Source organism: Erpetoichthys calabaricus, chromosome 2 (assembly GCF_900747795.2).
Source record: "Erpetoichthys calabaricus chromosome 2, fErpCal1.3, whole genome shotgun sequence".
Classification (NCBI taxonomy): domain Eukaryota; kingdom Metazoa; phylum Chordata; class Cladistia; order Polypteriformes; family Polypteridae; genus Erpetoichthys; species Erpetoichthys calabaricus.
Genome location: NC_041395.2, coordinates 253,065,566 through 253,209,744, shown reverse-complemented (window position 1 = coordinate 253,209,744; position 144,179 = coordinate 253,065,566).

Sequence of the window (144,179 nt, the reverse complement as noted above, 5' to 3'; positions counted from 1 at the left end):
ATGTGGACTGCAACACCCGGGGAAATAAGACTATTGATTTACTGTATGCAAACGTTAAAGACGCATACAGTGCCACCCCGCTGCCTGCGCTTGGGAAAGGAGATCATAACCTGGTTCTGCTTCAGCCTCACTACAAACCAAAAGTGAGAATCCTACCTGTAACCACACGATCATTCAGGAAATGGACCCCGGAGGCTGAGAATGCTCTGAGACAATGTTTTGGAACTACAGACTGGGATATCCTGCAGGGATCACATAGTGAGAACATTGAGGAGGTTGTTGACTGCACTACTGACTACATCAACTTCTGTATGGACACTGTAGTTCCAGTAAGAACTGTACGCTGCTATGCTAACAACAAGCCATGGATTACAAGTGACATCAAGGACCTTTTGAACCAGAAGAAAAGGGCCTTTAAAGACGGTGATCAGCATGAGCTCAAGCGTGTGCAGAAGGAACTCCGAGTCCAGCTCAGGGCGGCGAAAGAGCAGTACAGGAAAAAGCTGGAGCAGAAGTTGCAGAACAACAGCATGAAGGAAGTGTGGGATGGGATGAAGATCATCACTGGCTGCAGCTCAAAGCGGGGTACCACCATCGAGAGAGACGTGAAGAGAGCAAACCAAATGAACATCTTCTTTAACAGGTTTGACCACCCTAACCCACTCTCACCTCAGAGTACTGCACTCTCTACACATCCTTCTGCTGATACCAACATAGGAGAGACATCCCCACCCACAATTACAGCAGCGCAAGTGAGCAGAGAGCTGAGGAAACTTCGTGCCAGCAAAGCAGCAGGTCCAGATGGAGTATCGCCACGACTGCTGAAGGTCTGTGCATCAGAGCTGGGGGGTCCTCTACAGCGCATCTTCAACCTGAGCCTGGAACAGGGGAAAGTCCCGAGGCTTTGGAAAACATCTTGCATCACCCCAGTCCCAAAGGTATCACGTCCTGGTGAGCTGAATGACTTCCGGCCTGTCGCTCTAACATCACATGTGATGAAGACCATGGAGAGGCTGCTGCTTCACCACCTGAGGCCACAGGTCCAACACACACTCGACCCTCTGCAGTTCGCATACCAGGAGAAGGTGGGAGCGGAAGATGCCATCATCTATATGCTACATCGATCCCTCTCCCACTTGGACAGAGGCAGTGGCGCTGTAAGAATTATGTTTCTAGACTTCTCTAGCACCTTCAACACCATCCAACCCCTGCTCCTTAGGGACAAGCTGACAGAGATGGGAGTAGATTCATACCTGGTGGCATGGATCGTGGACTATCTTACAAACAGACCTCAGTATGTGCGTCTCGGGAATTGCAGATCTGACATTGTGGTCAGCAACACAGGAGCGCCGCAGGGGACTGTACTTTCTCCGATCCTGTTCAGCCTATATACATCGGACTTCCAATATAACTCGGAGTCCTGCCACGTGCAAAAGTTTGCTGACGACACTGCTATCGTGGGCTGCATCAGGAGTGGGCAGGAGGAGGAGTATAGAAACCTCATCAAGGACTTTGTTAAATGGTGCGACTTAAACCACCTACAACTGAACACCAGCAAAACCAAGGAACTGGTGGTGGATTTTAGGAGACCCAGGCCCCTCATGGACCCCGTGATCATCAGAGGTGACTGTGTGCAGAGGGTGCAGACCTATATATACCTGGGAGTGCAGCTGGACGATAAATTGGACTGGACTGCCAATACTGATTCTCTGTGCAAGAAAGGACAGAGCCGCCTGTACTTCCTTAGAAGACTGGCATCCTTCAACATCTGCAGTAAGATGCTGCAGATGTTCTATCAGATGGTTGTGGCGAGTGCCCTCTTCTACGCAGTGGTGTGCTGGGGAGGCAGCATTAAGAAGAAGGATGCCTCACGCCTGGACAAACTGGTGAGGAAGGCAGGCTCTATTGTTGGCATAGAGCTGGACAGTTTGACATCCGTAGCAGAGCAACGGGCACTCAACAGGCTCCTATCAATTATGGAGAATCCACTACATCCATTAAACAGTGTCATCTCCAGACAGAGGAGCAGTTTCAGCGACAGACTGCTGTCACTGTCCTGCTCCACTGACAGACTGAGAAGATCATTCCTCCCCCAAACTATGCGACTCTTCAATTCCACCAGAGGGTGTAAACGTTGAACATTATTCAAGTTATTGTCTGTTTTTTAGCTGCATTTTTTATTACTCTTTAATTTAATATTTTTTGCTGCTGGAGTATGTGAATTTCCCCCTGGGATTAATAAAGTATCTATCTATCTATCTATCTATCTATCTATCTATCTATCTATCTATCTATCTATCTATCTAAATATGTTGTCTATATAAAGATCTCTGAGCATTTTAATCCCAAAACTTTTCCAGGTATTAAAAACTGGATATGTTTGTGAGGGTTGAAAGAGGTGGTTTTCTTGCAGAGGTGCCACCGATAAAAGATTTTCCATCTTAAAATGCTTTCTAATTTGGTTCCATATTCTAAGTGAGTAAAGCACAATTGGGTTATTAGTATATTTGCGATAACTTGCATTTATTGGAGAGCAGAGCAGGGAGTATAAAGAAGTACTACAGGATTTCACTTCTATTGCGGACCAAGCCTGTGTATGTTCATTTATTTGTGTACAGGTTTATATGGCTTGTATGTTTGCTGCCCAGTAATAAAACTGAAAATTATGTAAAGCCATGCCACCTTCTGCCTGAGGTCTTTGTAGGGTTGCTCTTCGGATACGTGGGTGTTTTGAGTTCCAAATGAATGAGGTTATTGTTGAATCTAATTGCTTAAAAAACGATTTATTGATATATATTGGAATGTTTTGAAATAAAAAAAGAAGTTTAGGAAGGATATTCATCTTAACAACGTTAATTCTTCCGGCTAGAGCGAGATGAAGGGTTGACCATTTATCCAGGTCTTGCTTAATTTTTTCCATACAGACGGCAAAATTTTGTTGATAAAGAGCTTTATGTTTACTTGTGATATTTACCCCTAGGTATTTAAACTGATCTGCTATGGTAAAAGGTAGGGTGTCCAATCTAATATTATATGCTTGTGAATTCACTGTAAAGAGTATACTTTTATTCAGATTAATTTTAAAACCAGATTACCAACACGAATGGAGAAGAAATTATAGACCATAAAAATATAATGCACGCATTTAGAGATTATTATAAATCGTTATATTCTACTGAGCTCAAAGAAGACAACACACAATCTAATGCATTTCTGGATACATTACAGACACCACAAAAAGATGCTTTAAGTGCTGAGGAACTGGATAAACCTCTAACGCTAACAGAATTACTAGATGCTATAAAGTCACTACAAAGCGGGAAATCAGCAGGCCCTGATGGTTACCCCGTAGAATTTTATAAGAAATTCTCCACTCAGCTACCTCCCCTCTTATTGGCAACATTTACAGAAGCTAGAGACAACCAAATACTACCTCAAACATTTCGACAAGCATTAATCACCGTCTTTCCTAAACAAAATAAGGACTTGTTACAATGTGCATCATACAGACCAATTTCACTCCTGAATAATGATGTTAAGATACTCTCAAAAATTCTAGCTAGAAGGATGGAGAAAGTGCTGCCCTCAGTAATATCACAGGATCAAACTGGATTTATTAAAGGCCGACATCTATCTTCCAATCTCCGACGCTTGTTTAATGTTATATATTCACCAGCAAAATCAAACACCCCAGAGATATTACTATCATTAGACGCAGAAAAAGCATTTGATATGATTGAATGGAACTACCTTTTCACTGCATTGGAGAAATTTGGGTTTGGCCCGAATATTTGTGCATACATCAAACTACTGTATACCAATCCAGAAGCTTCAGTTTGTATTAATAACATTTGCTCAGACTACTTTAAGCTAGAACGTGGCACCAGACAAGGATGTCCCTTGTCACCACTGCTGTTTGCAATCACTATTGAACCACTGGCGGTTCACTGCCGAAATTCTTATCAGATAAAGGGGATTGTCAGAGAAGGACTGGAACAGAAAATTTCTCTATATGCAGATGATATGGTTTTATATATATCAGACCCAGAAAACACTGTCCCTGCAGTTCTAACAGCACTAACAGAATCACTAATTTTAATATGACCAAAGCCATGCAAACAAACACAAAATGGCAGCAATCATGAGAAGAAATGACATTATCGTAAAGGAGATACTGTGACATCAGCAAAACAACGCTAACACACCTGGAGAAGAGTCAATTACATGCTAAAAACACATTAAGGTGAGATAGGGGGCCATAAAAGAAGTAAGGATAGGAAGCCAGAAAATTATTAAAAATACAGTAAAAATTATCATTGTCTATAAATGATGGTTTGTTGTCAAGCAGTCAAAACCACCCAGTGTCTGCATACATTTTCTCAGGGACAGCATGCTAAGTTCATTGTAGACTAACTGATTCAGTGGATGAATGGGCATGTGCTGTCTATAGGATTTCTCTCTAGCGTTCATGTAACAGACTAAATGCGAACTTGGATGGATAACCTCAGTATTCTTTTTTATGTACAAAGGTTATTTTTCAAAATTCCCTGTCAAGCTTGTTTGAAGCATACTATGAGATTTACATTACAGATCCATTGAAAGAAAACAAGGGTGATGGAAAGAAAAAATAAATAGGTTATCCAAAAGAAACATCAGGAGCCACTCCAAAGTCCTTACAAAATGCAAAAACAAATTCTTAGTCCCAAAAACAAATGCAACTGGTAAGTAGTTAAAACTAAACAGAAAATCTCTAACCCAGATCTTCCCATGGCATGTATTTTGGTATAGTTTATCCAAAAACTTGAATGAAGTGTCCTATCATCTTACGTAGGTGCGGAATTATGATATCACGTATCGCTTCTTAGTTCTTACAATGAACAACATGCTTGTGACAAGAAAACATCAGAAAATGAAATTGCATAAAAATACAACCAAATTATAATAAAATTACTAATAACAATTCAGTCATGAACTAAAATATGCATAAGCACAAAAAATACATTTTTTTATATTCGAAAGGCACGCTACTTAAACTTCTCATGAACTATGTAGATAGGAAAGGTGTTATGAACATAATAAAAAAAGAGAAGAAGAGGTGTCAGTAGGGTGGACAGAATCTTACTTGAATTTCTTGCCAAAGTCAGAACAAAAAAAATGCTCTCTCTATGATTTCTGCCAGAATTGACTCTGGATTAAATAGGTTAGAAAAATACACATAATTAGAAGAAAAAAAATCAAAAGAACACTATATAAGAGTAAAATGTATATATACAGACAACAATCATAAAATCAAAAATGACCTAAAATGCCAAAACAAAGACATTTGCCAAGACCTGCAATGCATACCATCAAAGTACTTGGGTAGAGCTCTCCTTTTATGACCCAACTTCTTCTCTCGTATGATTGCTATATGCCAGACATTTCCAAACAACATAACTAAATAGGAAGAGTTACCACCAAGCAGCAGGTTAGAGGCAGGGCGATGGGTAGGTCAGTATCCAATATTGTAAGAGTAGATTACATCATAGAGCAGATGATTCACATAGTATTTTTTCTTTTCCTTTTCCTTGGAATAATCACAATTGGATATAAAAATGTAAACCATGCAAATACATTTGCAGAAACTCTTTCTAGACATATGTAAGACTCTGGCAACATATTATGGTCCCTTAAATCTGTCTGTAAGACAAAGTCAAAAGGCATCACTTCCCTGAATAAAATGAAAGTGCATAGGCATAGAACATAGCTTGACGTCAGCTATATTCTTCAAAGTATAATTTTACTGACTAATGTAGAAATATGTTGACTTTTACCTCAAAGTTTGGTGCTTCCCTACAAAAGCTGGCCTTTCAAAGGGCAATAAGATCTTCCAGTTTTCAAGGCACATGTGATCACTTCCCAGCATTTTTTAAAGCCTAACAGGTGCAGTAAACTCAGATTGCAGAAAGAAGTTTCATCCATGAGCTCATCAGTAGTGGGTCACCCAAACAACAGAAACCTTACTCTTTTACTGCAATTTTAGGCAATTTTTCCTGATTGTGCACTGAACTTGTACTTCAATCAATCAAGTGTTTCTTAGTGTTGCTGAGGCCATGTAAAGAAATATGAATGGATAATTCAGTACAAATGGCATCTGTTGTTGAATAGTCACACCTAGAAGGTGTCTGGATAAATCAACTTAACACAACACAACAAAGAGCCAAATTGATGAAATACACAAATATGAAAAACTTCCTGTCTGTAATCTTTCTGCAGAAGGCTTATTGTATGTATCTTACTTACATTTCTTTAAGTTTCTGTTACATATACTATGAGACATGGTCAGAAAACCATACACCTCTAGACCTCTCCAAGTGCAGGAAAACAATCTAATACTGTATACCTAACACTTTATGTTTCTGTCTGTCTATTTTATGGCAAGCCGAATTAATATTTAGAGATATCTCAAAAAGAATTTCAGATATCTAAAAATGTAATTTCCTTTTTAAGATATCTGAAACTCGCTTTGAGATATCTTAAAATAATTTCCTTTACATTTTAAGATATCTGAAATACCTTTTGAGATATCTCAAATGGATTTCAAGACATCTCAAATACATTTTAAAATATCTCAATATAACCGTGCCTACACTTCAAGATATCTTCAAATGAATTTTCAGATATCTTAAATTGACCTATCATGCATTTTAAGGTATCTCAAATGCATTTAAAGATATCTCAAAATCATTTCCTGTAAAAATACCTGTTCTTTCAATGGGACTTCCTGTTTATTATAGGATATCTTAAAATGTATGTGAGATATCTTTAAATGAGCAGGAAGTGATTTTGAGATATCTGAAAATGTATTTTGGATATCCGAAAATGGACAGGAAGCTGTTTTGAGATATCTGGAAATGTATTTCAGATATCTTAAATTGTATTGTAGATATCTGAAAATGCTTTTGAGATATCTTGAAATAATTAGGTGTCTTTTTGAAGATATCTTAAAATGCATTTTAGATATCTTGAAATGCAACTTGAGATATCTAGAAATATATTGTAAGATATCTGAAATGGAGTAGAGACCCATTTTAAGATATCATGAAATGAATTTTACATATCTAAAAATGTATTTTAGATATCTCAAACAGCAGTGAATTGTAAGTTATCTTAAATGCTTTTAAGATATCTGAATTATATTTTGAGATATCCTAAAATAACTTCCCACTCATTTTAAGATATCTCAAATTCATTTCCAGATATCTTAAAATTGACAGGAAGTCTCATTGAAAGAACAGGAAATTTTACAGGAAGTGATTTAGAGATATCTCAAAATGTATTTGAGATATCTTGAAATGCGCAGGAAGTTATTTTAAGATATCTCCAAATATATTTGAGATATCTCAAAATGCACAGGAACTTATTTCGAGATATCTCGAATTGCATTTAAGATATCTTGAAATGCATTTCAGATATCTCAAAATGTTCAGCATATCATTTCAAAATATCATTATATATTCAAGATATCCGGATTACAGTTTTACTTGTGCGGATCGCCAAGGAAAAAGAGGCGGCAGCTTGGCAAACATTTACTCAAGCCGGTTAAAGTGTAAAGATGTCAGTTTTGGTAAATTCAAGTCCTTTGAGTATCTCGCCATTGTTATTCATGGAGATTCTCACGTTCTAGTATTATCCGTGTATAGACCTCCTAAATTTAATGCGTCTTTCTTTGAGGAATTCTCTGACTTAATGTCAATTTTAATTACGAACTATGACACACTCTTAATAGTCGGCGACTTTAACTTTCATATAGATAATCAGTGTGACCAAAAAGTAAAAGAATTCATGAACCTCCTGGACTCCTTTGATTTGAGACAGCTCGTTAATCAGCCTACACATAAAGCAGGACATATGTTAGACTTAGTAATTACTAAAGGACTAAAAGTTGATGTAAGGCAGGTCATTGATATTGGTCTATCAGACCATTTTCTTCTACTATTTAATGTAGAAATATTGATAGAAAACATTCATTAGAAGCATATTGTTAAAAAAACGCTTCATTGACTCATCAGCAGCTTTAAAACTTACAAACATTCTAAGCAATCAGTCCGTTTATAGTGCCAACTATAATAGTGAGGATAATGTAAATAGTAAGGTGGAAAGATTTAATACTAAAGTAAGAGCTGCTGTTGACATAGTTGCACCTGAAAAGACAGTTAAAAAATCTTCTAGCATTGTTATACCATGAAAGACCCAAAGAGTGTCTGATCTAAAGAGAACATGCCATAGAGCTGAGCGTAAATGGAGGAAAACTAAACTAACTATCCACTATGAAATATTAAAGGTTAAAATAACAGAATACAATAAGGCGCTGCTATTTCTCTAAGATTATAAGTAACAATGATAGTAATCCTAGAGTATTACTCTCGACAACTGATCATCTGCTGAACCCAGGTAACTCAAAGGAATGCCTCCAAAGTACTTCCAGTAAAACCTGTGAGGCTATTGCTGTATTTTTCAATCAAAAAATTAATATTAGAAATAACATAGTATATCTCCCCAACACTGAGGATCCTCTTAATAATAATAATAATAATAATACATTTTATTTATATAGCGCCTTTCCCATGCTCAAGGCACTTACAGAATAAATAAAGAACGACAGAATATACAGTATATAGCATTGTACAAACCAGATAAATAAACAAAGAAGATTAAGACAGTAAATTCTGAAAAAAAAAAAACAGAAAACATAATTGATGGTCTAGCACACACACACATACAGGTTACATGAGCATCTTGACAGAGAAGTAAACTGAGAGAAGGGTAATAAAGTCAAGTAGAGCTAAAAGCCTTCCTGAACAGATGAGTTTTGAGTTGTTTTTTAAAAGAAGTCATGGAGTCAGCTGACCTGATTAATTTTGGTAGGTCATTCCAGAGTCTGGGCGCTATACAGCTGAAGGCCCTGTCACCCATGGAGTGTAGATTAGTGAGGGGCACAACAAGATTACCAGAATCAGAGGACCTTAGTGGGCGGGCAGGCACATAGTGATGGAGAAGGTCACTGATGTAGTTTGGCGCGAGGTTATTTAAAGCTTTGTACGTTATTAGTAGGATTTTATATTCGATTCTGTAGGACACAGGGAGCCAGTGAAGACGGAGCAGGATGGGTGTGATGTGCTCGCTGCTGCTGGTTCGAGTAAGGACTCTTGCAGCTGAGTTTTGAATAAGCTGGAGCTGTGATAGAAGATTAGAAGGGGCACCTGCCAGTAGGGAATTACAATAATCGATGCGGGATGTGATAAAAGCATGGACAAGTTTCTCAGCATTAGAGAAGGAGAGGAAGGAGCGAACACGGGATATGTTACGGAGGTGAAAGTAAGAAAGCTTCTTAATGTGATTTATGTGGGCGGAATAAGTGAGGGAGGAATCAAAAATGACACCAAGATTTTTTACAGTAGAGGCAGGTCTGATGAGATCACCGCCAAGATGGACTGGGAAGGAGCTCATTTTATTAAGTTGCATTTTAGTCCCAATTTGCAGGAGTTCAGTTTTATTGCAATTTAATTTTAAAGAGTTCTGCTCCATCCAGGTTTTAATTTCACTAAGGCAGGTTGTGAGCTGAGAAAGCTCTGATGAAGTTCCACTTTTAACATTGAAGTAGAGCTGAGTATCATCTGCATGAAAATGATAACCCAATCCATAACTACGGATAATATGGCCAAGGGGAAGCATATAAATACAGAAAAGCAGAGGACCGAGGACAGAGCCCTGAGGGACTCCTTGTGTGACTGGCGCTGAGCTGGATCTGCTGTTGCCAAGACTAACAAACTCTTCCCTATCAGTCAAATAGGACTTGGACCACTGGAGGGCAGTGCCAGAGATACCCAGCATGTTCTCCATTCTGGACAGTAGGATGTCATGTCTAACAGTGTCAAATGCTGCACTGAGGTCTAACAGAATTAATATGCTAGTTTGTCCAGAGTCTGCTGCCATAAGCAAATCATTGGTTACCCGTAGCAGAGCAGTTTCACAGCTGTGCCGCGCCCTGAAACCAGACTGAAAGGGTTCCATCAAATTATTAGAGGTTAGGTAATTGGTGAGTTGGGAAGCTACAACACACTCAAGAACTTTTGACAGGAAAGGTAAGTGGGAAATAGGCCGGAAATTGTTAAGATTGTCAGCATCAAGGCCAGACTTTTTTAACATTGGGGTTACAGAAGCAATTTTAAAAGTGAGCGGCACAGAGCCAGTGTCAAGGGATGAGTTTATTATTGTTGTAACAGTCGGGATTATGGCATGAAGGCAGGATTTAAGTAGTGTGGTGGGGATGGGGTCCAGTACACAAGTAGTCAGCCTCATCTTACAAAGCAGGTTATTAACAAACGCAGATGTGACTGGTGAGAACTTAGAGAAGGAGCTGGATGGAGTGGGAAAACAGGGAGAGATATAAACAGATGATGTATTTATGTTAGTTGAATTATTTAGATCTTTAATTTTGTTACGGAAAAAGTGGAGGAATTCCTCACAGACTTCAGTAGAAGAGGTAGTTGGACCAATTGCGGGTTCGAGTAGTTTATTAACTACAGAGAACAAAACCCTTGGGTTATCGTGGCCACTTTCTATTATTCTGCCATAATGGGTGTTCTTGGCAGAAGTTAGTGCTTCTCTGTAAGCTCTTTGGTGGTCAGAGAAAGCCTGGATGTGCACGGTGAGGCCAGTCTTACGTGACATTCTCTCAAGGCGTCGGCCAGCTGCTTTCATAGATCGCAATTCTGAGTTATACCAAGGAGCTGAGCGTTTAAAGGAAACCTCCTTATGTTTTAAAGGAGCTGTTTTATCTAATGCTGAATGAAGGGCTGAGTTATAGTGATCAACAAAACTATCTAGTGTTGGTGGAATAGGTGCAGACAGTAAAAGATCAGAAATGGATCCAGAAAGGATAGAGGGACAGATATTTTTAAGGTTTCTGTAAGAAATTTGTCGTTTACAGGTAAGAGGTGGGAGAGGTAATGAGACAGTGAAAAATACTGCTTTATGGTCAGAGAGTCCCAAATCAGTGCTGTAAATGTTGGCAACAGATAGTCCAGAAGTGCAGATCAGGTCCAATATATGACCACCAGAATGGGTTGGAAAATCAACATGTTGTGTCAAGTCAAAACAGTCCAGTAAGGACAGGAATTCATTTCTCAGTTTAGATGTGGGGGTGTCAATATGGATGTTGAAATCACCAAGAAGGATAATTCTCTGAGAGTAAGAGCTTAGGTGGGTCAAAAGTTCAATCAGATCAGATAAGAAGGATGCATTGTATTTTGGGGGACGATAAAGAACAATGAGTGAGACAGGACCTGATTCCGTTGTTAGTTTAAGAGCCAGGCACTCAAAAGACAATGGGCAGTCAATTGGGATTCTTTTAACGTTTAAGTCTTCTCTGATAATTACTGCCAGCCCTCCGCCTTGTCTTGAGCTGCGAGGCTCTGAGTGGAAAGTGAAACCAATTGGAGTCGCCTCTGTGAGACACGCAAATTCGTTCGGTTTTTGCCAAGTCTCCGTTAAACACAGAATATCAAGTTTGGTGTCAGTGATGAGTTTTGACAACACCAATGCTTTGCCATTAAGAGACCTCGAGTTAAACAGTGCAATATTACATAATGAGGCTTCTTTCTGCACAGAGCCGCAATCAGGGTTTATTTCCACATAATGCAAATTTGGCACACTGACAATTCTATTTCCAGGGTCATGAGAAGGACGGCGTATTCCTGAGCAAATGCTGCCGGTGGTCTTTTCATTCGCAGCCCGGCGGGTGGCGACGACCTGACCCGCGATGTATATATTTCGGGCGCTGCAAAATACCGGCGTCCTTTAGGATGTTGCAGTCAGACCATTTGCTCTGGACAAACTGTTTATTAAGAAAGAGTTTGTCATGAGAGTATTTTAGCATGATGCTGAGTAATAAACCCCAGTACTCCGTTACAAACAAATTAAATTCTTTCACCAGGATAGATTTACCTGATTTACATAAAATAATTTCTCAACTGAAACCCTCCACCTGCGTCCTTGACTCAATACCAACAAGTTTTTTCAAAGAAGTATCGGGCGTGCTAATCGATAATATTCTTGACATAGTAAATTTGTCATTAGATACGGGGGTCTTCCCAGACTGTCTTAAGACTGCTGTAGTTAATCCCCTACTTAAGAAAAATAATCTTGACCCCTCTGCTCTTGAAAATTTTAGACCCATCTTTAACCTGCCTTTCTTAAGTAAAATTCTAGAGAAGGCAGTCATTATGCAGTTAAATGACCACCTCAATAAACATGCTATTCTTGATAAGCTTCAGTCGGGTTTTAGAACAAATCACAGCACAGAAACTGCACTCGTTAGAGTAGTAAATGACTTGCGGGTAAATGCAGACATTTATCTGTTCTCATCCTCCTAGCTCTGAGTGCCGCATTTGACACCATTGATCATAATATTCTTAGAAATCGCCTTAGTCAATGGGTGGGCCTCTCTGGCAGTGCCTTAAATTGGTTTGAATCCTACCTGGTAGGGAGAAAATTCTTTGTTAGTTGTGGTAATTACAACTCAAAGACACATGATATCCTATATGGTGTTCCACAAGGCTCTATTCTGGGTCAGCTGCTTTTCTCAATCTACATGCTTCCGTTAGGTCAGATTATCTCAGGGCACAACGTGAGCTACCACAGCTATGCTGATGACACATAGCTGTATTTATCAATAGCACCTGATGACCCCGATTCTCTTGATTCACTAACACAATGTCTTACTTGTATTTCTGAATGGATGAATAGTAATTTTCTAAAGCTAAATAAAGAGAAAACTGAAATTTTAGTGATTGGCATTAATGGATACAATGAGGCTATTAGAAACAAACTGGATGCATTAGGATTAAAAGTCAAGACGGAGGTAAAAAGCTTAGGGATAACTGTTGACTGTAATCTGGATTTTAAATCGCATATTCATCAGACCACTAGGACAGCATTTTTTCACTTAAAAAACATAGCAAAAGTTAGACCTCTTATATCATTGAAAGATGCTGAGAAGTTAGTTCACACGTTTGTTTTCCTTACTAGATTACTGTAACGCACTCCTCTCAGGACTACCCAAAAAAGACATAAATCATTTGCAACTAGTGCAGAATGCAGCTGCTAGAATCCTAACTAGGAAAAGAAAATCCGAGCACATTTCTCCAGTTTTGATGTCACTACACTGGTTACCCGTGTCATTCAGGATTGACTTTAAAATTCTGCTTATGGTTTATAAAGCCTTAAGTAATCTTGCCCCATCTTATATATCGGAATGTCTGACATCTTATATTCCAAATCATAACCTTAGATCCTCAAATGAGTGTCTCCTTAGAATTCCAAGAGCAAAACTTAAAAGAAGTGGTGAGGCAGCCTTCTGCTATTATGCACCTAAGATCTGGAATAGCCTGCAGATAGGAATTCGCCAGGCTAATACAGTGGAGCATTTTAAAAAACTGCTAAAAACATATTATTTTAACATGGCTTTCTCATAACTTCACTTTAATGTAAGTCTAATACTCTGTACATCCAATTCATTATAATAACTATTCATGGTGGCTCTAAAATCCGTACTAACCCCTACTCTCTCTTCTGTTTCTTTTTCCGGTTTCTTTGTGGTGGTGGCGCTACTCAAAGCACCGTGATGTTCCAACATTGATGGATTAAAAGTCAGAAGTCTGCATGACCATCACCATCAAGTCCTTCCGTGAGAACCTTAAATACAAAGAGGACTATTTCATTTTTGTTAGGTAGAATGCCCAGAGGGGACTGGGTGGTCTCATGGTCTGGAACCCCTGCAGATTTTATTTTTTTCTCCAGCCGTCTGGATTTTTTAAAATATTTTCTGTCCTCCCTGGCCATCGGACCTTACTCTTATTCTATGTTAACTAATGTTGTCTTATTTTAATTTCTTATTTTGTCTTTTATTTTTCTTTTCTTCATTATGTAAAGCACTTTGAGCTACTTTTTTGTATGAAAATGTGCTATATAAATAAATGTTGTTGTTGTTGTTGTATTAGAGATATCATCCAATGCTTTTTAAATATCTGTAATTCAATTTGAGATATCTAAGAGTCTGAAGTCACTCTCTTGTCACACCAAAATTATGGCAGAACATTAAGAATATTCCATTAGCATGTTAGTTTATATAGGATAGAACAGAATCTTCAATGATCTATGTTGGTATGTGAAACTTACTTTCTATTCAAATTAAGCAAGCACATATGTGCATTTACCATTGACAATAACTTTCTAAGATTGGCTGTTACAATTATATATCACTTTCACACTGGCAGCACTGGTCACAAAGCAGGAAACTGCAGCAGACATGAAGCCAGTCCATCACAGGCTTTATGTAGAATTCTACACACACAAAGGGGCCAGCTTGGGATCACCAAGTAACTAAGCATGCATGTATTTGTGGACTTGAGAGGAAAGCCACAATACCCAGATGTAAACTCATATAAACACAGAGAGGGCATGCAAACTCCACACAGACAAAACTCAAGCTCCCAGACCCAATGAAGCAGAAGTAATAAATATTGCATTAACGTGCTATCCGTGTAAGAACACGTGTTCACCTTATAAAGAAGGTAGGAGAGCAAATACAGTCCAGCAAAGGCTGATTACAGTTCATGGAATCAAAGGAAAATGTAAAAACTATCTTCTTTAAGTGGGAATTATAAGATAAATTTATTTTTTATTATTATTGTTTTACAACACTTGCAAGAAGTGAAGCAATATTATCACAATTCTTTAAAGGCAAGCAAAAAAACTATGTCTATTTAGTGTATTAAACTATTCATCCTGGAAGGATTCAGAATTCAAATCTCACAAGTAAACAAAACAAACCTGACCAGGGAACAGTAGGTATGATTTTTGTTAATGTTACCTGTGTACAAGTGCACTGGGAGGTCTTCATTACTAAGCAATATAAGCTTAAGTGTTGCCAGAACCCTGTATTCAAAAACATTTTAGGGGATTGACAAGATTTCTCCGAAAGCTTTCTTGGTTCCTATGCACCAATATATCCTTAAATATTCTTGCCCTCTATGACTTTCTCTCATCTGGGCAAGCAGTTAAATGCATTCAGTAGCAGGCTGAAGATCAGATGAGCATTAATATTTTCATGGAAATATGAAATGAAGGTTGATGTAAGAATGCTCTTTGATTAGTAAGAAACCAAAAGAGCATGATTCATCACTTATGTGCAACATCTAAGTGAGTGTGTGATAGTGTATGTGTGTTTCCCCTTCTCTTTGCTTTAAAAGCTTTGTCACGCTGTAATGTTGTGCAGAGCTTCAACCAAAGATGAATAGTAAGACCACAGAAACAAAAAAAGAATCCATGCACGGTCATCGCAAACCTCTAAAATTGATACATTAAACATTAAGAGAAACTGGAGTCTTTATGTGTCAAGTATTTTTCGGTTTGAAGTGTTTTTCAAGGGTCTCTAATTACATTGACTAAAAACAAAATTGTTGCCTCTTTTAGCTCTGGGTTGCTTTTTGTCGGTTATGCTATTTCATCAGCAGTCAATCATTCATTGTCTATATTTTTTGATAAATTCATTGTGATCATGGTAGCTAGAGCTTGTTCTCGCAGCATTTGGTACAAGGCAGGAGCCAACTGTGAACAGGGCACCCGTCCATCACATGGCATACTCCCCCGCCAAACTTAAGAAAACCGGCAGTAGACGTCAGGCAGCTTCTTACTCACCCAAATTTCTTTTTGACTTTGTTCTCCTGTTTATATTCTGCCATTTTTCTTTTGCCCTAAAGAATTCTGGTGGCACAATAATTTAGCCTGATTCATCACCTGTTATGGTTTAACTGAGGTTTTATTCCTGGCTCTGTTATGTTTTCTTCTAGTTTACAGTTTTTTGCTCATTTTCTAATATTATATTGGTTATTTAGTTGCTAATTCTGTTTTAGGTCTCTTTATAGTTTGTGTGTTGAGAATTGCATTGAGGATTAATGGTTATATGAATTAATGTATTGTGTTATATACCTTGTAGCCTCAGGAGGCAGGGCCACCACTTTATGTCAACTAAAGCACTGCCCTGTGTCTGCATTATTTGGAAGAGGGCTGAGTGCTTCAAGATGGCATTAAGGTTTGTAGGGAAAACATCTGTGTGAATATTTGGATATTCTGGTTAGCAATTTTTTGGTTTTGATTCTGGAATAAGTATTTGGATTTTAAACAGGCTCTAGTTGTTTTTCTTGTGTATTTTTTCAATGCATATTTTTGTTAAGTAAACCATTGTTTAATTCTTTGTGGACATGAAATTTTTATTGTTTCCTCTGGTCCTTTTTGAATCCTATTTGTAGTTCACTTTGGATTATTTTGAATTAAGGTTTTGCCCTTCTTTTCATTCCTATTGTGAGGAAGAATGATAATTTTTAACATTAGACCCCAGAGTGAGCCTAGCTGAGGTGTGAGTGTCGGTGGCTGCATATAGGGACACCTGAGGCTCCATTATGGAGGTGAAGGCCTAATTTTAACATTTATGTCTCTCATTTAGGGAATTTGGTGACTGTTTCTGTTATTTTACATGTTCTCCCCTGTTTTCTCCTACTTCCTAAAGACATGCAGGCTAAGTAAAGTAGTCCTCTAAATTGGCTTGGTGTGTTTGTGTTTGAGGGCATCCTATGATGGATTGACATCCCGTTGGTTCTTCTCTTGTTTGTGTTTTTACCTGGTTTCTGTGTCCCTGCATTGATGTAAAGGACTAAATGCTCTAAACATGGATGGATAGCCTTAGTATTCTTTTTTATGTACAAAAGTTTTTTTTTCAAAATTCCCTGTCAAGCTTGTTTGAAGCATACTATGAGATTTACGTTACAGATCCATTGAAAGAAACCAAGGGTGATGGAAAGAAAGAATAAATGGGTTATCCAAAAGAAACATCAGGAACCACTCAAAAGTTGCTACAAAATGCAAAAACAATCTCTTAGTTCCAAAAACAAAAGCAACTGGTAAGTAGTTAAAAGTAAATAGAGAATCCCTAACCCAAATCTTCCCATAGCATGTTCTTTGGTATAGTTTATCCAAAAACTTGAACAAAATGCACTGTGTGCTATCATCTTACATAGGTGCAGAATTATGATATTGCTTCCTACCTCTTACAATGAACAACATGCTTGTGACCACAAGAAAACATCACAAAATGAAATGGCATGGCATGGCGACATAAAAATACAACCAAATTATAATAAAATTACTAATAACAATTCAGTCATGAACTAAAATATGCATGAATTCAAAATGTACATTTCTAGCAAGGTAAAAATGATTATTATGACATTATTTATTACAGAAATAAATTTTGATTAAAAGTAATAGGAACTCACAAAACAAATTCAATAATTTACAGATGATTTGGAAAACCAGATTTATATTCAAAAGGCACATTGCTTAAACTTCTAACAAACTATGCAAATTTGCAACAGGTAAGGTGTTATGAATATAATAAAAAAAGAGAGGAAGAGGTGCCAGTAGGGTGGATAAAATCGTGCTTGAATTTCTTGCCAAAGTCAGAAAAAAAATAGTAAACTAAGAAAATTGAACAAAATTTCTAAAGCTAATTTCTAAAGTTGCTCCTTTCCCTAACTCCCATTAGTAATTGATGTTTTCTTCTTTCATTTTCAGTCTGTACTTGGATGCATGCAGCTGATGCCAAAGTCTTATACATGTGGAGTGTGATGGCAAGGTGCAAACATGGTCTTTCTACTAAGCTCCCTTACATTGGACACGAATTTCTCCACATTTCTTGTAACAAACAGGGAGCCTCAGCCCTTCGCTTGTGTCTTGCTATAGATCTTTATGCTAGACTATTCTGGACTTTGGGGATGTGGAATCATCTGGAAGTTTGTTCTTTAGACTCTGCACCCCAAAATTACCTCAATAGGAAAGGTGCAGACCTATGATCCACCCAAGAACAAGGTTCTAGCTCCAGTAGTTTGCAAATACCACTAGGATGCCACACCACATCTGCCTGACATGCAGTGGATGCCAATGCTGTCATTCTTCTGCTTCCTATCACGCAATTGGCTTCTGCAATTCATTTCACACTCAGCACTCTTTATTTCTTCCTCTCACGACACCTTCTCAATCAGTTTGCCTGTGTAGCTTGCTGAAAGAAAGATGCAAATCCTCATAACTCAGAGTTTGCTACTAGCCACAGTTAGACACAAATCTTAGCATTTTAAATATATAGATAAAAGTTGGTACTTTATTGCTTGAGAAAAAAAAATCAGAAAAAAAATAAGTAAATATCAGATAAAAATGCTTGCAGTTCAGCTGGGTCACAGGATAGCTAAAACAACCAACTGTGCTATTGTAAAACCCAAACTTCCGTACCTACTACAAAAAAAGCTGGTGAAATGAGATCAGGAGATGGATCCTTGAATGTAGCAAAAGTCAAAAACAGAATATCAAGAGAACCAGGCACCAGTGCCAAAAATGATAAACTGAATACATAGTCAAAAAACATTAGCTGTAATTTTTTACTGAAGATCCCTAGAAGAGGCAAATGCACTGGAACTACTAACAACAAACTCAGATGTTACTGAGCAGGAAGTGCCTGCTTTGACAGCTTCATGCCGATGACATCATGTGATGTGGCCTAGCAGCAGGTTTTCAAAATGGCAATATGATTAAACAATCACATAGAAATAATAATTGTTGGCATATGCCTAGAGACAATAACTTATAAAATAACCATACAAGGAGATTCACTGTGTTATGACCTTCACATCCATGGCATATACACTGAGTCATCTGCCTAAATCAGCACCCGAAATTTCAACAGTAACAATGGTCAAAATATGCCAAGCACTCACTGAGCTTCTTTCCACCCAGATGCTTCAACCCCATTAAGTTGCACTAAAAACAGGCAAAAAGAAAGATGTGTCCTGCCATGCAGTTCCTGATGCTAAGCAGCTCCTTGCTCCTCTTTTCATCATTTATTTAATTCTTCTGCCTCAGCGTCCTGTTGATGCACACACCAGCCAAACCTGCCACCTCTCACCTAATAGCTGTCATCAATGATGGGTGAAGTGAGAAGCCACGTGCGTCATGCAATGCACTGTTCTGAAGTGCTGGGTCACCACAAAAAAAATAAATAAATAAAATAAAGTGCTTTATGCAATTAAAAAAAATCAGGAGGCAATGTGGGGCATCACACAGCAGGTACCTGTTTTCAAGTGTGCGTGCGATGTAACAGTAGCAGTGATGAATATTAAACTTTGCCATTAGAGGCAAAAGGAAACACAAGGAACAATTTATAAATTTCTAGTCTTGAACTTATTTTTCTAAGGAATACATTTATCAAATATGAATATTTTGAAATTGAATTTCTACCCCTGTATAAACTGCACCTTTGATTTTATTTGGTGTATAAGATGACCTTGTGATTTCCATCTAAAAAAAGTGTGTAGAAACAAAGTATTTTGTACAATAAAAGTTATAGTATGCACAGTGTCTAGAAGATAAGAACTAAAATGTGTTATGATACCATGTTAGTATTAATTATCATTTTGGGGCAGGAGCTGAGGCAACCCTACACACCTCACTTGGTCTTCAAACTTGATTTTCTTGACCTCCATCTACTGTGGTTTTCTTATGTTTTAGATTTCTAACCAAGGACAGACTTCCTATTTAGTTACAGAATTTGAGTATAGGTTTGACTTGTTCTTCGCCACATCTTCCTGTTCAGTAGTCTACTTATAATAACTGACCTACTGCATGTTTCATGATCAAGGTTTTTGTCATAGATTGGTTATAAATTCACTGTATTATCCAATTTTTTTGACCTTGTTTAATGGCTTTTAGAGGTCAAGGCATCTCATGGCTACATTTATTTTGGTGTGCGATACTGTTTTAACAATAATGGAAAATAAGTTACGCTCTTCTGTGATGACATTTCATTTTTCTTATGGGCACAATCATTTTGAGAAGTATTTGTGGAAAGATTCTAGGCAAATTCAACCAGTGCATGTAAAATATTTTCAGGTCAAGAGTATAAAGATGGTGCTGCACACTTCTTGATCATCCTTGGTTGAATTCACTCCAAAGGCCTTTGCATTCCTTGTTTGTTGTTCTTGAATTTCTGATTATGAATATTTTTGTGAGCGTTCCCCCTAACAGTTTCGAGTGAGCTGATAGACCCGTTCAGGCTTTGAGGTGTCAGTAAGCAACCATTTACTTCTAGTACTCAAGCCAATTAAACAGAATAGTTCTGCTACAACCTACTTCAAGACCTGAGTCAAACTATTAACATGCAAATCCTAGAATTTGCCAGGTTTTTAGCTTTGTCTGACAGATGGAGGACATGAAGATATAAAGGAGGGGATTTCTTTCAACCGTAAACAAGGGTAACTTAGATGTTTTTATTTTCATTGCATTTAAGCTTCAAACTACAGTATATCCTTTCTTTCTAAGATTATTTTTTCAAACAGGACATATAACATCAGACTTTTTTAACATATTGTAGAGCGTGGCAGAGATTAGCAAACACCTTATAAAGGGAAATGGTAAGGAATAGTCAAAATACTATCTAGAGTCAGAAACACAATGGGACAGAAAAATCTTTGACAAAACCAAAAACACCAGCCAGAAAACAAAGTAAGAAATTCAACATTTGAAATTCTTCACATATTTTGTATTGTAAATCATGGTTTTGTGCAAGAGCGGCGTTTGGGGGTGGCAAGGTGGGGCGACCACCCTAGGCCCCGTGCCTAAGGGGACCCCGCTTTTGAGGTCCGCATGGTCTGTTCGAGTGGATTTGTCAAGTTATATGCTCCAGTTATATTTTGGTAAAGTCCGTGTGTTATCTTGCAAAAATTTAGCTGAATACTATAATGAGAAAATCCGGTGTATGTTAACATTATTTTTATTAAATTTGCGCACAAATTTATACAGTCCACACATACCGGTAATAGCATTTGATGTAACCGGCCCCATGTGGGGTTGGTCAGCCCTAGGGCCTGCACACCTCTAAGGCCGTTACTCTGTCCTTGTGTGACGCCATTTTATATATCATGATGTCACAGGTCACGTGCATCACATGCTTAGTAGCTATGCTGTGTCATAGCAGCTTAGCAGTCCATGAAATCCAGCAAAACAAAATGGTGGCATACAAAATAAAAAAGAAAACAAAATGGCAATGTGACGAAGTTGCACAAATAAGAATAAAATGTTTACAACCATAAATAATGCCAAAAACAAAATTATACATGCAAAGTGGATTGTATCTGTCTTTTCAAAAAATAATCATGTACATGAGACTCTGCTTGATAGCATTGTTATCCATATTGTATTACATTTCAAATATAATTTGATAACTTCATACAGTACACATTTAATCAGTTACCTTTTACCTATTTTACCTTTACTTTGTCTGAAATTGGTATTGGTCTGGGAATACATTAAGTAGTTGTGCAATATCTGGACTGGTAACATATCAACACTGACTTTGAATCTCAGAATGGGTGTAAAAGCAAAACCCTAGCACTCATGTTTAAAGGAAATTATTTCTTGATATGATATTAAAATGAAACATTCATATTGGAACAGGCATGGTACCAGTAGGGGGCCCAGGTAAGCCTATGCCTACCCTCTTTGCTTAATGTTCCACCATAGGTTTGTATTTTTTTTTAACAAATGAAAACTAGCCTATGCTGCATACACCCATTTTAATATACATATTCTTTGATTAAAATATGAATTAAGTATATCCCTACAAAATAAAATTTCCAATTTTCCTAGATCACTATAAGAGTTAATATCACTCTTAAAAAGTAATTGAAAAGCACATATGCATATAAATGTCAATTTTGAGGCGAACTTCCATATATTCAGCATACACAAAGTTTAGAAAATCAGACTGAGTTTAAATTTTACAATCCTATCAACTAGTTACGTACTGAATTTAATAGTTACATACTGTAGATATATCCCGTTGGAGTGAAATGTGAGCAAGGCAAGATAAGTGTAAACGATGTCTCAACAAAAATCTCTTTCCAGTTTTATTAGTAAAAAGATCCAAACAGAACTGCAAAATGTTCCAAAATCTGATGTCAGCATCTGAAAGTTTTACTGATGCCCCAATGGCAAGTGAAAACCCTGCTAACTTTCATAATGGGTTTGCTACCAACAACACTACTGAGTAAGCTGGAACATCTTCAAGCAATCAGTTGTGGATTTGTCTCATATTTGAGAACAACAAACTCAAACAGTAATAAAGGTCCCAGTTTGTTGGTACAAAATATACAGTACATGGCTAGAATGCAGAGTACTGAAAGATGTGATAACCTCATTGATGATTGATTCAGCTTGTACAGTATATTCAGAGATTGGAACAAAACATGAGTTAACAAGACTCACTGGGCCACTTTTGTAAATACACAAATTACAGGGAATGCCAAAAATAGTCATCCAATTGCTTGCTGTTATATAATGTTACTGATCAAAATTATAACATTATATATTTTATAACGTGTATTATTTGGGCATTAGTGCCTTGGGATGGGCTTGTATCCTATAAGTATCATCAACAGTTAGGCAGTAAGTTTATGTTCAAAATTTGTAAGCAGATTTAAACGAATGTTGACAAAAACAATTTAAGTTAGAAATAGAAAAACAAAAAAATTGATCACCCTCTTTATGCTGATATAACTGGGCTTACAATTTTTTTTTAAAATGAAAGTATATTTAACAATAATAAAATAAAATTAGACCCATTTGTAACAAATTTAAGCCTACCTTTTTATGAATTCCTGGCCAAGTTAGTGTTAGGGGTAATACTGAGCCTGAAAATGTTCCTACTCCATACAGAATGTTGAAAAATAACTAATTATGCCACAATGTTTATGTTCATATCATGGTGACTTATTATATATTGCTCTTGTGTATGATTTGTCTGTACAAAAGACAAAAGTACTGAAATACAGATTTTTTTTTTAATTCTTGAAAAATGGTTTTATTTGTACCATCAATTTAACTAGTGAATGCAAGTTTCTTCTTTGTGGATAAAGTATCCAGGCTTGCATTTTGTTTATAAAGCTATAAAAAAATTTTTTTTATATAACTATCGCATATCTCTATCATAAAATGTATCAATTTTTGAACAAGTCTCAAATATTTCAAAACTGTTTTTGTATGTTACTTCTAAGTTAAATTCCATAAGTAAGTGGAATGAATGAATGAAAGCCTCCTCTTTATCTCGCTGCACTTGCTTGTGTTGTAAAAGTTCTTGGTGGCCATTGGTGCTAAGGGCTCGACTGACATTTTGAGGCCGGAGTAGTAGAATACCCTGTAAGGTGGAGTTCATACTGCAGATATGTAAAAAATGTTTTGTTTCCTTAACAAACACTTTATTTTTCAATAGAATCTCCACCCTCCAAAATCTGAAGTACTAAATATAATAAACCGAGCTTTTTTGGGTACATAAAAATATGTTGGAGGAAATAACAATATGATTGTGAAAGATGTACCTTTTTTTAGATCTTGAGGATCCTGCGCAGTCCCCATAATACAAGTAAACATCTGAAAGTTCTGTTTTGCCTTTTCAGTTCCTTCTGTTGAGTCTTTGGTTGTGTAAAGTAACAGAGTCAACAAATCTTCATTATTCAATGCAACTCCGGGTCACAGGGTCTGCGGAAGCCAGAAGCTCTATTTCCCTATTTCTTCTAAATGACCATATGATAATACAAAACATTTATAGCATCAGTTATCCTTTTAAATAAATATAAGTGATTTCTGGAAGAGCCTGAGTTTAGTGTGTTACAGAACACAAATTATATATTATCTGCCTTATACTGTACTGAAACAGTTATTAAAAGGTTAAGCAAAAGTTATTAATTATGGAAAGTATTGTGGCTGGATCAAATTTTTGCTTTCGGTTTACAAACTTTATCCACGACTGGACTACTAGAGTGTTTGTCTGTCTGTGTGTGACTGTGTGTTGCAATGTGAAACCACGGATGAATAATTCAAGAATGAACCTCTTAATCAGAGTGAAAATAGGCAAACTTATTAGCAAGGTGAAATGTTAGTGTATTGATTTCTCCAGTAAATGTTGCACTGAAGCAGAACTTTCTGTATTTGCAATCATGGTAAGTTCCATCTCCTTGTGATTCTAAATTAAAAGTAAATCAAGTAAGAATGACAGAAGTTTAGAGGTTAGGTTGTGGTTTGTTGCAACATGTTCCATGCTGATTAGCACATGCAAGTAAGAATTTCACTGTACTCTGTACACGTGACAGTAATCCACCTTTAAAAAAAAGATAAATGTCTGTGAGTGTGCATTTGTGTATGTGTGTGTCTGTTTGGTTGCTATGGTTAGAAACAAAAATGTTAACAATGGGCAAAAAAATCAAAAAATGATAACAAAAACACCAAATAACGATCAAGAAATGGCTTTATTGGCTTAATCTGTTGTCTAACGTTATATGCTGGCAAGCTGATAGCAACTTAGTTGCACCTGCTAGGGCCACATGAATGAGGTTTATAGCTGTAACACTAATGACTAACGACTTTGCATGGTTGACAAAAGTGAAAATAACAGTAACTCAATGTGCATGTTGGGAAACCGATGCTCCAACACAACTAGGTACAAGTTGCGAACCAGGCCAATGTGGTAGCCCCCACTGCCACATTTTCCCAGCAAAACACTTCGACTATTAGAGTGTTCAGTTTGATGAGCAATGAGAGAAAACGGCAGATGGTTCTGTCTAACTTTAAGCTAATAGCTGGCATTTATCATATGAATTTCCTTGATAATTGGTCATCCGCGGTGGGAGAGCGGCAAGGCAGACGACCCCGCACACCAGCGACCTGAGATCGATCCCCACCACAAATGAGATTGTCATTCACCTCCTTTAACCGCCACCTTATCGTGGTGGAGGGGTTTGCGTGTCCCAATGATCCTAGGAGCTCTGTTGTCCGGGGCTTTATGCCCCTGGTAGGGCCACCCAAGGCAAACTGGTCCTAGGTGAGGGATGAGACAAAGAGCGGTTAAACAAACCTCCTATGATCAAAAACAATTTTGGATGGCATTTTCCCTCGCCCGGAAGCGGGTCACCGGGGCCCCACTCTGGAGCCAGGCCTGGAGGTGGGGCTCGATGGCGAGCGCCTGGTGGCCGGGCCTGCACCCATGGGGCTCGGCCGGGCACAGCCCGAAGAGGCAACGTGGGTCCCCCTTCCCATGGGCTCACCACCTATGGGAGGGGCCAAGGAGGTCGGGTGCAGTGCGAGTTGGGTAGTGGCCGAAGGCGGGGACCTTGGCGGTCCGATCCTCGGCTACAGAAGCTGGCTCTTGGGACGTGGAATGTCACCTCTCTGAAGGGGAAGGAGCCTGAGCTAGTGCGCGAAGTTGAGAGGTTCTGGCTAGATATAGTCGGACTCACCTCGATGCACAGCTTGGACTCTGGAACCAATCTCCTTGAGAGGGGCTGGACTCTGTACCACTCTGGAGTTGCCCCCGGTGAGAGGCAGCGAGCGGGTGTGGGTATACTTATTGCCCCCCGACTTGGAGCCTGTACATTGGGGTTTACCCCGGTGGACGAGAGGGTAGCCTCCCTTCACCTTCGGGTGGGGGGACGGGTCCTAACTGTTGTTTGTGCATATGCACCAAACAGCAGTTCGGAGTACCCACCCTTTTTGGAGTCCCTGGAGGGGGTGCTAGAGGGCATACCTTCTGGGGACTCCCTCGTTCTGCTGGGAGACTTCAATGCTCACGTGGGCAATGACAGTGAGACCTGGAAGGACGTGATTGGGAGGAATGCCCCCCCCGATCTGAACCCAAGCGGTGTTTTGTTATTGGACTTCTGTGCTCGTCACGGATTGTCCGTTACGAACACCATGTTCAAGCATAGGGGTGTTCATATGTGCACTTGACACCAGGACACCCTAGGCCTCAGTTCGATGATCGACTTTGTGGTCGTGTCGTCGGACTTGCGGCCACATGTCTTGGACACTCGGGTGAAGAGAGGGGCGGAGCTGTCAACTGATCACCACCTGGTGGTGAGTTGGCTTCGATGGTGGGGGAGGATGCCGGTCAGGCCTGGTAGGCCCAAACGTGTTGTGAGGGTCTGCTGGGAACGTCTGGCAGAGCCCCCTGTCAGAAGTAGCTTCAACTCCCACCTCCAGCAGAACTTCGACCACATCCCGAGGGAGGTGGGGGACATTGAGTCCGAATGGGCCATGTTCCGTGCCTCTATTGTTGAGGCAGCTGACCGGAGCTGTGGCCGTAAGGTGGTCGGTGCCTGTCGTGGCGGCAATCCCCGAACCCGTTGGTGGACACCGGCGGTGAAGGATGCTGTCAAGCTGAAGAAGGAGTCCTACCGGTCCCTTTTGTCCTGTGGGACCCTGGAGGCAGCTGATAGGTACCGGCAGGCCAAGCGGAATGCGGCTTTGGTGGTTGCTGAGGCAAAAACTCGGGCGTGGGAGGAGTTCGGGGAGGCCATGGAGAACGACTTTCGGACGGCTTCGAGGAGATTCTGGTCCACCATCCGGCGTCTCAGGAAGGGGAAGCAGTGCAGTGTCAACACTGTATATGGTGGGGATGGTGCGCTGCTGACCTCGACTTGGGACGTTGTGGGTCGGTGAGGGGAGTAATTCGAAGACCTACTCAATCCCATTAACATGCCTTCCAATGAGGAAGCAGAGCCTGGGGACTCAGAGGTGGGCTCTCCCATCTCTGGGACTGAGGTCACCGAGGTGGTCAAAAAACTCCTTGGTGGCAGGGCCCCGGGGGTGCATGAGATACGCCCGAAGTTCCTCAAGGCTCTGGATGTTGTAGGACTGTCTTGGTTGACACGCCTCTGCAACATCGCATGGACATCAGGGACAGTGCCTCCGGATTGGCAGACCGGGGTGGTGGTCCCCCTCTTTAAGAAAGGGGATTGGAGGGTGTGTTCCAACTACAGAGGGATCACACTCCTCAGCCTCCCTGGAAAAGTCTATTCAGGGGTCCTGGAGAGGAGGGTCCGTCGGATAGTCGAGCCTCGGATTCAGGAGGAACAGTGTGGTTTTCGTCCTGGTCGCGGAACAGTGGACCAGCTCTATACCCTTAGCAGGGTCCTGGAGGGTGCATGGGAGTTTGCCCAACCAGTCTACATGTGTTTTGTGGACTTGGAAAAGGCATTCGACCGTGTCCCTTGGGGAATCCTGTGGGGGGTACTCCGAGAGTTTGGGGTACCGGCCCCCTTGATAAGGGCTGTTCGGTCCCTGTACGATTGTTGCCAGATCTTGGTCCGCATTGCCGGCAGTAAGTCGAACCCGTTTCCAGTGAGAGTTGGACTCCGCCAGGGCTGCCCTTTGTCACCGATTCTGTTCATAACTTTTATGGACAGAATTTCTAGGCGCAGCCAGGGCGTTGAGGGGGTCTGGTTTGGTGGGCTCAGGATTGGGTCACTGCTTTTTACAGATGATGTTGTCCTGTGTGCTTCATCAGGCCGTGATCTTCAGTTCTCTCTGGATCGGTTCGCAGCCAAGTGTGAACCGGCTGGGATGAGAATCAGCACCTCCAAATCCGAGACCATGGTCCTCAGCCGGAAAAGGGTGGAGTGCCCTCTCAGGGTTGGTAGTGAGATCCTGCCCCAAGTGGAGGAGTTCAAGCATCTCGAGGTCTTGTTCACGAGTGAGGGAAGAATGGAGCTTGAGATCGACAGGCGGATCGGTGCGGCATCCTCAGTGATGCGGGCGCTGCATCGGTCTGTCGTGGTGAAAAAGGAGCTGAGCCGCAAGGCAAAGCTCTCAATTTACCAGTCGATCTATGTTCCTACCCTCACCTATGGTCATGAGCTATGCGTAGTGACCGAAAGAACGAGATCGCGAATACAAGTGGCTGAAATGAGTTTCCTCCGCAGGGTGCCTGGGCTTTCCCTTAAAGATAGGGTGAGAAGCTCAGTCATCCGGGAGGGGCTCAGAGTAGAGCCGCTGCTCCTCCGCATCGAGAGGAGTCAGATGAGGTGGCTCGGGCATCTGATCAGGATGCCTCCTGGACGCCTCCCTGGTGAGGTGTTCCGGGCACGTCTAACTGGGAGGAGGCCCCGGGGAAGACCCAGGACACGTTGGAGGGACTATGTCTCTCGACGGGCCTGGGAACGCCTTGGGATTCTCCCGGAAGAGCTAGAAGAAGTGGCCGGGGAGAGGGAAGTCTGGGCATCTCTGCTCAAGCTGCTGCCCCCGCGACCCGACCTCGGATAAGCGGGAGACAATGGATGGATGTTCAACACTTCCTTAATAACACTCTTAATCTTTATTTACGTAGCATAAAATACAAAATGAAGTCTGAATGTTGTCCTTATAGTTAAGCTAATTCAGTCCTTGAATCAGTCTAGTTGGTCTTTTCTGGACTTCTTCTAGCATTCTATATCTTAGGCTTTGGGTGGGCTTAGCTCCCATTATCTACTGTTGACCCCTCTGGAATTTTGCCTGGGTTACTTATTTCTATGGAGAGATAAAGCCAACTATTGAAGCATCTAGAGCTCTAAAGCTCTTCTCCAGTGGTTTGCAATATGCTTCATTAGACTCTGTCACATGGAGGTAGAGAGAACCATGATTATTCCATCCATCCATCCATTATCCAACCCACTATATCCTAACTACAGGGTCACGGGGGTCTGCTGGAGCCAATCCCAGCCAACACAGGGCGCAAGGCAGGAAACATACCCCGGGCAGGGCGCCAGCCCACTGCAGAACCATGATTATTTGTCAAAGCCATTCCTGTTTTGATTGGTGTGTCTCAACAGTGCAACCCACCGTTTTCTGACAATTAATACACTTGCAGTTAAAGGACTACCACATGAGACAGGAACTGCTAGGTACTTCACTAAAGGAATTGACAAGATAAACAGACAAGTGATAACATCTTTAGATGGTGTGCTGTTTCTTTTTAAACTTCAGTATGCACAGAATGAAGTCCTTTCTTTAAAGAAGTCGCTAGATCTGGTAAGAGGTCTGTTCCCAGAAGAGGTAGGGCACAACAAGTAGAGGAAAAGACAAAATTGAAATTCTACCATCTGTTCACCTTATCTGATGGGACTTTGTTGTGGAATGAACTGATTCTTCTGACTTTTGCTTTACATTTGCTATGATGTCTCTAAAATAAGACTATTCTTTCATTTATCTTTCTGTGTACTTTTACATGATAAATAAAGGCTTTGAGTAAAAAGAATAAATACTGAAAGTACTGTAGGAAACTGGAGTATGTGGCATAAGAAAATTACATCTGCATCAGCATTTAACTGCTCTTTGTCACCAGCAAAGAAAGAGTTTCTATTATCTCACAAGAACTGTTTCACTCCAGCATAAGATGGGCTTTCTTCCCAAGATCACAGCTGTTGACCAAATGGACATTCAACAAGCTTTATGTCTTCATAGTTCATTGAAATCAGTTTAAGAATTTCTAAAACATGTGTAATGACTTTATAGGGACGTTGGTGAATCTTTTTGGGGTTATTTTCAGAAAGGCATGTTTGGCCATATTGTTTCTGAAAAGCATCTTTATAAATATGCATATTAATGAACTAAACCCTGTGTGTATTTTCTAAGGGTAAAACTGTGGGTTGTATGACATTTGAATTGTCAGAATGCTTCCCGCTCTGTTTTTAATTTCTCGACAGCAAATGGAACTGAAGTTAACTCTTTTGAAGATTTTATGGCCAAGCATTGCCCCATTGGCTGAGCTTTGATCTCTGACTAACTTTAGCTTTTAACGGCATTAAAGGATAAGTTTCAAATGTAAAAAGAGAAAATGAGTATTTTTTTTTCCAGAATGCATGTGTGAGCATTTTCTGTTTTCCTTATTTCACCGTTTTTATATCTATACTATTTTGTTACTTTATTTAGCTTTGAGATTACTGTTAATACATTGTCAATTACAGTATTGTACTGGTTACCTGCCTGCTATCATTGTACTTAAGGCTGAAAAGGTATGGCCCCTTTTACTTTGAAAACACGCTGGAACTCAGCCTCTGAGATTCACAGTCTGAATATTGCTATCTGGTGAGGTTTCTTTCAATAGTTAAGATGTGAATTACATGTAACACATGTTAAGATTTATTCAAAACACACGCTAAGGAATGGTGCTTAGCTTCTGAGGTTGCATATAACATACTCATGTAACACATGCTAAGGTAGTTACTTAGCCCCTGAGGTTTTATTGCAAAGCTCACACTACTTAAACACCACTTAACTTCTGAGGTTAAAGATAAAAAGTAACTATTAGCCATACTTGTTTTGCATTCTAGGGGTCATGTCATTTTCTAACCTGCTTAGTCCTGAACAGTATCACAGGAGTCTGCTATAGTCTATCTCAGCCAACAGCTGGGTGTAAGGCAGGAACAAACCCAGTGTAGGGTAACAGACCATCACAGGGTAAATATGCACACACAGACACCAACCACACCCTAGGAGCAGTTTAGTATTGCCAATCCACTTAACCTCCACATCTGAGGGAGGAAACTGAAGCACCCAGAGAAAACCCACATAGACATGAGAAGCACATGCAAATTGCACTCAGGGAAGACCGGGATGCAAACCCTGGTCTCCTTGCTGTGAGGCAGCAGCACTACCCCTGTGCCACTGTGCCGTCCTTGTTTTTGGGGGTATATAAACGAAAGCTTTGCAAAGAAATAGCAAGTCAAGTTAACTCAAATATTACAGGAACTTATAGCTAATTTATACCATATAAAATGGGTCTTTTTGACCAAAAGCAATAAATTAGAGTCAGATTAATGGTCCACACTTCTGTTCTGTCATTGATTAGCAGACATGAGGCTGCAGAGAAACTGACTGAGTTAGAACGTAACCTCTCTCTGAACTCATGACCAGGTAGAAATGCCTACAGTACAACAAATGAACAAAACTTAAGCTGAAATGCAAGCACCAAACAGCTTGCAATTCATTTTAACCACGTATCAAAATGGTGTCTTGCCAGCAGGACACCACTGTATTTCAAAGTTGTTTGTGTATGTTGCAAGAAACCCACAAGTCAATCAAAAGCAATAATGACATGTTTACATACCCATGGGTGTCTTCTTTCAGTTAAATAATTTCATGCTGTCTTTCATTAGTAAAATATACAATTTGCAGACAGACTGTATATTACCTGAGGTAAACAGTGCTTCACAGCTGAGTGAATCTAATTATATCAAAGATGCCACCTGCATTAAGCTATGTACAGTAAAAAGTCTTATTACCATTGGATAGCTAAGATACAGAGCATTCCAATGATGTGTAATTGTCTGTGATTGGTCAGTCATACTCATGTCACAGTTGTGCATAAAAAGCAAGAAATAAATTGCATATGCGACAAGTTCATTTTTACACACCTTCGTGCATAAAACTCCTTAGAGTTTTAATAATAAGACTTGACATTTGCATTAGGGAAATGTCTTCCTTTTCTTCTTCAAAAAAAAATAGTTGAGGAAGTCCTCGAGAAGTTAAAGAATGCATGTGATAACTGATAATGAAGACGCTGAGTCAAAATTTTGAATCAATTGAAGAAGTCACGTTTGCCAGAGGATTTAATGGTAGGCTTGATTTGCAAGTACTGATTAAACATAACTTTGAAGCATTGTGGAGTGCAGTTTTACAGTTCAAGCTTCAGTGGGTTCAATTACCATATGTGAATACTGTCTGCTGCACATTCTCCCTATGTTAGTTTTCTGAGCAGTGCCCTTCCAGTTTCAGTTTCTTAGATTACCAGTGAAGTAACATTACGATATTCCCACTTGAAGTTTCACGCGAGGCCCCCTCTTTTGTTTGACTGGCACTGAATCACACTGTGTAAACTTTCACTGGGAATTACTCTTCTATCGAATGTACTTGTATCATACCCGCATTAGCAGTTTCACATAGGGTACTCCCTGTCTAATGTCACTGAATCACATCACTAGAACTTTCACAGGGGACCGCTTTTGATCGAATGTACTTGTATTGTACCATGCAACACACAGTTTTCGCAGATTTTTATGTGGGTGCATATCCTCTACTTTGATCGAATGTCATTGTTTCACTCCACTGTTTCCGAGTATGCTAGCTTTTGACTTACAAGCCAAAATGTGCTGTTTAGGTTGATTGGGCGCTGTGTGAATAGCTTAGGAGCATGTGTGTGTCCTGCCCAGTGCCATTTCCTGCTTTGTGCGCAGGGCTAGGCAAGGATAGGCATTGCCTGCAGCACCGTAACCATAATTCTAGATTTGAAATGTAAGAATAAAGCAGAAATAAATAAATAAAACTTTGTGGGGCACCTGCAATGGAGGGCAGGATCACAAAATCCTCAATCTATTGTACAAAATAAGGTTTTGCTGTGTCTAGTGGTTATCAGAAATTGTTTGCAGGGCTGCGATGAAAAGTAATTTTGAAAGAAAAAGCTAGGATGAGTGTGTAATTATACATATAGTAACAAGGACGAGAAAGAGTCACAAAAAGGTTTGGGGACGGCCACCCCGTATACTTGAAAGAAGCTGAGGAAAAAATAAAAATATCTTTACAGACAGGAGTCCAAAACAGAACTGACTAACATGTTGAAAAATTGCTGTAAATACAGCTGCATATTGGAAGTCGTGGAGTCAAGGAGGCTAGAACAGGAACTGACATATTAGGATGATGGGTTCTGAGTACTGGATATGACGTCACTAGAGGGTGGCGGAAGTGATGTCAAAAGGGGCCAGACTGGTGGTGATGTCATTGAGAGGCACGGTCTTTGGCTGGTCTGCAGAGGGATGAAAGGAGAAAGGATCAGGTGACGGCAGCAGCCTCTGGTCCGACTGAGAAATAACACCATTTGAGCCTGTGAACTGTCTCCCATGAGCACATGTGTGACAATACATAATTACAAATTGTTTACTTGTTGCTTCAGAGTGATATATAGCATGTGTGTGAGTGTGCGCATATGCTACACATATCATTTTTTGTCTAAAAACATAAAATTTAACTGCAAATCTTGTTTTGAGTAATTGTTTACGGGCAAGAGACCAAATGTTTCCAAACTGGGACACCACATGCATCCAAAAAGGGGGATACCTTATGCTAAACAGTAGAATACTGCAGGATATAACATCTAAACTTGGTACAATGATAGCTGACAGATTGGGGTGCAAAAGAAAATCAGTTCCAGGGATTTGCATCATAAAATGTCTTGGTTATGTACTGTAAAATCCAGTTTTTTGGAGAGAAATTCCTAAAACACCTATTTTTATGATTTACTTAATTGATATTTGTGTGAAACTAAGGGTTTTTATATAAAGATTTTCTTTTAAAAGTTTGTTACTCTTCAGTTATTTGAAGCTCCTTTATTATATAAACAGAATATTAGCCATTCAATTTTGGGTATGTGATTTACAATAATGTCAAATACCACTTATGCCATAAAAAGCCTTTGAATTGTTTTTGCCTGTTTACTGAAAATGTCCAAGAGGCATAACACTTGATGTTACCTCCTGTACTGTTTGTGCTTTTTGGTCTGTCTCAGTCAGACTGTAATGTGAAGAGTACAACACAGAAATATTTTTTTAATTGTTTCTACATCTACAGGCAACAAAGTAAAATCAGAAACATGATTTATTTTTAAGGTGTAAAAATGGGGATGTTTCAGGGTACAAGGACTGATAAGGAGTAACCCAAAGAAAAGTCTGATTGCATATTTCACACTGTCTTTATTTTCTAATTTTTAGAAAGTATCCAGTTGTCATTTTTAAGGAAATATAGAAAAAAATTAATCATTATTTAAAGTAAAAATACAGATATGAGGTTTACTGACTAAGATAAACCAAGGCACAAGTATCATGTAGATGAAAAACAAAAAAAATTCTAGTCGACTGTAGTAGAGGATGGATATCAGAAAGCAAAGGTTTTTGATAAAAAAAAAAGAGTTAATGATAATTTGCCATCATGATGACGAAGAGGAGGACAAGGACGAGGAGGAGGACAGAACAGATGACTGAGTGCTTATGAGATGTATTTAGGCTCTAATTTAATGACCCAAAATCAATTAACTGTTCTTCAAAACATTGTATGGGGGCAGTCATAGGAGAGCTCCAAAGGCTATCAACCGATAACTAATAGGCTCCCAAAGAGCTTACCTCTGTACTGGTACCTTGTTTTTCTATTACTCCTCCAATCTAATTATTGTGTTTACAAATTTTCAGAATTCTTTTCAGTTACGTGCAATTTTTTGCTTTGTTTCCAGGTCTTGCATGCTTTCTCCTAGTAATGGCTTCTTCATAAAAGTTTCTTTTTTTTTATGACATCTGCAGAGGCATTTCTGTACACACTACAAACCTCTGTAATTTGACTTCCCCTCCTGTGTTACTCGAGGCTGTTGGCCACAACACTACATTGAAATATATTTTAGAAGCTGAATAAAAAGGATGGCAGTATAATTCTCCTGTTTCAAAGGATACTGTTATAGAAAATCAATTACATTGGACACACTGAAAACACCATCTGAGCACTGACATTTAAAAAATAATTAAGTATGCATTACACATAAACAGGGATTATGGTCCTTCTGATGATTTATTATTAGTTCTATAAGATCACTGCACTGACAGAACAAAAAATTATTGTGACTAAATATTTAAGTACAATAAGTTAAGGTGAATATTGTTAATTGTTTTGATCATCACTGTTTATCTTAACCATCTTTTCAAAGACTCAATATAGGAGGATTTTGAGCAACAGTGAATGAGCTGGAGCCTTTGCCTTATAAAATGCCATTAATACAGTAAATGCAGTACACACAACTCATAATTGAAACAGAAAGTGTTAGTTAACACTTTATTTATACATTCTGTATATTGCACAATATACATCAACTCTTAACACTAGCTTTGTTTCATGCTAGTTTCATGCTAATAATGGATAAATGTAACCATGTAAACGAAGAGTAGAATTTAATGGAGATTATATCATTTTAAGCATCTGCAAATGGGCAAAATCCCCAGAAACACTGACCAGTAGCCTCATGTACAAAATGTGATTTAATTTGCTTCTTATGCAAAAGTTGGGATTCATAAAACACAAATTTGGCCTGAAAATTGGCTTAACATTATTGGCTCAATGTAAATGTTGTCCATCCATAAGTCCTCTTACATACTTTTTTGCTTTAGTGACTAAAGGCAGCCGGACAATGAAGTGAACAGAACATCTCATTTTCTTATGTGTTTCAATGACACATTCCGGTGGTCTTGAACTAATTACAGTATATCAGTTAACTGGCATGTTCTCTTAATACGGTTGTATTCAGTGTTGATAATAATGCCTAATAACATACGCTGAATGTTAATTGCCTATTTTATCTATAAAAATGGTTTGCTGTGTGTTGTATGACAGAACTGGTAGTGACAGTTTTACCGAGGAACCAAGCATCCCACACAGCATGGCCCTGAAGTCTCTTCCCACACTACTATTTGATAAAATAAAAGAGTCATGGGTTCAGCTGGGCCACCTCACAATATTATTAGTCAGACACATTTGAGTCTCACATATTCATTGTACAGTACATTAATTGAATTTGTTTTCTGTTTAAAAAAGCAAATTCATTCAGTGATAATGCCTTTATCACAACTTGTGTGCGGTCAATGTGTCTTATGACCTGCGCCTGTTCACATTGACCATAACAAAACTGGTTGTATCCGGGTAGCATCTACAGTAAATCATACCATCCCATAAAGATGGCATGACACAGCTTGGGGGCAGCAGTGAGATTTCTGACTGGTCAGCCAGTTTACACTGAAAAGCATCTGTCGTCAAATACCCTATGGTTGTTAAAGCCTGCAATGGAACACAGGATTTTTGTGTGATGGTCTCTGCAATGTAAGATCCAATTCAGCACCAATTCCAAGAGAGGAATCTGATATCGCTTTATAAACCACTCATCATCATGAGCCAAAAAACTCATTGTGATCCCCGAAAAACTCCTTGTGTAGACTGCCACTGGAGATATCCTCTAAAACAGTGGTCCCCAACCTTTTTGACAGCAAGGACCACTTTATTAGATGCAAATTTTTCCACGGACCGGTGGGGGTGGGGTGGGGGGAGGGCAGTTTTATACACAATTTACATAACATTTCTATTATTATTAAGTTATTAAGCAGTTCGCATATGTTTGCAACCTGAGATTTTTCTTCTTTTTTTGCATATAACAAAGACATATGCTTTACATTTGCCAATCCAACAGATTGCACATCACAAACATTAACACTGTTATCGTTTTTTTCGTGTCTGCCGTTTCTGTAGGAGGGTGACAATGAGTTAAATTCCAATGGATGTTTTTCAAATGTTGACAAGCAATAAGAAAAAGGTATCACTGAAAACCACAGAAAACAAAAACAGCAAAAAAAAAAAACAGTACGAGGAAAGTTCGAAGAAAGAATTTTTTTTACAATATTTCTGTTTGGGGATCGTTGTGCAAACGTGCACATCTGAGCTGCGACTACAGATCTAACTGCTCTGTGGATGATTCATTCAGGCATTTCAAGGTCACTTCGTTGTAATGAAAGCATCTGCTGAATGTACTTCGTAGTAACGTGATTTCTATAGACTCGTGTCATACGGGGAAACTGTCGGGACCATAAAAATACTTTGTTGTAATAGTCTCTCACCTCGGTCTCTCTCCTCTCTCTGCGCCGCTGCAAAGCCCCGCCCGGCAAGCGTTCTGAAAAGTCTGAGTGAGTCTCCGTTGCCGGCAGTTCTCTCGCGGCCCGGCTATCAGACGGCTGCGGCCCAGTAGTGGGTCGCGGACCGGTGGTTGGGGACCCCTGCTCTAAAAAAGCTAACACTGCCATTGACAATTATGTTGAACAACACACAGCATGACTTGAAGAATATTTCTTTAAGGCGATAATGAGTACCTTCTCACACCACTCTCCAACCTTCAAACACCACAAGAGAGGAGATATAATGAAGGCACTCTCACACACGGTCGGTGTTAAAATATACCATTGGTTCATTAAAAGGTAGACGGCAGTGTTTGGCCTCTTTGGTTGGCACACTGCTGTTCAACAGCATAACATTTTGCTGCATTGTGTTAGCTTGTGCAGCACCTGACAACATAACGCAGAAACATGGACTGCCTCTGCCACCTGATAGGCCAAGATGAGTGCATTGATGACTCAGATTCTGTCTCTCAGGGCATTAACATAATGGCAATGCAAAGACGTTTAGATTTTGTACTTCAAATGTTAAGAGACTTGTATATGTTGCAATATTGATATTTACTTGGCAAAGTAATTTTATTACTTAACAAGTTCAGAAGGAATGTTTTCTTTTATGTCTGCTGCATGATGGCATATTGCTATTGCTCTCTTCACTTAGCTGCTTCCATTCTTGGTTTTTTCTTTTATATGTGACTTTATATGTGACTCCTGTAGAGAGACCAGCATAAAGAATGTTTTTACGATTCTCAATTTCACTGAAATTCACATTCATTTTCATTGTCTGTGTTCTTCCATAGATTATTACTGGCAGGAGGTGACAGGGAGGTTTGGGCACATGAACATAGTGTTAAGTTGATTTGAGTATTGTAAAGGAACTTCATGTGGCACATGTTGCACATGTTGTTTTGTAAATTTGATTCTTTTTGTGTGTATGCCGTTTTTGGCTTTCTAGTGTAAGCAAAATTGTAGTATGGAATCTAAGCAAGGTTTTATACATAAAGTCCAAGATGTAGGATTCAGGCCCAATCTCCTAGAGCTAGATAAAAAAAAATGATCTGCCTTATTCATATATACTGCTCAAAAAAATGAAAGGCACACTTTTTAATCAGAGTATAGCATTAAGAGAATGGAATTTTTGGGCTATTGATCTGGTCAGTTAAGTAACACAGGGGGTTGTTAATCAGTTTCAGCTGCTTTGGTTTTAATGAAGTTAACAACAGGTACACTAGAGGGGCAACAATGAGACAGGAATGGTTTAACAGGTAGAGACCACTGACATGTTTCCCTCCGCATCTTTTCTGACTGTTTTTTCACTAGTTTTGCATTTGGCTACAGTCAGTGTTACTATTGGTAGCATGAGGCGATACCTGGACACTACAGAGGTTGCACAGGTAGTCCAACTTCTCCAGGATGGCACATCAATACATGCCACTGCTATAAGGTTTGCTGTGTCTCCCAGCACAGTCTCAAGGGCATGGAGGAGATTCCATGAGACAGGCAGTTACTCTAGGATAGCTGGACAGGGCCGTAGAAGGTCCTTACCCATCAGCAGGACCGTTATCTGCTCCTTTGGGCAAGGAGAATCAGGATGAGCACTGCCACAGCCCTGCAAAATGACCTCCAGCAGGCCACTGGTGTGAATGTCTCTGACCAAACAATCAGAAACAGATTTCATGAGGGTGGTCTGAGGGCCCGACGTCCACTAGTGGGCCCTGTGCACACTGCCTGACACTGTGGAGCTTGATTGGCATTCACCATAGAATACCAGAATTGGCAGGTCTACCACTGGCACCCTGTGCTTTTCACAGATGAGAGCAGGTTCACCCTGAGCACATGTGACAGATGTGAAAGGGTCTGGAGAAGCCGTGGAGAACATTATGCTGCCTGTAACATCGTTCAGCATGACCAGTTTGGTGGTGGGTCAGTGATGATCTGGCAAGGCATACTGCATGGAGGGACACACAGACCTCTACATGCTAGACAACGACACCTTGACTGCCATTAGGTATCAGGATGAAATCCTTGGACCCATTGTCAGACCCTATGCTGGTGCAGTGGGTCCTGGGTTCCACCTGGTACACAACAATGCCCGGCCTCATGTGGCAATAGTATGCAGGCAGGTCCTGAAGGATGAAGGAACTGATATCAGTGACTGGCCCCCACGCTCGCCTGACCTAAATCCAATAGAACACCTCTGGGACATTATGTTTCAGTCCACCCGACGCCACCAGGTTGCATCTCAGACTGTCCAAGAGCTCAGTGATGCCCTGGTCCAGATCTGGGAGGAGATCCTCCAGGACACCATCCATCGTCTCATTAGGAGCATGCCCTTTTGGGGGGCTGTGGGGAGCCATACAAACTACTGAGTACGATTTTGAGTTGCTGCAATGAAATTTTGGCAAAATGGACTAGCCTGACGCATCATTTTTTCACTTTGATTTTTGGGGTTTCTATGAATTCAGCCCTCTGTAGGTTGATGCTTTTCATTTCCATGAAATAATGTGTCATCCTTTCATTCCTAACACTTAACCTATCCATATCAGTATAGATATCCTGCATGATTTTTTTTCCTATTGAGATCTGATGTGTTTTCAAAGTGTTCCTTTAACTTTTTTGAGCAGTTTACTTACAAATCAATCAAAAAGATAATAATGATATCATGTAATAAATTCATGCTCAGTATAGGCCATTCCCAGGTTATGACTTCAACTCAGCATTCAGGAGCTGTGTAGCAGCAGTGATTCCCGAGACACTACTTGACTTTCATGGAGAAGAAATGGGGTGTCAAATCAATGTATTTTTTACCTTGTTTGATTGTTTCTTTTTTTCCTTTATTGGTCATTATCTTCAATTCATTCAATCAAATTCTTAACAGTCTTCAAACCCAGAATGTCACCAATGATACCAAAGTAATACAAAAGAGTCTACATTTTCAAATAACAGACACAAAGGAGATGGGCAAAAAAGGTTATCTGTCAAAGTACAAAATAAGCTAAAGAGAAAGCAAACCCTCTCTTGGCTTTCCTATTTAGGTTTCAAGTGGGGTGGCTAACTCACTTGCCCACCATATTTTTCCTCAATAAAGCACTCTGTTTCACCTTCCTCCTTCTCACTGTCTTTCCTTCTTTCATTCTCCCCCTAAGTAAACTGTCATTAGTCGAAGTCTCCACACTTAAACAAAGCCTACCTGTGAGGTAGCTGTCGGCTCCCCCTGAGTATAGTTCAGTCTATCCCAGAATCCACTTCCAGATAGCCCTACAACCACCACAGTGACACCGGATTACAACTCCTTGCATGGGTCCCTTATATTTCTGCACCCCAAGCTGTCTGAAGACCTTAAAGGTTAAAGCCACCTTTCTGTTATTTACCTTCTAGCATCCTAGGGAACACAGCATGTTGCCACCCAAGATATGTTTCTTTCCTATCTATGATGGAGCTATGCGTATAGTCCTTCTAGCACAACAAACACACTCAAAAACACTACTGCCTTTTGATGGTACTCCTGCTGTTGTACTGACATAGTGAGTTCCCATGCCGATGCCAGCGTATGCAGTAGCAGGATGGTCTATGGCTCTGTCGTTCTATTATAGCACCCCTGCAGTCTTAGTCAGGGTGGGTTCACCACTAGTAATGCTTTCTTTAGAAATCTTCCCTGCAATGAAAACAACCACAGTAACAACAATATGTATTTATAAAGCACATTTTCATACACAATTTTAGCTCCACTTGGTTTTCAAAGAACAATAGACCAATTAAAATAGAAAGAAAAAAGTCTCTAATCGTCATAGTAGCAAAAGTCAGTGAGTGATCTGAAAATATATGCTATGGTCAAATGGCCAGGCAGGAGAGGAAATGCATTTCTGGTGTTCCTAGGCTAAAAGTCTGCCCACCCCCATTGGGCATTCTACAATACAAAGACAAAAAACACATGAAATCAAGCCATCAGTGTTGTTATGGTTCTTGAAGTTTCCTGTTACTCAAAAAACAGTACAGTATTAGCCAAATTTTCTGAAGAATTGCTTAAACTGAGGACATCACTCCAATCTTGCTGTAGCATTCAATTCATGGAATATTGCACCATACATTGCCCTTTTGCCTTCCTCTTCCTCAGGATTATTCTGTATTTTCCTGTTGAGTTTGCACAAGCACCATGTAAACATACTGTACTTGGGCTATCCATTGATGGCACTGAAGCATTGACATTGGGGTCACCAGCCATCTTTCAGCAGTAAGGTAAAGTGAAAACAGCGGTGAAAAGGACACCTGTTATTTTGAATAAGACAAGTTCAAAAGAGCAAAAGATGACATTGTTAAAATATGATGAAAACCTCTCAGAATAAAAAAGCAAACAAGAGTAGCAGGTGAATGGAGGGCACACTGCAGCTAACAAACAACAAACTACTTTATATGACTTCCACACATGACAAAGCAGTGAAGTGGCCTGCAATATTTTATGTCGAGCATATTTTTAGTGAACACGTTTTGAGAAAAAGACTCCAGATAAGCCAAAAAATAACTGCTGACCAATTGAAAATAATGTGTGCCTCATCTAAAGGTGAAGAGATTCCTTCTTTATGTCTATAAATTATAATTGTTCTGACAGTTATAAAAATATAATTACGAAAGCCAGGTAACACCATAAGGACAGAGCCTGGTGCCTGGACTAGTGAACTCAGTCAGTCAGTCATTGTCCAACCCGCTATATCCTAACCTAGTGAACTCAAGAAACTGTTAAAGTTTTCTCCCATGTTCACCTCCTTTAGCCCTTCTTAAATGAATCTGCACCTCCTGATGAGCTATTTGACACTCAAAGTCTTTGTACTTGAGTACGTGCATTACTCCATTTATACAACAGGACTTCCAAGCAGCATGAAGTTGTGAACTGAGCTCTTTCTGACCTTTTCCCTGGACCTTCCTGGCATACAGAATATATTCCATGACTGTGTAATCTGTTAATCATTGATAGTATGAAAATTAAAAGGTACAATACAAAAAGTCATGAAGTGTATGCTGCTTTGTATTCCTCAAATGGCTTTAATGAATCAACTCAATTCATATTTACGATCATTCTTCATTTCCTCTGGAAATGTTGAATGGTTCACAACACAAGAATGAATGGGCATTTTGTTACCCAAGCTGCTTACACTTTCTGCATGTGGCTGGCTGTGATTCTGCCCAGGGTAAAATGCTATCTTTGAAAAGTTCACAAATGAATGGTATCATACTCATATGCTGAGAATTAGGGGAAGAGATTGGTACAGTGAAAGAGAGAAGGAGACATGATTTCATGACGCACACAGAAAACCCAGTTTGCACAATGGACAATGGGTAGCAAGAAAAGGCAAAGGAAACTCTGCTCTGTAATGTAAATGCACATTTTAATTTTTTGAATTCAGTACTGTTACTCATTGGCAGTGGGTTCAGTGCCACTGCCTCACAGCTAGAGAACTGTTCCGGCCCTTTAATGTTATGCCTTTAGAGGTGTGTGGGTATTTCCTTGTTTTTGCTTCTGCAACCAAAAGATGTGTGTATTTGGTTAATTGACCCAGCATTAATCAGCGTGAGTGAGTGTGTTTGTAAGTGTGGACTGATATTTCACTAAGGGTTGGTAAATGAGTTATGCTGATCTCTCTGAGGTTGTAGTGCTAACTACTGCTTTTTTCCTGCAAAAACTGTTGTTATCAATATTCTGGATGATATTTTCAAGCAATGGAAATGTAAACAAATATTGATTGTCTCCTTTTCAGTTATTTTTGACTGGTTATGTCACAACTGAAATGAAAACAACAACACTTTATATAACATTCTCAAAGTTGCTTAATCTAAATATTTTTAACGTTGGGGTACAAGGCATAAAACCATCCTGGATAGGGCATCAGCCCATCACTGTGGCATCTCCCACACAAACTCACACAGAGCCAACTTAAAATTACCAGCCAACCTACAGTAAGCAGTTTGTCTTTTAAGATGTGAGAGGACACATGGAGTACTCACAGAAAAGCTAAAACAGACACCCAGGAGATGTTCAAACTCCACTTGGTCAATGGATCAGGACAAACCAGGATTCTAACCTGATGACACTCTTGAGTTGGTTTATTACAGCAAATTCAGAAAGCTGTAGATTTCATTTTATATTGATACTTGCATTTTTGCCCATCAATCTGCATTCAATAACCCATAAAAACAAAATGAAAGCATGCTTTCAGAAAGGTTTGCAAATTTATTAGAAATCAAAAATTGAAATCCCTTATTTCTATAATTATTCAGAACCTTTGCTGTGGCACTTCTAATTCTTGTCATGTACATCAAGTTTGTTTGGCTTGTCCTTGAGATGTGTCTAGAACTTGCTTAGAGTTTACCTGTGGCAAATTAAATTGATTCAGCATGGTTCTGAAAGGTACAAAAGTGTACACAAGGTCTAACAAATCACACTGCATGTCAGGACAGAAACCAAGCCATGAATTCTTTGTGGACTACATGATTAAATTGTTTTGAGGCATAGATGAGAGCAAGGGTATAAAACCTTTAGTAAAGCTTTCAGTGTTCAAAGGAGCACAGTGGCCTCAGTAACTGTAAAATGGAAGATGTTTGGAACCACCAGGACTCTGCCAAGAGTTGGACATCTGGACATAACTGAGCAAGAAGGGCCATGGTCAGCAGGGTGACCAAAAACCCAATGGTCATATTAACAGAGCTTCAGAAGTCCTATGCTCATATGGGAGAACCTGTCTGAAGGTTAACCATCTCAGCAGCACTCGCAGAGTGGCTAGACAGGAGCCAGTCTTACGAGGAATACGACATCCCACAAGACATAAACTGAACTCTTTGGGCAGAACTCAAAACACTATGTCAGTTGAAGACCAGGCACTGCTCATCATCTGCTTAATACAATCCTTACGATGAAGCAGGGTGCTGGCAGCATTATGCTATGGGGTTACTTCTCAGTGGCAGGAACAGGGACTCTGTGCAAAATTGAGAGGAGGGCAAATGCACCCAAATACAGAGAGGTCATTGAATAAAACCTACTCCAGGGTGCATGCAACCTCAGACTGGAGTAGCATTTCACTTTTCAGTGTGAAAGTGACCTGAAGCATACAGCCAAGACATGCTAAAGTGTCTTTAGGAAAAGTCTAACTGTCCTTGAGTGGCACTGCCAAAGATTAGACTTAAATCCCATAGATTACCTGGGGAGGGTCCTGAAGGTAACAGTTTACAGACAGTAATATGAAATTCATTCTTCTAATGTGCTTTTTTCTTCTCTTTGTAATTGTCTAAAATATCATTCCAACTCCACACACCATTATGGACAATAAAAAACTTTTACAGAAGAACTCCATATTTGTATTCCTATCTAGATTTTAACTTAAAAAGCATACTGGGGATCCTAACAGTCTTCTATAAGTGTTTTTCTGCACAAAGATGGATGTCACATGGCACTAAATCTGGCCTGTATGATAAATATTAAGTGGGACAGGGGTGCTTAACTTTGGTCCTGGAGTCTCACAGTGGCTGTAGGTTTTTGCTTTAACCACATTTTTAATTATAACCTATTTATTTACTACTAAACCAATATGTTTTTTGTATTAGTTTTAGTAATTCATTTGTTACAGTTCAGAATCCTTAATTGCCTATTTTGGTGTTAAACAGCGGCATTAAGGTTTTATTTGTTGTCTGTTTACTTATCCAGCCAACAGTTAATAATGAGATGCAAAGGACAAAGGAACAGCCAGCTTCCATATAAAGCTGTGTTTATGCATCATGAAGTATCTGTGTTAATACAATGTTTGGAAATAAATGAGGGGGAAGGAAAGGACCAACAGGTACAAATCTGTTCTGGACCACAAAACATATGGATAATGTTCTTCAACGTGATAAAGATTTATCTTGGAAGAATGAAAGCCCTAACAAGTCATATAATCAAATACCAAGTTTCATGATGTATGAGGCCTGACTTCTCAGTTTCTATGAAACTGGTTGGAATGAAAACCTGCAACCACTGCGGTCCTCCAGGACTGGAGTTGTTAGTACCCCTGTAGTACCTGTGGCTTTAGTTCTTATTTATCAAATCGATTCCAATATGTACAGAAATGTGCTGACAGTACTCCATCATTATACACAGAAGTTCAATATGGTGTACCGCATGGCTCAGTACTGGGACCTTTACTGTTTTCACTTTACATGCTTCCACTGGGATCTATCATTAGGAAACATAATGTTAATTTTCACTCGTATGCAAATGACACCCAGTTATACCTTTCATTTAAATCAGATGAAGTTTCTCCGATGTTGTCTTTAATTAGTTGTGTTAGCGAATTAAAGGAGTGGATGAATGAGAACTACTTGTCTTTAAATACAGATAAAACAAAGATGTTAATTGTTGGAGGGAATGACGCTGATCATAACAATATTTTGTCATCATTTAACTCAGTTGGAATCCCAATTAATTTTACTGAATCAGCCCGCAATCTAGGAGTTATCTTTGACTCTAGCATGTCATTTAAAGCGCATATTACAAAGTTGTCCAAAACATGTTTCTTCCATCTTAAAAATGTTAGGAAATTAAGGTGTTTTCTAAATAAACAGGATTCTGAGAAATTAATTCATGCATTTATCTCTAGTAGGATTGACTACTGCAATGCAGTGTTCACTGGATGTTCAAACTGTTCTTTATACAGCCTCTAGTTAATCAAAATGCGGCTGCAAGAATTATTACAAGAACAAGAAAATACGAGCACATAACTCCAGTTCTTAAATCCTTACACTGGCTCCCGGTTAAGTTTAGGGCAGATTTCAAAATCCTTCTTTTAACATATAAAGCATTAAATGGCAGAGGTCCAGCTTACTTATCTGAACTTATCATGACTTACAAACCAGAGCGCACATTAAGATCTCAAGATGCTCGTCTGCTTATGGTTCCAAGGATTAATAAAATAACAATGGGAGGTCAAGCTTTTCGTTACAGGGCCCCTAAACTGTGGAATGGTCTGCTTGCTACTATGCCCCTTCGGTCTCAGCTTTTAAATCCCGGCTGAAGACTCACTACTTCAGTTTAGCATATCCTGACTAGAGCTGCTGATTAACTGTACATACTGCATCTCTGTTGTTAGTCATTAGCACTAAAACATAAGTCACATGATAGTTAGAATTGGATACTAACCCTCACCTATTCTGTTTCTCTTCTCGGTACTCAAATGTGGCACTTGGTGCCACGGCCCACCTGCCAAGTTGTTTTGCCTGCCTAAGGTAAAGTCATCCCTGATGGAGGATCGCAGGAATCGTGAGAAAGAAGGGTCCTTTCTTCGGATTAGCTGGCCCAACACTGTTTCAGCTGTGGAATGGCCAAATGGGGGAGGCAGCTTGATGGATGAGGTCTCCAGGAGTCTAAAATTATCTAAATCTTATTATGTGATATCATCTACTGTTAAATTCTGCTCCGTACTTCTAAAAAAATTTTTAATTTTTTATTGAAGATTTGTTCTGTTCTGTTCTGTGTATTGTATTGTATTGACCCCCTTCTTTTGACACCCACTGCACGCCCAACCTACCTGGAAAGGGGTCTCACTTTGAACTGCCTTTCCCAAGGTTTCTTCCATTTTTTCCCTACTAGGTTTTTTTTGGGAGTTTTTCCTTGTCTTCTTAGAGAGTCAAGGCTGGGGGGCTGTCAAGAGGCAGGGACTGTTAAAGCCCATTGCGGCACTTCCTGTGTGATTTTGGGCTATACAAAAATAAACTGTATATTGTATATTGTAGTAGCGTGTTGAAATCCAAGCTCCTAATTGCTTCCATGTTGGCCTGTAAAGTTTGCTTCATATTATTATGTTGTAAAATCATTCTTGCGATCCTGTATTCTTTTTGACTCACAGTTTTTAGCATTTTACTGGCCTCTTTTGGTCACAATATTGAAATTTTTATGGTTGCAGACTTTGTATTTTGTTAGCCTAGTGACACATAATGCTTCCATGTTGAGATGCATTCAGCAGTTAATTTCAATTAGCACATATTTCTTAAATCATACCGATGAATGTTCGGTGCACATACTGTACCTGAGGTGCTCATAGTAGACGTCATATAACAGTTTAAACTTATTATGTGTCCACGCTGCAATGGTTTGACTACTTAAACGGCCGCAGCAACCTTTTTAATTTATCCCTTTGTATTTTCTTAGTTATTTAATTAATGTTTGTTGGCTAACCACTAAGGAATAGAAAAAAGTACTTGTTCCCAATTTGATTGAAAAAGTAGGCAAAGAAAAGGGTGAGGTGCATTCAAATAGAAGCATAGCTGCCTCTTCTCAGAATGTTTATGTTAAAACACAGAGGATTATATCATTAAAAGGGTGAAAATATGTTGTTCTTTAGGAAGAAATTGTATCTAAATTCATAAAATTTTAAATTCAAATTGGAGCAGTATTCAGACTGTAATGTTGTTTAGATAACGTACTGAGAAGTCAAAAGGGAGCAAACAGTTTAGGGATATTAAAAGCTTGTTTTGCACAAGAGGTGGAGTCATCCACCTAAATCCACAGTATTTAGAACGCCTGCATTAAATCTATTCAATCAGCTTTATTACCTGCATCTGTCATAACTGTTTTGATCTTTCCATGAAAGGTAGATTGTAAAAGTTATGTTTATTAAGCAAGAATAAATGAAGAAAAATTAGCAGGGGCTAAAACAACACAGAAGACAGAGAAATCAGCAACCGGAACACAAGGCCAAAATCAAAAACAGAATTGAAAATAAATTTTCAGAGAAACTACATTTCTCTTGCTAAAAAAATGGTATTCTCTTTATAGAAACAACATTCAGACAAAACTGAGTCCATGGCTCATTCTTAAATAAGACGACCGACATAACGTGACAAACCCTGTGTTCAAATTTCACCAATGGAGTGTCTAATCGGATAAGATGTTATTTTTTGGGATTAGAAACTAACATTAAGAGAAGCCCCTAAGACTTCCAGTTAAAGGTAGAGGCCAATTAATTTGTGTAAGTATTACCACTTTATAGAGTTTGCATTTAAACAGCGCATACTAAAGTATTAAATTAGATACTATTTTCTGCCAATGATTTGAAATACAAGTGAATTAATTTTTTTTACCTTCCATCCTTTTTCTGTGTCCTTCTGTTCAGTTTATGAGGTTGTAGAGACACAGAGCTTATCTTGGCAGCATGAAGTGCAAAGCTGAAACAAGCCCTGGGCAAACTCACACACCCACCCACACTCACTCATAATTTGAAGACTCCAGCCAGCCTAATCTGCACATCTTTAGGATGTGGGAACAAAACTAGAGAAGTGTACAAAGTCTACCCAGACTGTAGCCAGGCCATTTATTGAACTCTACACTAGAATGCTAAAGCTGGGAGACAGCAGCGCTAACCACTGTGACACTCCTTGATGTGTTCATACTGATTAGAAAAGGGCTGCATTGATTAACCTCAAACAACCAAATTAGGAAAATGCAGTGTGGAAATCCTCTCCTTTATAACATGTCTGCTTATTAATATTTAAATGAGTGCAAGAAAGTGAATGGCAAAAAATGTCACTGAGACTTGCAGACAACTCTTGCGGCTTTGCTCTAAAAACGAAGCAATACCAAAGGAAATGATTACTTAACAGTGTAAATCTTCCTTTAATTTAATTTCATTTAATTATTAAATTGATTGTTCATATATAGTGAACTCTTTGTCATGTTCTTTCTGGAAAAACAAAAAAAATGAAAAATAAAGATTATATTAGAACAATTGTGACAAGAACAAGCTGTTTGACCCAACAATCTCACCAATCCTACTCACCTAAGTTCTCCAATATACAGTAACTTCAACTTAAGTTTCAAGGGCCCTAAAATCCTGTTCTCTAAAACACGTCTTAGTAATTTATTTTATGTGCCTATGGTTCTTTTTTTGGAAAAAGCTTTCTAACACTTGTGCAAAATTTGCCCTTAACAAGTTTCCAACCATATCCCTGTCCTGTGTTCTTGTTGAAGAATTTATTTTAAAGTAACTTCTGAGATCCACCTTACTAATCCTACTTTGACCATGTCATGTGTTTGCTTAAACTAAAAAGGTTCGACTTCTTCTTGGAGCCCTTAAATGATTAGTTACTTGGAGGTGGATTTATGTGTAAGAGTGCCCCTCTGATGCACTTTCATTTCAACTGTTATTGGCACTTAATATCCATCTTATGCCATTTCTCCTTGTAATGATGTCTCAGAGTAGCAAATATCCACTCCTAAGAAATATCTGTGAACTAAGCCAGCTTATTGATTATATTATCGTTTACCTGTATTAGAAACAGCAGCAGCCTCAGCATTGATCCCTAAGGGGCACTACTTTTAACATTACCTAATGCTAAAAAATTCAACTTAACGTAATGTATTGCTTCCTGCATGTGAGTCAACTTTGTATCCAAATATACACCACACTTTGAATTTCCACTTTCTTTAGTTTGATCACTTATCTTTCACTATCAAAAGATCAAGATTAATAATATACACCACTCTTATTTTATGCTTTTGTTGCTTTCTCATAGAATTCCAGCATATTACTGATGCATAACATTCCATGTATGAACCCATACTGACTATTTGCTGACTCACCTGTGCTATTCGATCTTTTCCTTAATAATTGCTTTGTATTAATTCACATGTGATGCATATAAAACTTACTGGCTTATAGTTACTTATCACCCTTCTTATACAATGGGAGAATCTTTACGAATTTCCCTAGTGTGCTGAGATGTGAAATAACTGACAATGCAACAATGTAAATTACCTAAATTTAAAGAATATCTGAAGAATAAATAAGACACAGCAACAGTTAAGTAAGGTATGTCAGAATCAAAGTCTTCATTTCCATTCATTACCAGGTAGCAGGTAGCTGCAGCTTGTCTTAATACCTTTAAAAATAAGGTGAATCCATCACAAGTCACACAAACACCTGCAAATACACTCACTAGCTGTACAAAGTTACCTATGGGCCTAACTTGCATATCTCCTGGATGTGAGGAAGAATCTAGACAACCTGAAGAAAAACACAGTATAATGAAATATACAGTAGAAAAAAAAGGTTTGGGACACCAGCAGGTGATCCCTGAATATTGCTGGATAAAAAAAAAAGCAAAAAACAGTTGCAAGAAACAAGCAAAGACATCTTTCCAGATATGAGTCCATCAATCTATTGACTCCATATTGGAATAGGTGGAATTTACGTGGTTTCTTCGTTGGATGAGGAGGGACTTAGACGGTGGCACCAGATGTGACATCACGGATTGTCAACATTTGGAGCTTCTGGTCTGTGAATAACAGCACCCTCTCTCAACTCAGGGTGACATAACGGAACATACACAAGCCCTTAGAATTTCCTCTATTCACATGTGCATTAATACAAAGAAACTCCACACAGACTGGGTCTTGTTTGGGTATAGAACCAAATACTGTAAAATCCTGTAAAAATAAATGTTACAAAATGATTAATAGACTTGCTTACTGTAAGTTCTGATTTTCAATATTAAGTGATATACATCTGTGGCACAATAAGATAGCACTGGTATTGTTTATTAACCAAACCCCTTTGTAAGAATTTGTTGAAATGTATTGATTTAAATCAGTACTGACTTGATGATAATTATTTATATGATGTGTTTTCTCTCACATCAGCTCAGCTCTGGAAACCATACACCAAGTTCTGGTACAGTAGCTCAGAATCAGCCCTTTTTGCACTTCTGTATTGTTTCTTTTGCTGGCATCAAATAGTAAACTCACTTTCAGTTGTCCTACACAATGGCGGAATCACTGAATAAGAGCTTCTGTATTGTTCCTCTGGTTCAAATTCTAAACAAAATATCTTTGCCTGAGTTTCAACAGATTTCCCACTGTTGGAACTTAGAGAAGAAAATTATCCAAGTAATCAAAAGAAGTAAAGGACCAAATTTGTTATATGCCGTGGCAGTACTTAATGTTTCTAGCCGCCACTTTATGTATGCGCCTTTTGAACTGGAACAACTGTAGTATTGTACTGACACAAAGGAACTGGATTTTTTAAAGCGTGAATGCTTGTCTTGCAGTAAATCTGCAACAGTCTGCACCAATTGAAAACACCGCAGCAGGTCCCTTATCAATGGAACATGACTACATAATAGCACCTCTTCCCAGGCAGTATACACAACATAACGTGACTGCAATATGATCAAAATCATTTTTGTGACTAACATTATGAGCCATAAGTTTAAATGCTGTATGTGCCTGCGTGCTCCATGTCAGGAACTTAAAGACTCACATACAACAAACAATACAAAGATAAATGGCCACTAGTTAAACATACTGTAGATCAAATGTGATTATTTTATAAGATTACAGAGAATTTACCTTGTTTGTTCTATATTACAATATACTGACATCTGCCAAAACAGAGTAATCTAGCATTAAATACAAAAAAAGAAAAGGTCAGTTGAAGGGAGAGATGCTGCGCTCACCTGTCCTCAAACTACTCGGAACTCTGAGTTGTGACATTTCACCTTGACACTTCAGTGGCTTTCTTGTTGTACTATTCGGAAAAAAGCGAGATCACCGATGATTTGTTACTTGGACTGCCAAAAAAAGGCAATTAAAGACAAATGGCATTTTTTTGTGGACATAAAGAGCAAAACAAACATATTGAGTGTGTAACACTTTGTTCCAAATGTATTTTGACCAAAAAATAGCATTTTGAACTAGCCAGGTTATATGTTTCTTTTTAAACGATTGACTAAGGTTAAAAAGTCAGTGTTACATCACAACTCAGACAATTCGGGAGGCTTTGTTTTATCTGAATTGTCTGAGTTGTAATTACACATCGGAATTCAATTTACTGTCTGTCCTATAGCATGTGAATGCAGCAAGAGATGGAATAAACACAGTTCATTATTGGTTAACTCACAGGAAAGTAGGTTTTCCATTAATGCGTCACATTAAAATTTTTGTTAAAAGTACTAATTAGCAACTATTACTCACACCTCATTTGCCTTTTGTTTGTTTACTGGGGTTATACCTCCATCATACAGACTTGTGTTTAATATTCCTAACTTTACTGCATTTGTCAACTATAATTTTGCCGGTATTCTTGAGAACACTTGCTCATTCAATGACCCGTACCCAGTTCTAGTTTTTCTATTGTTTTCTGTTTTTCTACTGTGGATCCACAAGAAACAATTCTGCAACCAGCTTTTGTTATCCAAGTTTTGAGTGATTTAGCAGTAATAGTACTGGTATATTTATGGAGTACATTGAATGTTTTACTTGCATGTCCCACCAACATTCAGCACATCACGAGCAAGATAAACAGCAATGTATTAAAATAAATAACTTACTTTTACTTAGAAGACACAAATCAGTTTACTTGACATATCCCTGGTTTCACTTCTTCAGTTAAGCACCCAGTTCTTGAAACCTTGTAGAAAACAACCCCTCAAAAAAGTATACTGTACCTAAATCTAAAGTTATTTGAACAATGTGAGACTAATCTGGCAATAACGCATTACTGTTTTATTAAAGTGAAGATCTCCTTAATCTGTTACAGGGCAACATTTAGTTAGGCTCAGATATCATGCTTTGTGGCATAGTGACACCATAGTGTCACTTCATGCAGTTATAAGGAGCCTGTGTAGAGTATGGTGCAGACACTCACTTCTGTTGTGGTTGTCACTTTTTTCCTGCAGTGTTTAAAATCAACCTTCTCAAAATTTGAATTTATTACCTGCAGCTTGTAAATTAAGTAAAACCAATGAAAGGTTTATGCTACGGTACATATGCTACTACCCATGAATTGGATGTGCTGCAACTTTGACCATGAAATTGGGCTTTGAGTCCTTCTCACAGCAGGCAGTGGTGTGACTTTGTATCTTATGGCAAGCAGCAATGCCAACGTGTTGCATGTTGGACGTCCTTCTCACATGCAGGCAGTGTCGCAGCAGAGCGCCTGCAGTACGCTATGTGGGTACATAGCATTGCTGACATTGCTGAAAAGAAGCACAGCGACCTCTTAGAAATAGAAGCAAAAAAGGATCTGGAGCAAAAAAAAAAAAGTGAGTCAAAAGTCAAAGAAAGGGCCATTTAACAAAATGGGAGCATATCTTAAAAAAATGTGATCAAAAATTCAGTCAAAGGTCAAAAAAGAGGAAAGACAAAACATTCAAACAAAACAGACCCAAAACAGTTTGATTTTAGATTTATCCCAATACTGGGATAACCAGCTACTACTCAGCCACATTTTCAAGTTAAGTACCTGTGATATACTATACCACGCACATTTGCCACCTGACCTGAAGTTGCCGTAGAAACAGTAAACAAAAATCACATCAATGGAGAAACCAAAAGGAAAAAAAAAGCAAATTTCATAAGTAAAAGAAGCCCAGACAGCCAAAACAATTATGACAAACTCATAATACTTAATCAAAGATATTGGCCTTAACAGAGAAAAAATAAAACTTCTAGCAACAGAAAAGAACCTCGGACAAACTGAAAACTACTAAGGAAGCCAAACAATTAACCATAAGTAATGATACTACATCCTAAATCTCAACAGGACAAATTCAAAAATCAAAACTATAACCATTCATATTTATATTCTTAACAAAATAAAAAAAAACTGAGGAACAACACAAGAACCAGAGCTGGATTTTTAATGGGGAGGAGTGTGGGTAGAGCTCTGCACAAACAACACCTCAGCAATATTCTGTGGTGAAGAGCAGTCCTTTAGTTGGTGTGTTTGAGGCAGCTGCCACAATCAACAGCACATCTGAGTAACTGAAGGTGCTTGGTGGCTCCACCCCCTTTTGAGTAACTGATGGTGATTGGTGACCCCACCCCCTTAACTCAGTTCTTTAAGGGAAACAAGGAAATACATATCTCTATTACATAAAAAAAACCTGGGATGATATGAGACTTTTTAGCCTGAGACGAGATGTGACTTTTTCAGAGAGATATTTTCAAGTCCCACGAGATAGACTTTGTGCCAAGAGATTTAACCATGCCCGGGGCTGGAAATAAAAGAAAAACAGTAGATGACAAAGTAGAACGTCGTAAAGAGGCTCCAAAACGTTGGCGCAATACACATGCAGAGAAGGTTAGAGATAATGAAAATACTAAAATTCGAAAGTCTCAAAAAATTATAGTAATTAGCGCAAACAAATGGGAATTATTACTCAGTGAAATAACGGAACAGCGAAAAGAGATCAAATATATTTATCGGATTTAAACATTTAAATCTGAGACTTGTAGATCATCTAATTTGTGTTGCCATCAGGGAAAAGTAGTGTTTCTTCCCAATGAAGAGGAGTATCTGTAAGAATTAAAAGATTTGTTGTTTGGTGAATGTGAAATCCATATGTGCGAGCGGCAGAGACGTGAAATGGCTGGCTCGTAGCCCAGGCCGGGGGGTTGGCAAGTGAAGCGAACAGGGGGCAAAGCCCCCTAGTTAACCTAAAATATGGCAGTGATTTGGAAACAAAATATTGGCACAGCAGGCATTTTTTAATTATGTAATTGCATTTGGGCCCCAAATAGATTCCAAGCTCTGATACATCAATTGGCATAAAATAAGAGAAATTGATATCTCTCAGATGGAAAAACTCTGCCTACTGACAAGTGAGGTGTGTGTTAGCTCACTACTTACAATGACTATTTTACTGATATGTTTAGCTATTGATCCAGTCAAAGTTTAGAGAAAACTGGTGAATGAGATGGTTTATTTGTCATCATTCTACTTCTGGGTTGGCGACATCCAGAGCATGGGGCCTTTGTACCCGTTAAACCCATCCCTGTGGAATTATCCCTCTCATAACAGAGGCAAATGATCACGTCCGTTTATAAATATAAGTAACCTCAATGCGTGTGTGAGAATGTGTTTGAGAATCCACTGTTGCAGACTGGTGGCTCTTCTAGGAAAGGACCCTACTTTACCCCTATTCTTTCTGCTTCAGCTCCACATGACCCCAACTCATATAAGCAAGCAAAGAAAATGGGAGGAAATCTCATTTGCCCTTTGTGTACAATATTTTATTTCCTTTTCAGATTTCTTTATAGCATTTTCACTTCACTTTGCTGCTTATCTTACTAGCTTGTTTCTTAGTACAGTATCTTTAGCATTGCAAGCTACAGTTAATTTCACATGTGCTTCTCAGGCATGGCTAGATTATACTGTTGTACATTCAAGGCTTTAGTTTGCCTTTAGGCTGGCAATACTGTATAGAGGTAGAGAAAATTGAATAGTTTTTTATTCCCACTCCTAATGGTCATTAGATATCTGCCTCAGCTGGTATCAGAATAGAGAAACACCTACATTAAGTAGTGTAGGTGAGAGCAACACCCATTTTTATACAGAAACCATTTCCCTACTTCTCATTTGAAGATGGAAAGTACAATTAATGTCCTCAAAAAATAAGGAATGAAGTGCAACGTGAAAGCAATAAAGAAGGTACTGTTTGGTGCTATTTCCACCCAGAAATCGTCAGTAATTTTGTAAACTCTTACTCTGACGACACAATTTCTCAAGAAGACCAGATGATCTGATTTCAATTGTATAACGCTCCGATTTAAAATATCAAATGAGGCTTTCATTCAGTTGTTAGAGTACTGATTCAAATTTTTAAAAAGGGCATTTGGTTAATTTGTTCAGCAAGCTTTATACACCCCTGTGCTTAATTTAAGTTCATGCTGTCTTCGTTAATATACATTTTGTTATCCATTTTTGTTTTTATAATAAAATGTAATCTCTTGGATCTGTAATTCTAATAACACAAGGAAAGGGACATCAGATTTTCTTTTGTGTTTGACTTTAAGGTCCTATTTTGAATCCAAGGGACAGCCATTCAGCTGCCTTGATATAAAATACAAAGAAAGATGGTATATGTCTTTTTTTGTTTTAATCTCTTTTCCAAGTGTGAAAAATAAACAGAAAAACAAGAATAAGCCTTGCAAACCCTAATGAGAAATTCCCTTTTTAACTTCTGTATTAAGACAAGGAAAACATGTTTTACAGCCAGAAGTTAAAAAAGCTTTTAAAATGTTGCTCCAGTTGAACCAAAGGCTGCTGTTTCTGGCTACCAGGTTTGTAGAACCACCTGCTTTTCATCCAGTTCTTCATCCGACTCAACAATGGACTGATACATAACAGCTCCTGTTTCCTTCTGGTGTTTTCTTTATTTTTTCTACGATTAAAGACAGCAAAATGGTCACATCACTGATAAAATGTTAGAAAAACAGTAGAATTCAGTGGTATGTTATCATTTAGATGTTTATTTTGGTCAGTGGTCATTGTCCTCCTCCTTTCTACCCTATGACAAGAATGACAGTCCTTTAATATTAATATGACTTCTGTTCACATAACTCCTTAAAAAATCAAGTCAGGCGTTCTCCAAAGTAACTATAGTGTGCCACATGACTAGGTAGTGCATAAGAAACATCTTCTTACATTTGTCTAAAAATTACCCTTAACTAGTTATGGGACACACTCTCAACCTGCTGGAGACAAAGATGGAAATGAACAAAAACTGGTGGCCATTATAAACAATGCTGCATGTCCTCCCTCTGACATACTAGCATTAAGTACTTTTAGCCAGCAAGTATTACTTTTTCATACCTACAGCTATACAGCTTTACAAAGTCTCACTGTGACTGCTCCCTTATCTTTAGCCAATTCAGAATTTTTTTCTTCCCTTTTTCTTTTGTTAATTCATGTATGTTTGAGAGGGTTTTTGTTTGTTATAATATTTCTTAGGGAACACCATCAGGGCTCTAACAAGGTAAGCAGTACCAGTGGCGTAGCTAGGGGCGGGCAGAGGGGGCAGCATTATTGGCCATAAGGCTCAGAACACTTCACATGTAAGCATCAGGGTTTGGAAAAATATCACTCATGAATGAATTCTCTGATTTTCATCCACAAATATTTCAAAAATTATTTTCAGACGATCCTGTGACGGCATCAGACACGGCAGTTGAAATTTATGAGGCAATAACAAAAATAAACAGAAACATTAGAATAGATAGATACTTTATTAATCCCAAGGGGAAATTCACAAATTCATTACACCGATAATAATTTCTAGGAAGATAAACAACTAATTCACAATGTATAATTTCGTTTTGTTAACAATCTGAATGCGTTCTTGCTCATCCCCACCTATCACTTGTACACCACACCGGTTCTGGTTTTCACAGCGTAATTATATTAAACTAATAATCAGAACACGGCTTATCAGTGCGTCTGTAATATATTCTTGTCTAGTTGATGCTTATAAATAATTATATGTGAAAAAATATTGCTGTTTCTCTATATATAAATAAATTTATGCAAAATGTATCTTATTTTTTCTCTATAGATAGATAGATAGATAGATAGATAGATAGATACTTTACTAATCCCAATGGGAAATTCACAAGTCATTTTAATTTTCTATTTAAATAGGTTCACATATTCAGATACGTTGGAGGGCAGCAAATTGAAGCCCCGCCCCGCCCCGAGTGGCGCGAACTCGAGCTACGCCACTGAGCAGTACCACTCTACACCAAGAGGGAATGTAATTGCTAACTCCTTCTACCCTTTCCACCGCAGTCTCAACAATTGCCAGGAAGCTGACTAAAATCACTTCCTTAACATCCTGCAAAGCTCTGCCCCATCAGGGATGTACACTATATAACACTGTGTGGTTGTTAACTTTTGGACCAACAACTGAGGGAGATGGACCTCCTGCTCAGAGTTCAATTACTAGTAGTACCTGATTGAGGCTGCAGTCATTTTTTGACTTTCACTGAGCAGGTGCCCCAACTCTTTATCTTTATCCTTTTTGTTATTTTTCATTATATGCCTATCTATCTAGTATACATCACCTTTCCTATCTATCTATCTATCTATCTATCTATCTATCTATCTATCTATCTATCTATCTATCTATCTATCTATCTATCTATCTATCTATCTATCTATCTATCTATCACAGTTTCCATCTGTGCCCTTATGTTCTTGAATAACTCTTTTTAAAGTAACTTTTGGGATCCACTCTAGTAATTTTCTTCAAAATTATGAAACTGGAACTGCACACAGAACTCCAGATGAGGTCTCCCAATTGTTCTGTACCTAGTAGCTTAACCATAGACTTTTTTGTCTTGTACTCCACATGCTGTGGTTTTTAACATTTCACTCCGTTAGTCTCTTTAATCACTTTAGTACATTGGGTGTGGATACTGATAAGTCCACTATGACCTGTGGGTCTTCATCATAAGGTGTAGTTTCAAGTTAACACCCCTCTTTTCTGTATTTAAATACAAAATGTCTATTTCCCACATGTAATATTTTACATTGATTTAACTTAAACATCATCTGCCACAAATCTGCCAAAGTCTGAATTATGCCCTGGTCTGTCTGTAATGATTTGGCTAATTCTCAATTGCCTGCCATTCTACACAGTCTAGTATCACCTGCAAATTTGCTATTTACACAGCATACTTATCAATCATATATTATGTATGACTTTTATGTAATTTGGAAAAAAGTTTCTCATAAGATAACCCTTTATTTCTGCTGTTTAATTCAAATTTGCACCCATAAACATTCAAATTCTGCAGCTTGATTACTTACTATTCATGAGATACCTTCTCTAAAGCTTCCTCAAATATAAGATAAATAATATCACATACCACCACGACCTTTACTGGGAAAAAGTGAACGGGAGAATGAGATAAGATGAGAATATCATACACACCTCTCGGGTCATATATTAGTGCAATATAATATCACTCTTCACTAATATACCTGTTCTTAAAATTTATTGCTCCGTCACTTCCTTAATAATTTCTTGCACTAATTGACCTGTGATTCATGTTGTGCTTACCGGCCTGCAGTTGCTTGGATCACACTTATCAACTGTTTTGTATAATAGGATAACATTTGCTAGCTTCAGGTCCTTAAGAATTGTCCCATTACATTGTTATTTTTGAAAAATATGCATCAAGGGTTTATATATGTCCTCCCTAGCCAATTAAGCACTCTGTGATCTGGCCCTGGTGATATGTTTGATGCCGTTTCAATTTAAGCTGTACTTTCCCTCTACAATTACCTAATCACTGTGTCCCTTCTTAATAGTAGTTATAGCCACTAAAAAGTCATTATCCTTTTCCCACATAAAAACTTCAGAAAACTGTTAATTTAGAACATTTGTTATTTAATTATCTGTATATTCAAGTTTGCTTGTTCTGTTCCTGCTACGTCCTTCCTGACTTTTCTTTTACTGCTAAAATATTTTTCTCCAAAAGGGAAGCAAAGAAAAAAAATCTGTGTAAAGACAAAAATACAAATGAACAGACCAGGTGTAAAAAAAAGTTTGTTTGCAATTTCTTGGCATCCACTCCTCAATGTAGTCATTTAATTTTTGCAGTTATCCTTATCTGAGTCTTAACTCACTTGGGTGTGGAGAAGAGGGATACTTTGAAATCCTTACCCTGGGTACTTCTAGAACATCAGCAGCATCTCACACGTCAGCATCAGAAGTACTTCCAGGTCAGAGCTGCCTGTTCAAACTACATTTCCCATGCTACCCTGCAGCAGTCCATACCAGAGCAGGGCCAGGGGTGAGCTGCCTCCCAATGAGCTGGGGGAACACATTGGCAGACAGTCCTCAAGTGACCTTTCATTATTCTGGCTTCCCATCTGGAAAAGGTACCACCAGACAAGACAGGATGGGTCACTAATCTTTCTGCAAACCCATTTCATATTCATTTACACTCTTAGGGATCTGTAGACTTGTATTTTCATCTTATTTCATCCTGGCTTTAGAATTTCCAGAATAAATTCATACATTTCTCAAGCTTATTTTTGCAAATAAACCTGTCTTTATCAGTTGATATCAGATACATTGTTATTCTTGCACATAATACTCAAGAAGGTGAAATCACCAGAGCACTGCCCACTTAATTTTATATACATTTTATACAAGTAGCTTCTTCACTTATGTATGATCCTGTTTAAACTTCTGTGCATTTAAATTTTTATTTAAATCCAGTAACTTGTCCAATACATATTAGATAATCAGGGTTCTAGTCTGGCACAAAAATATTTGGCTTTCTGTTGTCTTCAGATTTAACGTGAACTATCTCTAAAGTTATACAGTAACTTACAGTAAACTTAATAAAAGCAATACAGTTAGAATCAGCTTTGAATGGGTGACATGCAAGTTCATTAAATATGAAAAAAATTGCCTATAGTGGAAAAATAAGAGTTGTGCAATGAATTTTAATGATGACATGTCAACCATGTAGGATAAGGGAGTTAGTCATCATTGTAACCTTTGTTTGTATGTTATAGTTCCTGATTTCAGATTCAAAAATAGCAGTGACATTTTATGAGTAAACATCTTATAGCAAGAGTATGTTCTTGCACATATTTTCTGAGTCCATTTATTCAATTACAAGGTCATGGGGAGCATTTCCTTGAAATATATAGCACAATGTTAATGTCTAAATATTAAGTATAAGTTAGCATTAGACAAAATGCAATGTTTGAAAGATGTCATGTTTAATCTTTTTGTTTGTTGTGCCATCCCTATTGTATCTGATACCACATTCTGGATAGGTTTCAGCTTCTGCAACACAAAAATAGATAAAACATCCATTCATCCATTATCCAACCCGCTATATCCCAACCACAGGGTCACGGGGGTCTGCTGGAGCCAATCCCAGTAAACACAGGGCGCAAGGCAGGAAACAAACCCCGGGCAGGGCACCAGCCCACTGCAGGGCACACGCACACACACACCCACACACCAAGCACACACTAGGGACAATTTAGAATCGCCAGTGCACCTAACCTGCATGTCTTTGGACTATGGGAGGAAACCGGAGTACCCAGAGGAAACCCATGCAGACACGGGGAGAACATGCAAACTCCACGCAGGGAGGACCCAGGAGCCGAACCCAGGTCCCCAGGTCTCCCAACTGTGAAGCAGCAGCGGTACCCACTGTGCCACCGTGCCACCCCCATAGATGAAACAGGTTTGTAAAATTCTACTGCCAGATGTCCTGGACTGTATTTATTTCCTTTGTATTTAATCGAATAGTACTATTTATAATGCATAATTTAACTAGTAAAAAGAATTCTGCGGGGATCCCTGTGTGGGTATTGATTTCATCCCATTTCACAAGTAATGCAAAATTCTTACTGATTTAATTGTTTAGTGAGCTGTCCTTTTTATTTTTAAAGGAATAATCCACCAAAAATTATATTTTTTTAACTGTTACTAACTCCAGTAGTGAAGAACATTTTTAATCTCATGTATTCATATAGAATAGAAAGCGAAACCCCACGCGTGAAAGGGTTCTGGTTTGTGGACTACTTTTATTTTACCAGAGGAATCAATTTAACAATATTTTAGCATAAATGCATTTTTTTGAATGTTTTAAGTATACGACTGGATGACTTGCTGCTGATTATGTGACACGTATAACATGAGATTTTTTCATGGATGTTTTGTTATTACTTGCTGGGTCACTACCCACTTCCATTAAAGGTTAAACTTTGTCAGCTCCATTCTGTTCTGCATGAATACATGAGATTGGCTAAACAAATTCTTGGCTATCACTACAAACCTCATGGAGTAAGTTTCATTTAAAAAAAATATAACTTTTGGGTGGAGTATTCCTTTAAGATGTTCTGAAATGTCTGTATTTTTGCCTAAACTTTAAATGATTAAGTTTCCTTTGCTATTTTCATTTTCATTCACCCTTTTCTATTGAATTGGCTAACATAATTATACCCGAATGCTTACTCCCCTGAATGCTAAAAGTCTTTGCTACTCTTTTGCATTCACAATTGTTTGGACCCCGTGTCTACCCTGCTCATTGCTGATCAACAACATTTGGATATAATTAAGGGAGTATATTCAACAAAAAAGGATAAATTAAATACAAAATCACAAAAGAATTGTAAGCATCTAATGCTATGCAAAAAAACACATATATTCATGATTTTTTTAGAAACATTTGTAGGCCAGAAAACTATTTAAATCAATTAAACATAAGAATGATGTAGTGATTGTGAATAGGTTTAAATAAAAGCCTGTAGCCATGGGTGTACTCCAGGGCCAAACTTGAAAACCACTGATTAAGAAATCAGTAATTGTACTTAACTGCCAGACGCATGCACATTTTTACATTGACACTGTTTTATTTAGAAGATACATTTATCCAATCCATGTCAAGATCCAAACCTACTGTACATATGCTACGATAAAGTATGTGTCAGTGTATGATGTATACTTTGTGTGTCATCTCACACAAACTATTATCTGTCCTAATTACATGTATTTATTTAGCAGATAATTTTAACCAAAGACATGTAGATTAAGTTGAGTTGCAATGATTAATCATCTAAGTGTGAGTTTTAGTCAGTGAGTGAGCTATTCGAAGGGCTGGCATACCATTAGCAATTAGTTCCTATTTTGCACCTGATCTATGATGGAATAAGTGAGTTTAGAATATAAATGAATGAATAAATTAATTTTATCCAAAATGACTTTCAAATCAGAAGTGCATAGAACATATTTTTACAGCTGAAGCACTGGATGGTTAAGCGACTCACCTAAAGTTAAACTGTGAATTACTACTGGAGATTATAATAACTGGTCCTGCGGTGGGTTGGCACCCTGCCCAGGATTGGTTCCTGCCTTGTGCCCTGTGTTGGCTGGGATTGGTTCCAGCAGACCCCTGTGACCCTGTGTTCGGATTCAGCGGGTTGGAAAATGGATGGATGGATTATAATAACTGCCTGCTGGTTGGGCCATGTCAGATGTAAACGCAGTGTTAAAAATATGAAGCTAATTCACTGTGACATCTAGTGTATAGTGCCATATACTTTTAAATAAATGTATAATAATCAATTCTTGATACCACTTCCATGTTTTAGGGATACTGGTTTACAGTATATAATGTCATGCAACAAGGCAGCAGGCCCTACAGCATTACCAAACCAATTGAAAATATACCTCAGATAATATTCTGATATCTTGATAATATATCCCAAATAATCTGCTAACACCCAAACACACCAATTTACAGGTAAAGAACTGAGAAATTCTTTGTAACCTAGGCTACTTATTTGGGTGAAATAATATAATGTAACATCTCAAAAGTCCTTACCCATCCATCCATTTTCCAACCCGCTGAATCCGAACACAGGGTCACGGGGGTCTGCTGGAGCCAATCCCAGCCAACACAGGGCACAAGGCAGGAACCAATCCTGGGCAGGGTGCCAACCCACCGCAGCAAAAGTCCTTATAATTTTGTTATTTATCTCCAACTAAAAAGCTTAGCTTTCAAAATGCAAACAAACAATTTTTCAATTACCATTCGAAATGGAATATTACCTCAATGTTCTTTTCTCTGTCATTTTGTGCTTCAAAACAAGTGCAAGAATACTTGATAATTAGGGTGCTGAAGACCAGTAATGCTGTAGGTTGCTGGATTACTAAGCAGCAATTGAAAAGCTCCGCTTTTTATGTAAACACATGAGGCTCTGTACCTTTCATCGCCATAGCTGACTCCTACTGATGGTGGTAACTACACTCCTACAATCTGCATTGTTTCTTTAAATGTCAAAAGGAATGTGAAACAGTTTGCTTCCTCATCCATAAACTCAAGAGCTTCTCGACTAATAAGTGAGAAGAGGCTCACAGGACAACAAGCATAATGGAGAGGTTTAGTATCACTGATAATGAGCTGCTCTAGCCGGCAGTGAGGTCCACCTTAGGAAGAACAGCTAAAAGACAAGGTGTAGTGGATACTTGTAGAAACAAATCAAGCAACATGAATTATTAATCAAATGTATTAATGTGGTAAGTAAATGAATATTATTTTAGGTACATCAGCACAATTAAATATGTTCCTGAATGATATATCCCAAGTACAAATACAGCAAGTTTACTTCAATTGGTATTTTACTTTTCAGCAGAACAGTTTATTTAAACAGATAGGAAGAAACAAAATAACTGGATAATTAACAAGATTTTTTGTATTTAAACTCTCTTTTTCAACTCTCTTGTTATTTAATGTTTCTTAATTCTATGAACTGAGTTTAACTTCAACATAAATAAAGACAAAATTCAGTAAGACAGGTTCAGTTTTTTTATATGTCATTTGTACATTGGAATTCGTATTCATGCTTTTTGCTTTTACATTTGCAGTACAGGACAAAGCACTGTAATAAGTCTGTGTGCTTGTGGTGCACATAATTGGTGAAGTCAATGAGCAATCAGTGTCATATATGTCCATCTTATTACAAATCTGATTATATTAAAACTATTAATTTTGTACAAAGTCAGTGCATCTCAGAGCAGGAAAACAGTCCTAACTGGCTCAGAAATCTTAGAGTACTTTGGTCCTACTGGAGTAATAGAATTTGATCAATTTTCCTAACTTCATTTGGATTTACTAGGAACTGCCAAAAGATGGTGAGAATCAGAATGCACATCCTGGGATAGGCAGAATGTTGTGGAAATGCTAGGCAACAGTGAACTCATATAAAGATATTTGTTTCACAGAGATAGAATAATATTTGTAACGAATATTGTACATCACGTGATTGTTCATCACTCAAAGAAGCCATGAGCTATCAGCCAAAATGAAAGTGTTAGCAGCATTACAGTTTTTGTCCACAGGGTAAATGCAGCTAATTTACTGTAAGTATTTTACAATCAACTGTTTCTCAAATTTTTCATTAAACTTTGAATACCCTTATAATGCATAAGATAATATGCAAATTTAAACATTTCCCCACTACTCCACATAAGGTAACGTTAAACCTAGCTTCATTCATGCAAATCACTGCTTTTTTGTAGAGTTATTGATGGCACACACTTTAAGATCACTGTCCCCTTAAATAGTTTGAGGATTATGACATTCCATTCTTTACAAGCACATTTTAATTTCCCTAGTTCCAGTTTATTTTTCTACCTTCAACTCCAATCAATGTTCAGAACATGTGGGATTTCCCTGACTACCCCCCTACCAAATTACTCATTGTATTCTCTGTTTTGTCCTTTCTCTCCCAAGAAAAATCCTGTCTCTACCCTCTATCCTCTTTACTTTGCAAAGCATCCTATAAACCTCTGCCCTTGATTTCTCTTATCTCTACAATCTGTAAACCAAAGTGACACCACCTTGTGCATCTGAGCAGCATCACACAGGACAGCCACTTTTCATGACACGTGTACATAAAGTACATTATGCAGCTCCACTCTAATTATTTCCATCTGAATGCCAAATCCCTTTAAAGTGCATATCAATAAAGGAATTATTTCCATCCATCCCTACAGACTCCTGCTGACCACTGGGAATTGAAGTCCTTTAAATGAGGAAAACTAAGAAAATTTCAAGGAACTTTGAATTGAGGTCATGAAGCTCAATGAATCATGAATACTAAGGCAATCATTATGGTACAGTTTAGAAGATGACTTGATACACAAGAGAAAAGAACAGCGACTCCATACAATAGCACCCAAATGTGTGATTTTTCTGCAGGAGTGTGCAGGTAGTGATCGCCACACAGAATATATTACATTCATAATATTACAACTCTCAGAACATTGTAGAATACTAAGATGTTTATTTGATAATATTTTCTTGAAGAAATGCATTAAAGCACATATTAAACATGTGGGGACACTGTGGTGCAGCAGTAGCTATGAGCTGAAGCCCCATCCAAGGATTGTTCCTATTACTTTCTGGGACACAACCCTGTATAGAATAATTTATTGCAGCAGTACTGTCTCTGTCAAACACACCAACCCCCAATTCCTGTCTCCACGTAATTAATCACCACACAATAAGTCTGTAATAAATGTAAAATCAGCAGTAACCTTAGAACGTTGATTCTTCAAAACTTTTAAGGAACATTGAAAAATCTTTGTTATACATGTTCAATTATTCCATCCATCCATCCATTAAGGGTCACAACAGTCCCAGCAAGCATACAGCACAAGGTATTAACAATCTCTGGACGGGGCACTAGCTCATCGCTACCACTGCACCACCATGCCCCCACATGTTTAATTATAAACCGTATACATTATTTAAATGAAGTTAATTTATTTGTAAAATGTAATATACATAATTTAATGCATTTCATCATAAAAATGATAATCAAGTATACATCCTAGTATTCTCACAGCACACAACTCCAAGAGGATAGCTCTTGGACAATCTAAATCGACATAGAAGCCAGTCATCATCATCATCTTTAAATACGCACTCTTTTCTATTGAATTGAATTGAATTCCTTCATTGTTATTGAATGCTACAATAAGATTCAATATGCAGGTCCTCCATAAACTTATTTTTCTGTAAAATGATAAAAAGAAATAATAATAATATGATAAAAAACAATGAAAAATATACAATATGAAAGCATAAGTACAATTTACATGTACATATAGTGCAGATAGTGCAAATGGTTCATAAAGTGACTCATGTTGTGCAATATTATGATTGTAGTGCATGTTTACAGTGAGCAATTGTTATTATAATTACAAACAGTTCTACCAGGAGCACTTGATGGACTGATTGAGTGCATTTATAGCTCTTGGAATGAAACTGTTTCTGAGCCTCGAGGTCCATGCAGGAAAAACTCAAGCATTTGCCAGATGGTAAAAGTTCAAACAGACTGTGGTAAGGGTAAGTGGAATCCATGCAGATGCTGGTGGCTTTCCTGAGGCAACGTGCACTATAAATGTCCTCCAGGGCTAGAAGCTGTATCCTCTGCACCCTCAAAACAACCTTTGCAGCTGTAATTCCACACAAAAATACAATAAACAAGTTAAAATACACTCAGTGGTGCACTAAGAGTAACAATGCTAAAGCAGCTATGGTATTTGGAAAAGTTTCTGTGCACCATTTTATTGTTACCGAATGATTAAAATTGAGTGCCTTAAATTTGTAAATAATATGAGATTAATTTCAGTGTATTTGATAAAGCCCATGTCATGGATGTGAATCTAAAAAAGAATGACCACAGAAACAATAGCACTGCTTTGACGTTGAGTGCCAACAGTTTACAAAGCTGAGATGAAAAGTGTGTACACATGGTGTTAGGTTGCCATGAAAATGTACGTGGCTTTACGGCAAATTTATTTTTATATATCTTGAAGTGAGTGTGGCAACGGGCATACACAACATTTTTGTGTGCACGCAAAGTTTAAACATGATGCCCCTAGCCTTTTAAGAGCAACTGAAGGCTCATGGTTGCATGAACCAGAAGGATCTGCTAAAGGAAATTCTATTATGGATTCTCTTGAACAAATGGAAAGCCACTCCTAACCCCAAAATGATTAAAGAGATTAGGCAGGGATGATCCTGAGAAACTGTTAGAAGTATTCTATGCTTGCTGGCACTGGCGCGACCCTGTATGGATAGATGGATGAAATAATTAAACACGTATTATTAAGATTTTTTAATGTTCCTTAAATGTTTTGTAGAATCTGTGTTCTAAGCTTAAAACTGATTTGACATTTATTACAGAGCTTATTGTGTGGCAATTTGTTACATGGAGAATGAAAACGGAAGAACAGGAATTGGGGGTTGGTACGTTTGACAGAGACAGTACTGCTGCAATAAATTATATCATCGAGGGTCACGCACATCCCAGCAAGCATCTTGCAGGAGGCAGGAACAATCCCTGGAGGGTGCCAGCTCATCGCTACCACTGCGCCAGTGTGTCCCCAGGTTTAATCCACACTTTAATGCATTTCATTATGAAAATGATATCAAGTATGCATCTCAGTATTCTGAAATGTTCAGAGAGCTGTAATATCTTGAATGTAATGTATTCTGTGTGGAGATCAGTACCTGTGTGCTTCTGTCTGCAAAAGAGAAAGCCCGTTTAAGAAGCACATAGTGATTAACAGCTAGGTCAGGGAACACTTAGAATACAACGCATTTAGCATGCTACTTTAGTTACAATGGGATTTGAGAAGCTTTAGTATATTAAACATTGATTTTAAGATGAAGTTTACAATGTAATGACAAAATAAACTATGCAATTAAAGTGGAAATTTTGAGATGAAAGTCAACACTTAGACCATTTTTTCTTCACTGTGTCCCTATTTGTTTTCTTTTCTCTGTATCCTAATACTCTTTCGTATGACACTCAGATGGTGGGCTACAGCTTGCCTTTTCATAGCGACTTTGATATCTGACCACTGTACGACTCACTGATTTTGAACTTTCAAGTGTCTCCGCCACTCTCTATCACTCGATCAACCTCCTTTTGTTTTTTATACCATGCTTAAGCCAACAAATAGTACGTTTTTCCTTGCCTCCACTTTGTATTTGCTGAAATTCTTCTTTTTTCCCCGTGCTTTTGCCATTGTCTTTTCACAAAATGCTGAACTTAATGAGCTATTTATATTGATTTGCATATTCAAAGGAGCGTAATTCTGGGAGGAGTCTGGGTGAGGTGGCAGGAGTGTGCATGTGCATTACATTTCACACTTTTAGGCGCAGTTCTGTGCATCTGAATTTTTTTGTGCATACGTACATTTCCATTTTTGTCTGTGTGCCATGTTTTACAGTGAATTCTACTCACACCATTGTACAAGAGGCCCCTGGTCCTTGCTTAATAACTGAGTCTCCTGTAAAAATACTATCTTGGCATTTAGGATTGTTAAGTGAGGGTTACGTCAGGAAGGGCATCTGGAGTAAAATTTTGCCAAATCAATATGCAGACAGATGATCCACTGTGGCAACCCCTAATGGGAGCAGCCGAAAGAAGAAGAAGAAGAAAATGTGAGAGAGTATTTTCTTTCTCTTTAATTCATGATTGAGATCCTTGATATTCCAGCTGACAAAGTTCATTATTTAGTCAAAGAAACATTGCTTCGGAATTTGTGTTGACATTTTGTAGTTTTAAGTTAGTCATTGTTAGTCATTGTTACATATGAGAGCATTGACATAGATTTCATAATATTGCCAGGCGTTATAGCTATGGAGTGTATTGTTATTTGGCACTTCCAGTTGTTGGGGTAGAAGGGATAAAAGAGAAATACAATTTCTCTCTTTCTTTACCACCCTAACCCCCACCTCCATTTTTCCTGTGCAAGTGAGGCATACCACATTTTGCAAAGTTCCAGTCCTCTGACATGCCAAGAGACAGGGCACGTCTGGAGCAAAACAAACCCCCCAGCAGTAGTTTAGAGAAGGTTAAATCTGAGATGTCTTGTGAAGGTACAGTCCAAATACAATAAACCAAGGATATGACCTTAAACAGTCCCAATATAATAAACCAAGTGTATGATGTAAAAAAAAAAAAACGTAAAAAGCAGGTTACTTTGTTGGAGCCAAAGTGTACAAATAATCGATGGATGAAATTTCAATATACTGATTAAAGTTTAACAAAAAGTCAGTTGCTGGTTATATTGTGGTAGCCAAAGCATACACATAATTAATGTAAGAAATTTCAACATGATAACTAAAGCTTACAAAAAAAAACTGTCAGTAGCTGTTTACTTTTTGGTACAAAATTAGCCAAACTATCACCATAAGTAGTCAAAATGTTCAGATAATTAATGAAAGAGATATCAATATAATAATTGAACCTTAAAAAAAGGAAAAGGATGGGTGGAAAGGTAATAAAATATAATATATAGTTATGGTAAATGTTACAGTAAATGTCATATTACAAATGGTCTAACCTTGTCTGAACAGGTTGTGGCTCATGATTGTGTGTTTCAAAAGAATGTCGAGATCAATCTTCTTAGGTCTTTATCTGCTTTGTCCGGAGAACTAAAAATGTAAAACTGATCTTCAGTAAACCACTTTCAGTTTGGCAGGGTAGAAGATGCTGTATCTGATTTCAGCTCTATGGTGGCACTGTTTAATGTTTTTGCGTCGGGCCCGCCAGGTCCCATACCTGGCCGGGATGCCCCTTCTACACATGTTCCGGGGGAGCAATCACGGACTGCTCTATACCTCCCCTGGGATGCTTGGTGGCAGCCTTCCTGGCTGAGGATGGTGCCTCAGTTTCCCACAGGGCTGGAGATGGAGTTCTCCACAGCCCTGTGGGGATCTGGGGTGGCCACCAGGGGGTGCTGCATGGGTCCCTGAGCCAGTCTGGACAACTCTACAGCCCCGCCCAGAAGTGCAATCAGAAGCAGGTGATCAAGCACCTGGAGCACTTCCAGGTGGGCTATAAAAAGGACCGGCAACCACCACTTGGGGCCAGAATTGGGAAGAAGAGGATGAGGTTGCCTGGGAGGAGTGGTGGTACGAGAAGGGAGTGTTGTGTTTGGTTTTGGAGTGCTTTTGGGACTGTGTATTGCCTGTGAGGTTCACTGGGAAGACATGCCCCACAGGTCAAGAAAATAAAAGTTTTATACACGTGCCACAGTGTGAGTTTGTAACGGGTCAGGCGCTATATAGCGCTTTATCACACTGTAAAATGCTTTGCATTTAGCAGCTGTTGTAGGGGAGAAATCTGGGAAAATACGAATGCGGTTATTTTCAAATATGATTTCCTCTTTCAGTCTGAGAAGAGACATTAAGTTTTCTTTGGCCTGTAGTTTGTTGAAAAGTACAATTAACTTTTCAGTTTGGTGGCATTTGATCCACGTATATGGTAGGCTTCTGAGATCTCAATTTCCGATTTAAAGTCCTCTCCAGTTATTTCAGAGAATAGTTCAGCTATGAATTTCACTGAATTTGGACTTCCCAGTTTTTCAGGAAAACCATCAATTCTGACATTGTTCCTACTGTATCTATCTTCCAGCACAGCCAGTTTGTCACTGAGCACTTTGCATTCTGATTTTGTTGTTGTTGCTTTTTCATCTGCAGTGGAAGCCAATTGTTCAACTTTTTCAATACGAGTCACAAACATTTGCTCAACATCTTTAAGCTAAGCAGCAACTACTCTAACTATACTCTGTAACTTACTCATATTTCCTATATTATTTCATCTATTTTTTGCAACATTTCTGTACAGAGTGTAGTAAACTTAGTACTTAAGCATATCTCCAGGGCCTCATGTATAAACGGTGCGTACATACAAAAATGTTGGATACTCCTGTTTCCACGCTCACATCACAATGTATAAACACTAAACTTGCCATAAAGCCATGCACATTTTCATGCCAGATCAATCCCTTGCGTACGCAAGTTCTCCGCTTGGTTTTGCAAACTGGTGGCACCCAGCGTCAAAGCTACTGTTTCTGTGTGGTTTTCCTTTATTTTTTAGATTCACATCCCTGACGTGGCTTTATCAAATACACTGAAATTAACTGCATATCATGTATTAGTTTAAGGCATCTGATTGTAATCAACCCGTAACCATATAATGGTGCACAGAATGGCCAAACTATTCCAAATACTATAGCTGCTTTAGTGTTGTCACTGTCAGTGCACCACTCAGAGTATTTAACCCACTGTATCTGAGTGTGGAATCACAGCTCTACAGCAGCTGATCAGAAAACTCTACCGCAGATTGTGTCAAAAGCGGGAAGAAATATCGGACAGAGCTTCTAGCACATGCTGTCTCAGCCATGAGCACAGTCTATTTGAACTTCTTCCATTTGGCAAATGTTTCAGAGCCTTTCCTATACAGACCTCACGGTTCAGAAACAGTTTCATCCCAAGAGCTATAAATGCACTCAATCAGTCCATCAAGTGCTCCCTGCAGAACTGTTTGTACTTATAAATCCAAATACCTCACTGTAAACTTGCATTACAGTTGCAATATTGTACAACCTGAGCTACTTATGATTTCATATTGTATATTTTTTGCTGTTTTTCATCCTATTATTATTATTATTGTTATTTTACCATTTTATAGGAAAATAAGTTTATGGAGGATTTACATATTGAATCTCATTGTACCATACAATCAATAAAGGAATTCAATTCAATTCAGAGCACGTATTTACAGATGATGACGACTGGCTTCTAAGTCGATTTAGATTTCCAGGCTCTATCTTCGTGGAGCTCTTGATATAATTTTAAAGATGAAATGTATTAAAGTATATATATATTACATTATACAGATACATTTTAAACTTCATTTAAATAATGTATATTGTTAATGATTAAATATGCAAGGACTCGGTGGGCAGCGGTAGCGATGAGCTGGCACCCAGTTCAGGGATTGTTCCTGCCTCGCGCTGTATGCTTGCTGGGGCTGGACGTGATCCTGGATGGATAGATGGATGGAATAATTAAACATGTACTACAAAGATATTCCAACGTTCCTTATATGTTTTGAAGAATCGGCGTTCTAAGCTTACAGATGGCTTGAAATTTATTAAAGAGCTGATTGTTTGGTGATTGGTTATTTGGAGAAAGAAAAGAAAGGACAAGAATCGGGTGTTAGTATGTTTGAAAGAGACAGTACTGCTGCAGTCAGTTATTTTATTGATGGTTGTACACGGGGCAGCAATCATCTTGCGGGAGGCAGGAGGGCACCAGCTCATCGCTAATACTGCGCCCCCATGTTTAATACATGCTTTAATTCTTATCATTATGAAAATATCAAGTATATATGTAATGTATTCTGTGTCCTGTCGGTGTAACAGAAAGCCCGTTTAAGAAGCACATACTAATTCACACCCATGTACATAGAATATGAAGTATTTAATGTGCTACTTTAGTTACGATGGGATTTAAGGAACTATTAAATTAAACAATTTTAAGATGAAGTTTATGATATTCTACTTTAATGACAAAATAAACTACTTGATTAAAGTGGAAGTTTCAACCTTTTTTTACACTGTGTCCCAGTTTTTTTTCTTTTCTCTGTACCCTAATACGCTTACATATGACACTCAGACGGTGGGCTACGACTCGCCTTTTCACGGCGACTTTGATATCTGAAAACTTTTTATTTATTTCGGGCACTGTGCAACTTTCTGAACTTGAACTTTTGAGTTTCTCTGCCACTCTGTCACTTGATCAACTTCCTTTTGTTGTAATATCACTACTTAAACCAACAAATAGTATGTTTTTCCTTGCCTCTACTTGGTATTCACTGAAATTCTTCTTTTTCTCTGTGCTTTTGCCATTGTCTTTTCACAGAACACAAAACATAAGGGACTATTTATATTGATTTGCATATTCAAAGAAGTGCGCGTGCACGAACATTACTTCTCACGCTGACCGGGATTTATAGAGCAGAAGAACGTGGAAGTTGGAGTACTCACAGATTTATGCATCTGCATTTTTTTGTGCATGTTACATTTCCGCTTTTGTCCATACGCAATGTTTTAGTGGGGAATTCTACAAATAGCGTTACGCATGAGGCCACAGGTCTTTAAATCCTGAACCTGTTTCTTATTTTTCTCATTTAGGCCCCTTATTTTTTTCTTTATATCCCTTATATCCCTGTTGTTATTCTTTATATGTCGCTTTATATGATTTATGTCCCCTTCGATCATTACCTTCAGGTTGGACAGTATGTTTTGATCTTCCCCAATCTCCGTAGGGGATTATTAGCTGTATTTGACAGTGGGGATGAAAAGGCCATGCTTGGCTCCAATACTCCTCCTGGAATCGATGAATACTCCTTGCCCTCCTCACTTGCAGTTTCACTCCCAATAATGCTCTAGGCTGGAGCCAATGCTGTAGTGTCAGGTCTTGACAGGTCTGTACCTTCACCTGTCTGTTCCAGGTCAGTCTCTGGGAGGAACTCCCTGTACAAGTCCATCTCCTACAACGGACAAAACCAACTCTCTGGAAAGGTGCTATATGAATAAAATTTATTATTATTAATATTATTAAGCGTGAGGGGGCAGCACGGTGGCGCAGTGGTAGCGCTGCTGCCTCGCAGTTAGGAGACCCGGGTTCGCTTCCTGGGTCCTCCCTGCATGGAGTTTGCATGTTCTCCCCATGTCTGCGTGGGTTTCCTCCCACAGTCCAAAGACATGCAGGTTAGGTGGATTGGCGATTCTAAATTGGCCCTAGTGTGTGCTTGGTGTGTGGGTGTGTTTGTGTGTGTCCTGCGGTGGCACCCTGTCCGGGATTGGTTCCTGCCTTGTACCCTGTGTTGGCTGGGATTGGCTCCAGCAGACCCCCGTGACCCTGTGTTCGGATTCAGCGGGTTGGAAAATGGATGGATGGATGGATTAACGCGAGGGTTGCCTCATCTTAGAGGAACCACCAACATAATTACTATGGTGAAAATGAAGTAAATGAGTAATAAACACCACCTTAAAAAGTGAGGACAAACTAGTGAGAAAGCCCAAACACCCCTGTTATGAAGTGGTGATAAGATCAATGAGAAAACTTGTTGGACGCCCTTATTAACGAAGTGATGTTTAGAATAATGGAAGAATCAACATGTATACAAAATTACTGGTGGCTGTAGTTGGTTGGTTAAGATAACAGCATTATGCATATTAAGAGTCAGATGAGACTGAGACATTTGTGCATATCTAGGTGCAAATAAAGAATTGTTGTGCATTCTCATCGTGTCTCCGAGAATGACTTCTTTGAAAACAGAAAAAAAGTTTTTTCCACAACACCACCTGTAAAAACTCTTTTGACAGGTGCATGTTTTGCGTTTGCTCAGAAAGTGCAATTCAGTAGTTTCAGTTTAATATTATTAATGTTTGAAAGGTGAAAAAAGAAGAGGTGGTAATCATTTTAACCTCTTCTTTGATCTCCATTATTATCCATCCATTATCCAACCCGCTATATCCTAACTATAACACGGGGGTCTGCTGGAGCCAATCCCAGCCAACACAGGGTGCAAGGCAGGAACAAACCCCAGGCAGGGCGCCAGCCCACCGCAGGGCACACTCACACACACCAAGCACACACTAGGGACAATTTAGGATTTCGAATACACCTAACCTACATGTCTTTGGACTTTGATTTCCTTTGTACATATTTAAGCAAGGAGGGAATTAAGGTAGGAGGTTTGGGGGGATTTCTCCAATGCTACATTTCCCAGAAGATAGCTCCCAGTTAAATATATGTGCCGGTACAGAGTACTGAAACTAAAAGTGACCATACTCTGAAGAGTAAATAGTGGAAGTGCCGATACTGCACACTCATTAGCAGTCTTGATTGTCAACATTTGCCAAAGGGTTTTTGTGCAGCAGATATTCTTGGTTTGCTGGTGACCATGTTTGCAGAAGTATGTCAGGTTGATTGCTTGCACCACAGGCTTTGTGAGTGTTAGGTAGTTGTAATGATAGGAGCTCAGGAGATAACAGAGTGAGATAAAGGGCTTGGAGTACGGGACTCAAAATATACTTTTATCTAAGGGAAATATGGTGACACAGTGCACCATTATAATCTATTCAAAACTAGTTCAGTTTCTTCTCTCCGGTAGACTTCAAAACATTTCACTGAGTTCAACAAAATTTTCAAATATTTCTGTTTTTTCTGAACTCAAGGCTCCAAAGAATCCATACATTTTGTGTGTGAATGGTAATGGAACTTCACTGAAGAGTGGGTCTTCAGGAAAAATCAAGTCGACAAATATTACAGTTTATCCAAACTGTAGCTAAACTGTCCTGATTAAAGTGCACTTACCAATACATTTAGTCAGATGCTGCCATCCCTGCAGTAGGAGCTATTCACATGTAAATGAGCCAGTACAATCTTGATAAATCAAGATGAAGGATGGAAGGGGGTGGAACCATGGAAATGGCAACCAAATAAGCAATATAATAAACTACTAATGTTCAACAACTAGGAAGTCAAATGCAGTTAAGGAGTTGGTGAAATTCAAGTTGGTCTCTAAAAACAAATAAGACAACTGTTATACTGCCCTGAGTAGTTTTTATTTACTATATTATTTAGTCAACATGCAGCTTTCCGCTAACAAAAAAGACTCCAAAGACATTAATGTAAGTAAAGGTTTGACTTGAGATTGCCAGGTGTGTCTTTGGGATAGGCTGCCATCTCATACAGAATGAGTTTCCAAGCTGTTTCCAAGATAGGCATTTAGCTGTCCATGACTCGGAACTGGGACAAAGAAAACAAGAGCCAATAGATGGATACGGAAGGTGTGATGGTTAATTTCATGCAAAAAGCATCTCTACATCTTTGTAATGAGCCAGGCTTATACAACAAAGTAATTATCAATAAAACTCAGGAAGTTTCTACAATGCCTTGTTAAATCTTCCTTCTCTTTATCTAGATATACCCATACAACTGTCTATTCTGTCCCTTAAATTACAACCATGAGACATTAACACAATTCAAAAAATATATACAAAAAGGCTTATTTCGCCCTCTAACAATACTGACTTTAACTTTAGAGAGCCTGAATGCTACATGTCAGCTAGTGTATGGCCATGTTATGCAATTTCATTTTTTTATTGTACTATATCATTGTGTTGGAGTAGCCCAGTAGTGCAGAGGTTAGGATTGCTGATATACTGTATACCTCTAGGGACCCATGTTCAAGTCTTAACTCAGTCGTCCAATTTGTGTGGTGCTTGAACCTGCACCTGCATGCATGTTTTTCACACTGCCAAGTTATGTATTTAATGGTAATATGGGACTCATTGGGTGTGCGTGCGTGTGTGTGCCCTACATGAGTAGTGTTTATTGATGAAATTCGCCAAAGTGTTTTTCTTAGTGAATTTACTGGGTTCACCATTGACCTTGTTCACCAAATATTTTCCAGAAAATTCACCAGGCAGTCAGCTTAGGCAAACCTTTTTTTAACCAGGGGCCAATGGTTCTTTGTGAGGCCAGCCTGACATCTCAGAGCTGTAGCTGCTATGTTGGATGAAGATGTCACATCCCAATCTGTGCTACACATGCATGTATAGAACTTTCATACATACACCACCTCACTTTACGGTGATGCTTATCCTGTCTCACACATGTGTGAATAAGTTATATCATATACATGCATTGTACATGTATCATGTCATTACCTGATTGGTACTCCAATTGCAGTATTTTCATTTTAGGGGTATACTGTATTAGCAGAACATAATGAGAATATTAAAAAACATAATTTGTTGTTCTAACTGTAGGTTATGTCTTCATTACTGGATTAAGCATGTTAGGTTCCTCGCTGTGTAGTGCAGATTGGGTAGTAACAGGGACAGCCCCCTGAGTATGCAATGCTGACAGGCCCAGCAGGTGTTAGTTGTAGTGATAGGAACTAGGAAGTCATGGACACATATAAAATATTGATTATGTTACGTTTAGGGTATATGTTTATCTCAGGGAGGCATGGTGGTGCAGTTGTGACATGCCTCACAGTTCATGTCACATTTTGGCCACTAATTGGCAGAAGCTTCTCTAGCCCTCAGGGACACTTAAAAGACCACAAAAACCTTTATAATCCACTCAAAACTAGTTCAGTTTCTCCTCATTGACTTCAGTGCATTTTAACGCGTTCATATGACATGCATTTCGATGTGTTCTCGAACATTTCCGTGTTGTCTCCAAACTCCAGGGCAAATTTCACTCATCATTATATGTGAGCATCCCATAAATGCTGGACTCTTGCCTGGATAGACCCTATTTCTCTGCAGTCCTGTAATAGAAAAAGTGGGATCAGATGAATAATTTTATAAATTTCAACACCTAAGAACAAACATCAAATTCATAAGTTATGTAAAAACACAATAGAAACTCATTGAAAGAATAACATATTGAATCATGCAGTTACATTAAAAATGAGGGATTGACAAGAAATGAGAATTCACTTGTTCTTCTTCTTTCAGCTGCTCTTGTTTGGAGTCACCACATGGGATCATCTTTTTCCATATCCTCCTGTCCTCTGCATCTTGCACTGTTGCACCCATTACCTTCATGTCTGCTCTCACCACATCCATAAAGCTTTCTCTTTTCCTTTTACTTGGCAGTTCTATCCTTAGCAAATTTTTCCCAGTATACCCAACATCTCTCCTCTGCACATTTCCAAACCAACACAATCTCACCTTTCTGATTTTGTTTCCAAACCATCCAACCTAAGCTGACCTTCTAATGTACTTGTTCCTAATCCTGTCCATCATCATCACCCCCAGTGCAAATCTTAACATCTTTAACTCTGCCACCTCCAGTTCTATCTCTTGTTTTTTGGTAAGTGCCACCATCTCCAATCCATATAACATAGCTGGTTTCATTACCATCATGTAGACCTGTGCTTTCACTCTTGCTATCACAAATTACTCCTGACACTCTTTTCCACCCACTTCACCCTGCTTGCACTCTCTTTTTCACCTCTCTTCCACACTCCCTGTTATTCTGTACTGTTGATCCCAGGTATTTAAAATCATCCAACTTCACCAACTCTACTCCCTGCATCCTCACCATTCCACTGACTTCCCTCTCATTTATACACTATAATAATTTATAATATGGGGGGGTAAACATTAACGTTATTCAAAGTTATTGTCTGTTTTTACCTGCATTTTTATTACTCTTTAATTTAATATTGTTTTTTGTATCAGTATGCTGCTGCTGGAGTATGTGAATTTCCCCTTGGGATTAATAAAGTATCTATCTATCTATCTATCTATCTATCTATCTATCTATCTATCTATCTATCTATCTATCTATCTATCTATCTATCTATCTACACATGTATTCTGTCTTGTTCGTACTCATCTTCATTCCTCTCCTCTCCAAAGCATATCTCCACCTCTCCAGGGTCTCCTCCACCTGCTCCCTTCTCTCGCTACAGATCACAATGTCATCAGTATACATCATAGTCCACAGGGACTCCTGTCTAATCTCATCTGTCAACCTGTCCATCACCATTGTAAATAAGAAAGGGCTCAGAGTCAACCCCTGATGTAATCCCACCTGTACCTTGAATGCATCCGTCACTCCTACCGCAGACCTCACCACTGTCACACTTCCCTCATATATATCCTGTACAACTCTTACATACTTCTCTGCCAGTCCCAACTTCCTCATACAGTACCAAAACTCCTCTCTAGGTACCCTGTCATATACTTTCTCCAGGTCCACAATGATGCAATGAAACTCCTTCTGGTCTTCTCTATACTTCTCCATCAACACCCTCAGAGGAAACACTGCATCTGTGGTGCTGTTTCCTGGCATGAAACCATACTGCTGCTCACTAATCATCACCTCCATTCTTAACCTGGGTTCCACTACTCTTTCCCATAACTTCATGCTGTGGCTTATCAGGTTTATCTGTCTGTACTTACTACAGCTCTGCACATCCCCTTTATTCTTAAAAATTGATACCAGTATACTTCTTCTCCACTCCTCAGGCATCTTTTCACTGCAATCTGCATAAAAACTCCACTGCCATCTCTCCTGAACACCTCCATCCTTCCACAGGTATGTCATCTGGACCAACAGCCTTTCCATTCTTCATCCTCTTCATAGCTGTCCTTATGTCCCCCCTTGCTAATCTGTTGTACTTTCTGATTCACTCCACAGCATCCAATCTTCTCTATCTATGTTATTCACTTCATTCATCAGCCTCTCAAATTACTCTTTCCATCTGCTCAACACACTCTCCTCACTTGTAAATATGTTTCCATCTTTATCCTTTATCACCCTAACTTGCTGCACGTATTTCCCAGCTTGGTCCCTCTGTCTAGCCAATCGGTACAGGTCCTTTTCTCCCTCCTTAGTGTCTAACCTCTCATACAGCTCATCATAGCCTTTTCTTTAGCCTTTGCCACCTTTCTCTTCATCTTGCGCCTTATCTCCAAATACTCCTGTCTACTTTCTGCATCTCTCTAACTATCCCACTTCTTCTTCACTAACCTCTTCCTCTGTATACTCTCCTGTACTTCCCCATTCCACCACCAGGCTGTCTTTTCCTCTTTCCTCATGCCAATCAGCCTTTTAGCTGTCCCCATTACTACTTCTCCTGTAGTTGCCCAGCTACCTGGTAACTGTTCACTGCCACCATCGCCTGTCTTACCTCCTTCCTGAGCTCAACCTTGCAGTCTTCCTTTTTCAACTTCCACCATTTGATCCTTGGCTCTGCCCTCACTTCCCTCTTCTTGATCTCCAGACCACCGTCCTATGCTAACAAACTACACTTTCCCCTGCCACCACTATGCAGTCTACAGTCTCCTTTAGACTGACCCTCCTGCATAGGATATACAGTAATTTACCTGTGTGCATCTTCCTACATTCTTGTATGTCACCCTATGTTCCTCCCTCTTCTTAAAATATGTATTCACCACAGCCATGCCCATTCTTTTCGGATAATCCATTACCATCTGACCTTTAACATTCCTCTCCTTAACACCATAATTACCCATCACCTTCTCATCTCCTTTGTTCCCTTCACCAGCATGTCCATTGACATCTGCTCCAATCACCACTTTCTGTCACTTGGGTACACTCTCCACCATTTCATCCAAATCACTCCAGAAATCTTTCTTCTTCATCACACAGCCAACTTGCAGAGCATATGCACTAACAACATTCATATATCCACTTGGCCTTACTTCCCTTCCATTTAGTCTCTTGCACGCACAATATATCAACCTTCCTTCTCTCCATCACATCAGTTAACTATCTCCCCTAATCAGTCATACTGCCAGCATTCATCGTTCCTACCCTCACTTCCACTCTCTTTACCTTCCACCTCTCCACCTGCCTCTGGACACATCTTCCCCCTCTTCTTCTCCTTCTTTGGCCATCAGTAGCCCAGTTTCCACAAGCACCCTGTTGGCTAGCAGTACTGCTGATGGCCATTGTTAACCCGGGCCTCGACCAGTCTGATATGGAAATCTGTATTGTTGTCCGCATATCAATCTGGCAAAATTTTACACCGCCCTTTGTGAAGTAACCCGGGCTTGAGCCCAGCACAAAGAAACACACCGGTTTGGGCATCCCCTGTGGCTAAGTTAAGAAAGGAGAATACACTGTTAACTGTTAATTACCTCCCAGAAGCTAAGATTACAGTTTTTAATCATCACTAGCTTTAAAATCATACAACATTTGATCATATTATTCTTTACATTTAAAATATTCCCATTTTGTAAAGATTTCCAAAGTAGAAGAATAGAACTTTCATCAACTATGCAAGAAATGCATTAAATCAGACCACTATTGTAATGTTAATTTACCGGTAATAAAAATAACACAATTATCTCTCTCCTAATTCACCAGTTATATTTTTCTACAGATATGTGCAATTGGTTTGTTCATAATTATATTTCTGCCAAAAAATGCCTCCTTTTTCTTTAAACATCTTTTATATAATTTTATATTTGTAAGAAGCAAAATTATATTATTAATTCTTGTGTCTCTGAATTCACTGCATCCAATCCAGGATCTGTCGCCAAATATCTCTGTACAGCGCCTTTTATATTTGTCTACCTATTCCATTTCCTTCCTTGTCTATTTTATATTTCCCCTTTCACAGCTATCATACTTCAAAATGCATTAAATATAATGATAATGTCTACTATGGTATTCTGTGTTAAGGCTTTGTTTAAAAAAAGAAATAAAAGATGATAACAGACAACCATGGTTTTTAAACACTAAGATAGCAGGATGCTCAAGTAGCCCTTCACTTTAGTGGCTCTCCCATAGCCCCTTAATTTTCTTTTATATCTGAGGCTGTTTTCACGGTTGCAAGTAATATTTAAATACATTTATCAAAAAACAGTATTTTCCTTATTTTTTCATTGGAAAATAACAATTTTACAGCCTAATGACTTTTACACATTGAGGTTTATGCCTGAACTAGTTTTTGCTGAGGATTCTAAAATAAGAATATTTGTCAGAATAAAGAGCAAATTAGTTTAAGTAGCCACCAGAATCTGTTTTGGTGAGGAACAAGGATGCTTTTCAGAATCTTGATGTCTTAAAGATAGCTGTGTATTTTAAATTAGCTAATATAATGTATATTAATGAAGGGAACTGCAGTGTTAATGTGCCATTCTGTTATACTTAAGACAGTAAATGATTGGAGGTGGACATCATAAAGTTGTGAAGCTTTCTTGCTTCTGTTTTCATTTTCTCTGTACAGTACACATTTTTCTACAGCAATTTCAGAATCTTCCCAAAAGTGTCTTCATTATTGTAATAACAATAATATGCATATTTATAGCTTTACTTTTACTCATTTATTGTCGACATGCAGTTCTCATTACAGGCTATGCAACTAGATTTCAGACTGTGTATAGAAAAATAAATTGCCTTTTTTATCTGGCAAAAAAACATAAAAATTACGAAAGATTTCTAAACAAATTGTTGTGAAAAAGGTACACGTACAAATTTTGCTTATAGTTTGTTATAGAAAAGAGATCCTGATAATGTCCATTCACATCAAAACCATTGCGGAATGCATAATCAAAAGAACACAGAGAAAAAAACTTTCATTGTTTAATGTGCAAAAAATATACAAATTGTTCTTTAAGTGTGTACTTTTTGACCTTTGTTATTTTAGGGAATTGCTAAAGAGTGCAGTTTTTCAGCACAAAGCCATATTTTCTGATTGTTATCATACATCAACTTACTCAATTTGTCTTCTTGGCATTGAGTTAATGATCAAGGTGATGAAGAGGGGTGACATGTTGAATTTTATGCAAGAATTGTACTGCACTCTGTACATGTGAAAATAATGACCGTATAAAATTTTCATCTGAGGTACTTGAAGCAGTGTTTTAATCTCACAACAGTGAAATCAGTGCATGGACTGATCAAAAGTCCCAAGACAGTAGAGAGCAGGTTCATTTAGACTGACTAATGATGACCTCAGAATCTATGAAGCTCAACCTGACTCTCTGTTTACTCTCTATTCGTTTAGACACAGTACAAATAAATGCCACAAATCTCATTCAGGAAGAGGTAAATAGCTTTTTTTGTGAAAAAAACATTGGTCCTCTGCTTCCAATAGACCCAAATAATACTGAAGAACACCACCAACACAAAGAGCCCATCTAAGCAGAAATATATCAGCTGTAAAAGGAATGGCAGCTTCCCAAGTAGGTGAGACTCCATAAAAGAGGTGGATTGGACTTGAGCTGAAGGACAATTTCAGAAGGATGCCAGCATAAAGAGACCTGTGCTGGTCAAAGCCCATTTGGAGCTCTAGGCAGGGTGATTGGACGTTGGCCCTCAATGTTAATAGGAGGTAGTCAGCATTATTAGACTTTGATGATCTGGGAGGTGATCCGCCTTGGTGTCCAAATCATGCACCCTTTAACTTAACATAAATGGCGCTCCTCAGACGACAGCACCCAAAGTGGCCACCTATGTTGCCTAATGTATTAACCAGCTCTGAAAGAGACAACTAACTTTTACTGTGGTCAACTTTACATGCAATGCTCAATATTTGACAATTTCATGTGTTTCTGCAAATAAATGGAAACTTTTCAGGGGGTCAATGACTACTAAAACTATGATGCTTTGCCTGCAACAGCAGCATTTAGCATTTAATAGTATCCAATGCTTAAAGTGGGTCGGTGTTCACTTCTATATTTTGCTGTTTGGAGTAGCAGGAGTTTTTCTGTATACCAGTAATGTCTGAAATCAATCGTTACTCACAAGTAGTGAGGAGCGAACCCTGCTGCATTATCTTTTCCTTGAGTCCAGCAAAAACACAGAAATGGGAATTTTGTTGAACTCATTGAAATGCATTGAAGTCTATCAGGAAGGAGAAATTGATCTAGTTAAGAGTGGATCATAATGGTGTAATGGCCTTTTAAGTATCTGAGAAGGTTAGGAAAGCATCTGCCAACTATACTGAATTAATTATGGTGGCCAGAAATGTGACACGACTTGTGAGACAGCCAGTGCAGGATTTACATATAAGCTACACAAGTTATAGCTTAGGGCCCCCGCCTTCTTGGGGGCCCCCAAAACAAATTGTCCGAGTGAGCAATTGTCATATATACTTAAATATACTACAGCATTATTTGTCCCAATCAGGCCCGGCCTTAAGCATAGGCGAAGTAGACGACCGCCTAGGGCCCCGGCATCCGGGGGGCCCCGGATCGACTCCTTGGTCTAATTTTCACGCATTTCACAGAGCTTCCAGGGGGCCCCTGGACCCCCCTTTCGCCTAGGGCCCCATAATACCTAAGACCGGGCCTGGAGACAGCCATGTCACCCTAGGATAAAAATATATTTTGAGTCCATAATACTCTTCTTTACTTCATTTCGTATCTCTCACGCTTCTATCACTACAACTATTTAACACCCACAGAGCCTATTATGTAAGTGATCAGCCTTATAATTTCTGGGGGCTGTCCCTGTCACTACTGTGGTACATAGCAAGGAGCCCAACAGACACAAAGTACAATAAATCTATGCAGAACAATATTCTCATTATGGTCTGCTAATGTACTCCTTAAATGAAAAAACTGCAAGTTTGCATGGTGTAAATCTAGCTGGATTACCAATCAGGTAGTGACATTGCACATGTGTGTATAAGCTGTAAGTTATTCATACTGTATATGCATGAAGCAGGTCGTGCAGCAAGGTAAAGTGAGATGGAGTACAGCTCAGCAGTGTTATGTCAATGTCAATTTATTTATATATATATTTATTTATTATATATTTAAAGAATATAGGAATACTGTGGCCAAAGTGCTTTACAATAAAAGAAGAAAAAAAATACAATTAACATAAATAACTTAAATAGAAATAAAATAAATTAACATAAATAAAATAAATAATAAATAGAAGTAAGATTACATAATCACAATGAGGAAACCATCAATATTACTGAAGGTCACTGAAAGCAAGTGAATAGAAAAGAGTCTTTATCTTGTTTTGAACAGTTCAATTGTAGACGACTCCTTTATGTAATGAGGTAAAGAGTTCCACAGGCAAGGAGCAGCAGCTGCAAAAGCCCTGTCCCCCTTAGTTTTACACTTGGTACGAGGAACAACAAGAGACAACTGACCATAAGATCTAAGCACTCTAGATGGCTGGTGTAAAGCACACAATTCAGATAAATAGACAGGAGCAAGCCCATGTAAAGATTTAAAAATTAGCAACAAGATTTTAAAATCAATTCGAAAACTGACAGGCAGCCAGTGTAAAGAAGCTAATATTGGAGAAACAAAATCAGACTTTTTTGCCCCAACCAGAAAGCGAGCGGCAGCATTCTGAACCAAGTGTAACCTGCGTAATCCCAGAATACAGCGAGTTGCAGTAATCAAGGCGAGAAAAGATAAAAGCATGAGTAGCTTTCTCAAGATCCCTAGAAGATAAAACAGGCTTGATCTTACCTAAGAGACAAAGCTGGAAAAAGCAACTCTTGGCTACAGATTTAAAATGTTTCTCAAAAGAGAGGTCACTGTCAAAAATAACACCAAGATTGCAGACTTGAGGTTTGTAAAAGACAGAGAAAGAGCCGAGAAGTCCAAGACCAATTTGGGCTTTAGCTGATGAACCCACTATAAGCACCTCCATTTTATTCTGATTCAGATCAAGAAATTAATTAGCCATCGAGGATCTTAGTTCTAAAAGACAGTTGTGCAGTTGATTCATTGCAGAGTTGCAGACGGGAATATAAACCTGTGTATCATCAGCATAGCAGTGAAAAGAAATGTTAAATTTCCTAAAAATAGCTCCAATAGGGTGAAGGTATATAGAGAATAAAATAGGACCCAAAATGGATCACTGAGGAACACCACATTTAAGAGGAGCAGTAGACGAAAAAGAGAAATTTAAAGTCACTGAAAGTGTCTACCAATTAGATATGACCTGAACCAGTTAAGAGAAGCTCCTTTAAGCCCATGCTGGCCTCACAAACCATCATGATGCACTAGAAAAAAAATGTTAGTATAAGCTGGCTGCACGGTGAATTTTCATGAAAAATTTCAGTGAACAAGGTCAACGGCGAAGTCAACAAATTCACTATGAAAAACGCTTTGGAGAAATTTGCCAATCAACACTACTCATGTAATAAAGGGCACCAGCATACACACTTGTTTAAATGATTTAGAGTCCCTAATTAACATTATTTGCACAACTTTTCAGTGTGGAAAAAAATGCTTGAAGATGCAGGTTCAAGCACCACACAAATTAGATGACTGACTTAAGACATTGAACATGGGTGGTCCTTAGAGCTGTAAATCAGCAGTCCTAACCTCTGCACTACTGGGTCACTCCAACAAAATGATATTGTACAATAAATCCCTCTATTATAAAAGAAAATCTTGAAACGAGACTATTGGCAAGAGATTTTTTCAAGTCCCGCCCTCCTCTCAACCATTTTCAACCACGTCCACAGTCCTCTCACCTCTCATTCGTGTGACTGCTTTTGTCAGACACAGTTCCTGCGCTCTCAGCTGTTATACATTTTTACATTTTCCTCACTTTAAGTTCCCAATAAAAGAAGCCTTATTATGTCCAAATCTTATTGAAGAATTTCATCCCGAAGGGTTATCAAACATAAGAAATGAGTACACAGGCAATCCTAGCACAGAGAAATGATGAAGTCAAACAAATTAATGTGAAAATTGTCGATCAGTTACACTGCAAATTGGTTAAGATGCGTATCACTAGACTATGCTGAAACAGTTGGTGGTGATTGTGCGGAAGATGAAAACATCAACTTATAATATCCCGTAGAATATCTACAACCGTTAACACCGTCCGGTATTCCACCAGCCAAATTACTAATGATATTACGTAATTTATGTCTGAGTGATGGGCTATGCAATAGGACAAGATTAATTGTATTTAAAATTGGTCGAACAATTCTGACAGGTAAAATTTTAACAGGCAACAAGAAAGTACATCTTCCACAGATAACATTAGACACCAAAGGAGATCTTAATATGCCATTCATATTAAAACATTTTCAGTTTCCCGTTAGAATAGCTTTTGGTATGACAATTAACAAATCACAGGGACAAACATTTGAAAAAGTCAGTTTATTTATTAGAGAGAAAGAAACAATATTCACTTACGGGCAGTTATACATTGTGCTGTCACGATGTCAGTCCAAACACGGAATCAAAATTCAATGCGAAATTGACGAAAAGTTAATTCAAAAAATTGTTTTTACTGAGGTTTTACAGTAAAAGTGTAAGTTTAAAAAGTATTTGTGTGTTAATTTCAAAGCCAAACAGAACAAAAATGTATAATGCAACGAATACCTCTAACACAATATAAAACATAATTTTCTTTCAATTTATTACGTTTTACTATTTTTTACTATGTTTAATTACTCGCTGTGTAACTAGTGTAAAATAGTTAGTTCTATTATGCATATGTAAAAATTCCCACGAAAATAACAATCTGTTTAAATTGTACATCTGCTTCCCCATACAGTACACGAGTAGCAGATTTGCGAAGTGGCTAACGCATAGCGCCCGCCCGGGGGTTGGCGAGCGAAGCAAGCAGGAAGCAGAGCCCCCTAGTAAAATTAAATTACAAGACATGGTCATACACTAGTTAACATGTTGTTTTCTGGAGCACTAAATTTAAAGTCAATATTGTTAGAGGGTGAAATAAGATTTTTTTATGTTTTCATTATGAATTTCTCAGGTTTGTAATTTAAGGGGCAGAATAGACAGTTGTATGGGCATATAAAGATAGAAAGACTGAAGATCTCTTAACAAGTCGTTGTGGAACCTACCAGATTATTATTGATAATTTCTCTGTTGCTTAAGCCTTGTTCATTACAAAGATATAGAGATGCTTTGAGTGTGAAGTTAACCACCACACCTTTCATTTTCATCCATTCACTTTTATTACCCATGTCCCAGTTCTCAGTCATGGACAGCCAAAGAATGAGATGTCGGCCTATCCGAAAGTCACACCTGGCAAACTCAAGTCAGACCTTTACTCACATTAATGTTTTTGCTGTCCTTTTTTGTGAGAGGAAAGCTGCATGATAGCATAGTGGCAGCTCACTATGTGATGTGATAAGTAAACACTACTCAGGACAGTATACCTGTTGCCTAATTTTTTTTAGAGCCCATGTCGAAGTTCACCAACTCCTTAACTGCATTTGACTTGTTAGTTGTTGGAGGTTAGTAGTTTATTACTGTATATTGCTTATTTGCTTGCTATTTCCACCGTTCCACCCCCATCCTTCATATTGATTTATCAAGATTGTACTGGCTCATTTACATGTGAATAGCTCCTACCACAGGGGTGCTAATTTAAATCCAAGGCCAGATTACTCCAGGGCCATTTCACATAACTGCAGCTTTGGCAGCCTCTGACTAAATGTATTGTTAAGTGCACTTTAATCAGGACAGTTTAGTATGGATAAACTGTAATACCTGTTGACTCGATTTTTCCTTAAGACCTGTTCTTCAGTGAAGTCGTATAACAGTCAGACTCTAAATGCATGGATTTTGTTGAACTCAGCCATTACTCACAAGTAGTGGTGAGCAAAGCTTGCAAAATTCTCTTTGCCTTGAGCCCAACAAAAACACAGAAATGTCTGAGAATTTTGATGAACTCAGTGAAAAGCATTTAAGTCAATTGAAAGAAGAATTTTAACTAGTTTTGTGTGGATTATAATGGTGCAATGGTCTTTTAAGTGTCCCAGAAGGTTAGAAACGTATCTGCCAACTATGCTGGACTGATTATTGTGGCCATAATGTGACCTGACCTGTGAGGCAGTAGTGCTAAGCACTGCATCAAAGTATCAGCCTAGGATAAAATTATATTTTGAGTCTATAATAATGTGTCCTTTACCTCACTATGTATCTCTCAAGCTCCTATCACGACAACTATCTAACACAGAAAGAGTATTTGATGCACAAGATCAGCCTTATATACAGGGGGCTGTCCCTGTCACTACCTGATCTGTGGTACATAGCAAGGAGCCTAACATGCTTGATCTCACTGTGAAGACATAACATACAATGAATCTATGCAGAACAACAAAGTGTTTTCATAAAAATCTCATTATGGTCTGCTAATGTATCCCTCAAATGAAAAAAAATGCAAGTTTGCAGAGTGCAAATTTGGCTGGAGTACCAAATTGGTAGTGACATCACACATATGTGTATACGCTGTAACTTAGTCATATATATGTGAGGCAGGTCATGCAGCACTGTAAAGTGAGGTGAAGTATGCTTACAGTACACATAAATGAAAATTCTGTGCGTGCACAACGCAAATTGGGGAGAAACCACAGATTAGGAAGTGACATCCCCATCCAATGTGGCTGCTACAGCTCTGCAATGGTATGCTGGCTTCACTAACCATCATGAGGCACTGGGAAAAAAAAGTTTATTCTAAGCTGGCTGTATGGTGAATTTTCAGGAAAAATTCAGCAAACAAGGTCAATTGCAAACCTAGTAAATTCACTATGGAAAATGCTGTGGTGAATTTTGCTATTCAACACTACTCATGTATTAAAGGACACCAGCAAACACTCTTGCATAACCAATTCAGAGTCCCCAATTAACATTAAATGCAGTTCAGTTTGGATAAACTGTAATATTTGTTGACTCAATTTTACCTAAAGACTTGTCATCAGTGAAGTTTCATTACAAGTCAGACACTAAATGTATGGATTCCTTGGAGCAGTAAGACTGGCAGTGCTGCTAGTATTTTGCAAAGATTTTTATATCTCTTCTGTAACCAGTTTGATTCTGTTTCCTTAACTGTTACTTCATTCTTTCCAAAGCTGTTCATCCCAATGATCCAATCTTTCTTCTAACTTTGACTACTTGTGTTCAACAGAAATTCGGAATCCTTAGCCAAATTGGCCAAATCCGTACCTTTACCTACCTGTAACAGGACATGTCCTACTGGACTGGCTGAGATGCAGCCATCTTTACTTCTTTACTTAATCATCAACCTCTTGTTCTTCTTTTCTTTCAAGTCTTTCATTCTTCTGTCTTTTTCTGTCTGCAGTGATTCATCTAGACCTCTCCCTAATCTAACTTCTTCTTCATCCTCATTTGCACTGCATAAAATTACTCACTCTTTACCAATTTGGTTGATGTTATTGTTCTTGGTAAATTAAACATTCATGCCAATGTCTCTTTTGCTAATCCTGCTTAAGATTTTATTAACTCTTCTAAACTCTACTAATCTATCACCCAAAGAGTTCACTTTTAGCTCATAACCTCATTTCAGCTTCTTTCCTTTCAACATCTCTCCCATCAACAGTTGAGAATTCTGTCCCTGAATAGAACACAACTCTTCAGACATATCAATTAACTTATCACTGTGGTAATTCGCCTGCCAGGCATTACCACTTTAAAGGGAAAATTCCAAACAGTGTGTAAAAACGACTTACATGTAGAGAGGAAAAAAAGAGAAGCACTTACCTGTTTTAATTGTCGAAGTGCGAGGGAGTGTTTCCGCGAGGATTTTTAACTTTGTCTTCAGCAGGTATGGGTGCTGTAGCACTCTTGGCAGGCTGGGCACGTGTCTATTTTAGGCCTGATGGATGCCGCGTGTCTGCCAGTCCAAAAGGCAAGCATCTCTATAGCCTTGTTAAATTAAGAATGTTGGGGTGCTTGGTTTAGTTAATTTAGTGCAGGTATGTGTTAGTTTTGAGAAGGGAATCACAAAATACAATCCTGAGGAAAAAGGAGTATCGGCTTGTCTGGTGGAGCATGTTGGGGGTGCGTGCGCACTCATGCTCGCATGCCTGCAAGGCCATCAGCGTATTTAATATATGCCTTGCAGGGGCTGAGCATAGTACATATGTAGAACGTACTGATGCCCACTGCTAATGGAGAAAGAAAGCGGTGTAACACATGATTGGCTGTTTTTGTGTAGATACATTTTTGTCTTTGATTATTTAATTTTGGAACTGGAAAGAAGTGTTGTAAATATTTTTCACTATTTGTGACCAGGACATTGCTTTTTGTATTTTGTGTACATGTAAATAAAACCCAGTATTGTTTTTGGAATTCCACCTTTTTTTGTCTGCTTCTCCATGTCTTACTATTCTCAAGTCTGATCCTGGTCAGTCTTGAACTATACGGCACCCAGTGTGTAGTCTAGTGACTAACCTTGCCACTACATGGGGTGTCACAATCACCCTTGTCACAATGAGTCCCTAATACCTCTGGTATGTCAAGGCAAGATTACACCCTTTCCACTGCTTTCCACACCCTTTCCATCTGCCCCAACCTGCCAATCCTCCTACTCCTATTCTTCATCATTCACATCTTTTACTTTTGTCTTTCTTTTTTTGCCTCTGATCTTATTTCTTATACTAGGTCTACCACCTATTCCCAGAATCCTCTAAGGACATCTCAGGCATTGTTGATTTGATTTTGTTACATTCATTAGCAACATTCCTAATAAATCTCTTCAGCCCAACTTGATTCCTGGTGCCTTCAAGCTTGCAAGAATTATTCCTGTGATAAAGTTTCTAGACCTTTGTGTTAATTCAAAATTTTCTCTAATATCAAATCTATCTTTCTCATATAAAACATTTAATACTCTAGGTTTTCTTAGCCCTGCTACTGTTTGATCTCACTGTTGCTTTTGATATTATTGATCTCTTGAAACTGATATTGGCCTGCTCCTAAATATTAACTTACTAGTTAGTTTTATGTGGTCAGTTTTATTCAGTGATACTGCTTGGTCTGTTTGAAAATCAGCATGCTACCACTGTGCTGTTTAATTACACAAAACTGACCTCATATTCCATTCTTATACTAACAATACACAGCCTACTTAAAATCGCCAACTGCCATTGAAAAAACAGTAGTCCACCTCGAATAATTTTACACTGTGATGTATTCAAAATTCTCTATCTTAACACACTCAAAACAATTAATTCCTTTTGGATCTGCTGAACAAATCAATTAGTTTGACTGTTTCTGTTTAAATTATGGCTCTTATAAAATTATTCCATATTCTTATGTGGCCACCAATGGAATCTTGCTTGACAGTTGTCCTGCCTTTCAATCTCATGTCTCTGCTTCAGTCAAACCTTAATTTTAACATCTACAATACATCAAAACAGTTCAATCTAAATAAATCTAAGAAAAGTCTTTTTCTTTTGGCAAAATATAACATGCCCATTATAAGATTTTTCATAAACTGTTATTCGTAATCTTAACAGCCTAATTCAATCACTATCAGTTCTCAGTTTGACAACTGCCATCCTCTTGTTATAGATCTATCTGTACCAAATTTAGATTTCTTCTTCCCCAATAAAGTATTGTGACCACTTTAGTTGGTCACAATATGCCATGACTTCCTGTCAACAATTGATTTGCCTTAGAAACTGCAGTTTGCTTCACAACTCTTGAAAACCTGTCTATGATGCTAAGAAAATCAATGAAATCTAATAGAGATAAAAAGACTCACTAATTGTGAAACTAATTTAAACAAAAACCTTCAAATACGAGGGGCCCCCACGACTAGATTTGGAAAACACCAGAGAAGGAGAATATGATATCTACTGTTAAAAATGATATAGGTTCCATACGCTTTTCCCTAAATGTTTTTAAGAACCTGCTTGACTTTCTTTGCATTGGGTTTTTGTTCCTGCTTGTGCCTCCAGAATGGCCTTTGCTTTCCTGTTCTCCAATGTTTTAAAGTTCTTCTTAGTCCTTCCAAGTCTTTCTTAACCTTTTTATTATTTTATTTTATTTTAATACTTTTTTTAGTTGTTTTTTTCTTAAATGTATTACCTACATACTGTATATTGCTTATGCTGATATGCAGCACTTAGTGAAAAATGTTATAATGGATATGTTACATTTTCTAAAAAGCATTAAAATAGCCATTTTTGAAAAATTATTTTTCTTAGATTTATTTTCAAAAGAGAACATAGATTTAATTAATTTGTAAATCTGTATATTTTAAACATGCTCCATTGATTTTTAGCATAATAAATAGACATATGACATTTTGTGATAAACTCTACCTATTACAACATATGTCATATCTCAAATGTTTTGAGTTGCAGCTTAGTTTTCATTTTCATTTACCTTAATAATGTTAATAATAATAATACATTTTATTTTTATTGCAACTTTCCCATGCTTAAATCGCTTACCGTGATATCAATGAAGTTCTGCTGGTAACACCAGTCAATTTCAGTTGATATGAACATGAACTGACTCCATCTTATTTAGTATTAAAGATAATCCTTTACCATGGCCAATAGTGAGAATGTTTGTTCATTTCATGCATTTCTCGTTGGCAATGACATTAAATTAAAGCAATATCTCCATTGGGGAACCTTTACTGGTGATGTTTCACCCTTTCAAATCCTCTTGTAGATCATTGTTATGATCCTGCTAACAGCAAGAGTGGAAATTAGGAAGAAAAGAAAACAATTTTTACAACAGAATCATTTTGAGGAGAGATCAGAGAAGTATTCCATGGATAGACAGGAGGTCAGACGCTAAAAAAATACCAATTTACAAAGACCAATATGCAAAATAAAGACTCAAGTTTGAAAAATGACAACAGTAAAGTTGAAACACTAGCTAGAATTCTTAAGCCTTCAGTATCCATAAAGGAGCTTGGATACAAAGCCATGCCATCACCACATTCTATATACACAGCATCATGAAATCAGACACCATGCACAACATGTGACTGGAAAACATAACTGGCAATGGCGACCAACAAAGCTGTACCCAAAGAACAAGCAACAAAGTGGTGGCACTGATGAACACTGAAAATGACAATGTGTTGATGTCACAGTCATAACAATAAAAATATTTAACAACAATGATGAGATGTACATAACTCAGAAAATAGGATTACTGGGTCAAAAAAACATGGAATCATGGCAATCATTGTGGTTTATATGAAGTTTTGGTGTTGATGTTTCCAACTGATCTTTGTAGACAGATAGTAGATCCATTATTGTTATGTCTAAAATGTCCAAGCATGACTGAGTATACTAAGTGATGGACTGCCAGTCCAGGATTCATTTCTGCTTTAAGAATTGACTCAGGTTGTCACTAACCCTCAACTGCAGAAAGTGTATTCAAATGGATCGATTACTGGATATCATAAAGAGCCAAGATTTAAATTCTGGATAAATTTATTTAATGTATTCATTGTCACAAACTTGACAAAGAGCCATAGCAAGGTTTGGGACAACCACCCATATATTGTTTTCTGGCTGCAAAACTGAATAAAGTGATAGCACTGATGTGCACAAATCAGAGTCCAAAACAGAACTGAGGGGATAGGGGAAAGGTGGCGGCTTTTAAGGACCAGTATATGAAATGACATCAGAGGGGCCGGAACCGGAAGGGTCTTCATCCATAGGCTTGGACCCGGAAGTGACATGAAAGGGGTCGGAACCAGAATTGATGTCATCAGGGCCAAGTGGAATTTCCCGTGAACAGTCTGCAGAAAAGAGTCAGTGCATTCTGCCCCAGCCCAGTCTGGCTCTGAATTACCCTCATTCAAGCCCTTTAGCTGCCTCCCATACACATGTGTGTGACAGGATGAATACACATATTTTAAATAATAATAGCATTTGTTCCATGAGCATACCATCTAAGGCCTCAAAAGTCTTTTTGAGTCTGTATTCTGAATAGTTTTATTGCTATTCAGACTCCATATATATTGCAAGCATCCATATACTATTTTTCTGAATTTACTTTTCCATTGGACTGTTGTAGGAGCCAGAGTGTATCCTAGTAGTATTATGGCCAAGACAGGAACAAACGCATGATGCCATTTCATTGTGGGGTACATTCTTACGTCCATCCAAATAGACCTTACCCTATTCATGCATTCGCTAATTCAGTTTAACCCACTTAATGCCATTCTAGGATCACAGAAAGATGAAACCTATCCTGGCTCCCAGCATCAGTCAAACATACAATAGAGCCACATTTGTTCATATTGGAAAAATTTTGAGTCACCAAACAACCTATGCTGCATATTTATGAGGAGAAGAAACACTCTTCACAACAAAACATAATAACAGAACAACATCTGGTAAAGTAAGGCTTTGACAACAACAGTTATTAACAATTCTTCTTTTTTATCTCATCAATTGTATGGCTAGTTGTTGAGATAAGACATTCTGTTACAGACATTTTAAGGATTCTGTAGTACTACCCTAATGTTTTTAAGGAAAAAAATTAATTTTTGTAACATCACACACCCTTTCTCAGACATATGCTAACTCTCATAGTATGTGCTGACCACATTCAGGGGAAACCCATAAGACGTTTGATTGACCCATCATGTATAATTGATTGCTTACATTAAATACTATAATTATAAAGATTAAGAAGTTACTACAACAATGAAAAAGAAATGTACATGAATATATGAAACGTAGCACAGGTCACCCATATACAATACGGCAAAACAAGTGCAAGACTGTACAAATACAGAACACTGACATTACTAGGTAGCATATTGTTGGATGTTTAATGCATGTTATTGTGCAGTTTAATTATTCTAACTGTGATGCACTGGTAATAGCGTACCTATGACCTGACCTCAGTTTGGAAAAACACACTGCGCCCAGGGTAGTAGGGGCACGAAGAGTCCTATTTCTTCTATTTGGTGTATATGACATCTATGAAGTGGGAAAACAAAACCAGTGGTACACTGTGCCTGCTTCACCAGCCTTTGCAGTGGTCTTTGGTAATTTACATTTGATTTCAACTGGATGCCACCCTGTTTAATTTGCACATTACTTTTCAAGTCCACTTGAGTTTTGTCTGAGTTCTCCAGCTTTTTGTGTGTCTTTATTTAAATGGCAAAACAAATATTATTTAGTAAGCGGAGGTTTGATCTGTGATGAGTTAGCATCCCATACGGGAAACAATTCTGCCTTGAGCTAGAGGCTTCCATGATACAAATTTGTTTCTAGCAACCCTGCATTGTGAAAAACAGGTGCACAAAATCATCAATGCATGTTCTTGTACCCTCAAAATGTAGATTTTAGTTGTATTAAGGGAGGCCCCATATGTTTTAGGGAGCCTGAGTTTGTGAAAGTGACAGAGTGGCAAAAACTTACAGTATCCTCTCTAATTATTTTCTAAGCATTAAACTCTGCCACTTTGGCTTGTGTGCCGTACACTTGAAATGAAAAGCCATTACTTTACTCTCCGTTCACTTTCCTCTATTGTCACTCTCACAGTAGAAGCCTTAAACTCCAGAGATTAGATGTGGCATTCACATCCTGGGAGTTCATTCATGAGGCAAATCCACGACCTAAATCACCATGCACAGAATACATTTTTATGTATAAGAAATGTATGTACTTCCTTAAATAACCCTAATAGAGGTAATCATTACATTCTGTAAGATCTCTTGCTGTATGTTTAATAGCAGGAATTGTCAAACTCATCAAATTCTGCATTCTTTCAATCTTAAAAATTTCACTTTAAGTGGGAACCCATGGTCCATTAAATATTTAACATAATGATGAATTCAAAAATAGTCTTTTATTCAATAAAGACAGCTGTGATGGTTGAATTTTCAAAGCTGATTCCAGATTCTGCTGGAACCAAATGCGCTCTCAACATAGCCATAGTTTCTGTCTGTAATTATGTTTGCTTTTGACTTGTGCGCCACATCAGTTTACCACAGCAAATCTAAACATGATATTTTTTTGGTGTTATATTCTTTTGATTTCATTCCTGAGATAAGCATTTAAAAATGATTAGCCAGGGATTCAATAAATTGTACAGCTGCATGGTTTATTTTATATCAATGCACAGTGTGCCCCTTTGACTGATAAACATAATAATAGTATAATTTATGTGTATAGCGCCTTTCCCATTCTCAAAGTGCTTTACAAATATTCAAAAGGGTACAATAGGCACAGAAGTATTGGAAAAGCTCAGTAAATAATATTGGACAATAACCAGTATCAGAGTATTAAACACCAAATAGAAGATATGCAATACACAATAAACAGGAATAATATACAAAATGCAACAGAAGACATAAGAAAATAGAAGAATATGCAAATAGCATAATATGTGCATAATATGATAAGCACCTGGACAGAGTGAGCAAACTGAAAAAGAGGTAAGAATGTCAATGGAGGTTTAATGGCATCCTGAACGGATACTTTTAGGTTGCTTTTTAAAAGAATGAATTGGGTATGGAGATCTGATTATGATGTTAAGGTCATTTCAAAGTCCTTGCAGTATACCTTCCAGTTAACCCTGAGAGTAACTGCTTGCAATTTTTCCTTTCATTTTTTAAAAAATTCAAACTTAATAAAATATAAAAAAAATCTAACAGATTTTAGGCTAAAGCAAAAATACATTATCGTGAATATCACTGATGTTCTCTAAAGTTATAAAATGACTGACATGGCAGTATTGGAAAGCACAGACTTATACTTACAGAGCTGCTTATGTCAATGGACAGTATGAGGTATTATTGTTTTTTGTATTCTATTTATCTGTTTTATAGGGAAATATGTTGATGCACTGGTTAGCAGTGTTTCCTCAAGGATTCAAAGTTTTCAGTCCAAATCAGTCTAGGCATGGTGTGGGACATAAACTGTCTCTTTAAATGGGGGGGGAGCTTTTCTCAAAGTGCTCTGTTTTTAAATCCACACTTACTAGACATGCATGGTAGGTGGATGGTGATTACAAATGGATTTTAAAGGAATGACTATCCCCTATGATAGAATGGGTTGGATGATTCCTGCACTGTTCCTGATGATGCTGGATTAGGCTCTGGCCTCTGGGATTAATAGATGGTCAGGCATTTCATCATCAAAGCTAATACATCAACTGGCTTTAATCTTACTTTCAATCTTTTCTCATTCTCCTAGAGACATGAATTAGGAATATTCTCCTGCTATGGCAGATGGCCTTAGATCAGGTAGAAGATACTGAGCCTTTATTTGGATGGTCTTGGGGCTGGTTCACACTTTTGCTTCATATATAATCACCACAGTGATAGTTTTCTTTGTGTAATGTTATGCTGTCTACATACATGTTTGGTTGGGTAGCCATCTGACTATCTGTAAGTAATACACAATACTTTACTATCTCCCAAAAACTGAATACTTCAAGACTTCAAGGTCATGGTTGGTATAGTTATGTGATGAAGTGGGCATAGTCACATGAGTCGATATGTTTTATCAAATGGGTCATTTTCATCCACTTTAAAAGTAGACTAATAACAGAAGTACAGTCATCAGCTCTTTGGATTCTTTTAGAACTGCCAGATTTTTTATTTAATTGCAATATTTGCAAAACAAATTTACTCTCTATGCAAGTTAGGGTTGGTGCTACAACAAGTTTAGCAATGGGCACTGGATGTTCATGGTGTGGGATGGGTGAGTATGGGTGTGATTACAAATAAAACCTACAGCATTTTTTAGTTTATAACAAATATGCCTGCCAGTGCTTAGGCAATAGACTACAGAGAACAGAAATTCATCCTACACAATACAACACAGCAGGCTCCACAGTAAGAAGCCAAGCGCAGGCTACATCAATCAAACATTGTGAAAGATGGCATCCCCAAGCACATATTCTTACGCATACTCAAAGAACATACAGCTAACTGCAACTGAAGATCATAAAATAAAGCAAAAATCTACTCTCTATATATAAAATCCTATGCCTAAAAGTGCAACGATTTTATGTGACTTTTTATGTCACATCTTTTGTCATGCTTTAAAACTGACTTATTTTAAAATGTTTGGTATCATTCTTTTCAGAATTTATTGAACTTTAATGTGATGTTGTTAGATTTTCAAATTCGTATTCCATTTTTAAATTATAAACTAAAAAATATCAAGAACTCACGTCCTGCGAGATGAGACTTTGTGCCAAGAGATTTAACCACGCCCAGGGCCGGAAATAAAAGACAAAGAGTAGATGACAAGGATAGCTGCTGTACAGGCTTTAAAATGTTCGAAGCACCGCGCGAGATGTAGATCACACGGCACACCAGCAGCTGATCGAACAAAGTGGAGGTAAAAGAAAAAACTCTATTTGTTTCCCATTGTATCACAGTTTAAGAGGGGGTTTCGGAGGAGTGACCACAGGGTGCGTTCAGCCCCCCTCTTCACAACACAAGCAGCAGAGATCCGAAGTGGCTGGAGTGTAGTGCAGGCTGGGGGGGGGGGGGTTGGCGAGCGAGCGAAGCAAGCAGGGGGAACCCCCTAGTTTAAAAATAAAATATAAACATAAGCATAACAATTGTTAGCTTAAGATTTATTTATCAAAACACTTCACTGTATATAAAGTAAAACTGCACTAAGTTTGATTCTTGATATTAAGTTTAATCACACATGTACAAGAGCAGTTGTTTAATCACTAAACTCACCATTCGAAGAGTTGAACTTTGTCTGAAATCTGAATCTCTAAATGTTATGTTATTAGAATTGTGGCACAACAACAAAAGTAAGCAGGACAAATGCACACAATGATAAATGGGCTGCCAATTGTTTAAATATGTAATGTAATATAATGGTAATCATTTCTCCATAATATATACAATATGCACAATTTAAATTATGATACGTAAGCTTCTTCGATTTCACCACTGAATTGTTTACTGGATTTTTTAAAAATAATAAATCTTGTGAATATGTTCATAAAACTGGTGTTTGAACTTTGAATAGCACATGAAAGACTTTGCAAAAAGTCTGCACTGAAGAAACTCGAAGAAGCAAAGAAACATTAGATCTAGTTTGCTGAGGATTTTAAACCTAGGATTATGTTCTGGTTTTTAAAAAGGGATTATTTGACTTACTTGTATGAGATTACTGTCTGTTTTTTTATCATCTTTTTAGTAAATCCTCCAAAAAATGTTTTTTTTTTCACTGTAATTCCTTAAAAGGTTTGGTGGGGCCTGCTTGTACAAAATGTTCTTAATAGATATTTGGCATTCATCTCTCTGATATAACTGGCTTGTCTTTATATTATAACTGTGTTACTGTGTTTTAACAGTCTGACTGTTACTGTTTTGAGTTACAGAAAATTAAACCATTTATAGAATGTTACTTTGCTTTTGCCACCAGTCCTGCTTCTGTGTTCATCCGCCCAAAATACACTTTCCTGATACATGCTTTATGATGGGCTAAACAAATCTTCTTCTAAAGTTTTTCCTACTTTCATGACAGGTTGCTATATTTGGCCAGCCTCATCCATTTTCATCTGTTGTACATTTGCACTCCTGATGACCCTTTCTCACTTATGTCCCCTTTCACACAGTCCACCCCTTTCTCTTTGCTGTTTGCTTTTCCGATGATATGGCAAGAACAGAAAGACCATGTGATGGACTGTTACTTCTGTTTGACTAATGTGCCTGGTTTCTCTGCCAAAAACAAGAAGTCAATTGAATATCTTAATTTGCCATCAGCAATGAGACCCGTGCCACATGACGATAGTCTTCCAATTCCAAAACCACCAGAGGATTGGACCTTAGACGAACCAGATGAAGAAACTGCAATGCAGGGTACTGACAGTGACATTGACCCGGATTTTGAACCATGCTCATCAGGCGATCCACATCTGATAACACTGTCCGAATTGAAAAATTTGGTCAATGATTTGGGTCTGTCAAAAGCAAAAGCCGAGCTGCTGGGTTTGAGACTGCAGGAATGGTGTTTGCTGTCACCAAAATTTCTGTGTTTCGAGGCTGACATCATGATATAACCAAATTTTTTGCACAAGTCAAAAGTCTCTGTTTCTGTTGTGACATTGAAGAATCGTTCTCAGCCTTGGGTTGTGATCACAACCCGGAAGAGTTGCGCCTCTTCATTGATTCATCAATGTTAAGCCTGAAAGCTGTTCTGCTACACAATGGCGAAGTTTATCCTTCAGTACCTGTTGGCTATGCAGCACACATGAAAAAAATGTATGAGAATATGGAACTGTTGCTGAAGCATGTCCAGTATAGCAGGTACAACTAGAATATCTGTGGAGATCATAAAGTCGTTGCTCTGTTACTAGGACTGCAGCTCGGCTATACAAAGTACTGTTGTTTTATCTGTGAATGGGACAGCCGTGCCAAAGAGTCGCACTATTCTCGACAGAACTGGCCACACCATAAAAAGTTAGTTCCAGGACAGAAAAATGTGGCACATGAATCGCTTGTCGACCTGTCAAAAATATTTTGCCTCCTCTTCACATAAAGCTGGAACTCATGAAGAATTTCGTGAAAGCACTGAACAAGGAAAGCGAAGATTTTCGTTATTTAAGACAGATGTTCCCAAGAAATACTGACGCCAAGATCAAAGAGGGCATATTTGTTGGCCCCCAGATCAGACATGTTATTAGTGACAAGTGGTTAGAAGATCTGTTAGTTGGGACGGAAAAAAATGCCTGGAAAGCCTTCAAAGACGTTGTTGACAATTTTCTGGGCAATTACAGAGCCCCAAACTACCTTCAGCTGGTAGACAAACTTCTCAAAGCATACAAGACAATGAAGTGCAGGCTCTATTGTTGGCATAGAGCTGGACGGTTTGACATCCGTAACAGAGCAACGGGCACTCAGCAGGCTCCTATCAATTATGGAGAATCCACTACATCCATTAAACAGTGTCATCTCCAGACAGAGGAGCAGTTTCAGCGACAGACTGCTGTCACTGTCCTGCTCCACTGACAGACTGAGAAGATCATTCCTCCCCCAAACTATGCGACTCTTCAATTCCACCAGAGGGGGTAAACGTTGAACATTATTCAAGTTATTGTCTGTTTTTTACCTGCATTTTTTATTACTCTTTAATTTAATATTTTTTGCTGCTGGAGTATGTGAATTTCCCCCTGGGATTAATAAAGTATCTATCTATCTATCTATCTATCTATCTATCTATCTATCTATCTATCTATCTATCTATCTATCTATCTATCTATGTCACTCAAGATTCATTTCCTTCACTCACACTTGGACTTCTTCCCCACAAATCTCGGTGCTGTCAGTGATGAACACGGTGAAAGGTTTCACCAGGACATTGCTACGATGGAGAAACGATACCAGGGCAACGTGATGCACCAGACATTGAATACAAAAAAAATCAGGAGCAAAACACTTTTAATTCTGTTGAATTTAATAGCTTATGTGAAACATAAACATGACTAAATACGTTATTGTCGGTAAACATATAAATATCTATTTCTCAGAGTTCCTACGTGATGCAGTAAAACCAAAACTATATCTGTGTATACCCAGTAGGTACCTGTCACAATCAGCAAAAACTTTTCAGGAAGCAAGCTTTTTCAAAAAAATTGTTGTGCAGTGTAATCAGTCTCAAGGTGAAAATGTTCTGATGTTCCTTTTCCTAGCTTAAATCCAGACAAGTGCAATTCAATAATTGTAATCAGCAGGCATTAAAGGTGCCACTGTCCATTTAGGTAAGCTACTGAGATTACATGTTCATCTATAAAATAACATAATATGTATAATTTACTTAAATTACAGCATAATATGAAACACAAAGAAACAACAATTTAACAAAACAACTGATTTTTCAAGCTGATTCTCGCAATGTATAGATTCTATGTCATTCTTTTATGAGCCATGATACGTTTTATGCAAGAAAACATATTATCAAAAGTATATAATATTATTTAAATTCGACAGCTTTATTTGTTACAATTCCATATAAAACTATTTCATAATACTGTGGCATTGTATCATAAATAAATGGTTATGATTCAGCTGGAATTTTATTTTGCCGGTTTCATGCTTAATTCTTGTTAGCCTAATTTGAGTCTGTCTTTTTTTTAGATTTAGCTTCTCTTAGTGGCAAGAGTGTCACATTCAAACTTTTTTTAACAACAGGGGTCTATGAATACAGAACAGATTACTGGATTAAGACACAGTCTAAAGGTTGGCATACTCATTACTTAATCTACAAAATTAAAATTCAATCTTCTAGCTTTCTCTACAATAAAATATGACAAGAGCCTTACGTGCTATTGCTGATACCAGTATGATAAACCTCATTGTGGTGTGTGAACAATTCAAGTTTAATATTTCTTTTGCCAAGCAAGGCCTAAACAGTTAAGGTGTATATATAGAAATATACAGTATGGACAGTCAATGCCTCTCTCTCTCTTGATCTCTCTCTCTATCCCTAACTTTTTTTGGCTAAAACTGCAATTAAATAGTTTCTTGTCTTTCTTTTTTTCCTTTCTGTCACTCAGAAGTGGTTTAAAAAAAAATAAACATTTTTTGTACTGTTTATTAATACCAGACTGTTGCCTGGAGAGAAAGGGACATCAAAGGGAGGGAGGGAGAGAGAATAACCCATCTGGTTTGCATGTAAAATAATAAAAAGGAATAACTCTTTTGGTTTGCCAAAACAGTTTTTTGGTAATTAGTGTACTTTTATTTCAAGCTGTGAATGATGTTCTTACTTAAAGCTTCTTAAATAATTACCAAAGAAAAGAGTCATAGAGGTGCTGCTTAAAATGATCACACAAGGTCTGTTAATGTACAGGAACGTAGAACTGCAACATCGATATACTGCATTAGAATTCTTCATTTGAAGTATGACAAGGAGACCACAGTCCTGATATGTTAAATGGCCATATTTAAAAAAGACTAATAGAGAAAAAGAACAAAAACTATGGGTTGCAAAATTAATTTTAGTATTAAGTGGGTTAAGTTCAATCAAGGTACAAATGCCAGACCATATTGCAAATATTATTGAGGCACCCGTATAATGTGGCTTCAGCTGCTGGAAGTATTGTGTGATTGTTTTAATGCTTGTTTGTTTTGCTCATATTTTATTAGACAGTCATCAGCATTATAAACAATGGCCAGCAAGCCAAAAGTCTCCCCCTTTCCAACGCAGCTGCTGTTTCATATGGTCATCAAATGAAAAATTTTGAAACTCATAACGATCATTCTCTATTTAAAGCAATAATAGCAACAACCACAAAATCATATATATTATATTGGATCATGGCAGATCTATAATTGACTTCCAAAAGTGGTCTTCTGAAGTTATCCCTTTACAAGAGAAATTCCAGACATTATATTCCTTGTGCTTAACCCCAATCAGTACTAAAATAACCCAGAATTTGCCACAGAGAAAGAAAACTTTGCTGAAATTGGTGAAACAATAAGAGAAAGCTTTAGACATTTGGGCATAAAAGAAAAAAAAAAACTTCAGCCTCAGCTTTACATGGTTAGTCAGTCGCTGAATTTCCCTAAAATCTCAATCAGTCTGACTTTGTGGTTTGTTCCAAATTTCCATGTGAGTGAAGAAATGCTCCTCGCTTTCTGTCTTGAAATGCATTTTCCTTTGATTATTATGCTTATTCTTGAGTATTTCTTTCAATATTTTATTGGTAGAATTTCAAATAACTAAGTCAATGAATACCTTTGAGATTTTTGAAAATAAACCTTTTGTTCTCATGTGATGTTTCTTTACTCAAAACTGAAGAGATTCAATCCCCGCAAACCTGCCAAAGATGAGCCCTTCAAAGCTGGGCTGCATTCCTAGCGTTATAGACTTTGCGCAAAACGTCCCTTGAGTTGTATTCAGCAGTTTAAACAACAGAATAGTTTATCCTTTCTGAATTGTTTTTGCATATTGTCTAATGGATGAAAATTCTGAATCAGCATAAACCTGTTATTATTCTCTGTGTTTTAATAATTTCTGAGCACTTACTTCAGCTTCTTTTTGCTCATAACTGTTCCTGTTTTGGGCTTGCAGAAGTTTTGCATCATATTCTGTACTTCTTTTCTATAATTAATATTATTTTCAGTTATTTCTGCCATCATTTTGTTTTTACAGGCTCCGCTATTTTAAGTCACCATCATCACAACGCAATGGGAATTAATTAATTAGGGCCATTGATGCAACGATATATAAAGGGACACATCAAATAAGTCATCGTCTATGTTTGAGAATATTCCCGAAAAACTGTTGTTCATGCTTGTGTGTTGTGATGAACGGTTCCATGCCCGGCCGGGATGCCCCTGCTGTGTATGTTCCGGGGGAGCAGCCATGGACAGCTCATTACCTCCCCCGGGGCACTTGGTGGCAGCCTCCCTGGCCGACGCGGATTCCCCAACCTCCCGCAGGGCTCCATGGGAGATGGAGTCCTCCACAGCTTGGTTGGGGCCCGGGGTGGCCGCTAGGGGGGACTGTCTCCTTCCAACAGCCCGGCTGGATGATTCTACAGCCCCACCTGGAAGGGCAATTAGGACCAGGTGGTCAAACACCTGGAACACTTCCAGGTGGGTTATAAAAAGGGCCAGCCACCATCACTCGAGAGCCAGAGTCGGGAGGAGGAGGACTAAGCCTGAGGTGGAGTGGTGGTGATAATAGAAGGATTGTTGTGGTATTTGTGTGTGTTTTGGGACTGTGTTGGGCCTGTGGGGCATGGGGAAGGCGTGCCCCACGGCTGAAGAAAAATAAAAATCTGTGTTATTTAAGTACGTGCCTCTGCCTCAGTCTGTGCCGGGTCGGGCGCTATATAGCGCCTTTCACAGTGTATATTAAGTGCATTAGAATTTCTTGTTTCTGACTCTTTCTCTCTGCCTATTATGATTCTTTGATGCTAGATTTCTGGCTTCATCATTGGCTTTGGTTAATGTTTTCTCTCCTGGTCATCCCTAGCAAACCACTACATTCTCTTCACACGTGGCTTCACAAAAGTCAAAATAATCCATGTTTCTTTAACTTGCATGTAGGACATGTTTCTTGTCTAATTTAAATAGAATTTTTCAAATAATGTTACCATATATATAGTGATCCCCCGCCTATCGTGGAAGTTACATTCCAGACCCATCAGCGATAGGTGAAAATCCGCGATATAGAAAGACCATATAAATAAACGTTTTTTTTTATAGTTTAAGCCTTAAAATACCCCTCCCACATGCTTTAAACACATGTAAACTCGTAATGGCGAGCGACGTCTGCGTAATGCTTTCCTTCCCTAAGCATATCCAGGAGTTTTACCTTCTCCTGAATGGTCAAGGTCTTCCTCTGGTGCTTAGGCTCACTACTACCAGAAGGCTTAGAAGATGCAGGATGTTTGGGAGCCATTGTAGGGCTTGAAACAAAACGAAAAGTTCACAAAAAGTTTGCTCACAACAATCGGACCACAAGCAAGGTACTTGATATGCAGAGAATTGAGGATGCGTCGGGGACCTACGCTCGCTCTTCTTGTGAGATTACACCACGTTGGCAGCAGCCAATCAGAGCACAAGAGAATGAAAATCCCGCTCTGATTGGTTGAGTCTCCTCTTTCAGAAAATAACGGGGCTTGTAAGAAATCATCTGGGTACTGTAACGCAAAACTCTTTGTCTACTGTAGTGTACAATGTATGTATAAAATTAGATATGTTCCACAGAAAAATCTGCAATATAGCGGGGGTGCGATAGCTGAACCGCGATATAGCAGGGGATCACTGGATAGATAGATAGATAGATAGATAGATAGATAGATAGATAGATAGATAGATAGATAGATAGATAGATAGATAGATAGATAGATAGATAGATAGATAGATAGATAGATAGATAGATAGATAGATAGATAGATAGATACTTTATTAATCCCCAAGGGGAAATTCACAAAGAACCACTTAGCCTTTAGCTTAGCGCCGGCTCTTCTGCCACAACACGGCCTTCTTACCTCATCAGTTAAATAGGGAACCGCACCGGCACGGGCCTTTGTTCTCAGCGCTAGAAGTTGACTACCTGAATAGACGAGTCTCGGCATGTAAAAATCCATGTCCAAGTATTAAAAAGTGTCCAGGAAACGAGTCCACATAAAAGAATGTGGTAGGAGTGATCAGAGAGATAGAGAAAAAGATAGGAAGATAAAGAAAGATAAAGTCATACACAGAGCTGCTTTAAAGGCTGCCACTCACGGCGGCACCTAACTAAATGCATATATATATATATATATATATATAGTGACCACCAGGGGAACACAACTCCCCAAACACCTGACACAACAGACCAGTACAACCACAATTATTTACTTATTTGTGGGAAACTCTTCCGAATAGTTTCCCCATGCAGAGCCACAGTACAAAAGCACAATAGTCAAAGCACTCAGCCCTCAGGGTGAGATAGCGCCCTTCAAAAGTCATCTCTCCTTGTCCTCCACCGACAATCCCTCACTATATATATATGTATATACACTGCTCAAAAAATTAAGAGAACACTTGAGTGGACACAGGGGGATGTGCAAACTCCACACAGAGAAACTGACCATTGAATCATTGCATGTTTGCTTGCTTTTTAGGGTGATATGGCATTATAGTTATTTGTTAGAAATTCTTGTAGAGAAAATTAAACGATATTGTGATTTTTATGATTTTGGCAACTTACAAAAGTGAATACCACTGAAAACCATTGAAAAACCTTTACCTTTAGAGCATAACAAAATGCACCTAAATTCCAGTCTATTTGTCTTTTTTTGTGACAGTGGTTCCAAAGTAGAGTTTCAAATAACTTATTACTCTTCTCAGCTCTAAAACCATAAAAGCAAATGATCCAATCCTTGTATTTTAACCTCAGGCAAAAGCCACAAAAACCACATTTGTTAAACCACACATGAGAGCTACCAAAAGCTGCATGTGTTTAACCGTACATAAAAGCCAACAATACTTCATTTTTATTTACCCCAGTAAGGGGCACAAGAAAAGGAACTTGTCAAAATGTTGGATGGAAGCCACAAAAAATAACTTTCCAGTGTACTTTTTTATTGGTTAGACTTAATCTGGCAAGAAGATGAAAAAACAACAAATGTTTACCAAGTAACAAAAATGACCAGAATTACTCTTTTAGATGCACAAATAAAACAAAGTGTTCAGTTCCTATGACAATTGGCAAAAAGCCTCATTAGGAACTACTAATATAACATTTTTATGTCCCTAAATTAGAAGTATTTTAAACATCCATTTCATTAAAGGCTGTTATTTTTTATTTGCATTGTTCTAGCAGAAGTATTTTAATTAGACTTTTAAACATCCATTTCATTAAAGGCTGTTATTTTTTATTTGCATTGTTCTAGCAATATTATGGCTGCCTTAGTTGTAAATCAGTGCTGTCCAACTTTACAATTGTTTTTTTCTTGAAGGCTTAACTAATTGTACAAATATCAATTCTAACTGTGACAGAAAAGAATTAAAGAGAAGGAAAGTAAGTGATTCTGTTTAACGTACGGACAAGTTAGAGGTACAAATTGACCCCAAAGAAGTCAATGACAATCAGCTTTTTCAGCTACACTCAGCAAATTTGATAACCTTAGTCCTTCTCTGCCCTCCTTCTCTTGCCCTGTATCTATTGCAGGTATTTTACATGGGCTTAGTAAATGGATGAATACTTGTAATCATTCATTTATAACACTATTAAATTCAAATTTGAGATATGTCCAATAATTTACAGTGTTCTGAATAACCTACTATTGGTGACTGAACTTATAAATTAATTCATTTATAGCTTCTAGTCCAGTTTGATATTTATAGTGAAAAGTAATACAGGCAAGTTTTAATCTGCACAGTTTCACAAAACTGACATTAAAATTTGTTTTGTAGACAATTGTGAAACAAAAAACTTATTAAAAAAGACTTTTTTGCAGCTGTTAAAGATTTTTCTGAAGTTGAAACCAAGGAATTTTGCTCCCTAAAGCCTCATTTACACGAATGTGCGTACTTGTGTTGTTTTCCACAGTTGTATGCAATCTGTTTCACACCGGTAGCTATTTATGCTTCTTATTCACATCCCCACAGGGAAGCATGGTGTTTTTTAAAAATGTGAAAGGCTGTATATTTCCCACTGTAAGACACACTGAAATGTACCATCATGCATATTTATTGGGTTTTCTCCACAGGAAAACTGACTACACAGGTAGCCATCTCCAAACCTATTACATACCTAGCAATGACAATTCCCTGTTTATAGATTCCTGAAGAAGAGGATGAGGATATGCACACTCCAAGCACCATGGAGTTTCAAGTTTCTTTTCAGATCTGTAAGGATCTTTAGTATTGCATTCACCAGGATTGTCATCATAAGATCGTACTATGAGATCATGCCTAACAAAATGTCTATACGTGAAAAGAAAGAATCCAAAAACATTTTTTTTTTGTTAAAGAACTGTATTTAAATACTAAATGACAGGCAGACGTATGCGGAGTTAATGCATTACAATGATTCCATTCATCTACCCATCCATCTTCCAAACCCAGTTATCCTAAGCAAGATAGATGGAAAGCTTGGGCCAATCTCAGCAAGTACCGGGTGCAAGGCAGGGACAATCTCTGGATTGGGCGCCAGTTTACTGCATGGTGAACACACTCACACACAAACACAATCACTTAAGCTCTGCTAATCCACATAAACTGCACAGGATTAAACACCTTTCTGGTTGTGCACATGGCACAAATTTTACTGAACGTGAAACATTATTTGGTTTGTGAATTTCTTTGTAAAGTGACACACTGAATTTCACTGCCAATTTAGTTTCATGAGAATTGTGTTGCTCATCACTAGTTCTGTATTAGCAATACATACTTGCTTTTTCAGGTAAAATTAGCTACATTAAGACAGAAATACGAAAAGTAATAGCATTGCTATCCACTTTAACTCAATGCCTTTGAACAAGCTAGACATACCTAACATGATAATATGTTAAATGTTTAATTTTCAACAATTTTTCTGAAATCTCTAGCTGGCACTGTCATGATCTGTATTTCTGTGTCAAAACCTTTGAGTTGGCACTCCTTCATTTGTTTAGCAACTTTTTCAAAATATTTTGATTTGTTTTTTGACTGTTTTTTTATCATTATGATAGTTTACCATTTATAGGCTTGCTTTTTTATAATTAATGTTTTAATCCTTTGCTCTTGCTATGGCTGTTGAGGTAGTCACATATACATTCTGGATTTTGTTCATTTAAAACAAAACTATTCATGGTGACAGTTATGGTCAAACAAAAAGTTTAACTTCTAGAATTTTGCTTTGAGCATTTCATTTTGAATTTTGGTTAGCAATTCTAGTTTTGATGATTTTTTTGTTTATTTCTGTGGCTTTTCAAACCCCAACCAGTTTAATGATTATAATTTGGTGCATTCCATTATAACTTCTGTTCCCCATACTTTTGTTCCATCCTGTTTTTGGGTGTTCACTGTCTCCATTTTTTGAGCTCACAACGAGCACAAGTTTAATTCAGGACCAATTGATCTAATGTTTCACTCTGTGGAACATCGATCATACCATAGTGTTAAAATACTACTTATAGCAGTTTTTATTTCGGGTTAGGAAATAATGAGTAGTGTTGATTGTAAAAAAAAAAAAAAAAAAATTCCAGCAAATATGCTGTGCTTGCCAGTGACATTGTTTTCCAAATATTTTTCTGGAAATTTGCTGTACACCCAGCTTGGATGAATATTTTTCCCATCACCCCATGATGCTTTGTGGGGCCATTGTGACATTACAGAGTTGTACCATCCATGTGCTGAACTTTCACGTGTGCGAACTGCAAGATCATTGCTTGATCTGCTTTGCACATATGTAATTCAACAAGCCAATGCATCCATTAAAAAAAAAATACTTGCAGTATTTTCATTTGAGGTGTACATTGGCTGACCATAACGAGAATGAGTACTGCCACCAGATATATAATACTGATCCCTGTGCGCTCCAAGGGCAGCACTGCATGCATAATTAGCCATGTGCTGAAGCTATGAGTCAAAACAAGTCTTAAAGGAGCCCACCTCGAATCAGAAAACACAAGAGACACTGTCAAATAATAATAATGATAAAAGATATATTGGCATAAACAAGGTGTTTCTTTTATGTTGATGGAAGAAAAAAGTGTGAAGTATCTGCACAGACACATGGGAAAAGAAAAGGCTGTTCCAGCTGTGCCCAGAGCCAGTCCCATACCATCAGTTCAGTTCAGTGAGCACAATGATCTGTATTTTATTTACTTATGGGTAGTTTGTGGCCATGTGTTTTATTTTGTTTGTATTATTTGTTTTGTCTGCATCTTTTGTTGCTTAAGGAACGATGGCACAGTGGTTAGCACTGCTGCTTCATAGTGCATATCACATTTTTGGCCACAATAATCAGTCTAGCGTCTTAGGATATACTTCCCTATCCCTCAAGGATAGTTAAAACATCATTGCACCATTATAATCCACTCAAATCTAGTTTAGGTCCTTCTTCCCCATTAACTTCAACTCATTTCATGGAGTTTGGTGAAGCTCCTGAACATTTCTATGATTTCTCCAAATTCACGGTGAATTGAACTCCGTGGAGTTCACTCATTACTAAAAATGAGGAAAGACTTATTAGCTTAAGGGCAGGTTCTTGCTTGTGCCTTTTTGTCTGCAATGTCGATCCTCAGTCCTTTGTTTTTCTGTTGTTATTATTCTCAGTTTTCTGTGGAGCTAAAAGGGGATGGTTTTAATAAAACATAATGATCATCAATTGCTGCAGCTATAAGGACTGCCGTCATCTGAGTAATATAAAAGACATCTGTTTATTGCTCCTCTTTACTGTGGCACTAGTTTGCTCAGGTTTACTTTTACCTTTTGCGCCTTTCACACTGAGTAGCCTGTTTCTTATCTAAACAGAAATATTTTGTTCGTTTTTTTCAGAATTTGACTTAATTTTATCATGCTTATTCTACAGTATGGTTATTCCTTTTGGTTCAGTTCTGTTGTTAAAGGTTATCTCTGTTCCTTATTCCTTTTTCTGTTTAAGGATGGCTATTTTGGATGTTTGTTATGGGCTTTGTTAGTTAGAATTTTCTTTACGTTAAATCTTTTCCCTTGGTTTATTCAGAGTTTAAACTTACTTCCCATGGCTTGGTTTATTTAGATATTTTTGTGTCTTATTTTGTTTGTTCTTGTTAATGATATAACTTGCTATCCTCTGCCCTTTATAAATTGTGTTTTGTTATTCTTAATTTTGCTAAACACATAAATTTACGTTTATTCTTGATTGTGTTTTGAGAGGGCTTATTAATTATTTTAGAGGGGTAAATCATAAAACACAATGCCTGCAAAACCACAAATCAAGACATCAACTAAATGTTCTTTAAAACTGAGAACAAAACATAAAATAAAAAATACACCTATGTATAGCTATGTGGCCATTTTTTAGCATACTTAGCAACTTTGAGATAAAAAGAAAAGAGTAAGTTAGTAATGTAAGGCTGCATAAGTTAAAAATGGGAATGCTGAAGAGCTAAATCATTCCTAATTATTTGAGAGAAAGGCATTACAAAAAAATGCTTCTGTGATCATAAAAATAGTTAGCCAACTTTTTTGGAAAGTGTTGCAGGCCTGAAATGCAGGAATGGATATATATTAACAAATGAAATTAAGTTGACCAGACAAAACATGAAATATCTTGGGTTCATACTGTCTGCAATGAAATAAAAGTCACAGTAAAGTTAAGAATCACTGCAATTTTTAAATTTGCGTTTTCATTACGGTCCCAAATTTTTCTGATTTGGGGTTTTACTATATACATGTAACAACTGAGTTTAAACTAGCTTATGTTGTCTTTGACTATCAGTAACCACAGGACCTCAGGTGAAGTGTTGGAGTGCCACCCTGTTTACTTCTTTCATATAAGAACAAGTGTGCAATGGTGCAAAAGCTGAACAAATCAAATAAGCCATCGGCTAATAAAGCGTTTAATCAGGCTTGTCGTCGGATTTCTTTCCCGTAGGTGCGTCGTCTCACTAGTGAGCTGTCACCATCCAGGAGCCCTCTCTTTTTATAGCTCCTGGAATAAAAGGGGCAGGGTTAGTTCTCTGGGCTTTGGGTTGGAAAGGAGATAATGTGGTTAGAAATTGCGCCCTCTGGTGTTCCTGGCTGATAGTGCTTAGCTTGGAGGAGCCGGGAAGGTGCCCCTCTGATGTGTATGAGTGACACTTGTTACATAACCCTGATCTCATTCGAGATGAACGCTGAAGTGTTTGTATTCACATCTCTTCTACTTATGTGTTAATACCTGTCTCAAGCTTTGTCCATTTATAAGAATAGTATTAGGCCTGTTCTCTGGTTTATTATGAACCCATCGGCTGTTTTTTTTAAACTTGTATCCTCATGATTCAATTCAGTTTAAATTAAATATGAATATATTTATATCGGTTGGCACCCTGCCCAGGATTGGTTCCCTGCCTTGTGCCCTGTGTTGGCTGGGATTGGCTCCAGCAGACCCCCGTGACCCTGTGTTCGGATTCAGCGGGTTGGAAAATGGATGGATGGATATATTTATATCGCAGAAAAATATCACAATGTATAACTAGTTTTTAGCCAAAATAAGGTAACGTGCACTAACTCAGGTACTGTCAATATTTAATTTATCCATCCATCCATCCATTTTCCAACCCGCTGAATCTGAACACAGGGTCACAGGGGTCTGCTGGAGCCAATCCCAGCCAACACAGGGCACAAGGCAGGAACCAATCCCGAGCAGGGTGCCAACCAACCGCAGGACACACACAAACACACCCACACACCAAGCACACACTAGGGCCAATTTAGAATCGCCAATCCACCTAACCTGCATGTCTTTGGACTGTGGGAGGAAACCGGAGTGCCCAGAGGAAACCCACGCAGACACGGGGAGAACATACAAACTCCACGCAGGGAGGACCCGGGAAGCGAACCTGGGTCTCCTAACTGCGAGGCAGCAGCGCTACTACTGCGCCACCGTGCTGCCCTATTTAATTTATGCAAATGCAAAATAATTAGCACAGTTAAATATATTTCCCAGTTTCACAAATTTTAAAAGTGAAATAAAAATTAGCCCAGTGTGTTAAAATATATTCTTTATTTTTTAATATTCAAACTTTTATAAGGATCCAAAACCTATTCAAGCATTATCTCGTGAAAGGCAGGACCAATGCAGATTGTGATGCCAGTCCATTGCATGGCACATTAACATGCACACCACACTCAGACACACTAACCAGTCCAGACTCAGCCCACTTGATCATATACACTAGCAAAGACACGTGAGACCATCATGAACTCTGAACCTTAAGGCAAAAAAATAAACATTTAATTTTTTTATGTGCCATCAGTTTACAGATTCCAGTTCAAAGTTTATTATAACCAAGGCATAGTATATCAATACATACATAAACAGAATTTTTGGATGTACTTCCGAAGGATCTGTTCAAAATCATGGCTACCACAAATTACATAATATATACTCCTCTCCACATTTCTTTAGCTGTGGTGGTCTCCAAGAAAGAAAAAAAAACTAGCACCCTTTCAAAAATATTTTTAACTTTGCAATATACCATAATTGTGTATTAATAATGTATTCATGAGTTTATATTGGCTTTGAGGTGCTCTATTTATAATATCGAACTATCAATCATGGCCTTGCATTATAAACACAGTGAGGTTCGTGACCTAAATTAAGAAAAAAAAATTATTGAGATTCTTCTTACCCGCAGACATTTTTGAAAATTAGAAAGGAACTGTGAAATTTCATATATTAGTTACAACACTACTTTAAGCAAGAAATTAAATTAATGTTTATAACATAACATAATATTCTCAGAACAGTATAATTCAATTTAGTGGCGCAGGGGCACAGAGCATGCTGTTTATACTGTGTGCAAATATTTAGAATTGTGTTTAGAACTGTTAGGCCAGGCGTCATCAAAAGAGAATATAAAAACTAGCATGATTTTCCTGGAGCCAAAGACCAATCTAGGAGACATTTTACCGTGCCTATAAAGAGTATTCACCACTTGGAAGTTTTCAGGTTTTATTTTTACAGAACATTGAATCACAGTGAATTTAATTTGGCTTTTTGAAGACTGATCCGCAGGAAGAGACTCTTTAAAGTCAAAATTAAAACAGATCCCTTCAAAGTGCCCTAAATAGATTACAAATTGATTGCATAAGTAGTCATCCCTTCAAGTCAGTATTTAGTAGATGCACCTTTGCCAGCCATTCCATCCTTGAGTCTCTATCATCTTTTCACATCTGGATACTGCAATTATCTTCTTTTCAGATCTGCTCAAGCTCTGTCAGGTTACATGGCGATTGTGAGTGAACAGCTTTTTTCATGCCAAAAATTGAGATTTGGACCCTGACTCAGTCATTCCAGGACATTAACATTGTTGTTTTTAAGCCATTGCTGTATATCTTTGGCTTCTCTTTGTGGTCCTTGTCTTGCTGGAAAACAAACCTTCTTCCAAGGTATAGATTTCTTGCAGACTGCATAAAGTATATTCCTTCAGGGTTTCCCTGCATGATGCTACAGGGAAGGATCTCCACAGCATGATGCTGCCACCACCATTTGATACTGTGAATTGTTTGGATTATGCCAAACATGGTGTTTAAATCTGATGGTCATAAAGCACAGTTTTGGTCTCATCAGAGAATAGAATTTTCTTCCAGCTGATTTCAGAGTCTCCCACGGGTCATCTGGGCAAATTCTAGCCAAATTGTCATGTGCATCTTTCTAACAAAGGCTTTCTCTTTGCCACTCTTCCATAAAGCTGTGACTGGTGAAGCACCTGTTGTTGCCTCCACAGTCTCTCTAATCTTAACCATTGTAGCTTATAACTCTTTCAGAGTTCCCATTGGACTCTTGGTGACCTCCTTCACTAGACATGGTTTATGTGTTCATAGACATCTGGATAGAATTTTGGTTCATAATATTGACATATTCTTGTATTAACATGCCAGCTTTTTTCATAATTAAGCTGCTCAAAATATTTTTAGGCTTGACATATTTCATAAATTCAACTTTAATTTACCCTCATTTTTTCAGAAAACTGTATTTAGTGTGAGTGATGTAGTGAGTAGTTCTGCTGCCTCATACAGTAAATCTAGTATCCTGGCTTTGAATCCTCTTTGAGAAGTTCACTTTCATTCTGCTCATATCTTCATTTTCTAGCTCCAGGTACTCTAGTTTTTGTTCCAAATTCCAAAAGACATAAATGTTAAACTAATAGGCGATTCTATATTCCTGCTAGGGAGGTTTCCTGCCTTATGCCTGGTGCTTCTGGGATGGACTATAGACCCCCATGACCCTTAGTTGGATTAAGTGGCTTTGATAATTTTGTTATCATTTAGTCTGGCTTAATGGTAAAGGAGGTTAGACTAGAACTACAATTCTTCAGGACCAAATTTTATTGCTGGTTCACTGATTTAAGCTGAAATAAGATCATTACTCAACTTGTGTGCTATGTTATATAAAGTGTTCCTAAAGCTCTTTACACTAAAGATAACACTTTTGAAAAAGCTTAGTATAAGTTTCAGTAAACATTTACCTGTAATGTCATATGATTACCACCTAATGTATGTCGAAACATAGATAGATAGATAGATAGATAGATAGATAGATAGATAGATAGATAGATAGATAGATAGATAGATAGATAGATAGATAGATAGATAGATAGATAGATAGATAGATAGAACTTTATTTGTCCCCAGGGGGAAATCTGGCTTGTTTACAGAAGCTATTTGAATAAATAAATACATAGATAAATACATAAATACATAGATAAATAAATATAAACACTTTTAGATCTTAAAACACTCAAGAATGACAATAAAGCAAGAATATTAAAAAGAAAGAAAAGCTCTGACAGCCATGAAAAACATAGCAGTGTGATGTCAGATTTCATTGAGTAAACTCCCTGGCTGGTTGTCTGTTTCACATATTTGGTGTCTCCAGTTTGCAGATGACTATGTATCTGTGGCCAATGTCTTATTTGTGTGGCTCCAAACACATCCACAGCTGGGTGTTCACAATGTCTTCACAATGAATTATTCATTTTTGCCTGAGGCTCATAAACCTGGAAACAGTATGGAATGATTCCAAGCAAGAATTAATTATTAATGAAAATTATACAAGCATGTACCAATGTATTATATTGCATTGCATAATTTCTACCAGGTAATTTTAAATACAGACAATAAGGTATGGTAAATGGATGCCTGCTGATGAAGTAATATGTTAGCACTTGTTCCTTCAGTGTAAGTGTAAATGGAGCAATATATTAAAAGGTTTAACATCTTCCTTTCTGAATAATGTCAGAACCTGTCATATGAAGCATCTCTGATATTCAAAGTTTTAATTACTTTAAATGTTTTAAAATGATTTCTTCTAAGGGTATGATTTTATCCTTATGCATACAAGTATTTTCTGAGCTTGTTGCATTAAGCCTTTGGCTTTTTGTTTAACACATATACTACTAAATTACTTTCTATTATAACACCTTTATTTTGACTCCACTTCATGTGCTCTTATTCACTTTTGTTATTCTATGACATTTTATGATGATTCTGTGTAAGCTCTTGGAAACTGCATTGTGAAATAATTTATCATGAAAGGCAGTATAGTTCATACAGCCTGGCCAGTTAAGTTGAACAGAATGGTATCCTGAAATTCCTTTACTAACAGTTTTGACCACTGTCACACACGTGCACTTAGGAGGCAGCCATCAAGTCCTAAAGTGAGTGATATTTCACGAAATAAAGGGTTGGTTATGTGTGCTGATGTCCCTCTCTCTTTGTCTACAGAAATAAAGAAGAAAAACAATAATCCACCTACCTTACTTCCGGACTCACAAAATGGCCACGGTCTCACATCACAAAACACTTCTGGTTCCTGTACAATGATGTCACTTTCAGCCATCTCCAATAACATCACTTCTGGCTCTGCCATAATGACGTCACTTCCGGCCATTCCCGTTGACATTTCTTCCGTTTTTGTCACTTCCTTCCACCATGTTTTTCATGCCACTATATAAACATCATGATTATCACTGCATTTTTTCGATTGTGATCATTTTTTGATTCATTTCTGATCTGACAATATACGGGGGCATTCCCCAACTCTTTTTGAGCATTTCTGTGTGATTTATTTCACCACACCAAATATCACCAAACACCAAAATCTATAAAGCTAATGTGATCGCTGTGGGGACTCATGTAATCAAGCCATAAACTGTTTGAATATCGTTTACAACCCAGCCATGTGAGAAGCCATGTTTATAATAAGAGCAAGTAAATTTGCCTACCCAGTTATCAGAGATGGTGCACTTTGTATTTGTAATATAAACACAGATATATGCATCTAGACTCTAAATCTGTTCACCATATTTATATTACATGGTCTGCTGTGATCATGTGAATTTAATTGTTACAAGGACGTAACCGAAAGTTCCATATACAGTGAATAGGATGGCATAAGCATACTGAGTTTAAAGTACATGCCACTGTGCAGTCATTTCCTCTTGAACAACTGTTTCTTGCATTCATCTACTGTTTTGAGCTATGACTGTTTTGAGGACGGAGCTCCCTAGACCTTTGAAGCAATATTAATATCTTTAGCCATAGAGGTGATTTACATTTATTTCAGTGCCATGCATGTTTACTTTGTTTGCACACAGAATAAAAGGGGTGACCCTGCTGGCACCCCAAAACTTTGTGAGAGCAATGAGTGTTCCTTTCACTCTCCAGACTTTATAATGCATTTGTTAGTATCTGTATGTCTATGTGTAGTTGGTAATGAATTAAATTACATTTCATTAATATATACAGTCATATGAAAAAGTTTGGGAACCCCTCATAATACTTTTGTTTCATAGTACTTTTTTGTTTATCATTGGCTGAGCTTTCAAAGTGGCAACTTCCTTTTAATATATGGCATGCCTTATGGAAACAGTAGTATTTCAGCAGTGACATTAAGTTTATCAGATTAACAGAAAATATGCAATATGCATCATGACAAAATTAGACAGGTGCATAAATTTGGGCACCCCAACATAGATATTACATCAATACTTAGTTGAGCCTCCTTTTGCAAATATAACAGCATCTGGACGCTGTCCTCCTATAGCCTTCGATGAGTGTCTGGATTCTGGATGGAGGTATTTTTGACCATTCTTCCATACAAAATCTCTCCAGTTCAGTTAAATTTGATGGCTGCCAAGCATGGACAGCCTGCTTCAAATCATCCTATAGATTTTCGATGATTTTCAAGTCAGGGGACTGTGACGGCCATTCTGGAACATTGTACTTGTCCCTCTGCATGAATGCCTTTGTAGATTTCGAACTGTGTTTTGGGTCATTGTCTTGATGGAATATCCAACCCCTGCATAGCTTCAATTTTGTGACTGATGTTTGAACATTATCCTGAAGAATTTGTTGATATTGGGTTGAATTCATCTGACCCTCGACTTTAACAAGGGCCCCAGTCCCTGAACTAGCCACACAGCCCCACAGCATGATGGAACCTCCACCAAATTTGACAGTAGGTAGCACGTGTTTTCTTGGAATGCGGTGTTCTTCTTCTGCCATGCAAAACACTTTTTGTTCTGACTAAATAACTCAATTTTTCTCTCATCAGTCCAAAGCACTTTTGTTCCAAAATAAATCTGGCTTGTCTAAATGAGCATTTGCATACAAACGACTCTGTTTGTGGCATGAGTGCAGAAAGGGCTTCTCTCTCATCACCCTGCCATACAGATGTTCTTGCAATTGTAAAACGATGTACAGATACACCCATCTGCAGCAAGATGTTCTTGCAGGTCTTTGGAGGTGATCTGTGGGTTGTCTGTAACCATTCTCACAATCCTGCGCATATGCCGCTCCTGTATTTTTCTTGGCCTGCCAGACCTGGGTTTAACAGCAACTGTGCCTGTGGCCTTTCATTTCCTGATTACATTCCTTACAGTTGAAACTGACAGTTTAAACCTCTGACATAGCTTTTTGTAGCCTTCCCCTAAATCATGATACTGAACAATCTTTGTTTTCAGATCTTTTGAGAGTTGCTTTGAGGATCCCATTCTGTCACTCTTCAGAGGAGAGTCAAAGGGAAGCACAACTTGCAATTGACCACCTTAAATACCTTTTCTCATGATTGGACACACCTGTCTATGAAGTTCCAGGCTTAACGATCTAATCCAATCAATTTGGTGTTGCAAGTAATCAGTATTGAGCAGTTACATGCATTCAAATCAGCAAAATTACAAGGGTACCCAAATTATTACACAGCCAGTTTTTCACATTTGATTTAATTTCATACAACTAAATACTGCTTCACTAAAAATCTTTGTTCGGAAAACACCCCAGTACTCAGATGTTCCTAGGAAATGAAAGACATACCACTGTTATCTTTTTTGTTGAAAGTAAATTATTATACAGGCTAAGAGGGGTTCACAAACTTTCATATGACTGTATCTATTGTTTTAGTTTAATTTATTTTCTTTTTTTATTTAGGACAAATGATTCTATGCAGCTAGGTACTTTAATTGAGTTAAGGCCTTGGTGGTGTGGCGGACAGCTGGGGACTTTGCTCGGCTGGGACACCTCCATAGTAGAAGGAACTGGACAGAGGATATACACAGGCATTATCCCCCTGGAGTGCTAAATGGCAGCTCCCCTGAGTTGTAGGTGTGCCTCAGATTCCCACAGGGCACCATGGAAGTTCGACACAGCCCTGTTGGGTTCCATGGGAGCTGCCAGGGGTTTCTGCAGGGACTGCAGAACTCTAAATTGCTGGGTTTCCGCCTCAAATTAAAGTGCTTCCAGACCACACTAACGGGCCACCGGAAATACTCCTGGGTGCAGGATAAAAGAAGCCCTATACCACTGCTCAAGGAGCCATAGTTGGGAGGGAGAAGATGAAGCTTGATGGAGCTGTCAGCAACTGGAGCAGTCTAGTTTTTATGCCTAAGAAGTCTACCATCAACTGCATCCTGGCACTGAAGGTTCTCATCAAGCGCAAATGTGAATATCGGCAGAGTTTCTTTGCAGCCTTTGTTGATTTTCGTAAGGAGTTTGACACAGTTGATTGAGCTACCCTGTGGGACATCCTCAGACTTTCCGGAATCCCCCTGAAGTTGCTGGATATTATGGCCGGCCTATACACTGGTACCGTGAGAGCTGTGCAGAGTGGAGACAGAACCTCTGCATTTTTCCCAGTTGTCAGTTTGTCAGGAGTGTGTTCTTGCTCCTACTCTGTTCAGTGCTTGCATGGACTGGGTGATGGGCAGGGTTGTGGAGTCCAGCAGCTGTGGTGCATCTTTTGGTGAAGAAGATTCACTGATCTTGACTTTGCTGACAATGCAGTGATTTTCACTAAGTCAATGAAGGCTGTGATTGGGGATCTTGAGAAACTGAGCAAGGAGCCTGAGTGTTTGGGTTTGCGTGTTTCCTGGATAAAAAACAAGATCCAGGCTTTTAATTATCTCTTGGGCACAGTCATCAGCAGTGTGTCTGTCTGTGGAGAGAGTGTTGACCTCATCAGGAGGTTTACTGCCCTTTGCGATATTCCCAGAATGGACAGCTATGTTGCTTCATGTCTCTGGTGACTCTTCCTATGAAGTCAGTAGATGGATTGGGAGAACACCGGGGGTCATGAAGTCGTTGAAAAGAGGTGTGTGGCACTCATGATAGCTCTGCAAAAGGATGAAAGTCGAAGTCTTTAGAGTTCTGGTGCTTTCTGTTTTGCTAAATGGTTGCGAGACATGGATGGTATCCAGTGACCTGAGACAAAGACTGGACTCCTCCGGTACTGTGTCCCTTCAGAGAATCCTTGAGTGTCGCTGGTTTGACTTTGTGTTGAATGACCGGTTACACACAGAGTCTCAAATGAGGCACATAACCTGCATTGTGAGGGAATGTCAGTTATAACACTATGGCCATGTGATGCGGCTCCCTGAGGGTGATCCGTCTTGCAGGATCCTCATCGTTGAGGACCCAAATAGCTGGACCAGACCAAGAGAGCACCCACTTAACACCTGGCTGCAGCAGATAGATGGTCATTTCCAGAGGGTGGGACTGGACCACATGTCTGCCTTGGAGGTTGCCAACTGGGATCCCAGGCTGTTTCATTGTGTGGTGGGTGCAGCAACACACTGTACCAGTGCATGCTTCCCAACCTGACATAACCTGACCTTTTGTGGTATTAGAGAGTTCTGATTTACTGTATCTCCCCGTGTCTGCATGGGTTTCCTCCGGGCGCTCCGGTTTCCTCCCACAGTCCAAAGTCATGCAGATTAAGTGGATTGGCGATTCTAAATTGGCCCTAGTGTGTGCTTGGTGTGTGGGTGTGTTTGTGTGTGTCCTGCGGTGGGTTGGCACCCTGCCTGGGATTGGTTCCTGCCTTGTGCCCTGTGTTGGCTGGGATTGGCTCCAGCAGACCCCCATGACCCTGTGTTCGGATTCAGCGGGTTGGAAAATGGATGGATGGATGCATGGATTTACTGTAAAATTCATTATTTGTGTTAGTGGAATTTTTTTTTTTACATTTTTGGCTGTTTTTTGACCACTCTTAGAGCTTCCTTTGTTTCATAGCATTTTTGTTTAACAAATACTTTTATTTATAAAGATTATTTGTATGAATCTTTTACTTCAAACTGAAGGTTGACGGATCCTTCCAATTGTGGGGCTTTTTGTTATGGTTTTAGGGAAATTTAACTATATTGACTAGTTTCCCACTCTAAGGGCCTACACCCTAGATACCTTGAGAAGCCCCTTTGGAATTGCATTAAAAAGTATTTCTTGATTCCTAAGAGAGAGAGGCTGGGAGCATGTACTGATAAAGTGCTTTTCTGTACCTACGACATGATAAACCACCTCAGGATCCCAAATTAGGACCTGAGTGCATTTGTGCAACAGGTGACACCTCAGCACTACACTAGTTTCGAATGGATTACTGTGAGGTTTTTTACAGTGACTAGAGTGTAAATCCTGCCATCATCCCCCAAGTTCTCCCTGCAAGTTGGAGGACCTGCTTATAGGGTTGGATGCAGGTTAGTGTCATACCCAGGATAGGGCAATTGCAGGTTAATGGCCTTGCTCACTGGCGCAACGGAGTGGAATCACTTCTGGCATTTACAGGACTGAAATTGGCAACCTTTCAATTGCCGGTGCAGATCCTTAGTCTCAGAGCTACCACTCCGCCCCACTACTGCCTAACTGTCATGCATTATTTCCTTTTTTCTATTTATTATTTAAATAAAGATCTGTAGTGATGTGGGCTGTATTTGTTCTGGATGATGCTTACATTATGATGACAATCTTGGTAACTGCAATCCAAAAAGTGCATCAGAGACAGAAATAAAATTGTAAAGCCCCATAGCATTTGAAGTGTGCAAACCCTTGAGTGCAGGAATCATAAAACAGGAAACGGGGGTTAATGGGTAATGGGGACAAGTTGCTAAAGTGAGGAGAAAACACAGCAATGTGCACAATGGTGCACTTTGGTGTTTGTTTATGTAGAAAGTATGCAGTATGTGATGTGAATGAGAGGTATACAGTAAATGATTTTATTGATGTACTGTCCATCTCTTGCATTACATAGCATATAGAAAAACCAAGATAAACATGAAAGTATGCACAACAATTCTGATTTAGAAAGCAATATGTCTTGTTTTCCACTTTAAAAATCTTTATACCCCCCAAAAATACTCTTGTACTGACTTTCACAATTGCAAAATTGCCTGTGAAAAGAATTTTAGTGTCAGTTTTGCAAAATTTTATTCAAATCAAAGCTTTTCTGTTCTGTTAATCATTACTATTGACTTGGATTTCTCACTGTGGTCAAAGATGAACATAACTTCTGGTTCCTCCTTGATATCTATAAGTAAAGAAATAAAAATACATTGATTTATGTGGAGTCCCTATTCTTAATCTCCATTTTTGTCTTGTGTTCCTGACCCGGTCCTTGAGCAAAATAACACTAGCCGTGCTGATAGCAGTTATTTGGCAACTGTTTGCTGAAAGACTAATAATAATAATAATAATACATTTTATTTATATAGCGCCTTTCCCATGCTCAAGGCACTTACAGAATATAATAAAGAACGGTAGGGTATACAGTATATAGCATTGTACAAACCAGATAAATAAATAAAGAAGATTAAGACAGTGAATTCTGAAAAAAAACAGACAACATAATTGATGGTCTTGCACACACAGGTTACATTAGCATCTTGACAGAGAAGTAAACTGAGAGAAGGGTAATAAAGTCAAGTAGAGCTAAAAGCCTTCCTGAACAGATGAGTTTTGAGTTGTTTTTTAAAAGAATTCATGGAGTCAGCTGACCTGATTAATTTCAGTAGGTCATTCTAGAGTCTGGGCATATACAGCTGAAGGCCCCGTCACCCATGGAGTATAGATTAGTGTGGGGCACAACAAGATTGCCAGAATCAGAGGACCTTAGTGGGCGAGTAGGCACATAGTGATGGAGAAGGTCACTGATGTAGTTTGGCGCAAGGTTATTTAAGGCTTTGTAGGTTATTAGTAGGATTTTATATTCGATTCTGTAAGACACAGGGAGCCAGTGAAGACGGAGCAGGATGGGTGTGATGTGCTCACTGCTGCTGGTTCGAGTAAGGACTCTTGCAGCCGAGTTTTGAATAAGCTGGAGCTGTGATATAAGATTAGAAGGGGCACCTGCCAGTAGGGAATTACAATAATCGATGTGGGATGTGATAAAAGCATGGACAAGTTTCTCAGCATTAGAGAAGGAGAGGAAGGAGCCAACACGGGATATGTTATGGAGGTGAAAGTAAGAAAGTTTCTTAATGTGATTTATGAGGGCGGAATAAGAGAGGGAGGAATCAAAAATGACACCAAGATTTTTTACAGTAGAGGCAGGTCTGATGAGATCACCACCAAGACAGACCTGGAAGTAGCTCATTTTATTAAGTTGCATTTTAGTCCCAATTTGCACAAGTTCAGTTTTATTGCAATTTAATTTTAAAGAGTTCTGCTCCATCCAGGTTTTAATTTCACTAAGGCAGGTTGTGAGCTGAGAAAGCTCTGATGAAGTTCCACTTTTAACAATGAAGTAGAGTTAAGTATCATCTGCATAAAAATGATAACCCAGTCCATAGCTATGGATAATATGGCCAAGGGGAAGCATATAAATACAGAAAAGCAGAGGACCGAGGACAGAGCCTTGAGGGACTCCTTGTGTGACTGGCGCTGAGCTGGATCTGCTCTTGCCAAGACTAACAAACTCTTGCCTATCAGTCAGATAGGACTTGAACCACTGGAGGGCAGTGCCAGAGATACCCAGCATGTTCTCCATTCTGGACAGTAGGATGTCATGTCTGACAGTGTCAAATGCTGCACTGAGGTCTAACAGAATTAATATGCTGGTTTGTCCAGAGTCTGCTGCCATAAGCAAATCATTGCTTACCCGTAGCAGAGCAGTTTCACAGCTGTGCTGTGCCCTGAAACCAGACTGAAAGGGTTCCATCAAATTATTAGAGGTTAGGTAATTGGTGAGTTGGGAAGCTACAACATGCTCAAGAACTTTTGACAGGAAAGGTAAGTGGGAAATAGGCCAGAAATTGTTAAGATTGTCAGCATCAAGACCAGACTTTTTTAACATTGGGGTTACATAAGCAATTTTAAAAGTGAGCGGCACAGAGCCAGTGTCAAGGGATGAGTTTATTATTGTTATAACAGTCGGGATTATGGCATGAAGGCAGGATTTAAGTAGTGTGGTGGGGATAGGGTCCAGTACACAAGTAGTCTGCCTCATCTTACAAAGCAGGTTATTAACAGACGCAGATGTGACTGGTGAGAACTTAGAGACGGAGCTGGATGGAGTGGGAAAACAGGGAGAAATATAAACAGATGATGTATTTATGTTAGTTGAATTATTTAAATCTTTAATTTTGTTACGGAAAAAGTGGAGGAATTCCTCACAGATTTCAGTAGAAGAGGTAGTTGGGCCAGATGCGGGTTCAAGTAGTTTATTAACTATAGAGAACAAAACCCTTGGGTTATCATGGCCACTTTCTATTATTCTGCTGTAATGGGTGTTCTTGGCAGAAGTTAGTGCTTCTCTGTAAGCTCTTTGATGGTCAGAGAAAGCCTGGATGTGCACAGTGAGGCCAGTCTTACGTGACATTCTCTCAAGGCGTCGGCCAGCTGCTTTCATAGATCGAGATACCAAGGAGCTGAACATTTAAAGGAAATCTCCTTATGTTTTAAAGGAGCTGTTTTATCTAATGCTGAATGAAGGGCTGAGTTATAGTGGTCAACAAGACTATCTAGTGTTGATGGAATAGGTGAAGACAGTAAAAGATCAGAAATGGATCCAGAAAGGATAGAGGGACAGATATTTTTAAGGTTTCTGTAAGAAATTTGTTGTTTACAGATAAGAGAAGGGAAAGGCAGTGAAACAGTGAAAAATACTACTTTATGGTCAGAGACTCCCAAATCACTGCTATAAATGCTGGCAACAGATAGTCCAGAAGTGCAGATCAGATCCAATATATGACCGCCAGAGTGGGTGGGAAAATCAACATGTTTTGTCAAGTCAAAACAGTACAGTAAGGATAGGAATTCATTTCTCAGTTTAGATGTGGGGATGTCAATATGGATGTTGAAATCACCGAGAAGGATAATTCTCTGAGTGTAAGAGCTTAGGTGGGTCAAAAGTTCAATCAGATTGGATAAGAAGGATGCATTGTATTTTGGGGGACGATAAAGAACAATGAGTGAGACGGGACCTGATTTCGTTATTAGTTTAAGAGCCAGGCACTCAAAAGACAATAGACAGTCAATTGGGATTTGTTTGATGTTTAAGTCTGCTCTGACAATTACTGCAAGCCCACCGCCTTGTCTAGAGCTGCGAGGCTCTGTGTGGAAAGTGAAACCAGTTGGAGTCGCCTCTGTGAGAGACGCAAATTCGTTTGGTTTTTGCCAAGTCTCCGTTAGACACAGAATATCAAGTTTGGTGTCAGTGATGAGTTCTGACAGCACCAATGCTTTGCCATTAAGAGACCTCGAATTAAACAGTGCAATATTAGTTAATGAGGCTTCTTTTTGCACAGAGCCGCGATTAGGGTTTATTTCCACATAATGCAAATTTGGCACACTGACACTTCTATTTCCAGGGTCATGAGAAAGACGGCGTATTCCTGAGCAAATGCTGCTGGTGGTCTTTTCATTCGCAGCCCTGCGGTGGCGGCGACCTGACCCGCGATGTATATATTTCGGGCGCTGCAAAATACCAGCATCCTTTAGGATGTTCCAGTCAGACAATTTGCTCTGGACAAACTGTTTAATAAGAAGGAGTTTGTCAAGAGAGTATTTTAGCATGATACTGGGCAATACTTATCTGAATAGCAGTGGAGAAGCAGCACAGCATAGGGTGTGGTAGCATAGGTGAGCTGCGATAGCAAGCAGCAGAAAGCATACACAGCCACAAACAGTAACGCTTGGTAATTTCAGACTACAGATTTTTCAATAGAAAATTGCCCAGAGGTTGTTTTTTAGTACAAGGCAAGTTCATCCTTCTTTTCTAGTCATCAGAACAGCCTTCTCTCTGAGGTTTAGCTCTATTTATAACCCAGATGAGAGTCCATGATTAGAGTTTCATCTATCATTTCCTCTGAGACTCCTTGTTTTCAAATCAGACTCCAGAAACAAATGTGCATATTTGGGTCCAGTGCTTCCAGTGCTCTTTGACTGAAGTGTCCTTGTCACTGCATATCCAATGTTTTACTGAGAAAGGGTAGAACAGGCTTTCAGGTACCTAAAGTTCCCAACCTACATTGGGTCCCCCCTGCTCTCTGTGCATTTACTGGTTGGTTATAAAGTGTCTCTAAGGTTAGATGAGAGTTATACACATATGATTCATGCATTATTTCCCATTTCATACTTCTGTAGTGTATAGCATTCAAGTACCTAATGATCTTTTGCTGAGAAAGTTTCAATATGGGTAGATTTAGATATACTGACTATGTGTTTTAAATAGACGTCCTGTTAACAATTTCACTCTTCTTCTAAAAGAAGAAGGCAGCTATAACTTTGTTACGTTTTTCTAAGGATAATGGTTTTAATGGTTGTGTGTAAGAGTTATAAAAGATGAAGAATAAAAAATGACATTAAGACGTCTTACTGACAAAGAATGTTTAAACTTGTGATTATCAAAGGGGATCAGTGGATGGCTTGGATTTTGTGCTGTGACAGGAAAAGTTCACCATTAATAATAATTAAGCCAGATGATAATGGTTAGAGACGTTTAAATAGCCATTCCCAATGGGTAAAAAATAGTCCATACTCATTACTGATAATGGTGAATAAAAAATGTCAGTTTTACCGTGAGTCATCTTACAATAATTTGGAAAAGCAACAATTTGCTTTAAAGATCATAATGAGATAATAAAGCTTTTAATTCTGACATTATTGTAAATGAGGGAGGCTTGACAAGTAAAAAAGGAAGCTGGATATTATTTTGCAAAGCTCAGTAAGAGCCTGGTGAATTCAAGGACGGAGAAACAGCGGTAAATGAGTGAAATGGAAAGGCTGTCATGATATGAAGGCTGCTAGAGACTGGCTAGGTTACAGGCAGACTGTTAAATAAATGGAGTCTGTTAAGAGACTGCCCTATCCCGTGTAAATTCTCTTTATTTTTTTTCCAAGGAGGACTACAAAACTCTGTGATTCCCAGAGAAAGCGCCATTCTATATTGATACTATCTCAGACTGTAATTCCATTTAACTGTGCAAGTATTGAAATGAATGAAAATATCTGTATTTAAGTGTTTTAATGTAATAATGCTAAAATGTGAATTTCAAAACTATTTTTAATAAAATAAGGTCTAAACCTTTATGAATAATTTTGGTAAAGCCTGTGCTTCTTAGTGGAATATAAAGAGAGAGAGAGAGAGAGAGAGAGAGAGAGAGAGAGAGAGAGAGAGAGAGAGAGAGAGAGAGAGAGAGAGAGAGAGAGAGAGAGCTGTTGGTTCAAGCTGCAGCTCACTCAGTGACTCACAAAATGACTGGCAACATGTCATGTAACACGACTCATCAAATGGAAAATAACAACACATTAAGGAGCTGCACATTATGTTCAAGTTCACTTCAGAGTAAACTCCTCTGTGAGTACTTCTTTACCTTGTTATAAATAAAAGCTACTTTATGGAAGAATGCAATAGTTCTATTAGTATTTTATCAATATTCAACACTTAAAGTATGTTGTAAGCACTGACTGGCAACACTTGATATCATGACTAGTAAACAGATGTTGCAAAATTATTCTGAAAAATGAATCAGTTATTTTGGACTCAACATTAATTTGTCTGTTGTGCATATGTCACTGGAAGAACATAATTCTTATTCATAATTACTTTTATAGTAACAAAAAAAAGAAAAGCAACATTTATTACAGAAAAGAAGGGAACAGAAAAGGAAAGAACAGATATAGTACAATATGTAAAATGTCCAGAGAAGCTAAGTGCTGTAAAGGAAAACAAGGACCTCTAGAATTAGTTTTAGCATGGTGTCCATCGAGCAACATCAACGTCCGTTCAGATCTGTTTTTAAATGCTAGGCCAGAACACTTCTTAACTGCTCGTAAAGTTGCTAGCAGCAGTTTTCAGGTGGTTTCAGCCAAATTCTTGTTCCATTGAAATGAATGCTAACTCTTGTAAAAGGATGGTAAAAGAAACAAAATGCAAAATGACAAGTTCCTTTTTAAAAAAAGTCAAAACGTAGAACATACAAAATACTCCCTCAATGCATGTCAGTGAAAAATATTTTCATGGACGCTTTTGAAGAGAGAGAGGTGAAATTTTTTGTTTAAAAAAATAGTATATCTTTACTGTATGTAAATCTGTACATCTCTAAATAGAAACTGTGCCATCAGCCTAGTCTGATTTAACATTACATTATCTAAACTGAAATAGATGATAATATCATAAAGACACTATCACATACTGTATCACTGTATGTACGTGCTTTTCAACATCTATTTGTAATCCTGGAATTTTTCAAGGTACTGCCTGAGTTCTTCATAGGGAGTCCAGAGTTCTCCTCTAGACTCCCTTTGCTGCAGAATATGTTGAACCCAGTCTCTGGGACACTAATGTCACCTCATCAGTACTGTGATCACCAGGATTAAAAGCACTAAATTCAAGGAAGAGATTCTGGAGACACAACAATCACCTCAAATCACACACAAAATGGTGACAGGAAATGTTGATCAATCATATTTTCCCAGCAAACGTTTCTTTGATAATGCTATTAAAATATTGGAAAATAGTTAAAACCCAAACTAAAACCTTGAAAAAGCCAAACAAATGCTGGAAATTTACATCACTCAAAAATGCATTGGCCCTTAGGGCTCCCGTAACCCTGAAAGTAATTTGGGGGCTGGGTATACTTGGAAGTGAGAGAAAAAACACTGAGAGCTGAAATAGGTGAAAAAGAGCAGGCTGAACTGAGGCCTAATGGCAGGCAAAGGTTCATCAAAGGGAAGTTTAACTAACTTTAACTGGTGTCTAAACAAAAGCAAAGGACAAAACTCATAGGTGACAAGGCAGAAGCAGAAATCAGATTCTAAAACTAACTAAACAAAACCCATAAGTAAAATGAATAGATTTTTATGTACAAAGTTCTGTTTGAATTATCCATAATTTTGGATACAGAGTACAATGTGCTTCCATCCTGAATACCCAATACATAATGATGTTACAATGCTGGCAGTCACGTTGTAGCAACACATTCTGCTGATACCAGCATAGGAGAGACATCCCCACCCATAATTACAACAGCGCAAGTGAGCAGAGAGCTGAGGAGACTTTGTGCCAGCAAAGTAGCGGGTCCAGATGGAGTATCGCCACGACTGCTGAAGGTCTGTGCATCGGAGCTGGGGCGTCCTCTACAGCGCATCTTCAACCTGAGCCTGGAACAGGGGAGAGTCCCGAGGCTTTGGAAAACATCTTGCATCACCCCAGTCCCAAACGTATCACATCCTAGTGAGCTGAATGACTTCCGGCCTGTTGCTCTGACATCACATGTGATGAAGACCATGGAGAGGCTGCTGCTTCACCACCTGAGACCACAGGTTCAACATGCCCTCGACCCTCTGCAGTTTGCATATCAGGAGAAGGTGGGAGCGGAGGATGCCATCATCTATATGCTACATCGATCCCTCTCTCACTTGGACAGAGGCAGTGGTGCTGTAAGAATTATGTTTCTAGACTTCTCTAGCGCCTTCAACACAATCCAACCTCTGCTCCTTAGGGACAAGCTGACAGAGATGGGAGTAGATTCATGCCTGGTGGCATGGATTGTGGACTATCTTAAAGACAGACCTCAGTATGTGCGTCTCGGGAACTGCACGTCTGACATTGTGGTCAGCAACACAGGAGCGCCACAAGGGACTGTACTTTCTCCTATCCTGTTCAGCCTATATACATCGGACTTCCAACACAACTCGGAGTCCTGCCACATGCAAAAGTTCGCTGATGACACTGCTATCGTGGGCTGCATCAGGAGTGGGCAGGAGGAGGAGTATAGGGACCTAATCAAGGACTTTGTTAAATGGTGCGACTCAAACCACCTACACCTGAACACCAGCAAAACCAAGGAGCTGGTGGTGGATTTTAGGAGGCCCAGACCCCTCATGGACCCCGTGATCATCAGAGGTGACTGTGTGCAGATGGTGCAGACCTATAAATACCTGGGAGTGCAGCTGGATGATAAATTAGACTGGACTGCCAATACTGATGCTCTGTGTAAGAAAGGACAGAGCCGGTTATACTTTCTTAGAAGGCTGGCGTTCTTCAACATCTGCAATAAGATGCTGCAGATGTTCTATCAGATGGTTGTGGCGAGCGCCCTCTTCTACGTGGTGGTGTGCTGGGGAGGCAGCATTAAGAAGAAAGACGCCTCACGCCTGGACAAACTGGTGAGGAAGGCAGGCTCTATTGTTGGCATGGAGCTAGACAGTTTGACATCTGTGGCAGAGCGATGGGCGCTCAGCAGGCTCCTATCAATTATGGAAAATCCACTGCATCCACTAAACAGTGTCATCTCTAGACAGAAGAGCAGCTTCAGCGACAGACTGCTGTCACTGTCCTGCTCCACTGATAGACTGAGAAGATCGTTCCTCCTCCAAACTATGCGACTCTTCAATTCCATCCGGGGGGGGGTAAACGTTAACATTATATAAAGTTATTGTCTGCTTTTACCTCCATTGTTATCAATCTTTAATTTAATATTGTTTTTTTGTATCAGTAAGGTGCTGCTGGAGTATGTGAATTTCCCCTTGGGATTAATAAAGTATCTATCTATCTATCTATCTATCTATCTATCTATCTATCTATCTATCTATCTATCTATCTATCTATCTATCTATCTATCTATCTATCTATCTATGTTGTAAACACACACCACATAGCTCCTGCCATGAAAAATCAAGCGCCAAATACTACCTTCTCAGCACTTCTTTACGATTTCAGTAAGGTCGGTTTAGATGATCAGTTATACATGAGAGTTGATATGATCTTTACATTGAAATATTTCTACTATTTGTCACTAATCAGTAGTGATGGAAGAACCTTATGAAGTTCACATTGCCATGAATTCATCAAAATCACAGAAACTCTGTGAAATGCATTGAAGTCAATGAGGAAGGTGGTAATGAACTATTTTTGAGTGGATCATATTGGGGTAATTTTTGCTTTAATTGTCCCTGAGGCTTGGGAAGTATCAGCCAACTATGCTGCACCAATTACCGTGGTCAAAAATATATCTGTGCTGTGAAGCAGCAGTGGAAACCACTGTGCCTCAAATAACAAAGATACAGATTGAATGATAACCACAAATGAAACACAACAAATGGCCACAAATTAGCAATAAGTAAATATATACTGTATATACAATATGTATTGAATCATGCACTTGCTGTGCCATTGTTCGAAAATGTGATTCTGGGCACAGTTGAAAGTCTTTTTTGGTTCCTATGTATTTGTGCAGAAGCTTTCTTACTTTTTTTTTAAAGAAGAAGAAAGAAATGGCTCATATAAAGTAATAAATCTCTATTATAATTTCACAGGGTCACAAGTGTTTACTTTCTCAGTAACAGGAAGAGCTTCTGTAAGACTTGTTTCAAATCAGCTGCTGCACATGGCTAATTATGCATGTAGATTAGCTATGTGGTGATCCACTGCCCCTGCACAGTGACAGTACTCACGATATTCTCATTATTGTCAGGTAATGATATCATGCCTGAAGCAAATTGATAACTATCTTACAGTATGCATGCGTGAAAGTTCTGCACATGGCAGCTACAGTTTTTTGATGTCACACTGATATCAAAACATCATAGTGTGCTGGAAAAATAGTTTTCATTCAAGCCAGCAAATTTACAGGGAAGTATTCAATAAACAAGGTCAGCAGTAAGTACAGCATATTCCCTGTGAATAATGCTTTGGTGAATTTCACCAGTAGTGCAGACACATTCACAATATTTTTTGAAATTTGGCCAGCCACAGGTTTGATTATCACTGAGTAGTTTTTTCCTACATTCTCTATGGAGAGTTTTTGGTGAGCTTCTAATTTACTTTAAGTCCTTTTTTTTCCACTTTGTTTCGTCCGTTGACACATGTCTTGACAAATCCACTCTGTCTACTGGGCTCTTCAATTACTAAATGTTATGACAAGGTCAAAGTCAAAGTGAACTTTATTGTCATCTCAACCACATACAAGTATACAGGTAGATAAAATTGTGAAGCTCAGGGTCCACAGTGTAACAACATGAAGTGCAAATAATAAATTAAAAATAGAATTAAAATTAAGATTTAAATTTAAAATTAAAACACAAACAAGACAAGACATTGTGCAAAGACAAGACAAAGAAGTAGCAGCAATATTGACGTGTAGTAAGCAATATGAACATTGATGCAATGTATGGTATTTGCAATCTAGATACATAAATATGGTCAATAGATATGTAATATAATAAATAAATAATAAATAATAGATATAGATAATACAGAAATTATCAGCGTATGATATTAGTTATTTAAAACATGTGTAAACAATGACAGGTCAGAATGTTTCACAACAGAAGGATATCTAGAATGTCAAAATACTTAAAGGTCAGTATGAGATTTTCAGTTTTCTACATGCACATTAGTCTTTGCAGGAAAGTGGCTTGCATGTATAAAAGTTCTGTTTTTAGAGGTGGTTGAGGCCGTGTGGAAGATCCCAGGTGGCAGCATGGTGTTAAGGAGTCTGACAGCTTGGGGGTAAAAACTATCCTGCAGCCTGGCAGATCTGGCTCTGATTCTGCAGTATCTTCTCTTGGATGGCAGAAGTGTGAAAAGTCCATGTGAGGGGTGTAAGGGGTCCTGCACAATGCTGCAGGCCTTGCGGATGCTACATTTGTAAAATATGTCCTGTAGTGAAGGGAGAGGCACCCCAATAATGTTCTCTACTGTCTTCACTATCCTTTGCATATGGATATGTTGCAGTTGTCATACCAGACAGTGATGCAGCTGGTCAGAACACTCTCAGTGGTGCCTCTGTAGAACATGGTGAGGACGGAAGGGGGAAGACTTGCTCACTTAAGCCGCCTCAGGAAGTGTAGTCTCTGCTGGGCTTTCTTGATTAGTTATGAGGTGTTATGCGTCCACGTAAGTTCCTCAGTTATATGCACACCGAGGAACTTGGTACTCCTGACAGTCTCCACATCTAAACCATTGATGCTGAGTGGGATGTGGGCAGGATGTGATTTTCTGAAATCCACGATTATCTCTTTTGTCTTGTCGACATTGAGAGATAGATTGTTCTCTTCACACCATGCAGACAGCTGTTCCACCTCATCTCTGTATGCTGTTTCATCATCCCTGCTTATCAGTCCCAGTACCGTCATATCATCCGCAAACTTGATGATGTGGTTGGTGTTGTGCGTGGCTGTGCAGTCGTGAGTCAGCAGGATGAAGAGCAGTGGACTAAGCATGCAGCCCTGCGGTGCTCCAGTGCTCAGTCTGACGTTGCTGGAAGTGTTGCAGCCCATCCGAACTTTTTGGGGCCTCTCTGTCAAGAAGACCAGGATCAAATTTCAGAGGGTGGTGTTCAGGCCCAACCTGCTCAGATTTACAACCAGCTTTTGAGGGATGATTGTGTTGAAGGTAGAACTAAAGTGTATGAATAGCATCCTGACATATGTGTCTTTTTTATGCAGATGTGTCAGGGAGAGGTGAAGGGCAGAGCATATGGCATCCTCAGTTATCCTGTTTGAGCGGTATGCAAACTGAAGAGGGTCAAGGGAGGCAGGGAGATTAGTCTTTATGTGTGACATGACTAACCTTTCGAAGCACTTCATGATATTCATTGATTGTGTTAAAGGTTCCTTCATGTTACAGTTGTGATGACTTTATGTCACAGTTGAAATTTACACCTTGAAAAAACAAGCTAATTATTGAGATTGTCAAGTTATTGAATAAGATTTGTGTATGAACAGACTAATAGGAGTTATCCGTCAACACAGTGCTCTGGTATGGAGTTCTTGCCACACTGGTGTGTCAGTTTGCATCTTAAATACAAGTACATGTTTTCCTTTCTTAGGGATACATTAGACTCTGTCCTCTCCTCTGCTATAGCTTTGACCCTGACAGTCTACTGCCAGGCAGGTAATACTTCACAGTAGGTTGTCATTGGTGGTATTGATGTGGATGTTGCTATCCTCTAGCAAGGCTAATAAGCAAATTCCCAGAGTAGGAAAGTGTTAGAGGGGAATATGGAATAAAATTAATGAGCAAGCTAGGTTAGGAGACAGGTTGGCAGTCACAATACTGAGGACATTTAAAGGAGAAAAAATTAAATTAAACTAAATTAAAATCTGAATAGAGCTGAGAATCATAACACTAAAATCTTGATGAAAGTATCTTTTCTATTCTAAGAAAGATAAGAAACAAAGAAAGTGATCTAAACCTTGGACAATGGATGATGTACACAGCCATCATAAACACTATCATCATAATGATAACACAATAAACATTGGCATTAACTCATGTGACTGGCAAATGGCATCAGTACCAATAAAATATTATCAAGATAAGAACAAAAATATGGTAGGGCCATGAATATGTCATACTGATGAATTTAAACAACTATAAGAACATGTGATGATGTTTCCCAGACAGTACCACACCCTGGTTAAAACATTAAAACACAAGTTATCACAGATGTCAATGTTTTATTTGATGTTGATGTCCTTAGTGTCTGCTTTACACAGCAGCACATTGTCTGTTAACCCATGAAATGAGCTAATCGTGTTGGATTGGCTGTCAATAAGCAGAATGTTCAGTCTACCATAAAATATAATAAAATGGGACAAACAATGTAACAACACCATTTAACCCATAGCTAAATTATAAAATAGTGTGTTACATTCATTTAGATGCAGGCATTTGCCTTGATAATGTGAAAAACACTGGTAAGGTTGTGAAACAATAAGAAATAAAAGGAATAATCCACTCAAAATGATATTTTTAAGTGGTTAATACCCCATGAAGTTTGTAGTGATGGGCAAGAAAAAGTATTATTCTGTTTTCATGTAGAATGGAGCTAACAAAGATTTTTTTTTTATGGAAGCAAACAATGGCCAATGCTATAACAGCAAATAATATTAAAACATCCAAGATATAAATCTCACATTACATGTGTCGCATACCCTACGTCATGTCATCCAGTCATATGGATTTTTAGCTAGAATATTTTAATTCTGTTTCCTCCGGTAAAACGAAAGTAGCCCACAACCTGGAAGCCCTTTCACACAAGGTCGCATTTTTAAATTGAAGACAGGTCTGTTGGCCAGGGTATCAGCAGGAGAGGTTGGTCTTCAATTCAAAAATCAGTTTCTAAACAAGGCTGTTTTTGTGTGATCAACTTTTTTTTAAAATATAAAACAAACACTTGAAAAGGGAACATAAGCCATTCTGACAGGAATTACAATACGGTAAATGCCTATGCTCTGCGCCTACCCCCCACCCCAACCCTATCATCCCATAACAAACCACAAAGTTTCTTATCAAGAACATAATCACAGAATTAAATCCCAGAAATGACAACTAGGTGATTTTTATAGCCACAGAAGCCTGGAAAAAAAATCCAAAGAAACTATTCATATCAGTATCAATTAATTACCTGTATATCATATATTTTTTTTTGTTTGTTTGAAACTACATTTGTGCATCTTTTGAAACTGGAGAAAATGCTGAGTGAAAAAAGCAGCAAAACTGAAGACTGAGTTTTGGCTAATAGGACTGGCCACTGAGTCAGGAGGCATGACAGGAGACTAAAGGACTGGCATCCTATTGGTCTTTTTCTATCTCTCTCTCTCTCTCTCTCTCTCGCTGTCCTTCTCTGACATTTTTCATTCTGAGCAGAGGTCATTTCTGGTGCAATATGCAGACAGCTTGTTGGCCATGACTGATCATATCGGATCACACTGGATCAGCGACTAACTAATATAATAAGTCAGAGAGCCACCTGGTAACCAATTATCAGGTTTTATTATTTTAACCAAAACATTTTTACTCTGCTTATATTTTTGTAATATTTTCTGTAATACATAATGAATACATTTGTCATTTTTCCCCTGTTCCCTTACTCTATCTTGTTGCCTAAGGCCTTGTAAAAGTACTGTAACATATGAGGATTATAAGAAGGATTTGAGGGTATTATGGTCAAGTCTACTCAATAAAGAGTATAAAGGAGAGAACAGGGTCACCCTTGGACACCACTGCGACAAAACATCTGTGAACTTGTCACAGCCCTCTATTCCAGCACTCAGAGAACACTTTATAAAAATTAACCGAATTAAATTGAACTGATATTAGGAATCTTATGGTTACCCTAATCTGAAGCTTTTAATAAAATTTTTAAACATTTCAAACAATGTAACAGATTATAAGGAATACACACTGTAGGTACAAATAGAAAGTAGAGCACATAATTCATTGACATTCACGCCAGAGCCTCTACATTGCAGACTGATTACCCATTAAATGTTATTTACAAAGAGCAAACTATTACTAAATGATTGAAAGAGAGTGTGCATTAAAAACCACAATTACCTTGCTTTGTTCAGTTTCCCAAGCCTCAATTTATTTCATGTGCAAAAATAATTAAAATGTTTAATTAAGCAAGCCATTCAGCTACAAGTGAGAATAAAGCTCTGATTATGACACTACTTACAATGACACCCTATAGGTGTTGTTAGATTCTTTGACCAAGGTTTGCCATCGATGCTCTAAAAGCTGTAAGAAGATGGTTTAGTTCAATTATGTACATTCCCTTAACAAACTAATGGAAATGAGCAAATGAGGAAAACAAATGATACTGAAAGCAGGTGCTACCGGTGTGGTCATTAAGGTAAATAAGCAATCAAAATTCTGTCATGCATAAGGTCATGTATAAATATAAATGAGGAGCTGCCATGTGACTAGCACGGCTCAGCAAACAGATCTCATTTATGCGGAGAGAAGGCTAATTGTTGGGAAAAGTCTGACAGTAGCATGAATGGTGAGAATAGTTCAATCAGTATGTGTATATATATATATATATATATATATATATATATATATATATATATATATATATATATATATATATATATATATGTGTATATCAAATGAAAAGCTGACTTAGTCACTCACTCATCAATAACAATACTATTTCCCATTTCTTAAAAATCAAACATTTGGCTGGATTGTACATATAATCCAGTAGGTATCCACTAAGAAAGGACACTTTGATATATCAAAATGCAGGGGTAACTCCTCTTCCCACAATAGAAAAATTAAATATTGTAAAATCTCGAAACACTTTGACTGATTTGTTTGACATTTGGTGACGTTAAAGAAAAAAAAATTGGCTGATCCGTGTTTTTTTATTTGTTGATAATAATGGTATGGATGTATTAGGTTAGGAGATTTACCCTAAGTTCTTGTCTATAAGCCAGACTCATGTATTAGCCGGAGACCAAAAATCATACGAATTTTTAAAATAAAATCGTATCATAGATAAGCCGGACTCATGGATAAGCCGAACGTACTATAACCTATAACTAATAGAAGGGAGGGAGGTCAGTGGTCTCACTCGCGCCCATTTAATTTCTTTAAGGGGGGAGAGAGTGTGAGATATTGCCGTCTCTCTCACTCCCCGCATGGCGCGGTTGGAGCGGCCGGAGCGCGTTCTTTCTGCTCTGGGCGTCGCCGAGTCAACACGAGCGCGTAGCGGTCATTTAAATTGTGATTTTATATGTAAGCATATTTAAATATATATCGCGGATTTCTGCGGACAATGGGTCTTTTAATTTCTGGTACATGCTTCCTCAGTTGGTTTGCCCAGTTGATTTCATACAAGGGACGCTATTGGCAGATGGCTGAGAAGCTACCCGGCTTACTTTTCTGTCTCTCTTGCGCTGACTATCTGTGATCCTGACGTATGGGGATTGAGCAGGGGGGCTGTTCGCACACCTAGACGATACGGACGCTCGTCTAAAAATGCTGAAAGATTATCTACACGTTGCTATCTTTTGTAAAGCTGATTCCTGAAAAGACATGCTGCACAGTGCTTCGCATACTTAAAAGCTCGAAGGGCACGTATTGATTTTTGACTGAAAAACAAACTCTCCCTCTCTCTCTCTTTGTCTGCTCCTGACGGAGGGGGTGTGAGCTGCCGCCTTCAACAGCTTTGTGCCGCGGTGCTTCGCATACTTAAAAGCCAAACAGACATATTGATTTGTTTGCTTCACTCCTTTGAAGAGGAAGATATGTTTGCATTCTTTTAATTGTGAGACGGAACTGTCATCTCTGTCTTGTCATGGAGCACAGTTTAAACTTTTGAAAAAGAGATAAATGTTTGTTTGCAGTGTTTGAATAACGTTCCTGTCTCTCTACAACCTCCTGTGTTTCTGCGCAAATCTGTGACCCAAGCATGACAATATAAAAATAACCATATAAACATATGGTTTCTACTTCGCGGATATTCTTATTTCGCGGGTGGCTCTGGAACGCAACCCCCGCGATGGATGTATAAGCCGGACTTATGTATAAGCCGATATTCTATTTTTTCATTTTCACAACTTTTTTCCTTAGATAAGCCGCGGCTTATAGACAAGAACTCAGGGTATTATCAAATTGTCCAAATTGCAGTGAGATGGTGGAAGCAATACCAAGTTATGAATGATATACAGAATTCCTCAACCTATACTACCACTTTAAAATTGTTAGCCGATTCAGAAATGTTTACAAGTGTGTTTGAAGTTTAGTAAAATGGTGCATTACTTGCTAAATTTGGGGTAACCAGTCATCAAGTTAGAAGATTGTGCTTCACAGGAGCAATATGTGTAGGCAATGTTGATGATTATGAATGTATTGCTACTACTGATGTTGCTTAAACTCAAAATTAGTTACATCAAACATTGCAATCAATATGACTGAATTATCTCAAAACTATACTAATAAAAGAAAACATTCTAGATACACAGGCAATATCAGATTAAATGAATTTTGAAAATTTGCCGCTACATAGGCACAAAAAGAAGTTGTCATTGCTAAATATGTACAAAACATCCCGAAGTGAACAGACTTGCGGTTGCTAAAAAAGCAAAAAAAAAAAAGGAAATCCTACAGTGAATTGTTAAATACACACATAAACATCCAGAAACTCAGAGGGTTGCTGTTCCTAAATATACCTCAAAAATATTGATATGAATAGATAAACTTCTGTTGGACATGCAAATCAAAAAAGATGTTTACCTCAGCTAAAAAATTGCAATGATGGGTTCAATTATAATTCACACATTGATTATGAATCAAGTAAAGAAATCCTTATAAGGTCCATAAATATTAAATATCTGTATTGTTCTGCATTGAAATGAACTGACAAAACACCTGGAGTGTGCTGCAAAAGTGGAAAAATCTAATTATCACCTTTGGAAGACTTACAAGGCCCTATTGAAAATTTAATATTTGTTTTACACTTGGACTCAGAACATTTTCTCAGCACTATAAGAAAATATAATCATGTGTTTCAAATAACAACATTTAGCGCAAAAAGAACAATAAAAGATAAATTCATGCCAAAGTAGAAGGACGGGTGTATTACCATTGCTTTAGTAAATTTCTTGGGCAAAGCTGGAAAGCTCACAAGGAAAGGCTGTTAAGGGGATATTGACATTGAAGTGGCAAAGAAAGACATTAGTCAGGGATGAGAGTAGATGAAAATGCAAACACCTTAGCTGATCATCAGTTTGTGGTGTCACACAACTTTAGATTGTTTTAGTGGAAAATATTTGACCTATGGTGAGAGCAGGATATTTCAACAAAAAAGTCTACAAACAGAGAGAGAGCGACACTATTTCTGGGCTGAATGATAAAGCCTTGATTGCGCTGTTTTGACAGGAAAGTGGTAGAAAGAAAGCAAGTAGTGGAAAAGGGTATAGGGTTAGGTTAGTGACTTTAGTTACTTTGTTTTGAATTATTAGAGTAGTACTGTACATGTGTGGTGCACGCCATCATTTCTACACCCACAAGTTTTTGTGTGCTGTCAAGGTAAAAAAAATTGTAGATTTGTTTAGTTGTTGTTAATTCTTTTTGCTGTATTAATAAGTAATCTATAACACTACAGTCACCATCATCTTGGTTGCCTTGATGTTATGTGCTCTTAGGCATTTGAATAATGTTCTTCCACCACCCAATCCACTGTTTCCACACTAGCCAATACTGCTTCTAGTTGATATCCTAACTGGCTAATGCAAGGCAGAAGGGACCTAGAGACCACTCCCAAACCCCATATCTCTGACACAGAACTTACAAAGTTCCTAGTATTTTCTTTAGGTTTTTATTGTCCATATTTCTTTTGCAGAATTACATTAACATGCTTTGCTCTCCAGTCAATTCTGGCTTAGCCTTCAGATCTTTCTTCTCCATCACCCCTTTCAACTCACTTCCTGGCAGGCCATCAGTTTGTTTCAACTTAACCGCGGCTGAAATATTTTATGCACAAGGATTACAAGCTAACCAAACCAACTGACAGCTCCGGGCAGATTTTTGAATAAGGTGTTTTCAAAGACTTTTCATAAATGCAATAGAAGTGATTGACTGTGCATCAGTATACAGTAGTATATGGAAACTGTTATGTTAGCACACTTCCCTAAATGCACTCCATTTTCTGAATCATCATGCTTGTTTGGTGGAGCACACACTCCTGAATGGAAGGCTAATATTGAACTGGAAACATATCACCCGTTTGCAACTTTGCTTCCACAATACTTTCATAATATACCTCATCTAACATATCTGAAAAGTTTGAAAGGAGCATCTGAATGAGCTTAGAGATGGTTTAACAGAATGCAAGTAGAAGCAGAAGAAGAGAAAAAAAATATACAAAAATAAGTGCAAGGATCTCTAATAAAGGCAGAGCAGTATGAGGGGAAAACTGCATTGAAGTGAGTCTGACATTCTGTAGGGGCAGATAGAGATATTTTGGTTAAAACTGCATTAACTATCCAAATGAGATTTTACTCTCACTTCCAGTCAATATAAATAGTGAGGTTCAGTACCAAGAATACTCAGTATTAAAATCTATGATACAAAAAGTCAGATTGTTGTTTCATTAATTGATATTTCATTATTAACCTCTTCTCAAAAATGTAAAATGGTTGTATCTTTGACTTCCTCCAATATGCACTTGCCTTAGCAGATTCAAAGATCTTCAGGACAACGTAATTTATAAATGTTAAAATGCCCTGTACATGGTGTGTCCACAGCTACTGTATTTAGAAAGCTTAGTTCCCTTGCTAAATAAACAAGACAGACTCAAAAAAATAAGGTCACTTTTAATGCATTTTACCACATAACTGAAAGATTGCCACAAAAGATTATACTCTGTGGACCACTGGGGGGTGGGGGGGTTGGGGGCACCGCAGGGCAAACCCGAAACAGACAGACGTGGGACACAAGTTCAGGGCACACACTTTTATTTTTTATTTTTTTCCCCGTGGGAAACGCCTTCCCCCATTTCCCATGTGTACAGCACAGTCACAGCACAGTTTCAAACACTCTCCCCTTCTTTCTTTTTCCTTCTCTATCACCTCCACTCCTCTGGTAAGCTTCGTCTTCTCCCACCCGACTCTGGCTCCCAGAGTAGTGGCTGCTGGCTCCTTTTACAAGGCATCTGAAAGTGCTCCAGGTGCTAGTTGACCTAAGTCTGGCAGCACTTCAGGGTGTGGCGGAAGTGCTGCAATTAAGGGTTCAACAGCAGCTGCAGCACCCCCTGGAGGTGCCCACAGAACCCAACAGGGCTGCACCAAACTCCAGCTCCCATGGAGCCCTGTGGGAGTGCAAGGCACCACTGCAACCCCGGGGGCTGCCACCTAGAGCTCCAGGGGAGTTCCTTCCAACACAGAGGCATCCCGGCCTGGCAAGGGTTCAGGCCATATGCCACAGCTTGTACTCCTGCTTGTAGCATTTCAGTGCAAAACATGGTTAATGTGAAATGGATAGATGAGTGCTTACGCTGCATAAACACTTTTAGTGGGATTTAGAGGTCAGTGTGGTTTTTCTGACCAGTGGCAAATGTACAACTGGTTTTTCAGGTGGACTGTAAGTAGGCAAAAGTATTCTAAAACGTATTTGTCCAAAGCTGTGGTGGTGGGACAGTTTAGTTGAGGGACAATATCCCCTTTTGCTTCTCCCCCATCCCCATATCACCAGCCATTTTCCGTGATTATGAGCTGAGTTCAAATAAAATTGGGGGGCACAATCAGGCTTCTTCACAATCTTCAGGACTTCAACTGCTTCTGTCAATTTGGTCGACCCCTAGTTATAAGTAGTTTAAATATGAGGAACTTCAATAGTGCTTTCTGTTTTGCACCTGATACTGTTTTGATTGGCTCTGTCTCCATTTTACCCTGCACTGGACAGCAGCGGGGTTAGGAGCATGCACTGATACAGTGCATTGCCGCACCCAACAGAGAAGTCCTGAAAATGGAGGGAAAGATGGAACTACATAGTAAAATGTTAAAATAAAAATGGCAGTAGTAAATGTACAGTCGTAAATTGTACACAATATTTCATGTACACCGCATCCAGTATACTGTGATACACTGAGTACCATAATTCCTCACAAGTGCTTGCCACTAAAAAGTATCCTGCTTTTCCTTTTTTCCTACCCGAGTGTCATCTTTATTATCATTATGTATTAGCTGAGTAGTTTTAGTACTACGACAAAAATAAAAGTCACTTTTTTCCTAAATTCTTCTTTCCGTGCCTTTTTTCTCACCACATTATTTTCCCATAATTTTACCACACTAAGATTTTACAGACGTTTAGGTATCATCTGTCTTCATTTTTCTATCCAGCTGTAGAAATTTCATCACAAAGATTATTTAAATGATACCTATATATAGTTTCAGTTGAGTTTGAGTTTCATTTTACAGTTTTTCAACCTGTGAAAAAATTGTCATAAAAAATGAAAATCAGCATTCCTAAAACATTCAGGAATAATTCACTGTGTTAACATGGCCTAATTTATATGATAAAATACTGAAGTTTGCTGAAGTTTTCAAAATTACATAAAAATTGTTCAAAACGGCTTATCGATTCCACGTGTAATGTTCACCAGCCATTTCAGTGGTGTCATTGTGAGTGAGGCGGTCTGTATAATTTCATACGATATTGGAATGAGACCTCATCTAATGCTATCTAGCTGAGCCTTTAAAATCCAATTAAAAGGGAGCCCAGAACCCATTTCCATATTGATGCCTGTGTAGACTCACAGTTCAATCTCTAGGCTGCCCTTTCAAGAATAAAAGGTCAGTTTTCCCATGCTAATGAAAAAAAATCCCTGGTTAAATATCAAATGGGAATTTCTGACAATCCTGTGTATGGGATGCTAATAAGCTTCTAGATGGATGCCTGAAGGCCTTCTTTAGAGCTCTCT